Source organism: Ostrinia nubilalis, chromosome 22 (genome assembly GCF_963855985.1).
Source record: "Ostrinia nubilalis chromosome 22, ilOstNubi1.1, whole genome shotgun sequence".
NCBI lineage: Eukaryota > Metazoa > Arthropoda > Insecta > Lepidoptera > Crambidae > Ostrinia > Ostrinia nubilalis.
This window is the reverse complement of record NC_087109.1, coordinates 7,313,052-7,457,230: the sequence shown is the minus strand read 5'-3', so window position 1 is coordinate 7,457,230 and position 144,179 is coordinate 7,313,052. Positions and strand designations below refer to the sequence as shown.

Genomic DNA, 144,179 nt, shown 5'->3' with positions numbered 1-144,179 from the left:
GGTTTCCAAGACGCGCACTTATGAAACTGACTTCTGCACTTTAGCGGCAAAACAGATTCGATGTCTTTGATAATGTTGTTACTTAGCGAGCGAACTAGCTTTGGCCCTTAGGTTTGTCTGAAAAACACATTAGTTATTTATTTATTTATTTATTTATTCGTTAAGAAGGGTCTCAATGTATCAAACATTTACCAGTATCATTAAAAGTTTATTTTGTCACATAAACCCCGCGCCGACATCAATTACCAATTTATTTATGTAAATAGAAAAAAAAATAGCTTCTTCACATCTTTTGGCATAGGTATGTGCTTAAAGTAATAATAATTATCAACACAGGTTTGGTATTTAACTGTCACAACTTACTCAGGTCCTGTGATTGTATAAAGTCATTGTAAGCTTGCTTCAAATGGACCCAATTGCTTATCAAGGAGTTTGATCTTAGCTTCAGATACCTCTGAGGTCACGTTTTATATCTATCTGAAGAGATTTATCTAATAAAGGTAGTATGAACGTGAAATTTGTAGGTAGTTTCTACTGTTTGTTTAAAAAAGTAAACTATAAGATCAACATAAATTTTTTAACTTATTTGAAGTTAGTAAAAATCATGATTGTAAAATTACAACTATTCTGTAACAAAGAGTGTAACCGTGGTTTTGATTGCAGGTCACACGTTAAAATAATGGTTCGAAATAAATCATAAGTAATTTGCAATAAAGTTATAATCTAGTTAATATTACTCAGACGTTCGTAGAGTCTATGTTGTAGAGAGTTTTTTAATACCTAAAACTTTAACATTTAGCAAAAGTAAGTATTAAAATTACACTTCACTTTAATGTTTTTTCAATAATTGCGACTTATCGACGAACAGCAATTAATTTCTTGCGTAATATTCTATCTCTTGAGCGATGCTCATCACTTAAGGCTATTGTTTTGCTTTCGCGAATAATTGTGTACTTAGCAGGAGTGTATTGGCAAGCATTGTTGTTTCATATAAAAATAAGAGTTTATAAAAGCAATACTTCCTTATAATAAAGACATTCATATTGTTCATGTAAAACACACACGAGTTTAGTTTATAAATTGTGGGTGTGTTGTGTGTTTACATTAAATTGAATTGAAGAGATATCAATTGATTTAAATATCGGCATCTTGAATTAATTCAAGATATTATGTCGATAATTATTTTGTTGGTGCATAATCTACCTAATTACTATTAAACTCTATATTTAGCCATTTTTGACGAACATTAGGCTAAAGATCTATCTACTTACTTTAGAATGTACATTGTTACAAATATATTTTCACATAAGTACTTAAATATTACATTACCATGAAAAGTTTTTAATAATGTAACCTACTTTAATAATAAAAATAGCAAAAATAGTTTAAGGTAAATAGTAGAACGTGCAGGTATTGGCAAGGTAAAATATTAATATTTGCGATGTTTTAATATTTCTAACGCGCACAAGGGAACCAATGAACTGTGTAGCTACTAAAAGGCTTCATATTTCATATTAGTTTTATCCGATATGAAAATTTTAAATATCTTTTACGTTTTACGTAGCTTAGTGGGTAGATCTTATACGTTCTTACGGTATTTGTTAATATTGAAACGTGAAAAACAAGAAAACTAAAGTACCTAATAAATTCACAAATTGTGAATTCTCAGTTATTATAATAAAGAAATTACTGGTAAGAACACAATAAGCACGTAAAGCTGTAATGAGATTAGAAATCAGCGTAAATTAGGCCACATCTGCATCATTATTGAGAGTGTCCCAATTCCCAAAGGTAAGTGTCCAAGTAATTTAAACAATATTGATTTTGTTCTTAAAGAAACTTATGCCAGCCGCGGAGGAATAAGAAGAAGCAACGTGTCGATATTTATTATTAAAAATACTAGTGTAGAGGCTGTATTATTTACTAAAAGAGAAATAGAGCACGACCTCCTACTGTTTTATTTAGCCGACCAGCTGCCTTCTTAAGTTAGTCCATCAAGAATGTCAAATAGCTAAGGCAATTTTTCTCTGATACTTTCTGTCTGCAAGAAAACCATAGTGATCGACATAGAAAGCTCATGACCGTTGGTTGGGACAGAAAAGTTTTCGAGTGGCGACCACGAGCTGGAAGACGTAGTTTGGGTAGGCCACCCAATCGTTGGGTCGACTATTTGGTGATCTGAAGGTCGCGGGAAGTACCTGGATGCGGGCAGCGCAGGACCGGTCATTGTGGAAATCCTTGGGGGAGGCCTTTGTCCAGCGGTGGACGTCATTTGACTAGAACAAACGATAAAATTATCTCATGGTTTCGCCCTTTGCTCTATAGCACAGATTTAATAGTTTCCATTGGCATCAGCACAGCCAAGCCCATCAAAAGTTAGGCAATTATTTTAATAGCTCCAACACATGCTTGATTAGACAGGCTAGATTCGCAAACTGAGTTACAAGTTTACGTGCGATTAGTTGTAGTTACATATTACATTTTAGATTTAATACATTGTTGCATGAAGTATGAGATTTGTAAAATAATCTAAAACGTAATCTAAAACATTAATTTTAGTTATTAAAATTACATGCAATAAGTAGTACCCAATTTATTGTTTCTCACCTGGGAATCGAACTTTGGACCTATAAATTCTAAATAAGAAGGTAAGTAGTAAGTATGAATTTCTTTGAAATTACTTATTTGAGTCTGACCAATATTAGGTGTATTTTTGCAACATATTCTTCGATTATTTTTTGACATTGAATGATCCGATCCACAATATAAAAGTACATTTTTCAAATAAAGGCATTTCGACGCCATCAGGTGTTTTATCCCAACTAATATTATAAATGCGAAAGTAACTCTGTCTGTCTGTCTGTCTGTTACGCTTTCCCGCTTAAACCTCGCAACCGATTTCGATGAAATTTGGCAGGGACATAGTTTGAGTCCCGGGAATGGACATAGGATAGTTTTTATCCCGGTTTTTGAAACAGGGACGCGCGCGATAAAGTTTTTCTGTGACAGACATAATTCCACGCGGGCGAAGCCGCGGGCAGAAAGCTAGTTTGCCATAAAAGATAATAACAGATTCGATTTGCCGGTGCGCGCGCACTTGCTACGGCGCTACGAGGCTACGAGCTACGGCGTAGTGGCTCGTAGCGGGCTCGTAACGGTTTTGTTATCCCAACTAATATTATAAATGCGAAAGTAACTCTGTCTGTCTGTCTGTCTGTCTGTCTGTCTGTCTGTCTGTCTGTCTGTCTGTTACGCTTTCCCGCTTAAACCTCGCAACCGATTTTGATGAAATTTGGCATAGAGATAGTTTGAGTCCCGGGAAAGAACATAGGATAGTTTTTATCCCGGTTTTTGAAACAGGGACGCGCGCGATAAAGTTTTTCTGTGACAGACAAAATTCCACGCGGGCGAAGCCGCGGGCGGAAAGCTAGTGGTTTTATATTGACTTTATGTGAAGTAAATAATACGGTACTAAGAAATTTCGTTTGTTACTGTCAGTATTATACTGTTACTAGTTTCTTTCAGTTAACTGCCTGCTGCATACTGCCTACAAGAAAATCTGTATAAAACACACTTTCTACAGATTTATTTCCTAAATATTATACATCATCATCATTTCAGCCAAAGGACTGCTGAATATAGGCCTCCCCCAGATATTGTTACTATGTATTTATCTAAAAAAATACAGTAAAATTGTTACTAGGTTCCGTTTAAAGAAAATGAATGAGTATTTGCAAATCATCTGTATCGAACCACTATCCAGCAATATTCCATGGTATAAAAATATCTACAGTCGACCGCATATACGAGTATAACATAAAATAACATCACACATTCAAACATTAAATCCATGATAATCTACATTACCTTAAAAATTATCAACTAAAGTACGGCCAACTAGCAGCGGTACAAAAGGTCGATTCGACTGTCGAACTGACAATCTATTCTGTCTCTTCCCATCTTGTGTATTTGTCGTAATGTCTCGTTCTCCCGCCAAAATATGTCAAAGTCAAACCCCTGCTATTCTAAATGACTATGACATTGGATTTGTTTACATTTGGTATCGCTTCTCCTTGGCCGTATTTTAAATATCAATAAAATCGTCTTTCTACTATTTGACGTTTACATTTCTATCGAACTCGAACAGGGAATCGAATCTAGCCCTCCTTTTCCACCGGTACCCGGAAGCGACCTTGAGCTCGACGAAGCCGAGCTCGCTGCCTCCGTACAACACTGAAAGCCTCAGTCTCTCTCCGGCCGCAGAGAGGGCCGCACGCCGCGCCCCCCGGCGAACTTTTACGAACTTACGTAGTGGAGAAAGTTGTGCTGGTTTAAAGGACATTTGGTGATAGCTGATAACTGAATGATTGGTGAGCGGGTTTTATATATTTCTTTTTTTATAGTATGGTTATTAGTTAAAAGATTTGTTCTTCCGTTTCTTCTCAGGACTTCCAATAGTTTGTCTTCAAGATTTGGTAGAGCCCAAAAGTTAAAGATACCTACATGTGAAGAGCGTTATTAACTAAAATTTAAGATTTTTTAGTGTCAGATCTTGGTCAAAATTGATTACATTTCCTTCAAACTGAGATCATAATGTAGTAGATTCATGGTGTTTGACTTGGAGGTCTAACATAGATGTGATCCCAATGGGTTTTAAGCATGTTTTTTTTAATTATAAATTGAGATGATGACTGCTTTAATGCATGGACTTATAATATTAGTCCATGTTTAATGCAAAGAATTACAAGAAATAGATTAGAAAACTCATTTTTGACAGTTACCAGAAATTGCTTACCTGTTAAAGAATAACGGGGTTTATAGTACCTACTTACGTTAATTTTTTGGGTGAAAGATACGAGACATAATATAATTATTTTGAAGCAGTTAAAAATAACAGTTTTCCACCAAGTTTTAGAAACATTTTTTAATATCCAATATTTTTTGACACAAATGTTAAAAATACTCATTTATTAGTTAGCTGGATTATAAATTAATAGGTATCTAAGTATCACTTAAATACCCACATAAAATTAATTAATAAGCTGTTGATAATTACTTCAAGACTAAAACAACGTTCAAAAAGATAAGGGAGTGAAATTAAAAAACTTGGTAGGCGGTTAACTTTTCTTTTTATCTTCATAAAGACCCATCGGAATGCTACCCGTTTCCGAACTTTGCAGCCAAGTTTGTTAAACCTAGATTTCTTTGCTTTTTCATTCCCATTACTTTAGTTTAAGTCAGTTTAATTTGCTTTTTGTTATTTATTTATTTCATGAAAAAAAAAACTACAAATTCTTCTTAAAACTGACCCCTTTTTTAGGGTTCCGTAGTTACAAACTGTTTTCAAAAGTGAGACCACCAAAAGTCTCTTTATTATTTTAAATAGTCGTATTTGATTGAGTTTCCTAAATTTAATATTGTTTTAAAATTACTGTATTAGATACAGGTATTTTATAATATACACTGGTCATAAAAAAATCGACCCTCCCGTGACAAACGTATGCATCCCCACTTCCCACCAATATTGGCACCATTTAAAAGAACAGTTCTAAACTTCATTTCATTAAAGGAAAGGTTTTTACCTCAAAAATGTGTCTGTAGAAGAATCCAGAGTCACTACTTCAAAAAATAGGTAGTTACGCTTGAGCCAACTTATATGACTATAAAACTGTTAAGTTGGGATTAATCGCTATCCATCTGTTAAAGAGGACACGTGAGATCATTATTTGGTTTTATAAACATAAAAATTGGTCTAATTGATCCCAGAGGTGAGCCCAAAGTGAGGTCTTTTTTCAAGTCACATTTATTGTATATCGCCTTTATGTTAATCGTTTAATAAGAAATGAAATGTGTTTTTCTTGAAGGATATTTATTGGGCTTTCAAATAACACCAATATTGTTGGGGCACCATGATTGTGTCAGTAGAAACGAGTTTTCCTGTAAAACGTAGGTGGGCCGATTTTTGTGATGACCAGTATATTTTTTCAAATACCAAAAAATTCAAATTATTGATTCTTTTGCTCAATTTCAGGTTACTCTATTTAAGTGGGCATACTATTAATAAAGACCTTTTCTTACCTAAATAAAGCCTAACATTTAATTGAGAATTTTGAAGGATCCACTATACTTAAAAGGTTTAGCCCAAGGCACGAACAGCATCAGATTCAATATAACTGGAGGCCAGCAGTTGTTTATAAACAGACTAATTGCGATCCTAGATCTCTGAGCATTCCAGAAAACACTATTTGATGAGGTCTAGAGTTTAATTAAATAAATCTCTGTTTATACGACGAGAAACTGCTTTTAAATACTGAAATGTTTTAAAATACGTATTTGTAGAGCTTGACAAATAAGGCTCTTTGACATTTTAAAGATCTTTGCGTAGTTTTTTTTACTATTAGAAAATAGAACTTGAAAAATAACGCTTTTTCTATATCATATAGATCTTGTTGAAGATTTTTTAACTAGTAGAAAATTACTTTATGAAAACATAACCTGTGAAGAACCATTATTACATTAAAGGTCATTTAATCTTCAATGCAGAAGAATTCTGGTCTAATTTACCAGAGGAAAATGAAGAATTTGGTCTACCACGCTGGCCAGAGGTAGGTTGTGGAGGCCTGATATTATTACCTGATTCCTGATTTGTGCGGTAATCGCGTCTTTTTACGACGTCCACGAAAAAAAGAGTGGGGTAGGTTTATTCTACTCTGCCGGACACAGCTACAAAAACAACTATGTTACAAATAAATGAACCAATAAATCAATAAAGATGGAGCATATCGGAATCGGTTTACGGAGTTGACAATTTGAGTAGAGAGGCCATTCTTAGCTACCGCGTAATAAGGTAGTGGTGTGATCTAAAGATAAAGTTTGACTGTCGATAGTTTTTATCGAAGAGCTAACCATCATTATAAACCATCGGTTGCATTCTACGTCAAACACGTCAATACTACGATATTGCATTATAGTCTTGAGACTATGAGAAATATTGTTTTTCAGAACTTCTTTATTACCTACTAAAACCTAAAAACCAAGTCAATTCACGCACTATTGATTTTCCATCTGATAATTAAATCGAAAATATTAACTTTTTAGAAAATTTCACAGATTTATCCAATCGATTTATATTTATACAATCGATTTATAATCGTCACCTTCTAAGCTATCGACCCTATAACGTCAATAGGTACTAAAAAAACTTACCTTTTATCGATAAATCGATGTCCGACTATCGATCGTCACTAAATAAGGGTAAGTCCACACTGACAGAGCGGGACGCCATTAGTGGGCGGGCTAAGTGGCCAGAGATTGTGTTACCTGTTGCCCTAAGGACGGGATAGGCATTTTGGGCCTTAATGTTTACATTGCTAGAAAACATTAAGAACTAAAATGGGTTGCGTTAATATTTCGTAAACCTTTTTAAATGGTACACTTTAGTTAAGACTTCAGTACTTGTAATTAAAATATACAATTTTGAATGTCGCTTCAATAAAAAAATCATTGACGACCGATTTTGTGTGCATGATTATTCGAGTACAGTTGACATCACATCATACTTTCGCATTTATTTATCTACCACTACTTAAGTTGCCACAGTGTATGAATTGTTTTCATCACATTTACATGAATGTAGTTATCCAAAAAAATATTATGACAGTAACCACTTCAATGTCGCATCATGGGTACATACTTAATACATGCAACTTCATTAGTTTGAGATTAAATTATGATACCGTGTAAAATGTCAAACACATTCACAACACTATCGTTTCTTAAAAATGCCTTTATAAAGACATACAGCGACCGAACAATCTTGACACGTAACCCAAACATCCGAACGAAATTGTTAACACGTCAGCCGCCAAAGCCTCTCGCAATCAAAGACCGCGCCGCTACTCGGCACGACACCTATCAGGGTGAGGTGGGATAATTTGACAGTTGGCTCATTATCTGCGAGTACACTTCATGGCAAAAAACCAGGCCACAGCTGAAAAATAAGGCCCAAAAATCAGATATGATGCAGTAATATTACTTGTTACGCACGTTTAGAGGTATCCAGTAATAGTATTGTAGAATTAACTAATGTAAAATTAATTACGAAAACGTGCATTCTATGTGTAAACGAATATTAGGTTTGTTCCAAAACTACTAGTATACCTACAAGTAGATCTCAATAAATTATGCCTCTTTACCTTTTTTTGAATTTGCTACCGGAGTATCTACTTTACGCATTTCTAACAAGTAAGGCAAGTGCCCCCTACTTCGGTATATTAAGGCTCTTACGACTTTAACATTTTATTTAAAAATAACCAAGCATGATATCAGTATGAAAGCTTTTGTATGCTAAACTTTGGTCTTTTGACAGTAAGTTAATACATAATTTATAGTTATATAGTTTGAACTTTTTTTTATATTAATTGTTCTGTGGACCTCTTGTTTGGATCCTGTTTCGTGACAAAATTTTGCTCTGTTTCTAAGTTCGTGAACTCATGTCCCCTATTTCGGGATAAGGTTTTATGCACACAGTTAGGATATTTTAATAATGATTAAGGGTTTAATAAATTTAAAAACGATAATAAAAATTTAGAATAAAATAATTATGTGAAATTGACGATATTACTTACCTACCTGAAATATTGATAAGAAATAATGTGTCTAGTATAATATTTTGATTTGTTAATTCTAACAATATGTGAAAATATTTATATAACCATTAGAAATGTAGGGGGGGGGGGAACTTAACCCCCCCCCTCGTACCCATAAAATTTAGATTTCTTATTTGTAGCAATATGTGAAAATATTTATATTAACCATTAGAAATGTGGGGGGGACTTACCCCCCCCCCGCCCTTCGTACTAATAAAATTTTGATTTGTAACCCCCCCCCCCTCCTCATAATCCCACCCCTGGAGCTGTTTCAAGTGAGGGTAGCCCCCCCCCCCCTGAAAATAACCCCAGATACGCCAATGACTCATAATAAAAAGTAAGTAATTAATTAATTTCTTAGGTAGTAGGTAAGTATCAAAAACTAAAAAATATGTCGATTTCTTTGATGGTGTGTGTCATAAAAGTACCTAACACCATACATTTATATATCACGAACTTGGAAAAAAGTAACAATAATACGGTTCCTTGTTTCGTGATACTGATTATTCCAAATTCCCCAACTAAAATTCATGGATTATTGTCAAAATGTGTCAATTAACTATTATCTATCCCATATACAATACAAATAAACAAATCGAAATAAAACTAAAATTATGCTGGTACTACTTATGCTAATTTATCTTAAAATTGGTCATATATGTGAACTTCAAACTCGTGTCATATAAATTCTAGTGAACGAAACATATACCGAATTTAGGTCATGAGAAACTTAAATAAATGAATTATTTGTTTCATAACTTACATTTAAATTATTATAAATAATTATTTAAAAACCAAGCATCAAAATGTTATCCATAATATCCTTGAATCGGTAGTGTCACGAAATAGGGGACACCCGAAAAATAATATGTACGCTATTTCGTGAGTCAATTAATCGCAATTTTAAAGGAATTCTACGTTTTCATATAACTTTTTTCTAAGCCAAATCAATTGTCAAGGAACACATGAAACCACTATTACAAGTTTTATTTAAATGGACGTTCCTTCGCCTTTTTATAAGCTTAAGAAGTTGGAGCGCTAACCTTACGGTGAGAGCAACCTTTGCAAGCCGCACGGCTGTTTTTGGGTCTCTGAGAGTTTGAAGCTTCGTATTGCTCTCATTTTTGGTGCCACAATGTTGGTACTTGGTTTTTTAGATAGCTTAAATAATAGAGTTTTTGTAGTAATGAAGAATTTTTATAAATAATATTCCATTTGCTTATTATTTGAGCTAGAAAAAAAACTTACGAACTTACGTACTATCACGAACTAGTAGCCGTTTACCTTACCTAACATTTGCCTAAAATGTAATTACATATTTAAGTCAGGCACTGTAGACATAATTAAGCAACACAGCCCTTTTTCACCCCTACACATTCGTAAGATAACCCATACCCTAAAATAAAGACCTAACAAGACCTATCTTACACTTAATTACAAGGTCTCCCTACATCAGCACCCTGCTTAATGTACCATGTCACAGATTTGAGGTGATCCGCAGACCGCTGGTATCACTTATCACGAATGATAACAGCGTCCGCGTGGTTAATGCACTGTGAACCGACGAGCTGACGAAGGGTTAAGCCGTTGTGGACGCCATTGTAACAGTGTAAACCAGGGATGGGCAATTGGACAGAAAGAAAAATGAAATTCCAGGACAACTTAAAGATCTAAGGCTAGAATTTTGTGTCCTCTTAGAGCTAGAGCTTAAACCTTATTATTTAACTCAATTGAAGAAAGATTTTAGTAGGAGATACCAATAAATAAGTTGAGTTGGTAAATTAAGTCGGCGAAAAGGTGCTTCTTAAATTCATTGCCCTTGACCTAAAAATCTATGGGAAATTGTATTTTGTCATTTCACTCTTGTTGTATAAAGTTTGACATTTATTTTAATGAACTCTACGATGGACAAGGGTATTAAAACTTTTAGTTTTCAGTTGTGCGAGTTAATATTAGAGTTGCCTAGCTGTGCAATGCACCATGAACGATGTGCATGCCACGATTTACTTGGTTCATCTTTGTTTTTTTATCCACAACGAGGAAGCTCTTGGCATGCATCTCATCGAATGGATGTGATAATCAAGCCGAAGGTGGAAACGAGCTTCACCCGGAATCCTAAACCATAGATAGAGGAACTGACTACCTACCTTAGCCCCTTTTCTGAATAATTGTATGTAAAAAGTTTGCTACCCCTGGTGTTAACAGTTGACTAGGTTTATGACTGAAATGTGGTTAATAAGAAAACCCCCTATTTCGGAGGTTACTTTTTTTATTAAAGTAAGTGAAAAAATTAACAGTTTAAATATTCAAACTTTGTGTCTCCACATTGCAGTACCTTATGCAAATATTGTAAATTCAGTAACACTTAAGAACTATAAGCACCTTCACACGTACAGTCAAGAGCAATCAGACTCTTCATTTTCATTGCAAAGTAGTACCTACTACAACGACATAAGAAGCCACATGTTCGGCTTGATATGCTGTCGCCTGTACAATGGTGGCTTGTCAGTGGTGCGGTGGCTCATACATCACACCGCCTTGACCTTGCTCATGCATAATTAACTGCAGCCTTCGGGTTGCATGGACTGCATTTACTTATTTACATAGATTACTGATAGTTGTCATTTGGAGTCTTTTTGTTATCAACGTGATCAAGAGCACCATTATGAGACATGGCTCTAAATATTCTCGCTGAGAGTTCCCCATTTGGTCGAACGAATTTAATGTTTTCAAATACTAGTTACTTTCATTGGTTTATTTTTGAGCTATAATACATTTACCATACAGAGTAATATTAATGCATTATACACACACACACACATACATAACAATTTATATAGCATTAAATTCACAAAATGACGGTGCCAAATCTTATTTGAAAAGACAAAATGTTTCCTATCTACATATTATTATTATGTAGGTGCCTAATAGGTACTGAATCGGACATTATGCATTTCTAAAGCTGAGTCATATGCTATTTAAAATCTACTCGTATAAATTCTAAAAGTTTCAGATAATAATTGTAAGTTCCGAAGTGGATGCATTACTAAATTAAATTGCTTTTGAGTCATAGTCTCGATATTTACTCAATTCATTTTCAAATTAATTATTTTCATAGAGTAGAGCTCACCGCATTATAGCAAATGTTATCTACGTTTTAATTTAGTGTTCACTCTCACGATACGTAGACGTTACAAGTTAATACCCACTCTTTTATAGTAAATGAATTTCGCGTTCATTTTACTAAGGACAAATACTACTGAAAATGCATAAGTAAACATTCTAAAGCTGTTTTAAGCATTCTATGGACAATAAGTTAACGAATGCAGTCTAAAAGTTGATTGTTTTGAATAATTAGGTAGACACTTTAGCCTAGGTAAGTAGGTACTTCTATTACGATTGTAACTACCTAACACCTAGGTACATAGAAGTACGAGTAACGTTAAACTCCGACAGTTCAAAAGCTTTCATTTTCTTATCTACGATTCGATCACTAGCTGAGTACATTCCTGGATTAGTAAACTATAACAGTAAATAAATCACACCAAGTTTTTCCTATTGATTCTTCTTAAGAAGAGTAATTATGCGAACTAGAATGACTTTTTATACTCTTATTTTATACTAACTTAAACTCTCCGGTTCCTTCCCAAGCCCTTCCTTATAAACTATCTGCCCGAATATTTATTAATTAGAATCTGTCCTACAGAATACGTTTCATTTGCATAATAATGCCCGCTAATATCACTTATGGTTATCTAAGGCGTGGAGCTTGACACGTCTACAAAGGGCGCAGGGTCGATGTCAGGGAGGGACAGTTACGATAAGTTTTGTAAAGAGACTATAATTGACAGTACTTTATTTTCTATTTTGGAATGCCTTCATTATCATCATTATAATTTCAGCCAAAGGCTATCTATTGCTGAATAAAGGCCTTCACAACAACAGGTTCTACGTTGCTCGCCTTTATAATATACTCACCTATTGATATTGATGAAGCTTTTATTTACCTCGTGCAGGGTTATAACAGTTTAGGTTCGAAACCTGATATAATATCAGACTTTGCTAGCCACAGTAGTCTGACATGATTCAATCGGTACCACGGATTAACACGTGCTATGATGAACAAGGAATTATATTTTGTTTCTTTTTGCAATATTCTAAAAAAAAATGGGAACTATTGATGGGAAAAACAAGGTGATTTTATGGTGTGTCCGGAACACTCTGTTGGACTGGGCATTCGCTATAAACATTGTGTTTAAGATTAAAAGAAAAATTACTTAGCATAACAAAGGGTCATCATAACATGTGCCAGCTTACAGTTCTGTAGAAAACCGATAATAATTAATGACGCACGTTAATCGATAGTAAACTGTGACAACACTAGCAAGACGAGACAAAAGCCCGCGGTAATGAGCCGCGGCCAGCCTTCCCACGGAACTACTGTTTGATTTATAGTTAGATCCACTTAAATAGTTTCTTACTATATCTAATCATTGTAGAAATTTTTTCATGATGACGGTTAGCTAACATCATGAAATAATAAAATCATTTATTTTCTCACGTGCGAAATAGCGAAAAGTTAGTTTTACACTACTATCACTACTTAATTAATTAATTAATTGTCTTATAATTACCTACTTTCTTTGATAGATACAAATACAAATAACGTAAATGCGCCTATTACCGCCAGTTTAAGCTGTCTTCGGATAAACGTTAGAAAATTAGATATAAGACGTGGTGATAGAAAAGACACTTTAATTTATTTATAACAATGATGAAGTAATCTTTGAATTCAAGTAGTAACAATGAGTATACAATCACACAATAATTAATAAATAGCAATTTAATCTGAAAAAGCAGTTGTTTCTATTACCGACCTATAGACGAGGTGTGTTTCTATTAACGTTTTTTCTGTTTCTATTACCGACCGCTAAGAATATTGCTCTTCAATTGGGTATATTCCAAGAGGCACGGGTTCGATTCCCACTCAGAGGCTCGGGAACCACTTGATTTTTTCAAGTTAAATTTGTTTTGCTTTTAGTTTTAGTTAAATTTTTTTTTTTTAATTATTAAAAGAGAAAAGGCATGCTTCTCGAAAACAAATAAATAATCAAGCAGAAATAGTAAAATAATAAATTCCTCTATTATACTTGATTACGCGGTGTAGTGAGGGTCATTATTTAAACTGTATTTGAGTTTTAATAAAATTTAATTTTCATTTAATATTTTATTTCTATTTTTAATTTGACTATAACTTTTAATTAGTTTTTGATTGATTTTAATTGTGTGTAATTGTGTATTTTAATTTAAACGTCTGTATAATTATTTTAAATTATTTTTTTATTGTTGCAAATATTTAACTGTCAGTTAAGATGAAACAGCTCTTTTACATAGTTATTTAATTTTTAGCGTTAAGAGTCGCATCTCAAACTAATTTGAAAATTATAAATAACTTGAAAAAATCGAACTGCCTAAGGCGGGAATTGAACCCACGACCTTCCGCTTGCCGGGCGACTGCTCTTCCAACTGAGCTACTTAGACACTGGATGAATCCGTCGTCTGTTTCATCTTAACTGACAGTTAAATATTTGCAACAATATTTCTGTTAGATGTAGGGTAGGTATATTTTTTTATTATTCAAAATATCTTAAAAAGTTACATAGTAGTTGTGATAACGCATGATTGGTTTGGTGTCATGTCATAAATGTTAGTTATATACAAAATAAAGGCTTATAAGTCTTCGCAGGTGGCGTTATAGTTATGAGGCGGTAATAGAATTAAGTATGAATATTACTTTATTCTATTAGCGACCGTAAAAAAAAACAGTAACCAGCTAAAATATCTACTTTAATGAAGACGTGATCAGTGAAGTGCCATTTTTATTAGGTTTTATTTTATATCAAATAGGTACTAATTAGAATTTAACAGGTTTTTATAAAATCTATTGTCATACATTATTAGAGATATTCTTTAATGTTCATTGCAGTTTTATGCCAAACCTATGACAGTTAACATATGGCGTTAATTGATTTAATTATGTGAAATATTCTTATGAATCGATAAAGATAACAAAATGGAGGTTAAATGCGTAATTAAAGATATAAATACTAAAATAAAAAACGTTATCAAAATTCTAACAACGCCATGGGTCGTTATTAGGAACCAAATTATTAAAAGTGTTTCTATTACCGCCCTTAATTAAAACTGTATTTAAGCGACAAAAATACAGCGAGAGGGCTATATTGAAGTTTTATTAAGGAAACTAAAGTACGAATTAATATTGTTATGCAAAAACGTGTTGGTATACTCATTTTAAATGTGTTAAAATCGCTAATTAATAACAAGGTGCACCTTAAGTAGCTGGGAGCGCGTCAGTATGAAAAGTGCGCCCGTTGCGGGCGCGTCCCATTTAATGTCAAATAACTCCGTTTACTGGTTATTTACGAACACAAACTTTAATCGTTGTGATAGTCAATAAACGTATCTAGATATTTTTTAGGTAGGTAAAGTGTTTTCTGGAACCTGATATGTCGTTCATGAAAAAAAGAAAAATAGGGCGGTAATAGACTACAAATTTTGGGGGGTCGTTAATAGGCGCACTTACGTTATTTTGAAATCTTGCAAGTCTTCATTCTACAAGGTCTATTTGATGAAAACTAAATAAATCATAACTAAGCATAGCATTCTACGATGCAAGTCAAATAATACAGCCAGCACGGTCAATAAAATTTACTCGAAACTGGATGTTTTTAGATAGGTAATGAAATGATGCAAACTAATAAAGCAAACGGGGCACATAGCTCGTAGAGACGATGGCCGTTGGGGCAGGAAAGTTCTCGAGTGGCGACCACGGGCTGGAAAACGTAGCGTGGGCAGGCCTCCTACTAGGTGGACCGACGATTTGGTAAGGGTCGCGGGAAGAGCCTGGATGCGGGCAGCGCAGGACCGTTCATTGTGGAAAACCTTGGGGGAGGCCTTTGTCCAGCAGTGGACGTCATTTGGCTGAAACGAATAAAGCATTTGGTATTTATCATTTTGTATTGGCACAATCTCTGCTCAGCTCTCTCTGTCTGTCTTTTAAGTAGGTACTTTTATACCGATTTATGGGACTTAAGAGCTAGGATGTAGACCTTGATCGTGAGTAAAACTCATACAGAAAACTACAAGTTGCAAGCTCTGGCTGTGAATCTTGTATGGCGGATCTTCTTAGGCTAGGTACATTAAAGTTTGCAGTGCAGCCAGCGCTCGTCATAGCAGTTATTACGGGTATAAAGGAAGCCGAAACAAGGCGCTTATTGCAGCTGGTAATTAACATGAGACCTTAGCATTCGAGATTATACACTTGTGGAAAACTTATTAATGCACTCGTCATTCAAATTGATCGAGTAACGCTGCTAATATGATTAAAACTATAGCAAGTATAGGTATTTTATTGCTTTCCTATTTAAAACCTGTTTATGTGACTTGGAAAGCTTTAGATGTATGAAACAGGCTAGCCAGGTGATATGGTTAAAAAGGATGTTTCAGAATTCTACACGTGCGAGCGTTTTTTCGTTACTGTTGTCTTCAGTACGTAATGAATATGGTAAATGCAATATCTAACAGCTACCTACTTATTATTAGATTTCCTGTAGTAAAAGTTATTGAGTTTCTTCCACTGTCCGACAATATCGATAACTTTATGCAAATGTAAAGAAATAGTTTTACTTTATGGAAATAAGTAGAATACTGAATTATTGCTACCACTCATTACTTAAAGTATCTTTAGTGTTTTTTGTTCAAGATCTTAATAAATAAAGAGAAAAGTACAAATTTAAAAAGGATTAAACACGTTAAAAATCCTGTGCAGGCGCGGCTTCCGACTCGGGCAGTTTATTTCCGGTCGGCTGCATTTACTTCTGAGATATCCGATACTAAGTAAGCGCGGTAATGGTGCCGATAAACCGTGTGAAATGTTTTGTCGTTGATGTTTCTGTGAACGGAGAAATATTTGTTTATTTGTGCCCTGATAGGTTCTTCTAACATCCTACATTCCTGTAAGGTATACACAATGTATCAAGCTGCATGGGGAAAATGTTAATGTCTTGAAGGAGCATAAGACATACATTTATTTATTTATTTAGATCACCAACTAGGTAACATTGGTCAGCATCGTGCAGCAAAACGGCACCCAAACTAATCACTATGGCATCTTACGGAGTCTCAATAAGAGCGATTGCAGCATAACAGTATTTTTAGTAATGTCATCAACATCATCAATACAACATTTCAGACACAGGACGTCTACTGCTGAACATAGGCCTCCCCCAATGATGTCCATAATATTGCCCGGTTGGTAGCGGCCTGCATCCAGCGCTTTCTGCTACCTTTATGAGTTCATCGGTTCACCTTGTGGGTGGACGTCTCACGCTGGCTGTAGTGTAATTAAATCTATTTTATTTCAAAGCAAATTCTCGTAACTACGAGTACGTAGTCGTACACAGTATTATAAGTACGCCATAAAATATTGTCTGCAGGGGCACTAAATTGTATCTAGGGGGTATTAAATATGAGGTGCTCGCCGTTAAATTATGTTTATGCGTTTTCACAGACAAGTTCAGCAAACTATGAATGCCATAAAACTACAGCGTAAATTCAAGAAATATAAATTAATATTTTGAACTTTCATGGTCACTATTAAGCGAGACTTCGTATGTACTTCGCACGAGTGAAAATAGTTCTCGTTTGTGAAACATTTTTTTACTGCTCCGCCTATAAACATGTAAAAATAATTTCAATCACCATCAGTACCTAATTTAAGTTTCTTTAGGTACTTAACTACGAGTAAACCTTGTACCTACAACTGCACAGTAATATCTAGAGATTTGCAACCGTGAAATCTGCGAAAATTAAAATTTTACGAGCTTTTAATAGTCCATGCGTGCTAAGTGACAAACGTGTGTGTATTCGAAGTGTCTGACCTTTCGTGGAAGCAGCCATTAGCGGTGGCCGTGAGTGTACATAGATAATAAACATATACCTACACTCCACTAGGTGTAAGGGACAGTTTGGCAAAAACTTAAACTGTAAGCTCGGATTACTAGCCTGAGGGTGGATTCGACCAAACAAGAGTAAATATTAATCACAGAATAAATCGTCAGTTGTTCGACATTTTGACATTTCCGATACTGGAACTGTCAACGTGCCAGTTATAAGTACCAGGAGTTATTCTCGGATAAAAGTTTGGTCGAATCGGGCCTTAGTCCAAATAACTTTTGATCCATTGTATTTGGCTGAAAAAACATTACGTTCATCATTAAAATTTACATTTATCTGCACTATAATAAAGAGCAAAGGCTGCGAAACTACCGGGCCTATTTAAAAATTCCTTAGATCATTAGAATCCTACATTATTCCTGATTCCTAAGTACCTGCATAGACGGTACGAAGTTCGCTGGATCAACTAGTTGTATTGACATAATATTGAGGTCATTTATCGCCCTGTCACCGATGACCTACCCCATCATATGCTGAAATGTTATCAAATGTTGTACTACTAAGTATAGTCATTTGGACCTAATTGTTATGATCATTATAGAATATATCCAAAAATACAATTACTACTATGTACCAGACAAGTAAAATACTTAAATAGGGCGTAACAGATATACGAGTATGACGCAAATCAAGTGATAAAAATTTACGCCAATATTTGATTCAACTGCATGGTAAGTTGGTTTAATAATATCCTCTTTCTTAGAACGCCACTTAAACCTCTCAAAATTCAGTTTCCTGAAAGAAACGTTTAAAATGCTAATGAAGAGAGAAGAGAAACATGATGAAATAACTAAATAGCATTAACAATAAAATTGGGGAATGGATTTTCCAGGGAAATAAGTATTCTTCCGGACAAAGGTAAGTGACTACGGCATTAAGGTAACAGCGAGAACGTTTGTCTCTTTCTCTCTCACTCCAACACTTCAAATTCATTAATATCGGTATCTGATCTATAACAAACCAATAGAGTTAATTATGCGTATAACAATGTATTAAATGTAATTACTTACCTACCTTCCTATTACAATTAGACTTCAGTAACTAATATAAGTATTTCTTGGGAATGTTCGATTGATTGTAGTTACTTGGCAAGAGATCCTCCTAGATTTGAGTCCAAGATAGGACCCAAATATAGGGGAGAGGGTGGCAAGATGGGGTACTTAAGCTTTGAAGATCAATAAAAGAAAAATATACATAGTTAGACAATCATATTTATTTTTTAATTAAGAATTAGTTAATACTCTTTTAATATTTGGCAATATTAGGAACTTTTAACTATCCATTTTAGGACAAAAATAAAAATAGAAAAAAAGGGGTTTCACCCCGTCTTACCCCATGGTGCTGGTAAGATGGGGTACCCCCCTGAGGTAAGATGGGGTAATGAGAACTATCAGGCAAAAAGATAATTATTTGGAGTGGCAGAGCTCGCAGACATGATGGCTGGCTTCGTCATCATCGTCATCAATTCCCACACAGCTATTATGTGACCATCTTCTACAATGTGAGCATGATATCCACCCCTCAATGGAAGCGGAATATACTTCACTGCATCACACATGGTGTATCCTCTTCTTCACTTTAATTTTCAGATGAAGTCTCTGTAACTCTTCGTCGTTTTGCTGTTTTTGCTGGAGTTTTTGTAGTAGCTTTCTTCTGTTTTTTTCAATTCCTCTTTTCTCTTCTTTGTTTCTACTTTCTCAATTTTCTTCTTTTTTCTTTTGGGCGGTGACTTATAATTCTTGTTTGTAGGGAGACGACGTGATAATTTGTGTTTTCCCACGTTTTTTAGTAACACGAAAAGTTTTTTTGGTAACCGGAAGGGAAAGGAGATGTTTTGGAGAAGACATTACCCCATCTTGCCTGCTAAGCCATTTTCTAATAATATTCAAAGAAAAAAAACAAACGGCAATCTCTAGAAAACACAATGCCTACCTTATTATAGGTTTGTTTAAGCATCAATCACAGCCACACATCATCAGCTAGCGTTATTAAACAAACCATAGTCACGTGCCAAAACAGAAGAAAATATGACAAGCAATTTGCAGCAAAACAGTTTTTTCCAGATATATTTTACACGCGTGCACTTGTGATGTTAATGGCCGGGCGACTGATAGGTGTCATGGCGGAGCATCGAACGATGTATAAACGAGCGTGATTGGTCAGTTTAAACTGTGATTTTTGCTGGGTACCCCGTCTTACCCGCCACCCCATCTTACCTCCTTCTCCCCTACATATAAATATATCAATGTGATTGTTTGAAAGGCTTTGAATCAATGGTTTCATGTTTCGGAGTAAACATTTTCAAACTTCTGTCCGTTTATTGACTTTTAAATTAAAACCCATGGATTGTTATTAGTGTGTTCGACGAAGACTGACATATTGAAGTAGATCTATCTTTTGCAAGAGAATGTTCTAATCTGTTACCACTTTTAAAACGCAAAAGGCAAATGTATTACTAACCATAGTGATTGTCATTGTAGAATGACCGTGTAGCGAAACAATCGCTAATTTACTAATCGAGTGTAGGTAATAGCCTTCCAAGGTAACTTTCATTTTTAATTGACTCCCTTAGCCCTCAACATTAGTCAACTCACCAGGCGTGGCCGTGATCCTTTATAGATGCATTCATAGTCATGTTTTTATAAGTGGAGTTTATTTAATGATTGAGCAAATATAGGCGATAAGGATGTCGGTGTCCCGACACCGACAACTGTATGCTGAATAGAGTTTCGGTAGTTTTAACATGTCGTGCGTTGGACTAATGTGGGGAATAAATAATAACACAAGTATACTATACTGTTCTTAACTGGAGGTGTTAACTAGATTATTAGTAAACAAAATAGAAACATCTACAATTAAATGAAAAAAGAAACGTAAGGCTGAGTTGCATCACCTAACTTTGACCGTAACTATAACGATAACCAGTGTTTTTTTTGTATGGAGTTTTATAGATTTTATAGTCTATTCAGCGTAAGAAAGTGATTATGACACTTCTATTTAGTGAGGCGCTTCTTTTAAACCTAATCGATATTTTTTAGAATCGACAATATTTTCTTAAGAAATCTAATCGACTTTTTATTTGTTTGATTATTAATTTTATCTACGAAAAATCAAAATTATATCTACGAATTTTAATTATTTGGATACGGAATAAACGTTGTTACACAATAAATCACAAAGAATTAAATATTATGCATTTTTTTCAATAATTATATCAATTATAGCAAAAGTTCCGATTAACGCATTATGCATTTCATGTAATATTAATAAACTAATAAGTATTTTAAATTCTTGTTTAGGTTAATTGAGAAAGATTATTCCTAATTGTATTTTGAAAGGATAAAGTCACAAAAAAGTGATTGATTTTTATACCTCAATATTTTTTTCTTAGGAAGTTGGATTCATGAAACGAAATGTTTCATCTGTCTAAATCACCATAATAAGCTGAATGAACTATAGATGTTTGTTATACTTAAAGTAAGATAGTGCAACCCAGCCTAAGTAAATAAGTGATTTTCAAGTATTAAAAAAATCATTTATTGCCTTCGAACCTTAAATGGATAATATTTGTACATAGGTGTACTTAAATAATGGCATCCTTAAGGCAGCGTAGAGTGTGAACATAATTGATTACTCGCTAAGAGTGGAGTGGAGGGTTTGTCACGCATCCATTACTGTCCCTCACGAACAATTATTATCCGCTGTTACAGACTAAGCGTTTTTTAAGTATTTATAGAAAGTAATTGAGTTGAGTGTTGGCCAAATCTGAAAACATTAAAAGAATCGAAGTGGTTTATTTATTTAAAAGCTAAAACACACACAAGCCTAGGCTTACACTTGAAAAACGTACCCTGCATTATGTGCTGTCAACATAATTATTATAAGACTATTATCTAAATATACAGGGTGTTAGGTAAATGGGTATATGAGCCGATACTAGCCCATGTTAACATGGTTATATGTATGGTATGGTGAAGTCAGAAAATTGATATCTTCATTTTAATTATTTTAATTTTCATACAAATCGGATTTTATAAAATTTATTTTGTATGAAAATTAAAATAATGATATCAAACTGACTTCACCATACCATTTATATGCCCATGTTAACATGGGCTAGTGTCGGCTCATATACCCATTTACCTAACACCCTGTATAAAACTCAAAGGTGACTGACTGACTGACTGACATAGTGATCTATCAACGCACAGCCCAAACCACTGGACGGATCGGGCTGAAATTTGGCATGCAGGTAGATGTTATGACGTAAGCATCCGCTAAGAAAGGATTTTACGAAACTCCACCCCTAAGGGGGTAAAATGGGATCCACGCGTACGAAGTCGCGGGCGGCCGCTAGTTGTGAAAATTAAATTGTTGTGAAATAACACCTAAATACAATTACATAAGGTGCATCATAACAGTTTTAGCTTTATGTTCAGTTATCTATCTATGCACAAACGCGCGTAAAACGGCGAATCTACAACCGCCCATTCTACCCCGTGAACGCGTAAGTTAACGTGTCCTTCATACAACTAATTTTATAATGTTGGCACAGCCTTCATAACGTCAGTAAGGATGCCCTTGCAGGGTGTCACATGTAACATATTAGCAAGGATTTCAATTTGTAACTTTTTCAGCTTTAAAAAGTTCTGCTTCAAATTGTTAACGAATTTCTTTTGCGCAGATTCACGGGATGTAAACAAACACAATATTTTGACATCAAATACCTGATTTTATTACATTTAAAAGGTCGGAAATCCTTTGTTATGCAGTGTCGATCTATATCTACTCGAATCAACATACATACGGTTCATTATTGATCGATTGTGTTCATGTTTACATTTGTATAGTGTGTAAAAAAAATGTTTTACATAAAAATATTCGTACGGACGTTAAAAAAAATGTGCTGTGGTAACTTTGAATTTTGCAAAACTGAATTCCGTATAACCTAAAAACCTTCAAATTTTAATTAACAGCATTTATTATTAAGAAATTAATCGACACCGACGACGTCCGAAGCAGATGCACTTGTCCAACTTTCAATATTTGTCGTAGCGGTCGTAGCGCTACGAACTACGAGTTCGTAGCTGTTTGACTACGAGTCTACGACGTAGCGCTCTATAGATCTACGAGGTTTTGTAGGCAAATTAGGATGCTAAAGTTTTTTCACTTATGGTATTAATTAATTAATTTATTTATTTTTATAGAAACCAACAGCGATACATAAACAAAATTAGTTAAATAAGACTTAGACTGAATGTTTTTTTAGACTGAATTATGTTTACAATAATTAGCACATTCTACGTGCAGCGTAGAATAGAACTCTCCTTCGCCCGATGGACCGACGACCACAAGAAAATAGTAGGAGAAAATGGCTGCAGGAAATCGTGCTTTGTGATGTTTACGTCGTCGTTACAAAATGATGACTTTTTCACACTTTAAATCTTGATAACTATTAAATTATGATGATGATAATAATGTAAGACGAGATGCGGCTGAAAATACACTTTTCAGTGGCCCAACTGTAATTAATGAGGCGTGAAGGGTTTATAATAGAAGAAACGTGTAGAAGCTAAGAATCTTTTGAATTCTTATCAAGCGCCATAAAAATAGGCGCCATTTTGAGGAGAAATACGGACATAATAATGTTATACGTTTTTATACTGTTTTGTGGGGTACAAAGAGTTTTCATTATTTTGCTAAAAGGTTTCCAAATTATGTTACCGAGATAGCTGGCAATTTACAGGCTCGTGTTACAAAAGAAATATTGGGCTATTGGTGATAAATTACGAATAGTTCTTAGGTTTTAGAAAAAAATATAACCAACCTATAGCAAGATTTTTTCTAGAAATAATATTTAATAAAATTAAATAAAATTTTGACAGGAACGGGTAGTCATAGAACTTAGTAGGTATGTAACATAATTAAATATCTATCAACACCTGAAATCCAGTCAAATTACGGCGTCGTAAAGGCAAACCACACTGATAGCAATCAGGATTAATCCCACCTGTCATTCCCATCACTGCAGCTCCTGTATAGACATGATTTTGACTTTGGACCATTAACTAATCGAACCAGTTAGGTTTTAATCAGATAGTGTTAGTTGTTCATGTGGTTTAAGTTGAGTAAAAAAGAACCCTCCCCACTTCAACTGTGTATGTTGTAAGAGGCGAACTAAGGTATAAATATGCAAGCATTGGCATCCCCAACTCGTCTGGCCACCGTGGGGAGTGTAGGCCAAATGGCCCAGCTATTGCAGTGGAGTCCAACCACCATCGGGTTTTAGTGGGTAGGCCCCGCCCTCCAGGCGGGAAGAGTCCCACATGACCCGCTGACTGACTGTCCCCATCAGCCAGGTATGCACAAAGCATTTTCTGACGCAAAAAAAGGTGTTCGCTCACTAGGCCTGTCCAGCCTGTCTGGCCAGAGAGGGGAGTGTAGACCAAATCCTCTATTGGCCTCCTGCAGGGACCAAATGACCTGATGATGATGTTTCTTGTTTGTCGCAGTTGTACCATGAAGGGGGAGGGAGAGTAGCCGCCGGCATGGCGGGCATGCCCGTACTGGGCAACAGCGTCGGGCCCGGCGAGCTGCGGGACAACAGTCGTGGTGAGCTTCTGAGATATGATAGTTTTTTCTTATGTGACAGGAGGCAAACGAGCAGACGGATCACCTAATGGTAAGTGATTACCGTCGCCCATAGACACCCGCAGACCCAGGGGCGTTACAGGTGCGTTGCCGGCCTTTAAGTTGAAGATACGTTCTCTTCTTGAAAGCTAGCAGGTCGTATCCGTCCGGAAACACCGCAGACGACAGTCCATTCCACAGTTTGGTTGTACGGGACAGGAAGTTTGTAGAGAAACGTACTGTTGTGGACTGCCAACCATCTAAGTGATGGGGATGTAAGTGCTGTCGGGTAGATCGGTGGCGAAAAGTGGCGGCAGGAATAAGTCCGGACAATTCTTCGGAGCACTCTGTTGCTTATGACATAAATTAATTATTGTATTACTGAATAATGTATTAAAATATGTATAAAATGTATGAAATGAAACAACTTTCTTGAGCTGTCAAAGTAGAAGAAGTTGATTTTATTTTGTTTAGAAGAAAAAGTAATAAAAAGTATAAAAACTCCTTGTTGGTTTCCAACATAGTCTCGCGCGCGAAATGCAACACGCACTAGAATTAAAGTTACTTGTATTAAACAATGAATAAAAACTTATGATTAAACTAACTGAACTTGAAATTATTACTCTTAAAATACAATTATGAAAGATAACATTTTCAGGTGTATAAATCAAAGCAATCATGAAATCTAGATTCTTAGCAATCTCTGGAAATGTATCGGTCTATGTATAACATTATATTTTCGAATTTTATCAGAACACATAAGCAATTAAAACAAACACAAAACACTTAACATTCATATTGAAAGATAACTGAAATTAATGTAAATAAAAATAAACTTGGTTCAAGTTTCCTCACTTGTATAAATAAAAAGATATCATAATGTAAAAGCAATGAAAACCATCGAAACCATATTTATGAATGGATCAGAGTCACCAAGACACCCATCGAGTTTGACCCAATGTATGAAATACCTTTGTATTATAATATGTATGAAGACCTGGCATGACGACCAAGGCCTGATTACAAAAAGAAGCTTGACTCCCTGAGTCTAATACAGTCTTGACGACATGAGGCATATTATTTTGCCTGTGTGAATAAGTAGTGGGAAACAAATTATTATTTGGATGAGTATGTACAGTTTCAGATTGACATGAATTATTTACATTGTTGGATGCATGCAATGTATTAATATTATGTACAGATTTTGATTGTTCAAATGAATTATTATGTATTAAAGAATTATGGGAATTCTCTTTGCATAAAAAACATGTAAAATGGTATCTACATTTTTGTGCATGCTTATTTAAACATATTTTACATAAATTGTAATTATTTACATGTGAAAGCCTTTCTGAAAGCGTCATTGATAAAAAAGTAGGACATTTGTACAATTTGTGACAACTATTTTTACATAATAAACAAGGAATAGTTGTTGCTTTTACATTAATAAACTTTGGATTAGATTTTGTATTACAAGTGGAAGTATGAAAAGACATCGAAGCCCTTTCTGTACGGCTCGTGTCACAAGCCGAGCTAGCCTCGAGCGAGATAGCACGTCTCTCTAGAAAACTCAGCAGCGACTCCATACTGGGCATGCTACGAAAGTCCTGCTCTGCATTAAACAATCTTACAGTCAGTAAATCAAATTTTTTCATTATAACGCAAACCAATATGGAGTCCCAGCTTTCTACAGGTTCATCATAACTACGTAGCGCGCTCATTTGCTGTGAAATCTGTGACACTAAGGAACGGATGGCCTGGGCAGTGCCACGCGTAATGCTAGGCAGATCTAAAATAGCACTAATATGCGTTTTAATCATTAGTCCCTTAGTGTCGTATCTCCTATTCAACAAAGCAAGAGCGTCATCATACGACTGGTTTATGAGAGGCAAATTATTTACAAGATTTAAGGCCTCGCCCTTTAAATAGCCCTTTAAATAATATAATTTTTGTACATTGGATAACTTACAGTTTTTTCCTATTAATTCCATAAAAAGCTCAACGAATGGCTTGTATGCACAGACGTTGTTACCGTCAAACGATTGAATTTCTATTGGAGGCAGCTTCGTGGTCTCGAACAGCGGCGTCGAAACGTCCACGGCACTTGCAAACCCCAGCGGCGAAGCACTGCTGCGGCGGTCCAGAAGAGCGTCGATCCGGGAGAGGGCATCGTAATAGCGGTCCTCGAACTCCTCGTCACCGTCCAACACCTCCTGGCCTTGCAAAATGGCCTCGTCCGCCAGCTGGTTATAGCGCGCGAACGCTTCTTCAACTGCCTTCCTTCGGTTCGTCAGTTCAAACACACTCGGGTCTGACTTTTTGTCCAAAAAAGTAACACATCGTGTTATAGCGGCCTTGCACTGCCCTTGTAACAGTTTGGTTTTTTGGTTATTAGTGTCACCACAAACCTGTGTAGCCATAATTATCTACTGCAATCGGCAACTATGCCGGCGTTGGCCCTCGGGATAATTTTCCAGCAGCACACAAAAAAACCAATGTAAATGATGTATGGGTTTCGGCACCAAATTTATGTTGCTTATGACATAAATTAATTATTGTATTACTGAATAATGTATTAAAATATGTATAAAATGTATGAAATGAAACAACTTTCTTGAGCTGTCAAAGTAGAAGAAGTTGATTTTATTTTGTTTAGAAGAAAAAGTAATAAAAAGTATAAAAACTCCTTGTTGGTTTCCAACACACTCCCCGTGATACATGCGATAGAAGATGCACAGTGAGGATACATCTCTACGCAGCGCCAAGGGGTCAAGCCGATCCGAAATGTCCTGGCAGTCAACGATTCATTCAATGCGGTCGAGAGGGAGAAGCAGAAGAAAAATTAATCAATAAGGATTTCCACAACGACCGGTCACGCAGCTAGTGACTTCGAGATTTCGGTTTTTTTTTAATGCAAGACAAGGCAGGCATTTGACCGCAATCGCACCTGGTGTTAAGTCTAGGATGTATCAGCTCTGTAAGTGCCTATTCGCTCTGGCCTTGAAAAGGCCCGGATTATAGTGTTCAGGAAAGACAGCAGCAGGCAGCAAATTCCAGTCCCTAGCTGTTCGCATTATAAAAGAGTTATCTAAACGCTTAGTTTAGTTATTGAAACTCTATGGGCCGGGACTACCGATTGGCTCGCAAGACGGCGCAACAATACTACCTGATGTACAAGCCCATCCCCACTGCGCATCAGCACGTTACCTGGACTCCAAATTAGGATTATTAATTTTGCTTTATATTTACATATTCTCGATTAAAATTAAATTTTTCAATTTTTATAAGCACCCGGCCGAAGTCTTTTTGGACTCGCCTTATTTTATGAAATACCATATTTCGTGTAAGCATTATTATAACCCTCTTTCTCTTATTTTGCGTCTATTTATTTATTCTATAATAGACTTTTAAAGTTCTTTTAACCACGATTACTTATTGCTTAAGGCACATAAGAGCTTTTCATACGAAATGAACTTAAAAAGCTCGTGCAAACCCTTGAAAGTATTGTGTGAAACTGCACGAGTATAACTGATTTGAAGAGTTGGCTTGCTTATTAAAAGTTTTTACATGAGCTGTTTTGCTCAGTTGAAAACTTTATCGAGTGTTTTGTTTTCATTTAAAAGACTTTTGCAGCAACAATAATAAACAGTAGTATGTATTTTTAATTTTTATTGACAACACAACCTTATTCCAATTTTATTGTAACAAAGCGTGTTGCGAGCTTTTTAACTACTTTGGGTGTCACGAACTACATGACGCTGACTGTACCGTAGCTGAGCAGTTTCTTTTCACTTATACATTGCTATAAATATAAGTTTTAGAACTTATTCTCTCTCTTTTCAAACGTGCTAATAAGCATGACATTTTACGAGCATCATGTGTGTTTGTATCTTTATTCATTTAGGTAAATATGTTTACGCTTTTGATTGAGTAACAAACATTCTAAATAACCAAGTTGCAACTTATTAGAGGAATTATTACTTCGCGAAGCGTAATGAACGCGACTACGAAGTCAGAGAACCACACAACTGGAAGCCGATCGAACGGCAAGTTTCCCACCACAAAACTCAATGTAGGATACCTTCAGTTCCGTCTTAGAAACTTAGAGAGAAATAGATTTGAACCATAGAATGTTTGGGTCTAATGATTGATATTTTCAAAGATGATAATAAAACGGGCAGAACCCATAAATTTTTCAAGTTTTTCAGTAGTTTAGAAGCAACTGGCGTAACGACGGCACGCGTGAGCTGGTTAAAAATTATTTTATTTTGTTTTTTAACCACTTCACTGTTCAAATGTACAAAATACTTTAGAGTAATGAAAATATTATTTGTTTATTGTTAGTTACATGTCACGATCTTAAAGTGATCAAACCATACCATAAACCATACCTAGGTATAGGTAGCTACCTGAGGTAACTACTTACCTACTAACAAACACAGAAACCAGTCGTTCACCGTGCAGGTGCAAATCGCAATATTTCACGTGCATCGAACAATGGCCGGCAGCCGTCAGATGCAGCGGCACGTGACACTGTCGTGTCGGTGCAAATAGTAATTAACGTGGGCCTAATTAATGGGATTTATTACATAAGCCTTAACGTATGTTTTGTAGATGTTGTCCAGGAACTTTTTTTTTAAACTTTTTATATGTCTCAACTGCAACTAAAACACGATATTATGTTTTACCAAAAAGAGTTGTTTGTTTTGTTTCAGAGGCGAGCAACAGGTCCCCCAGTAGCGGGTCTCGACGTGGCTCCTCGCCCCACAGGGCTCAGGTGGGTTTCAGTTTTCACATGTTTGTTTCAACGAAAGGACGTCCACTGGTCAAAGGCCTCCCACAGATTTCCACAAAGACCGGTTGTACGCTGCGCTTCCTAATATTGACAGATAAATTAAGATCCATTTGATCTACCTTACCATGATTTACATTCACATTTTATCTCTATTGTAAGTGCACTTTATCTACGGGTACTTTACGGGATTTTACATAGTTTTTTAACAAAGAAAAACTTGATAACATCATATTTTTATTAAATAAATAGGTACTGCGCTTTAAAATTCTTTAAAACACTTTAAAGGATTCGCAAAAGTATTTCACTTTCAACTTCGTAACTTTAAGCCGAAGATGGTCTACCTGAAAATACAAGTAATCCTAATGTTTTAATTACTGAAGATATTTACTATTTTTACTAAACATATTTATTGTTCTAATTTCTAACAGCTTTGCGTCTGCAAAGGAAACATGATATTTCGTAAGGCACAGAGAAAAGTATGATGTGTGTTATCGATATTATTTATGTTAACCACTCTCTCCGGCGATTATAATTATGGTTATTGCTTGTACAGGATTCAGATGAGGGCCATAAACCGGACCTGACGAACGCGCTGCCGGCCCGGAGGCACCACTGCGACAAGGATGGCTACCCTGAGAAGGTGCCTACTATGGTAAGTCACGGTGTACTCAGTTTACATGACATAATATACGTATTAAGTAGTCCGCGTCGAAAGATGCATAATTTACAAACTTAAAGCAGAATAGAAGGGCAAGAACCAATAGATACGGAATTATCTAGGTAAAGTAGGAAGGGGATTTTGACGGAAATTATGTGTTAGGGATGCTGAGGGCAGTTGATACCTCTGTATTATTATTTCCAGAGTTTATGTCGCGAGCTTTCATTACAGCGAAAAAATTGACCTTGTTCATACATCATACATTCGTAGAAGTTTATAATTGTGTCGTTCAAGTATCGAGTTCAAGTCCTAGTTGGTTTGGAATTCAAGGAAATAAGTAACTAACTACCTAATTGGATTACAAAGCTATATGATTATCGAGACTTCATATCGACGTAATTCGATTATGTTTGTCAACATGGATAAAAGTTAGCTATTGACTGAACTTTGCGACGAAAACTAATGTTTTTATTTCGTTACACGTGCATTGGAAATCCTACTCCACATACGGAATATCATTCATTTGTTTCGAGTACAGATAAAACAATATCATTGCCTCAGAATCTGTCAATTTAAACAATAGGGCTTCATGAAATGGCGCCTATTTTGTTACGGTTTACACGTGCATCGACACAATGCTTGTTCGACTGATAAATTCTTTGAATCTGGTTTTTATCCAGTTTATCCAGATATCTATTGAAATTTTACAAGGTTAAAGGTCAAGGTTGTTTCATATACGAGTAGGAACTTTACGTAGGTATATGAAATGGCTTGTTGCTCAATCATGACACTGTTTTCTAAATAAATTAATGCGATATCTTTCGAGTTCGGATGTCTATTACAACCATTTAAATTATACAAGAATTTTCGTGCCTTTTTTTAAGGAATTGTATTGTATTCATGTCTTTTCACTGTTCAAGTGTTCATGTCTTCTGATTGTATACATTCAACCTCACGGGTGGAACCTGGAGTCCTATAATACAGGGCTGCCCTACATAAGGCCCCAGTCACACCATTAACAAAATAAAATAATAGTCCTGAGCAATAAACCATTCATTTGGTTATCGTTAAGGTTAATATTGCTTCTAACTAGGAAACATTTCAATGAAATAATTTATTTTAAATTACTAATTTACCCAGGCCTCCCTCTCCGGCAGCGGAGTGGTCACCCACACAGCGCCATCATACGAGGAGCAGCGCGCTAGTCCCGCGCTACTGAGCCGCGGCGCTAGTGGCACGCCCGGCGGCCGCAGCGTGCGCGACGATGGCTATTGCTCAGCGAGTAGCACCCCGCGTGCTTTTGGTGAGTGTGCGACCTCCTTGCATTGCGCTAGTCCTGCGCTACTGAGCCGCAGCGCTGACGGCTTTTGGTAGGTGAGCTCAACATCTTGTATTATGTGGGTTGGAGCAATAAATGAGGTCACAACCCTGGCGTCACACTATGGATCGAAATTGAGATTTATGGACATAGCGATTTTTTTCACAATTTCTATTTGAAAAAATTACCTGTCGATAGGTTACGTTATTCTGATGAATAAATGCTGCACAAGTTTTTCTCTAAAACTAATAGTTTGGTTGGAAAAAAATATTTTCCATTTTCGTTGTATGAAATGAAACATAAAGTGATCGATTTTGACTAAGTCTTGACAGATCTTGCTTTGAAACTACTTGAGCCTTGTTCTATGGCTTGTTGACTATAATCCTACACTATCAGCGCGCGCCCAAAGTTGCCCGTTCATAAGTTATGAGGTTCTGAAAAATAAAAAAAAGTAAGTAAAAGTGACTTTTTTTTTGAGTATCTTTAAACATTTAACGAAAATATAAAGATTATATACGTTAATAATGTAAATTAACCTTAAATGACTGATAAAAACACATTTTAATAAAATTAAAAGTAATAAAATAAGTGATTTTTTTTTTCAAAATTTCTGTTTAAAAAAAATACCTATCGATATGGTATGTTATTTTAATGAATAAATATCATTAAACGTTTTTCTCTAAAACCAATAGTTTGGCTGGAAAAAAATATTTTCCATTTTTGTTGTATGGAATGAAACATAAAGTGGTCGATTTCGACTAAGCCTTGACAGATTTTGCTTTGAAACTACTTGAGCCTTGTTTTATGGCTTGTTGACTATAATCCTACACTATCAGCGCGCGCCCAAAGTTGCCCGTTCAGAAGTTATGAGTTCCGAAAAATGGAAATTAAAGTAAGTAAAATTGACTTTTCTTTAGATAAGACGACAAGAGTAAGGTTAATTACGTTACTTAAGTATAGAATTTTTATGTTTTAGTTGAATCTTAAAAGATATACCCAAAAAAAGATACTTTTACTTACTTTTTTTTTAATTTTTGGAACCTCATAACTTCTGAACGGGCAACTTTGGGCGCGCGCTGTTAGTGTAGGATTATAGTCAACAAGCCATAAAACAAGGCTCAATTAGTTTCAAAGCAAAATCTGTCAAGGCTTAGTCGAAATCGACCACTTTATGTTTCATTCCATACAACAAAATGGAAAATATTTTTTTCCAGCCAAACTATTGGTTTTAGAGAAAAACGTTTAATGATACTTATTCATCAGAATAACATACCCTATCGATAGGTATATTTTTTTAAACAGAAATTGTGAAAAAAAAATTGCTGGTTTTATTACTATTAATTTTATTAAAATGTGTTTTTATCAGTAATTTAAGGTTAATTTACATTACTAACGTAAAGAATCTTTATATGTTCGTTAAATCTTTAAAGATATTCCAAAAAAAGTCACTTTTACTTACTTTTTTTTAGTTTTTCAGAACCTCATAACTTGTGAACGGGCAACTTTGGGCGCGCGCTGATAGTGTAGGATTATAGTCAACAAGCCATAGAACAAGGCTCAAGTAGTTTCAAAGCAATATCTGTCAAGACTTAGTCAAAATCGATCACTTTATGTTTCATTCCATACAACGAAAATGGAAAATATTTTTTTCCAGCCAAACTATTGGTTTTAGAGAAAAACTTGTGCAGCATTTATTCATCAGAATAACTTAACCTATCGATAGGTAATTTTTTCAAATTGAAATTGTGAAAAAAATCGCTATGTCCATAAATCTCAATTTCGATCCATAGTGCGTCATCTTACGAGAAACAGCGCGCTTGCCCCGCACTACTGACTCGGCGCTAGCTACTCAGGGGCGTACAGACTGTTAACAGATATAGCGCGGTCATCCAAACTAGGGGTAGCTTAAAATACTTAGTGCAATAATGCAGAAGAATGTCAAGACAACCCTATAAGAGACCACTGTAAAACTCGAAAATTATTGGGCAGCTTAGAAGTCAAGAAATGATATTTGAAACGGTCTTATTGCTCTTCCCAATTTAACGATCCCGCCACGAAGTCGTTATTGACCAAGGCATTGAAGCATCGCAGGAATTTTCAATTGTATCGGATAATTAACTATCACTTCACGACCAATAACATCGACGGCGTTTATAGGAAAACAATAAAGTTGTTTGGCCTAGTCAACGAGACGGAGGTGAAGAGGCAATAAGCTGTGCTCTCGGGTTCCGTTGCTTTGTTTTTTGCAGCTTCACGGCATTGAGATTCCAATTTTTGCCAATATTGCCAGGTTACCCGTTGAAAAGATTTAAAATAAGATGCAATATAAAGTTGAAGTGTCTCCAAATTTGATAAACGCGAAAATTTGAGATGAGGAATGGATTATAACTGTTGCATGCAAAAATACTAAACTTAAAATATCATAAAACAACACATCCACATGATATCGTGCAGTCCTCTTTTTTAAATTATGTAAGAGGTACAAAGTAAGGTAGATTTATACTATTACTTGTAATTGAGTCTGCTTTTGATTTCCATTGGGATAAAAGCTTACGAGGCAGTGAACTTTACATAAAGTATTATTGCAAAATACATACTATTCCATTAAAGAAAGACGCTGTAAGAAAATGGTATTCACAATTTCACATAGTAACGTAGCTACAATAATATTATGTACTTATTGCATGCATTAATCTAATCCACACAGTAAATAAGTATTTATTTACAAATAAAACTCACGTGTTTCCAAAATATTTGATCTAGTTTGTTAACCCTGCTTCAAAGGAAAGGATAATATTTCAAAAATTGATGCTGCGTAATAAAAATGGGACTCGGAAATCATCAAGGGAACGTTGGGTAGATTGTTAATTTTTGATGAGCCAATATTTAACGGTTTAGGCGGTCGATTATTACTGACCAGTCATCTGTGGTATAACTTAATGGTACGAAATGAGAATTTTCCAATAATCAATTTTGTTTTGGTGTGAAAGCATGTAATTTAACTCCGTTTTTTTCATTAGTTTGCTTCTAACTTAAATTCGATTTCCTTGAATTTATTTATTAGCATATAGATCTTTTTCAGGATTTCATTTGTAAGCTATGTGTAGATACGTCTATGCTCTCTGGACATTTAAATAAATATACGTCCTATTTTCGGGATTACTAAAGATGCATTTATTTCCAACTACGTAGGTATGTAAAATTTCGGCTAAATCGGAATCGGAAAATGGGGTCAATTGAGTTTGTAAGATTAGATTTACAACAAACAGACAGCTTCCAGGACAGGTGAAACTTAATAAAATCATATTTATATCTCTCCATAGCAGAAAAAGTAGTGTTGTAGATTTTTTACAAAAAATTACGATATCAATAACATTGTATTTAGGCAGATATTCGCGATTGGAAAGCGGGCAAACACATTTATAAACTTAATTATGAAAGTACAAAGCTGGTAGCTCCAGATTTAATGCTGGTGTTAATTTGTCTCCACTGGGAATCGACTCGATGACAGTCGCCGTTGTTGCCTGGAATGCGTCAGACCTTGGACGGTCAGACAGCTTGAGCAGAGCGCGTCATTTCAGTCTCAATGGCGTTTCACCCACGTATCATGAGTCAGTACATTACCATTCTTTGAAACCAATTAAAATATGCTAATTGATCACCCGATTAAAAAATATAGCAATCAAACTGGGGCGTTTAATAAAGTCGTTACGGATGCCGGCGCGCACGCCTCACATTCCAGTTCCATTTTTGAATTCCGATAGATCCGCACCTCGGGATTATTGCGGAATTTTTCCACATCGGCATCCCATTATGCGGCGCGAATGCCGGCGGTATTAAGTCGGCGGGCATTGAGACACGGCGGATGCCAGGAAATAGGGACAGGTGCGTGGACGAATTCGGTTAGGGTCACTTGGTAAAGGATTTTGTGACTAGGCTAGTTTATGAATACGTAATATACGCAGAGAAAGGTAGTATAGTTATTTTTCAGGCGACAAGTTCAAGGTATGATGGGATTGACAAAATAGACGGTCTCAGCAGCGGACTCCCAACTCGATTAAGTCGCATTCATCGATATTGTTCGAAGGAGCAACATGTAAAAATAGACAATAGAGTGAAATTGGTATTTATAATGTTAGTAGGTAGCTATTAATGTTCATATAAGAGACACAGAGTGTAGGTAAAAGAGAGCTCAGTAACGTAACTAATACCATGCTGATACTTAGGTTATAATAAAAGTTAACGAACTTCTTTTGTTACAGATCACAAATCAACGAAGGGCTCTGTTGTGACGTTGTCGTGTTACAAAAGTAAGCGATCTATAAATAATATTTAAAATTAATTTACATGTAGGTACCTATTGCTATTAAACATTTTAATATTTTGTGTTTTTGTCTGCAGAGGAGCCTAAAATACAAATAGAAGAAGAATGTATCTATAGTGACAGTTCAAAACGAGTTAGAACGAGTAGTCTTAAACCAGGAGGTAAGCATAATATTTTCTAAGCAACTTAAGAACCATGAAAATGTATAAGGATTCACCAAAAGTAAGAGCTACACGCAGTTACAGAATAATACTATCGTAGCAAAATGCTACTACGTAACTACGAAGTAAATATATATAAGCTACGAGGCTACGACAGTGCTACGACTCATGGCCTCGTAGCGAATGCGTGTTACTGCTTCGTAGCATGTCCACGTAGCATTGTAGTCATTCGGTATATCATTGAATGAAAACTTTTTGTTTTTCCGCAGTAAATGGTCCCTTAGGTACTTATTTATTTACAAAGCTATGTGACGTTATTTCATACTATTGCATGTTTTGAAAATTCAAACATGCATTTCAGCACTTAAAATATTTTGAAAAAATTGAATTGCCTAAGGTGAGAATCGATCTCTCGACCCTTCGCTAACCGAGCGACTGCTCTTCAAAGTAGGTAGATGGTCGTGGGTTCAATTCCCACCTTAGTCAATTCGACTTATAAGTTATTTAAAATTTAGTTTGAGATGCGACTGTTTACGCCAATAAAAAGTTCCTTCCCGAAATATTATTCATCTCTAGACAAAAGCCATATTTTTAACTTTTTATTAGCGTAAACGGTCGCATCTCAAACTAAATTTTAAATAACATGAAAAAATAGAATCGCCTAAGGTGAGAATCGATCCCTCGACCCTTCTCTAACCGGGCGACTGCTCTTCAAAGTAGAGAGTTGTGGGTTCGATTGCCACCTTAGTCAATTTCGACTTATAAGTTAAGTATTTAAAATTTAGTTTGAGATGGGACTGTTTACGCTAATAAAAAGTTCCTTCCCGAAATATTATTCATCTCTAGACAACAGCCGTAATTTTTCAACCACATAAAAGTGTAAATTCATAAAAGGTTATATTCTTTGCCACACAAGTTTGTTAAAAATCAGTGCTTTGTCGCACATTTATATCTCCATCTCATCATCAGACCCAGACGACGGCCGCGAGACATGGGGCACGGGAGCAGACTTCCTGCTCTCCATCATCGGGTTCGCGGTGGACCTGGCTAATGTCTGGCGCTTCCCTTACCTCTGCTACAGGAATGGCGGCGGTGAGTGCTGCGGCTGGCTAGGGATGTGCCTCGATCGGTATCTGCATCGAAAGTTATTAGTACTGGTATTGGTTTCTTACCAAAACTCAAGAATGTGTGAAGGGGTGTTTAGACCCAGACGACGACCGTGAGACATGGCGCACGGGAGCAGACCTCCTGCTCTCCATCATCGGGTTCGCGGTGGACCTGGCCAATGTCTGGTGCTTCCCTTACCTCTGCTACAGGAATGGCGGCGGTGAGTGCTGCGGCTGGCTAGGGATGTACCGCATGCAGATATCGAAAGATTGTGGAGAGTGGTACCTACCGGTTAGAGATGGGTTATACTAGGTAAATTTGATACTAGGTGCACCTATTCCTAGTATTTATTAATACTCGATCCAAATACCTATTCCACCTAGTACGTAGTAATTTAGCATACTTGACGCGACTAGTGCGGACTAATCCACGTAATATGACTTTAAAATACAATTTTTTTTTAAAAGATACAACCGTAGTATGAATAATGCAATTTGAAATTGAATAATAATTCCTCCCTTCATACTTCAACAGGCTTTGGACTGTCAACTTAAAAGTTGGCGTATTTAAAAGATATCAAGTTCAGAAAAATATTTACATATTTTTTCTTATTTACATGAATATGGTTTGACTACGTTTGTGTGCGTTTGCTTCGTCGCACTCAAATTTGTTTGGTCAGACAGAGACGGAGTTAATCTCTACGTTCGCACATAAGCTTAGCGAGAAATACTAGGTGCGCGTAATACACGACTACGGATTACGCAATAATAACCTCTATTACTTTGATGGTAGGGTCGGAAATCGTGTAATTTATAAAATACTAGGTGGATCAAGTATTTAAAAAATTGGAATAGGTGCCGCCTAGTACTGTAAAATACCTAGTGTGTGGATCTGTTCTAGTAAATACGTCTCATCTCTACTACCGGTATTGCCAAAAACCAAGAACGTGTAGGGGTTGTTGTGAGAGGAGTTATAAGTACAAGTATTTGTAATTTCAAGGTAACCATAATGTGCATAATGACAACGTTAACCATAATATGTGTGGGCCTTGCAGAACATCGATTCCAAAGGCTTACTTGCGTGTAATGTTAACCAATAATTTGTTTGATTGATTTTTCGGGCCGTAGAAGTAAAACAGTAGGAAAATGTACTTTCATATTAAATTACATATTTTAGATATTATTAATAGATCGATAATTTATCAACATACTTAATTGTTTACTGGTAAATTAGTCACGCATTAAATAGGTATCGACATTACACCCGGACAACACAGGCACACCACTATTTAGCACCTTGAGATGTCATAATGCACTTACGAATAACGTTTTGGGTGCATCAATGCTATTATGATTAAAAGCATTGTAATGGGAGTGGTGAGAATAACCAGATGCTAAGTGCATGCTTTTGTTTCCATTTGGTAACGATATTAAATATTTCAGAAAATTGTAGTACTTTAAAGTCTTTGTACGACTGTAATGAACCATAATGACTGCTGATATATTATTTAATAGTACCGGTATTCTTGATGTGAAAAATGTAAATGTGTAGGATAATATTACATGGACATCCTACGTCATTAAGATACTATCGCTGATAAAGTTTTTTCATATTTGTTCTAGTGGATTTAAATTTGTTTTTTATTATGGTACTATAATTAATTACAAGTAGGTATATCATAAAATTTTTAATTATTTCCATTTTCAGGGGCTTTCCTCATTCCGTACACATTGATGCTTATATTCGGGGCGGTGCCGCTGTTCTATATGGAACTCATTCTGGGACAGTACAACCGACAAGGGCCCATAACTATATGGAAGATCTGCCCATTGTTCAAAGGTATGTAATAGATATGTAGTTTCAGGATGTAATTACTTTTATGGTGTGTTATGCTCGATGGATCGACGATATCACTGGATTGGATGAAAAAAGCGGGATTCCGTGCTTTGTGGCGTGGCAGTGGACTTCCTATGACTGAAGTGATGGTGATGATTGATGATGAATGAATTGGCTAAAATTATGATGATGATGGTTTGCCAAAAATACCAATGAAATGACTTACTTACATAACCAATTAAAGTTGTAGTTTGATGTGTCATTTGAAAATCTGTGTTTTTTTTCAGGTGTTGGATTTTGTGCGGTGATGGTCGCATTTTATGTATCATTTTACTATAATGTTATTATTGGTGAGTAACTTAAATCTTATATTCTGTTTGTTTGTAATACGAGTAGTTTATGTAGGTAGTTGATAACGGGACTATTCTCGCCTCTCGTTCCCACAGCTGCAACTCCTGTGTAGCCAGGATCTTCAGCTTGACCGCCAATAAAAACCCAACCAGTTAATGTCAAGTTTGTCCTGGAGGGAAAGTTAAACTGTCATTGGACCTTTGAGTTGATAGTGATACAATGCAGTCGGAAATATATTTAGAGGTAGGCACTGTCTTTCTGAGCCAAAACAATGTTAATAGTAGACTTAAACCGAACAAATCAAGCACAGTTTACCGTTATCAGATTGGCATGTTATTTAATGGTGCATTTGGAGTATTTCCAAGCGAATACTGGAGCCAAGTGGTTACATCGGCCGTTAATCCATTGGCAATTAGAGGGCGAACGTAAAATTTCGATTTACACTGTAATAAGTTAACTAAGTATTTGAATAACGCACCTTGTACTAGAAGTGCGTCTCGAGAGGACTTGCTACGATTTAGAGCTTAATCTTAAACTTTGATGAATTTCATCTCAGATTCCTAATCAGAGTAACCTAGTTTCTTCTGATTAATTTCCTTCCGAGTCCATAGCATTAGTCAGTTTGACGATACCCTGAAACACACTTGACCATAACTGGCTGAGTTTTTATTACTGTGATCCTAAGTAGGTACCTACACAATAGTTGCAACGGTGGCAAGAATTAATAGTCACATGAATGATGTGAAGCAAATTATATCAAGCAAACAAGTTTTAGAATACGATGAGTAGATACTTTACTTTTTCTTCCAGGTTGGGCTTTCTACTTTCTGGTATCGTCAGCTCGCTCAGAGCTCCCGTGGGTGCACTGCGACAACGCCTGGAACACCGACCAGTGCTGGGATGCCGCAAGGCTCAACAACACTAACCGGACCGAAATACCTTACCAAGGACCATTGTCGCACTTCACACCGGCTTCGGAGTTCTTTCAGTAAGTTTTAGGCTGGTTTGCACCATCTTACTTTAAATTTGACAAATGTCAAACTCCATACAAAAAACACCGGTTATCGTTATAGTTACGGTCAAAGTTATGTGGTGAAACTCAGCCTTAGTAATTTTTTACCATTATGAAATTCATTAAAGTTTTGATATGGATTCAATAGGTTAGGTACGTAAGAGATGGCGCTGCGCGATGAATGTTTTTAAATTAACTACCTATGTACCTACCTAAGACATAAAAAATCATATTAAAGTTTTCCTATTGAGTACTGAAAGTTCCGATAGGTATTTAGATAAATTGATTTTAAACATCATGGAACATGTTTTTTTCAGCCGGGCAGTACTCGAGATGCAACACTCGGAAGGCCTCAATGACTTGGGCTTCCCCAAATGGCAGCTCACATTTTGCCTCGGTCTCGTCTACGTCACGTTATACCTTTCTCTCTTTAAAGGAGTCAAAAGTTCTGGTAAGCAACAACTTGACCAAAGTACCTAGTTTGAAGCTAAAGCAGAATAAGAACAATTGACAACCGTAATATTTCAAGTTTAAAGAGAGCTATGTTATAGATAGAGTCGAGTGAGCTCTTGTAGTGGGCTCGATATCTACTGAATGTTCGTTTTTCAAAAGTTTTGATAGACATTACACTATCGTTCGTTTCAGCCAAATGACGTCCATTACACTATCATTATGTACGTATTTAAGCTCACTCACCTTCGTGAGTTGCACGATCTATAAGTACCTACGTACTCGATCTTTCTCAATCAAGTCACTTCTATTCATGATGGATTCATAGATTTAGCAAGCCGTTCTTAAGAATTACTCGTACATAGTGACAACTAATTCGATGATAAATCAATGTTCCAGGAAAAGTGGTATGGATGACAGCTACCATGCCTTACGTGGTGCTGTCGATACTCCTGGCCCGAGGCCTCCTGCTGCCCGGAGCGACGAGGGGCATCGCGTATTACCTGCAGCCTGAGCTGACTAGACTGAAGGATACGCAGGTAAAATGCTATGGGTTATAGGAACCAGGCTTTACATAGTGCCTATACTCCTGAGCCGAAGATTTCTGCTACTTGAAATGACAAGGGGAATGTCGTACTATTACGTAGTTGGATTGACTATAGACTGTAGGATATGCCGGTACCTATATGCTTAATAGCGAAGCGACCACGCCTTCGCCCTACTCCTAGTTCCAGAATTCCTTTCTTTTGATTCCGATTGTATACAAATAAAGCTACATACTTACTTTTTATGAAGACATGGCTGACATGTGGAAGTCCGCCTTATAATAAATACCTATGTGAATAAGTTGAAATCCTGTCTCCATTTTACAGGTGTGGGTAGACGCTGCAGTCCAAATATTCTACTCGGTGGGCGCTGGTTTCGGAGTTCACCTGTCATATGCAAGCTACAATACCTTCCACAATAATTGCTATCGGTAATCATTACAATTTATAACAATTGAGCTATGGGTACCTACTTAGACCTATTGTCAGATAATGTGATCGAAAAAGTTACTGCATCTTTTTTTATTTTTTTCAGAGACTGCCTTGTGACAACCCTAGTAAACTGCTTCACATCTTTCTTCTCCGGATTCGTAATTTTCACCTACTTGGGCTTCATGTCGTACAAACAGGGTGTGCCCATATCCTCGGTGGCTACTGAAGGTATGTGCCAGAAACTATGGGTCCGATGCAGTAGTTCTTTGCTAGGGAATACTTAAGTATTTAAGTATGTAACTATTGGTTTTTCTTTTAGGACCGGGTCTGGTGTTCCAAGTGTACCCAGAAGCGGTGGCTACGCTCCCTGGAGCTAGTCTGTGGGCAATGCTGTTCTTCTTCATGTTGATAATGCTTGGATTAGATTCGGGGGTAAGTTTTAAATATTGCAAAGTTGAAATATCATTTTTAAAGTGTCCTTAGAGCAAAACGAGCGTAAACATACTACACCCATATTCGCGATTAAGTGCTGCTCTTTTAGGCCTAGTTCAGACACGCGGTTTCTGGGTAAGAACCCATTGGCTAGATAGATACTGTAGCGGTTACGGTTTGATGCAACCGCGCGATTATATTTGTGTCTGAACCAGGCCTTACTGGATAGATCGTATTCCTGCAACAATGGAGACTGAATAAGATGATGTCATGTTTATTTATTTATGTTTAGATGGGTGGCCTAGAGTGCGTGATCACTGGTTTGCTAGATGCAGCACGCGCTAGCGGAGCTAAGCACCTGCGTCGTGAGCACTTCACCTTTGTCGTGGTTTGCGTATCCTTCTGTGTCGCCTGCATCAACGTTACTCCTGTAAGTCCGAACAGATTAAATAATTGAAGTATAGCTGCAGGAGCTTTTAGCTTAATTAAGCTCATCGGTTACAATATAATGCCCTTTAAAAATATGAAGTCAGGCTTATTTGTTAAATGTCACCACAATTTCACGTAGACACAGGAAACCAGAATATTTTTGGAGGCCTAGGATGCGCGTCACGATAGACTTTTATCGAGCATTTTATCGACTTTGCTAAGGGGGAATAAGGTGAATGAGCAAACTTTGAAGGTACACTCTACATTTTGTTTTCTTGGTGTTTTCAGGGTGGGATCTACATGTTCCATCTTCTGGACACCTACGCAGCTGGCATATCCTTGCTGTGTTCTGCTCTCTTCGAAGCTGTCGCGGTATCTTGGTTTTATGGTATGTTAAAATACTTTGCATTTCTTAGGTCTTTGATTAATTTGATTTTTGCCAGTTTCAAACAAATATTTGAGTATTCTGCCTCTACACTGCGTGTTCGTATCTTATACACAGATTATTTCATACAAAACTTATGCAAGTACCTACTTATGAATGATTTCAGGATTGAAAAAGTTTTCTGACGACGTTGAGGAAATGCTGGGCTTCAGACCTGGACTCTATTGGCGGATATGCTGGAAGTTTGTTAGCCCGACTTTTATTATTGTAAGTAACATTTGATATGAAGATAACCACCTTAGTGACTTATGATAGTCTTCCACTTAACGCTGCAGCCCTCACAAGTTGCTACCATTGTCTTAGCACTAGCGAGTGACAGAACCATTAGGACCATTCTTTACAGTGGCACCAACTGGTGAGGGCAAAGACGATAGTCCTCAGTCTAGGTCCTACAATTATGGCGTTTAATGTTCCAGGGCGTGGTGGTATTCGGTCTCCTATACCAGCAGCCGCTGGTGTACCAGACGTACACTTACCCCCAGTGGGCCGTGGTGCTTGGCTGGGGCCTGGCCTGCTCCTCCATACTCATGATTCCCCTGGTCGCTATCTACAAGTTCGTCATGACGCCTGGCACTTGTCGACAAGTGAGTATTAGCTACTGGGATCAAGAAAACTTACTGAAAAATACCCAAAATATTGTTGAAAAACACTTTTAAAGTACACTTGTAGATCAATGGATAAATAGGAACTCTACCACACAAAACATTGACAAATAAGAAATTGGGAACGGCACAGTTTATTATGCGATCTTATCGCTAGGACGCGATCTCTATAATGACTTACGATATTCAAACCTGAGAATCATAATATTTCAGATCATTTTCACGTCAAATAACCAAGGTGTATCTTTTTCTTTAACGACATTCAACAAAATAGAGTGAAAATGTAACAGAGTTACTTTCTCATTGTACTTTTAATGTAATAGTCTGCCTTCCTTTACAGCGCGTAGCCTGCTGCATTTCACCAGAATCCGAACACGAGGCGATACGTGGAGGCGCCCCGGTTACCAGATTCACATGGAAGCACTGGCTCTACGTCTAAGCTGACAATCATGGGGCAGTTGACAGACCTGCCGGTAGAGAAGCTTCTTCTTGCAATCATCTGATGATGACATGGGTGGGACGTAAGAACTTTGAAGATGACACGGCGGGCAAGGTGACGAAATATCTTGAAGATGTTTCATCGAAATCTAACTATGTACCTACTTTTTGAGGATAAGTAATCATTGAAAAATGAAAAAGATCTTCCTTAAGTTGTGAAAATGTTTCGTTTTTATTGCTTCCATTTACATTCTTGTAGTGTAACTTATTGAAATAAATTTTATAAGGCCCTATTCACAATATTGAAAGTCAAATATAGAAATGAACGTGTGGGATATTTCAGAGTGAATTTTATTTAATAAAAAGTAAGGAAGTAAAAAACTCCATGCACTACGTTAGCTTTTGTAACATCGATCAATACTTATGCGTCTTTTAGGTTTTAAAAAACTTAGATGTGCTCATCCAATGTGAATGGGTCCTTTAAAAAAGATCCTTGTATTTTAGGCAATGCCTTAGGTATTGATGTAATTTAAGAGTTTAATAAAATGTACTCTTACTGTATTGTTGCGAATGGTTATGAATCGTATGTTTATTAAGCGACGATGGTAGATTTTATCTAATAGAATAATTAATTATTGATATTTATAATATCTGGCCTATTATTATCAAATTGTAGAGAGCGTAGTGGTAAAAATAAATGTAGAAATCGTAAATTGTTATCATATTTCTCTAAATGATTGTATGATGTTGTTTGGATGGTAAATAATACTAAGGAAACTATTGAACATCTCAGAAGAAATCGTCCTATATAGACCAAACTCGCAAACAAATCTGTGACAAACACAATAATTTTGTATATAAAATATCTTTGTATCTATTGTATGCCTGAATAATGTACACACGTCTTAATATAAGTACTTATTTAAACATAATCGAATACGAGAAACAATGTAGAGTTTGAAGATATTTTGAGCTTCTTCCTATTTTTGTACACACATTGTACTTAGGTACTACTACTTACTTACTAGCAATAAAAACAGACGTACTTATTCTACTGTATTTTCCGATATGTACTTATTTGCTTAAACAAAATGAACACAAAAATCTTTATTAAAAATTATAGCTAACACCGAGATACTATCGACAATTCGTCATCATTCTTTCAGATAAGTAGGTACTAACATAGTTTCCTCATTATCTGTCTCATCTCTCATGCTGGCATCTCGTTGAAAGTCAGATAGAAGAGTATCAGAATAATGAATTGTTTTTAAAAGTGTTTGCTTTGTTACCACCAAAACTGGTGCAATGAGAAGACCTGGCCTTCACATTTTATGTTTTTTTTCCTATAGGTGCAAGTTTTAGCAGTCTAGTGTAAATCTGCGCGAGTTTATAAAACTTTTTATTAAGTTTTTGCCCTTTTATGTACATGTATTTTACTGCATGCTCCACGCGAGTTAAAACTTAATGATGTTGGAAAACTGTAATTTAACGTAAAATTAGTGTTGTGCAAGTTTTATTAAATTTTATTGTAAATAGTGTTGTCCGAAATCAACATTAGATTGTCTGCTGCAAGAATCAATGTAAACTGTGTTCATTTATTTATAAAATAAATGTATTAGGTAAATAAATGAAGTGTTTCATTATCCTTTTACTTATTTACAAAGCATGGGAATACAGTTCCTACCATACTTATTTATATGCTTGTCTTAAAGGACTAAAAAAAACATACAAAAATTAGAACCTGCGTACAACAACTCTACCTCACATACGTAACTATTACTTGAGTGTCATTACGAGGAATGCCTGCCTTTGGTAAATTATTAGCCTAGGCTCTTTCTGGCTCTTTTTTTAAGCAATCAGTCAAAGTTCTATTGATTCAAAATATCGCGTAGTAGGTAGCTGTTAACAGCGTCGGACTGGCCATACAGTCGAGGTGGCATTTGCCAGCCGGGCCCCAGCCTGCGCGGGCCCCCCAGGGTTGCGGGGCATGCGGCAACGGCCGTTGCCCGCGTGCATGTCTCGGAAACTGCGTCGTACAAAAAAATTGTACAGTCATAATTTGTAGAAAATTGCTTTGCCTACAAATATGTTAATATAACTTTTTGCCTTAAATTAAACATTAAAGAAGTTATAAGCAAAAAAAAATCCATTTGCTTATGTATAACTTCTCTAATTTAATTTAGGACAAAAAGTTATGTAAACACAGGGCCGTCTTTAACCTACTAGGGGCCCTGGGCACTTACGGATCAAGGGGGCCCTTGTTATCTAGAAAAAGGTATTTTGAGACGGACAGACGGGGGCCCACTCCGTCGCGGGGCCCTGAGCACGTGCCTAAAGTGCCCAGTGGGAAAAAGGGCTTTGACCATTTATGTTTCTTTCATGATGCCCTGGCCTTCATTGGTTGGATTTTTGGCAGTCAATCAGTAGATACTCACATAGAATCCTGAACTATAGCTACAATACCGAACGGTGAAGATGTCAGACTGGCCGACTCGGGATCCAAGGAACACTGGTTTGAACCCCGCCGTCGCTGGACTATTGTGGGGAAACCACTCGTCACACAAACATAATTTAGCTAAGCGCAACGATCTCCACGGCATTGATGTTGAGATCAGGTCAACCTGATCTTCTGGCTGTTCCGCAACCACAATTACTTGGCCGACAAGCTGCACGAGCTCAACCCTTGTTGGGGCGACGACAAGCTTTACCAGGTCGCCAGGGACGTGAACATTGCTATGTAGGTACCAGCACATCGTGTATCACGAGCTGATGCCCGCTGTGATCGGTGAGTGGTTGTTGTTTATGGAATATGTTTCTTCCATCAGTAATAATACCGTCCAGTAATAATAATTATGTTAGTGACCTTGAAAGAGTAACTTACTAGGGGCCCTGGGCACTTAAGGATCAAGGGGGGTCTTATCATCTGGAAAAAGGTCTTTTGAGCAGACGGGCCCCTTCCGTCGTGGGGCCCTGGGCACGTGCCCAAAGTGCCCAGTGGGAAAGAGGGGCCTGTGTAAACATTATACAGTGTGAGTCACGATAAAGTGTACATATGAAATTAGGTGAAACCTAATCTACCTACCTCTTAGTTTAAAAGTTATTACGTTTTCTTTACAATAAGTAATTGGAAGAAAAAAAGTAGGTATTTACTTATTATTTTACTTTATTTTAGTATTGTAATAATTTTTTTACAGTTTGTTTATCTCAATTTGTGTATCTCAGTATTTTTCGATAGTATCCCATCCATCACCATGATCTAGTCTCGGGCCTCGGGATTGCGATCAGCCACCCGGGCCCTTCCGGCCCAGTCCGACCCTGGCTGTTAAGGTTAAACTCAGTTCGTAGGTTATTTACTTTACTTACCTCTAAAATTAACTAGACTTTTTTCTTTCTTGCTTCGTGTGTACACAGTAAGTATGGTTTATAATTTAGATTTATTTCGCACAAGTGAATCTTATGATGTTGCACTTTTAGTAAAGCCTTGCCTGAACATCAAGCCTACACTCATGAATTTTTACAAACATTAACCTACCTATGAATAAGTAGGTAAGTACCTACACAATTAATTCACATTAAACACGGACAAAATGTAAAAAAAAAACTGAACGTGTAAAAGATCTATAAAATCTGTGGCTTCACTTTCCCGCCAAAAAGTAAGAAAAAAAGGAAAAAGGTCTCACCTGGGAGCAGTACCTCCATGCTTGGGGACACCCTGGCTTTGATAAAATCACTCGAATTATTAATCAAACTGAAAGGTAGACCGTAAAACGAAATGAGCTGAAATAGCCATGAAATGATCATTGCAGTGGCAGTGGTCACTGCACTGATTCTTATAGGCCTTTCGACCACTTTTCGGTATAAAGTGTTATTTTACTCTGTAGGTAGATAACCTTATAAATAAATAAATAAACCTTAGTTCAGTACTGTTGTAGAAAATTTAATTAAACTAGTATCTACGTTAATCTTTAAGACATAAGAAAGCTATATCTTTTTGAATTATCCAAATCGGACCATTAATTACGAAGATATTAAGTAATAAACATAGGCCGTTTTTGCCGCTAAAAGACAGATTCTGCTCTCTGAATTTGGCCATAACTTCGTCAATTTTTGTCGTAGAATAAAAATTTTTGGACTGTATATTAAGGATTTCTTAGACCTATAAATCTGCATTCACAGCTAAAAATCGAAATGATCCTCATTATAGTCCTTTTTGTATAAATATATTTTTTATTTATTTTGTATGAGAAGCTGTATAATAAGCAACACCTTTGCTAATACTGAGAAAAAAGTTAAAAATACGTTTCAATACACGTAATGTGCAAATAAACCATCATGAATTAAAAAAATATTTAAATATTTATAATAGTAAATAAAACCAAAAATGTGTTCTTAAAATAATATGGGTAAATAAAACTTAAAACTGGCTAAGTTATAACAATACTAAATCATATGAAAATTAATAAATAAAATATAAGTGAGAAGCTATAAACAGAACACTGTAAAATGAATCGTAGCTTCAATGGCAGACTTACTTGTCAATGTTGATTTCTGTAAATTTTATTGAAATAGCGATTATTTTATTTTATTCAGCTTTAAAAGTAGTGGAAACTGTCGTAGAAATTTGGGTTAAATAAAATTGGTGTTTGGTGTGGTGATCAATTGTGATATTAGTGTACATTCGGCCAATGAGTATCATAGACGATCGGTAACATTATCTTGAATCGATTTAGCTACGAAAATACTTGAAGTTTACCGTGAATACATTATCGCTATGTCAACAAACTCATGAGCGTGTAATTATCTAAAGGTGAGGACTTCTGATGGTAGCCATTAATTTTGAACAGGTGCATAAGTGCACAAGTTCGAAAACCACTTCTGTGGTGTCCCTTGAGCTAGGAAGTTGAATTATTTTATAAACAGCTATATTATTATATTCACTTGACCGTATCAATTATTATTTCATATTATATTCCAGCCTGAGTTGGTAAGTTTTATATTTATGTTTATGCTTGGCATATCAGATTTGCCTCTATTCAACAGTTAGTAGTGCATTAATTGTTTAGACTGCTTATATTTTTCACTGTACAATTAGCGCTAATGGGCACGTCCAATTTGCCAATTTTTTTGTAGTCTACTTTTTTAGAATTCTCTTAATGACTTCTATTACAGTTAATTAATCTCATGGCCCATTATTATTTACACCGCTCACTGCATATTCTGCCATGGATCTGTGAACACATTTATTTGACTGAGAAACAGTTAAATGTTTTTATTTCCTTGAAGTTATTTTACGTCACACAGATATTTGATTGTGCCCATTATACTGTGAGTTGTTTGAATATTGATGACACTATGCAGCTATTCTAATGAAGTGTGAATCATAGTAAAGATGTTACTCTGGGTGTAGTCAATACTCTAATTAACCTAGTTTGGATGTACGTAATTAACATATTGTTGTTCTGCAAGGGAACAGTGTCACTAAGTTATTCTCTGAAATAGCATTCTATGTAAATTACTTGTGCAAATTGTTGAGAAATTTAACACATTGAACGCCGAGATGCTAGACACAATGGAAATTGTATTGTTCGAGGCTCACCGGTGAGCCGCGTGGCGTCCAACGTGTTAAAATCAGTATTCATATTTTGTGACACATATTTTTTGTTTTCTTGGAGGTACAAAATTATTCAAGGTGGGTTCTAGTTTATTTGTTTTAAAGATATCACTTAGCATTTAAGTCTATCTGAGTTGTGCTGTACCAACTTTTTGTTTCCTGTAATGTTCATTTTGTGTGATTTAAAATAAAATGTACAAATTGAGTAGATGGCATGAACCCTGTTCAGGTAATGCAATATGTATTTGAATACCACTGTTCTTTTGTGGATCTCCAACATTTGCTGCATATTATTAACAAAATGGTAACAATTTTTTTGTAATCCAGTACAATCAATGTCGCTCGCTTCAATAGTTGTATTCATAAACATCATAATGCCACAATAAGGGCTACATTTTCTAAGCTGCAGCCGTAAGTCTGGATTTGATAAATAATCTTAGTACATTTCTTATACGTTTTCTCCGTAAACATTACATTATTCAAATTATGGTAATGACTAGATGCTGTAGTAATGTTTGTATCACAAAATGCATACAGCTTATTGAGTATCTCTGACCTTGTAGCCTATTAGCATTCATATTTCACACAACAGATGTGACGAGATAAAGTAGTGTCTCACGTTACAGTGGTTTGGTTGTTTGTGTAGTAGCCAATTGTTTGAAACTAATCTTTATTGAGGTATTTATTCCTATAATCATCATCAATATTTCATTCTTTTTTACATTGTTATAAATAAAGTGAAGTTATAAAAGGGTTTGTTATTATAATTGTATTCATGCTATGATATAATCTTTGCCACCATTATTTATTTATTTTCACCAACTTAAACTATCTTTACAGGTCAATAACCTAATGCGTTTAATTATGTTGTATATTAATTGTAATCTATGCATAGTTTGCGGCTAGGTAATTGTTCTAATTGGGTGGTTGACTTATGTAGTCATTTTATGTGAAAACATATTTCATTCATGTATGATTTGGTATAGAAATAGCTACATGACATCATGTATTGTATTTTCTAACTCAATTGAATTCAGTCGAGTTACTTAAATTTCTAGGTATAGTTAATTGAAAGTCAATTAGACTCTCAGGACTTTTTTATTATTGGATAAAGAAATAAATTAGGTAACCATGGTTGGAATAACTTAACAAGTATGAGTTTCTTACTGCTTGCTGCTTCTTCTCAGCACTGACCCACTTGTCCCGAAGCAGTGGTCATTTTTCAGATTTTTTTGACGCGCTCGCTAGTGACGACGTTTGATGTAAACTCACACTAAGCCCTCAGTCATCTTTGAATTGGTAGCCCAAAGACCATTCTGGGGTCCCTACCGGGATTTTAGATGCGCATGGCAGTGATAGGTTTAAAGTTATACTGATATGCAGGAGGATTTAATGAATGCTGCCGACTACGCCATTCTAGTAGCGGAGTTTTGGGCTGACACTGTGTAGGTTTATTGTCGACACGATAAGAATAAGAAGAAGTTATCTTATTTAGGGCCGCGCATGAGCGCAGTGCACGTCGACCCATTGGGATCTTTTGTGCTTCCCTATACCTTTATCCCCCCTCATCCGCAAAGCTCCTATCCATATAGTGAATCAAGTGCTTGGGTGAGAAGGACCAATAACACTGCACAACAAAATTGCAACTTTTGGCTGATGATTGACTTTCATTACATGATGTTTACTAATTTGACGTCGCTGATTCTGAATCTGCCGTCCATTTTTTCGTAGCAGCTCTTGTTTACGTGTTATAGCTATCACTCAAAAATTGCTAAATTTCAGTCTTAATTCGCTGACAGTTCAAAAAATACTATGTTTTCTTTGTATAATTGAATATGGTGGCATTAAGAAGTGTTAGTGTGAATGATCTAAATCAATTTTGTTTCATTTGCGAAGAGGATATGTTGAAATAATCCGTTTAAATGTGACAAAGTTCGTAAAATTGGCTTACAAAAATTAGTTTGCGGACCCAGTGGAAATGAAAGATAAGCCTTGAATTCCGCAAAAGGCGTGGAAAAGATACGTCGAGTTTTTACGTTTGTGAACAAATAAGAATATGTGTAGATTTAGGTACGAAACCGCTATGATCTGAAAGGAACCCTTGAACCATCGCGACGACTGTTATATTTATTTTTGAACAGAAATGGTATATACCAAAAAAAAATGAACTAAATGGTAATTCCTTGCATACGTTTGGCGTGTAGACGTCTTTTCAACCCTAAGAAGTCACCTGAACCTCATGCTGATACTTCACAGGAAGATTTTGAGGCGAAAGCTGGCAGTGTGGTAGAGACTTTGAATGTGACCCGAAAATTTCAAAACCATGTAGCCAAGATGGTTTAAACGATCGTTTCAGAGATCTAGGATCTTCAAGTCTTCAGAAAAAACATGGAATGAGTTATTTTGGCATATTAATTTTTTTTTTTTGGAAAATCGAAAAAATCTTACTATTCGTACACATCTAACAACGTATGAGTCTCTTACAAACATGTTTTTTTGGTCGGATGTAATATAAACATCAAATTACACTCTCTTTGCAATCACCTGAACAATTTTCTCACAACTCTAAAGGATCTAAGTGAAGAACATGGCGAGCAAATCCACCAGGGCCTTCGTACAAAAGAGGGACGCTATCAGGGCCACTGGAATGCACACATGATGGCTGACTGCTGTTGAAGCATTCAGAAGAGCTGTCTGCCTTCAGCTTCAGCAAGGAAGTCAAATAAATGAAAGTTTTTTTCAACTTAACAACTTCATAAAATAGGATCATCTCTAAAAAAAGAGTGTTTTATTACAAAAAGTCCCAAGTGTCATATTTTTTTAACCAGAGCTGATACAGAAATTTCAATCACAGATTTGAAATCGTCATTAAAAATTAGACTAATATCATGTAACATAACCCAATCATCAGAAATGCTGTTGTGCAGTGTAATCTTCTGGTGTCGGATAAGCCGAAGTTATACTGAGATGATATTTCGATTATTTGCGATACGACTTTTCTTCTCAATCTTCCAGGAGCAACGATGTCTCTGGAGCGCGAGGGCGCAGCGCCCATGCCGCTGCCGCTGCCGGCGGGCGGCTCCAGCGACCCGCGCTCGCAGCTGCTGCAGGAAATGCGGGAGCAGAACTTCGACCTCATCCGCTTCGCCTCGTACCGGACCGCCTGCAAGCTCCGATACGTGCAAAAGAAGTGCAACTGTGAGTGGCTTAGAACTTCTTTAGTACTTTAGTAGCAACCATGGGCGTATCCAGCTTCTGGCCTGAGGGGGGCAAGTCATACACCCTGTTGGCCATGAGGGGGGCAAGTTATACCCAGCTTCTGGCCTAGAGGAGGTAAATTATACACAGCTTCTGGTCTAAGGGGTGCAAGTCATACCCAGCTTCAGGCCTAGGGAGATTTTTAGGTCAGATCGCTTGACTTAGCTCCTAAAAAGCGACTTCGAACTCATCCGTTTCGCCTCGTACCGGACCGCCTGCAAGCTTTGATACGTGCAGAAGAAGTGCAACTGTGAGTGGCTTAGAACTTCTTTAGTGGCAACCATGGGCGTGCCCAGCTTCTGGCCTTGGGAGGGGCAAGTTTTACCTAGATTCTGGCCTAGAGGGGGGCAAGTTATACCCAGCTTCTGGCCTAGAGGAGGTAAATTATACACAGCTTCTGGCCTAAGGGGGGCAAGTCATATCCAGCTTCTGGCCTAGGGAGATTTTTAGGTCAGATCGCTTGACTTAGCTCCTAAAAAGCGACTTCGACCTCATCCGCTTCGCCTCGTACCGGACCGCCTGCAAGCTCCGATACGTGCAGAAGAAGTGCAACTGTGAGTGGCTTAGAACTTCTTTAGCAGCAACGATGGGTGAACCCAGTTGCTGGCCTAGAGGGGGCAAGTCATACCCAGATTCTGGCCTAGGGGGGACGTTTGACTTTGCTCTTATAAAGTAGGGGGGCAGAGTTATAAAGTGACTTCCAGGGGGGGAGCAGCTGTCCTCCCTTCTCCCATCTATGTACGCCCGTGGTGGCAACCTCTAGAACACAAGGGTCGTAGCGCCCATGCCAGCGACCCGCGCTCGCAGCTGCTGAAAGAGATGCGGGAGCAGAACTTCGACCTCATCCGCTTCGCCTCGTACCGGACCGCCTGCAAGCTCCGATACGTGCAGAAGAAGTGCAACTGTGAGTGGTTTGAAATTTCTGTGAGTAGCAACCATGGGCGTATCCAGCTTCTGGCCTAGAAGGGGCAAGTTTTACCTAGTTTCTGGCCTAGAGGGGGCAAGTCTTATCCAGCTTCTGGCCTTGGCGGGCGGACAAGTTATACCCAGCTTCTAGCCTGGAGGGGGGCAAGTCCGTTTGACTTAGCTCCTACAAAAAGTGACTTCTAGGGAGGGAGCAGCTGCCATCCCCTTTTCCCTTCCTGGGTAGGCCCACGTTAGCAACCATGTCTCTGCAGCTCTGGAACGCGAGGGCGTAGCGCCCATGCCCATAACCAGCTTCTGGCCACGGGGGGAAGGGGGCAAGTCCGTTTTTTAGGTCAGTTAGTTTGACTTAGCTCCTATAAAGTGACTTTCAGGAGGGAAGCTGCCCTCCCCTATCCTCCTCTAGTTACGCTCATGGTAGCAACGATGTCTCTGGAGCGCGAGGGCGCAGCGCCCATGCCGCTGCCGCTGCCGGCGAGCGGCTCCAGCGACCCGCGCTCGCAGCTGCTGCAGGAGATGCGAGAGCAGAACTTCGACCTCATCCGCTTCGCCTCGTACCGGACCGCCTGCAAGCTCCGATACGTGCAGAAGAAGTGCAACTGTGAGTGGTTTGAAATTTCTGTGAGTAGCAACCATGGGCGTATCCAGCTTCTGGCCTAGAAGGGGCAAGTTTTACCTAGTTTCTGGCCTAGAGGGGGCAAGTCTTATCCAGCTTCTGGCCTTGGCGGGCGGACAAGTTATACCCAGCTTCTAGCCTGGAGGGGGGCAAGTCCGTTTGACTTAGCTCCTACAAAAAGTGACTTCTAGGGAGGGAGCAGCTGCCATCCCCTTTTCCCTTCCTGGGTAGGCCCACGTTAGCAACCATGTCTCTGCAGCTCTGGAACGCGAGGGCGTAGCGCCCATGCCCATAACCAGCTTCTGGCCACGGGGGGAAGGGGCAAGTCCGTTTTTTTAGGTCAGTTAGTTTGACTTAGCTCCTATAAAGTGACTTCCAGAGGGGGTGCAGTCCTATAAGGTGCCTTCCCCTATCCTCCTCTAGTTACGCTCGTGGTAGCAACGATGTCTCTGGAGCAGCGCCCATGCCGCTGCCACTGCAAGTCATACCCAGCTTCTACCTAGGGGGGACGTTTGACTTAGCTCCTATAAAGTAGGGGGGCAGCTGCCCTCCCTTCTCCTATCGGCCGTGGTGGCAACGATGCCTCTAGAACACAAGGGTCGTAGCGCCCATGCCAGCGACCCGCGCTCGCAGCTGCTGCAGGAGATGCGGGAGCAGAACTTCGACCTCATCCGCTTCGCCTCGTACCGGACCGCCTGCAAGCTCCGATACGTGCAGAAGAAGTGCAACTGTGAGTGGCTTAGAACTTCTTTAGTACTTTAGTAGCAACCATGGGCGTATCCAGCTTCTGGCCTAGAGGGGGCAAGCCATACCCAGCTTCTGGCCTAGAGGGGGCAAGTCATACCCAGCTTCTGGCCTAGGGGGGACGTTTGACTTAGCTCCTATAAAGTAAGGGGGCAGTTATAAAGTGACTTCCAGGGGGGGAGCAGCTGCCCTCCAATCTCCAACCTGTGTACGACCTTGGTGGCAACGATGCCTCTAGGACACAAGGGTCGTAGCGCCCATGCCAATGACCCGCGCTCGCAGCTGCTGCAGGAGATGCGCGAGCAGAACTTCGACCTTATCCGCTTCGCCTCGTACCGGACCGCCTGCAAGCTCCGATACGTGCAGAAGAAGTGCAACTGTGAGTGGTTTATAAAGCTCTTTAGTACTTTAGTAGCAACCATGGGCGTACCCAGCTTCTGGCCTAGAGAAGGTAAATTATACATAGCTTCTGGCCTAAGGGAGGCAAGTCATACCCAGCTTCTGGCCTAGGGAGATTTTTAGGTCAGATCGCTTGACTTAGCTCCTAAAAAGCGACTTCGACCTCATCCGCTTCGCCTCGTACCGGACCGCCTGCAAGCTCCGATACGTGCAGAAGAAGTGCAACTGTGAGTGGTTTAGAACTTCTTTAGCAGCAACCTATGGGGAAGCAAGTCATACCCAGCTTCTGGCCTGAGGGGGGCAAGTCATGCCCAGCTGCTACCCTAGGGGGGGCATGTCATGCCCAGCTGCAATCCTAGAGGGCGCAAGTCATACCCAGTGTCTGGCCTAGAGGGGGCAAGTATTACCCACCAGATTCTGGCCTAGGGAGATTATTTTAGGTCATATCGTTTGACTTAGCTCCTACAAAGTGAAATCCATGCAGCTGCCCTCCCCTTTTCCCCCTGTGTACGCACGTGGTGGCAACGATGCCTCTAAAACTCTTTAGTGGCCACCATTGGCGTACCCAGCTCCTGGCCTAAGAGGGGGTAAGTCACACCCAGCTTCTGGCCTAAGGGGGACGTTTGACTTAGCTCCTATAAAGTATTAATTGGGCATTGATTCAATCACTTATTACCTACTCTTTACCCAAGCAGGAAATCAAAGAGGTACATTATTTTGAGTTTAAAGTAGATTGCCCAAATAAATGTAATAAACCCTAATAAAACTGTCCAAACTCAGCTAAGGCCCAAATGATAGAATATTTTTATTTTGATGCTATTATGAGCCAAATTTTATACCTCACTCAAAGGAATAAACTACTCCATTCATCATTCAAGTAATATCCATCCACATTACCAAGCCCCTATGCTCCGATACGTGCAGAAGAAGTGCAACTGTGAGTGGTTTATAAAGTTCTTTAGTGGCCACCATGGGCATACCCAGCCTCTGGCCTAAAGCCAAGTCATATCCAGCTTCTGGCCTAAAGGGGGCAAGTATTACCCAGCTTCTGGCCTGGGGGGCAAGCCATACCCAGCTTCTGGTTTAAAAGGGGGAAATTCATACCCAGCTTCTGGCCAGGAGGGGCAAGTTATACACAGCATCTGGCCTAGGGAGATTTTTTAGGTCAGATCGTTTGACTTAGCTTAGGATAAACAAGCAATTTAAAATTATTATTATTATATCATATATTATTTGCTATTCAAAACATAAGTTCATCTGAGGATTATGAAAAAATATGTTTTTCCCTTTGTATGTGTTGGAGCTTAGGTTTGTAGTTTGTAGTTTTGTAGATCTTGAAAATAGGGGCCTTTTCAATAATAAGCCATTCTTCGGTGAACATTGGGTTTTACTTCGGTTTAAACAATATTATAGGTACATTACAGAAAATAAAGCCTTTCTTGTTGGCGGTAAAAAAATGGAAGCGACGCTTTCGTTGGCGGTCGTCGCTTAGACAAAAATTCTCTCGGCTCCATAGACCTCTTTCTATGGAGCATGCTTGATTATGATAGGGGGCGCTAGTGTCGCCGGTGGTGGCGCTGATGTAGCAGCGCGAACATGCTGGGGCCCGTTGAAAGCAGGTGACTGGATTTCAACTTCATTCGAAAGCGGCAGTGCGACGAGCTTGTTGAGAGCACGGCGGACAATTCCTTTGGCCGTGTTGACATCCACAACTCTGGTGATATTGTCGGGTCCGGGGTAGAGTTTGACAATCCGTCCTAGGCGCCATTTCATAGGTGGGGCGTGGTCTTCTTTGAGTAGGACCAGGTCGCCTTCCTTGGCTTGATGCTGCATTGTCCTCCACTTCGTTCGGACCTGGAGCTCTGATAGGTACTCCGTCCTCCATCTGTCCCAAAATTGCTGCCGGAGTCTCTCTATGATGTGGTAGCGATTGGTAGACTTCAGTTCTTCAGGCGGATGAGATGGCACCGACATGAGTGGACGACCGATGAGGAAGTGGCCAGGAGTGATAGGAGTCAGGTCAAGAGGATCGGAAGATAGAGGTGACAGGGGGCGGGAATTGAGGATTGACTCTATTTGCGCGAAGAGCGTAGTAAGTTCTTCAAATGTTAACGAACTATTGCCCGCGACCCGTTTTAAATGAAATTTTGACGATTTAACGCCGGCCTCCCATAAACCGCCGAAATTGGGGGAGTATGCCGGTATAAACTTCATGGTTATGCCTTCGCTACTAGTGAAATTGCATACGGGCTGACGACTTGACCGCAACATTCTACCTAGTTCATTGTTTGCCCCAACGAAGTTAGTGCCGTTGTCGCAATGGATCGTATGGGGTTTGCCGCGGCGAGATACAAAACGTCGAAGACATAAAATAAAAGCTTCAGTACTTAGGTCACTGACCACCTCAAGGTGGACAGCCTTGGTTGTAAGACATACAAATATACATAGATAACATTTGGTGATACGATTGCCACGTCCTTTACGACTGGATATTTGAAATGGCCCGGCAAAATCGGCGCCACAATAATAAAATGGGAATGACACATTAGTGCGGTTGACCGGCAAGTGGCCCATAAGGGGCTGCATAGTCTTGCCGCGCCAACGGATGCAAGTGACGCAGGCCTTCGTGACGCTGCGAGCAAGCGCCCTGCCACCCAGGGGCCAGAAGGTGTCCCTGATGGAAGCTAGCAGGAGCTGAGGCCCTGCGTGAAAAAGACGTAAATGTTCATCAATTAAAATCAATCTAGTTAATCGATGTTTATCTAAAATTATAGGATGTTTTTTATCGAACTCATGATTAGAGAGCTTTAGCCTTCCTCCTACTCGTAGGACGCCATCTGCGTCGAGGAATGGATTTAGAGGTAAAAGTTTAAACTTATGATGCAATGGTTGGCTCTTTGAAATAGTATTAATTTCTGTATGAAAAGATTCAAATTGACAGAATTTAATTAACAATGTTTGAGATTTATTCAACTCTTCAACTTGTAGTGAGCCCGTAATCTTAGCTTTGTTTTTATTAACATTGTTGGCAAATCGCAATACATAGGCAAATATTCTTTTTAATTTACTATAGGACGAATATTTGTCAAAATCAATAAATGTAGGTTTTTCAATATTTACATGAACTTTCAATTCAGGAACTTCAACAGAAAAATTAATAAGTTGCTGTGGCCACTCTACATAATCATGTACTAGGTAAGGAGGCCCTGACCACCATATACTAGTGGGTTCTAGGTCTTGGGGTTCGACTCCTCGAGAGGCCAAATCAGCCGGATTGAGATCCGTAGGAACGTGTCGCCAAGTGTGACCGCTTGTGAGCTCGTTAATTTCTTGAATTCTGTTAGAAACAAAGGCTTTTAGTAATTTTTGAGGTGTTTTGATCCAACTTAATAAAATTGTAGTCAGTCCAAAATACTACTTGTTTAAAATCCAATTTTAGAGATTTTATCAATTTAGAACATAGGCGAGCTCCCAAGAGGCCACCACAGAGCTCCAGTCGCGGAATAGTTGTAGGTTTGATAGGCGCGACTCGAGCCTTGGCGCATAATAACTTGACTGAAACATTGTTATCTTTGTCAATTGAGCGCAGATAGATACAGGTGCCATAGGCATCTTGTGTAGGGACACGGTATCGAATAGAAAGTATCGATACTGTACTCATGAGTAGTATCGATAAAAAAGTATCGTACTCGTAAAAGAATCGACACAAAAGTATCGATACCTCAAAGTATCGAGTTCTTTTCTCAGGCAGGGCCTACGCCATACGTTAGTTTGTCAATGTTAGTCAGTTCAGTAAGTATCGTCTGTACCTTCATTCATACAGTAAGAGAAAATGAAAAAGTAACAAATGGTACATATATAATTATAAGGGCTGATTTTTCCATCGTCTGATAACACTTAACAGACCAATAAAGTGTAATATGATTAAAAGTAAGTGTCACTTTATGTTATGCATTTATTATAAATATGAAGGTGTAGACAACTTTGATTCGCTGAGTTATACTTTATTGGTTTGTTAACTTATACCTTACGATGGATAAATCAGCCCTAAGATAAATAAAAACAACCTGTAAGTAAAGCCACAATTTTTTAATCTAAAATATTATAAATCCCATTCCTCCTCGGTACAATCGCTCAAGAAAAGAAGTTTGTCGAGCCTTTTTGGCGATAGGCGGTTACGGGTTTTAGTAATTGTACTTCCAGCTTTCGAAAACAATCTTTCTGAGGGCACTGAAGTCGCAGGAATCGATAAAAATTCTCGTGCCAATTTATATAATTTTGGGAAAACAACTTTCATGTCTTCCCATTGTTTCAGAGGATCCAAAGAGAGTGGCGAAACCTGTGTAGATAAATAATGGCTTATTTCATCCTTATTTTCAAACTGTGATGAAGCACTGGTTTTACTTCGCTTTTTCGTGTGAGCTAATTTCTTGTGGTGACTCCAAAAATCGTAAGTTGTTTCAAGAGAGGAATCGCTGTCATGATCGCTGCCGATAACACTAGGAGACGTTGTTATATATCTTCTCAGTGAAGAAATTGCCTTTGCACAAGCTTTAGCGTCCTGAAAATGGATATTCTTGAATCTCGGATCTAGCAAACATGACATTGCAATCAAATAATTACCTTCAATATGTCCGAATCGGCGTTCTATCTGTTTTAGGATTTCTTTTTTTACTGTATCTATTACCTTTCCATGGGGATCATCACCATCACCTACAGCCATAGGTATAGTATTAATCTGCGTCTTCAAACAGTTCACCATCGGAATTATTTTACTAATGGTTACATACTGTTCACCTGATAACTCTTTGGTTACATACTCCAGCGGTTTCAAAATACAAATCAATGTTTTAATATTTTGCATTTCTACAGCCGATGGTGTGGGTGGTGCTTTTGTATTTAACATCAAAATTTGATGAACTATTGGTGCTAATTCAATGTATCTCTGTAGCATATAATAGACGGAATTCCACCGAGTCTTCACGTCTAAAATCAGTTTGAGAGGTTGAGACCCAGTTTGCTTTTGACGTAAAGAGTCACTGAGGATTACACTGCTCTTGAAAAATTTTACAATGTCTCGTACCTTGCTTACTAATGCTCCTAAATCATTGACTGACATGGCAGATTCAGCAATTAGATTAATTGTATGAGCAAAGCAAGATAAATGTTTGTTCTTTTCTAGAAAATTTGCTATGCCGGCTATCATGTTCGAGCCATTGTCTGTAACTACTGCAGTTATTTTATCCAAACTGATGTGTATACCTGCACAAATTTCTTTTAATTTTTCAGCGATAAAATCACCAGTATGACGCTGATCCAGTGCAACGGTAGCTATGCAACGTGACACCAGTTTGTCTTCTTGCAAATAATGAGCAGTAACCCCTAAATAACTGGTAACAGTCATCATCTCACTCCAAATATCGCAGGTTAATGCCACGTGATCTACATTGTCAAATATATTTTCTATTTTCAAACGCATTACACTATAAAAGTGTTCGAATTGTGCTTTAAGGGTATCTACATGAGGAATTTTAAATGATGGACATGCTTGATGCATCAATTTTTTAAACCCACGCCCTTTCACAATGTCAAACGGTCTTTTATCAACGCAAATAAAATAAAGCAAACATTTGCAGAGTTTCAAATAATCTTTTCCTCCATCCAAATAAGAGTATTTTCGTTCCATTGATTGTACAATTGAAAGTTGCCTTTTTTTTGGAGGTGGTGCATAGGTTTCTTCTAACTCACCATCACCACTGATTACTATTGGAATTCTCTCGACATCAGATGGTGAAGGAGTTGTTAGCAATGCATCTGATTCAGGTGCTTTCGATGTACTTGTTGATGGTTGGGGTTCGTGATCACGACTCGTTAAATTCGACAGTTCTAACTTTTTCTGAATCGTCGACATCGTCGTTTGTTTTTTATCTCCTTTTACACTAAAAAGAATAATATAAAATAATCAGTTTCGTGCGCCTATTAAATGACTACAAAACAATTTTAGGTTATATAAATAAGGACCATATAATCATTAAAAAAAATTACCTTGAGGCATCAGAATTAGGGTGTTTCTTTAAATGTTTATTCATGTTTGACGTATTCCCTGACGATTTTAAAGTTTTGAAACAAATCTTACATTTCACCTCATCTTTGTTAATCTTGACGAAATACTGCCAAACGTCACTCTTGGTAGGCGGCATTCTTTGGATATTGCACTGATTCAAATCCCGATACAAACACAGAATAATTGTGAGTGCTGTTCTGAATAGGTTGAAATATCAATAAGTCAATTATCATTTATCAATAATGCAAGAAAATCATTAAATATCAACATGTTATAAATAACAACCAACTGTCAGTTAACAACAACGAACGAATGAACCAGAGTTTTTTTTGTATGATTTTTTCGTGAGGTTAGGCAAAGGGATCTAAGTCCATACAGCTACAGTACAGCCAATGAACCATAGACTAATTAAACAAATGAAATGTGAATCCGGCAACCTACCGGCAACGGAACTATCTCTATGAATGAAAGCTTCAGCAAGATTGAACAAGATGGCGTTGCAAATGTTGCCATAAATTATGAATAAATAAAAAAACAAGTAATTTATTCGATACGATATCTGTCAAAAGTACTTGGTAAGTAAAAGTATCGAATACAAGTTATCGAGTACAAAAGTATCGGTATCGAAAAGAAACCTACTCGATACCATAAAGTATCGATACTTTTTTCGTGTCCCTAATCTTGTGATGCGTCCACAAAACAATGCAACTCAATTGATATAGGTTCATTACAAACAACATGGCGAGGTATGTATAATGAAGATAGTTTATTTAGATTGTAGGCAATTATAGACCAATCTTTGGATAAGTTAGGCGGCACTGGATCATCCCAGTCCAATTTTAGGCTCCAAAGTTTTTGTAGCATAATTTTGGCTTTAATAGTGCATGCAGATAATAGTCCCAGTGGGTCAAAGATTCTACATGTCATGCATAAAATAGAATAATCATAAATAGTTTAGTAATTGGCAAATTTGAATCGATATCAATTGAAATGCAATTAATCTAGTTTAGGAGACTAACTTAGCCCTAAAATATCTTGTCTTTATTTCAAATTAGGTAACTTTTTTAATGAAAATCGGCCATTAGGCAATTAAGTTTTAGTCAGTAGTATTTTCAAAAATAACTTTCACAAAATAACTTTAGTGAATCATGTATTTCCTTACTAAAATAACAATGAACATTAGAATTGATTGTAGAATAGGCTGGGTATGACTTATAGGCCCAGAAATTAATGTATATTAGGCTGGGTATTACTTATAGGCCCAGAAATTAGCCACCCTAAGTGGGATTGTTGCAAAATAGGTTTGTTGGATCCTAACTTAATTCGCTTTGAACCTACAATATCCCAGAAAACGTCTGCCCCCAAAAGTATATCGACAGTGGAGGGACAGTAAAATAGAGGATCTGCAAGCTCAAGATCGGTAGGCAAGTTAAGATGCTCAATATTGACATTCATAGATGGTAATTGTCCAGTTATCTCAGGCACAACTAAGCACTGCACCTGCTTCTTGAATGAACTAACTTTGGATTTTAGAGTTAACTTACAACGTTCTGTTATAGAAAACGCGACATTGTTGATCCCAGACACACTCATCGAGTTGATGTCCTCGGTAAGCAAACTTAATTTTTGTATAAATGCATCAGTCACAAAAGACGATTGGCTGCCCGTGTCTAGCAGAGCACGCGCTTGGTACAATTTGTTATTGGATTCAATCTCAACCATAGCAGTACATAGGAGGACTTGGCCAACTGAAACAGCTGAGAGAGATATAGGCAAGGAAGGAACAGTAATGTTATCGGCTTCCTTAATATTGGGTTTGTCAAAATGTAACAAAGTATTGTGCCTAGACTTGCACATACGACATGATCCTTTCAGTCTACATTGAGAAGAAATATGGCCCTTACGAAGGCAAATATTACATAACTTTAGTCGAGTAACTTCATTGAGTCTGTCTTCAACAGACAACTTTTTGAAAGTTGGACATTGGTAAGTTGTATGAGATTGACTACAAATGACACATGTAGGGGTATAGGATGTGGCAATTGCATCACTATTGTCTTCCAATGACACTGAAAAAGACTTGGTTGTATTATTGTTAGACTTTTGAAAACTTTTAGTTTGATAGACGGGCTTCTCTACCTTATTTATAGAGGTAGTTTCTAAAATAGCAGCCCTATTTCGCAAAAATTGAAAGAAATTATCTAGTGTGGGCAAGCTTGGTAAGGTACTCTTATGCTCTTCCCACTTACAATTGGTAGAAGTATCTAATTTAGAAGATACTAAATATATTATCAAGGCATCCCAACTATCGGTGGGCAGACCCAAAGTATTCAAAGATCTCATATTTTTAGTGACATTATCAATTAAATAGCGTAATGCCTTATAAGACTCTTTGTTAATTAGCTCAATTGAAAACAATGACTTTAGGTGATTATTAATCAAAATATTTTTGTTGTTGTATCTCTCGCATAACAATTCCCAAGCAACAAGGTAATTTTTGGATGTAAATTCAATAGACTTTATAACAACAAGAGCACTTCCCTCTAGTGATGATCTGAGATAATGAAATTTGTTTATTGCCGGAATAGAATCATTGGAATTAATTAATGAATCAAAAGTGTCATGAAACTCTAGCCATTTTAGGTAATTTCCATCAAATGTAGGCAATTTTATAGTTGGCAACTTGATATTATTGAATTCTTGTGAGTGACTGCCGTTGGAAACACTACATGCATCACAAATCTTTGAATTGGAATTTGGAGTAGCAGACTCAATTATTTCTTGGAAGCTAGACAAGGCAGAGTACATGTCACTTTCTATTGATTCTCTCTCTTGTAATTGAATATCTAAATTGTCAGAGTTATTTTCTATTATTGTTTGCAATTTATCGAAGGATGAAAATAATTTTTGACATTTTTCTAAACGAATAGTGAGCTCCTTAAGTTTTGCACCTTTAAGGTCACTCGGGTTGATCAATTTAATAGTTTGCAAGTAGTTTTTAATTGAAGTTAGACGGCCTTTGATAGAACTACGTTGCCTATACAATTTAGTGAGATCCAATTTGGCGGAACTCTCGTTATAGTCATCACTCTCAGACATATTGGCACACAAACAATGAAATAAGCAAATAAAATGTGCAGGTCAAACTTGTATAGCGGTCCTTTGCGCAACTCGTGCGCGTCGCAGCCTCAGCCCGTTGCCCCGAAGCTTTACAACTGCCCTGACGCCGCCCGCAGCAGAAGCGGAGATCGGCAGCTCAGAGGTTAGCACGCGTGATAGGCACCCCCACGTTGTAGGCCCGATTAGACTGAAACAGTTCGGCGTGTGGTGTTTAATGCGTGCAAAGCTAATAGCGAAGGCACAAACAGGAAGACAGTGAAGAGCGACAAGAAAAGAACCCACCTGTTGCTTGGAGAATTTGAAAATATACTTAGCGAGTTAACATGAAAACTTTAGACGAAACACTTTACGACACTCCATGCGCATTACAATCGTGCAATAGGTTATAGGTGCTTAGAATCTTGGATGGAGGCCTGGATTTGGGTTTAGCATCGGTTCTTCGTCGGAATCATCGTTTTTCAGCAGTTTTCTTCGTGTTCGTCCTGTCACGGTCGCCAAAAACATGTTGGAGCTTAGGATTGTAGTTTGTAGTTTTGTAGGTTCTTGAAAATAGGGGCCTTTTCAATAATAAGCCATTCTTCGGTGAACATTGGGGTTTACTTCGTTTTAAACAATATTATAGGTACATTACAGAAAATAAAGCCTTTCTCGTTGGCGGTAAAAAAATGGAAGCGACGCTTTCGTTGGCGGTCGTCGCTTAGACAAAAATTCTCTCGGCTCCATAGACCTCTTTCTATGGAGCATGCTTGATTATGATAGGGGGCGCTAGTGTCGCCGGTGGTGGCGCTGATGTAGCAGCGCGAACAGTATGTCAATTGACTAGTGATGTCAACTAACCCTACCTTATTTGTTTCAGTGCACGTGATAGACATATGGAACGTGATAGAGGCGTTTCGCGAGAACGCTCTCAACACTTTGGAACCTACAGCGTGTGTCAACGTCACGCGACTAGAGACGCTAGTATCGTCACTATACCACAACTTGAACAAGCGCCTGCCGCCGGCGCACCAGGTGTCCGTCGAGGCGTGTTCCGCTCTGCTTCTCAACTGGCTATTATCCGCCTACAGCACCGGGTGAGTGACACAGATGTGACGCGTGACGTCACGCGGGAGACAGTCTCGTCACTATACCACAACCTGAACAAGCGCCTGCCGCCGGCGCACCAGGTGTCCGTCGAAGCCTGCTCCGCTCTGCTCCTCAACTGGTTACTATCCGCCTACAGCACCGGGTGAGTGACACACTGGCGTTACGCGTGACGTCACGCGGGAGACAGTCTCGTCACTATACCACAACTTGAACAAGCGCCTGCCGCCGGCGCACCAGGTGTCCGTCGAAGCCTACTCCGCTCTGCTCCTCAACTGGCTACTATCTGCCTACAGCACTGGGTGAGTGACACAGATGTGACGTGTGACGTCACGCGGGAGACGCTAGCTCGTCGCCACCACAACCTGAACAAGCGCCTGCCGCCGGCGCACCAGGTGTCCGTCGAGGCCTGTTCCGCGCTACTTCTCAACAACCTGACAACCTTCACAACCTGCTACCTACAAGACTTTCGTTAGAAACAAATGGGAAAAACAAACAAAAAACTCGTCACCACCACCAAGACGTCGCCTCGACTTACTGGTCTGGTGACGTTAGCGCTCCTGCACACGACGCCGCCACCTCGCCGTCAAAGCATAATTTCACCGGTCCGGCTTTGACGGCGCGGCGGCGGCGCGGCAGCGGGCTTCACGCGGCGCGTATAAACAGTGCAAAGGCGCGGGTGCGGCGCGGCGGCGGCGTCGTGTGCAGGAGCGCTTAGCCTGTTAAGTTGAAGGCTGATATTCCGCCTGCACTCTTAGTACGTGCACGATATCACTCGGAAAGTATCTCATATCACACCTATATGGTCACAACAGAATCATTTCTAATATTTCTTTGTTTACATTGTTACAGGGAGAATGTAGGCAAGATAAGAGTGTTCTCAATCAAAGTCGCTCTAGCAACTATGTGCGCTGGCAAACTAATGGACAAGCTGAGGTGTAAGTATTCTTTGCAATTTGAACTTTAACTTCAAACAATAAGAACTTTAATCATTCGCATGTGCTTTCTCTTGTAGATATATTCTCCCAGCTCTCGGATGGCAATGGACACCTACTTATGAAGAGGCTATCGGATTACCTAAGAGAAGTTTTGGCGTTACCAGCCGCTGTGTACGAATCGCCTTCTTTCAGCTATAACGACTCTCTAGCCTTGTCTATATTCAATCAGGTGAGGTTCTTTATTTGATTCTTAACTTAACGGCCACCTTACCGGTAAACTTTATATATTGAACGGGAAAATGGTTGGTTATGGAATGAGTCCAGAGGAGGATATTTTTTTTTTGTGTGATGAGAAAAGTGAGCGCTAAAGCGACTAAAGAACACACGTTTTAAAATCAGGCCTTTCCAAACCGTCTAGCCAATGTAGGGAGTGTTGCAATGTCCTCTATTTACCTCTGATGACGATGATTATTGTCATCATCATCATTATCATCTCAGCTATAGGATGTCCACGTTTGAACATAGGCTTCTCTCAATGCTTTCCATGTTGCCCGGTTGGTAGCGGCCTGCGTCCAGCGCCTTCCTGCTACCTTTATGATGATGATGATGATTGTACTTGAAGTGAAAAATATCTGTTATTATTGTTACAGAACGTGAAAATAACTGTGAATGATTTCCTGGACACCCTTATGTCGGACCCTGGGCCTCCGTGCCTGGTCTGGCTACCGTTGCTGCACCGACTCGCCAGTGTCGAAAATGGTAATGGTATTGTGCATTTCTTATCTATTTTACTGGTCAAAGAGCTATTTACAGTCGATTTGGACGTTATTTCTTAACACTTATGAAACTACCCTAAAAACTAGATAGAAACCAATGTAAATGCAAGCCAATCACAATTTTGAAGGCTAACCAACTACACTGTGCTACTTCCCGCGTCACTTATCGCGAGACGCCATTTCTCAAACTATCGTGTGACGCGTTACTGTGCGCTTGCGCATTGTCAATATGTTGTACCAGGCGTATTTTCAATATGAGCGTGAAGTTTAAGACGGCATTCACATTAGGTCGTTAGAAACGCGACAGTGGCGTTTTTTGTAATGTGAAGGCAGATGGGTTACTCCAAAAAACATAAATCTAGAGTTTCGAATGTTCCCATGTCTTTCACGCAAAGCGAGATGCCAGCATTAGCAACGGTGACAGGTAGACCCGAAACTATGTAAACAGCGTTTTGGAGTAGCGCTGCTGACATCCGCTGTCTGTCATATACAGTGTGAGTCACGTTAAAGTGTACATATGAAAATAGATGAAACTAGACCTATTTTTATCGACAAAAAAGAGGTAAAAATTTTTTTGAGATTTTTTTTTAATTTTTTTCGATTTTTTTTTATTCCAATTACTTATTGTAAAGAAAACGTAATAACTTTTAAACTAAGCTGTATATCCTGATAAAATAAAAACAATAATAATGCTTAATAACAGGCGATACTAAAAAAATACACAAAAAAGGCCAACAAATAATAAAAAATGATACTTTTTGAAAAAAATCTGCTTTTAAATTCGTGTTTTTTTGGTTATTTGATAAATTTCTCCAAAAAATGCCCCTATAACCGGTGGTTTTTATTACTTTGTATTATTCTCTATCGTATTATCTTTGTAAAACCAAAAATCGCTTGTCTCTATCCCTATCACAACATTTGCTATGATCGTTTGAACAAAGGCCTGCCACAACATTATTCTCCGCTACAGGTAGAGACAATTTTAATTTTAACTAAAATGCTTATTTTACTTCGAAATCTTTTGTTTTTATTTGAAATCTAACTTGTGTTTATCAAAATTACAAATCTAGAGCCATTTTCAGTTTCGTTGTTAACGAAGCGTTGAATGGCGCGCCCGGAGAGGCTTAGTTCAAACGATCATTGCAAACGTTGTGATAGAGATAGAGACATGCGATTTTTGGTTTTACGAAGGTAATACGATAGAGAATAATACAAAGTAATAAAAACCACCGGTTATAAGGGCATTTTTTGGAGAAATTTATCAAATAACCAAAAAAACACGAATTTAAAAGCAGATTTTTTTCAAAAAGTATCATTTTTTATTATTTGTTGGCCTTTTTTGTGTATTTTATGTATTTTTTTAGTATCGCCTGTTATTTAGCATTATTACTGTTTTTATTTTATCAGGATATACCGCTTAGTTTTAAAGTTATTACGTTTTCTTTACAATAAGTAATTGGAAGAAAAAAAATTCTATAAAAAATTAAAAAAAAATCTCAAAAAAATTTTGACCTCTTTTTTGTCGATAAAAATAGGTCTAGTTTCATCTATTTTCATATGTACACTTTAACGTGACTCACACTGTATTATGAAATTATTGGTAGCGCATCTCACGCGCGTTTGTCGCGCTGCTGAAGTCTGCTAGTCTAATCTGTTGCCTACCGTTACGTGAGCTCATTGCAGTGCGGCAACCGCCGTCAGACCATTTTCCGATACCGATATGTTATCTATTCTTTTCTCCTCTAGTGGTGCACCCACTAGCCTGCAGCGCGTGCCGCCGCTCCTCGCTGACCGGCTTCCGGTACCGCTGCACGCGCTGCGCCAACTACACGCTCTGCCAGGACTGCTTCTGGCGCGGCCGCGTGTCCGGCACACACACCAACGAGCACGAGGTCAAGGAGTACGCCGCTTACGTGAGTCAATTGTAACATACGACGGCCGCTGCGTGTCATGTGCAGTGCAGACGGCGCCAGTGCTAAACTAAAGCTCGGTCTGCGAGCACGTAGAATTTTGTCCAATGACCCCAAGCTACCCATCCTTATCGCTCGCGCGTAATTAGCTTGGGGTCATTGGACAAAATTCTACGGTCCAGAATATACAGGCTCTGCCAGGACTGCTTCTGGCGCGGCCGCGTGTCCGGCACACACACCAACGAGCACGAGGTCAAGGAGTACGCCGCTTATGTAAGTCACTTGTAACACTACGACACCTGCGTATCACGTGCAGTGCAGTCGGCGCCAGTGCTATACTAAAGCTCGGTCTGCGAGCACGTAGACTTTTGTCCAATGACCCCATGCTACCCATCCTTATCGCTCGCGCGTAATTATATTGCTGTCGCGATTGTGCGACGGGCGCCCGCAGTGAGTGTGCGAGCGCGAACTATACAGGCTCTGCCAGGACTGCTTCTGTCCGGCACACACACCAACGAGCCCGAGGTCAAGGAGTACGCCGCTTATGTAAGTCAATTGTCTCTTTCGCTCAAGGCGGCATCTCACTTTGATTGAGAGGGATGGATAGATAACTCTGTTACATAGGCTGGAACGTTATGGTGTGTCAGGCCTATTACCTCTCACTCTCAGGCAGATTACACAAAGTAAATATTCATGGAACAAACTCTTCGGGCGTCCCCTCTAAAAATGAGAGTGCCTCAGGGCTCAATACTAGAACCATTGCTCTTCCAGCGTGCTTAGTGCGAGTTTTCATTGAACGTTTTCGCTAGCGAGATCGTCAAAAAAATCTTGAAGACTTTAGTTCTCGAGAGTATACGCAAGGGGTGCTGTACAATCTTTCATACATTTCATAACATTTTTTACGCAGTCGCTAGCGATGACGTTTCGTGTAAACTCGCACTGAGCACTCTGATTAATTATGTTCCCAAGGACATGTTAAGGGTCACCCTTTTTTTGTTATGAAGTTTTTAAGTGCCAAAATATTAAACAAACAAAGCTGAATAAATATTATTAATTTTCAGAAGTCCCCGTCGAAGCAGATAGGCGCGACGCTCCGCAAGTCGTTCCGCTGCGTGCCGGAGCGCGCGCGGCCGCAGCTGCCGCGGTACCCCGACCAGCCGGAGCGGACGCTCAACCTCAGCCACATAGTGTGAGTGCGGCTTTAGTGTAGGCTCCTCAACAATATAGGCTAGCGGTGTGGGCCCGTCGTAAGTCCCCGTCGAAGCAGATAGGCGTGACGCTCCGCAAGTCTTTTCGCTGCGTGCCGGAGCGCGCGCGGCCGCAGCTGCCGCGGTACCCCGACCAGCCGGAGCGGACGCTCAACCTCAGCCACATAGTGTGAGTTCGGCTTCAGTGTTGTTCCTTTGATAGCCTATAGCAGCCTACACCAGCATCATTGATGGGAGTTCTGTGGATCGTCAGCTGACCTAGCATGCGCATCACTATGTGATCATATTGTGAATTTTAAGCGACAAAACTTTGGGTTTATCGTGTATCTATAAATTGCTTCGAGAAGATAATTTCGCGCATTCTAGGCTAGCGGTGTGGACCCGTCGTAAGTCCCCGTCGGAGGAGATAGGTGCGACGCTCCGTAAGTCGTTCCGCTGCATGCCGGAGCGGACGCTCAACTTCAGCCACATAGTGTGAGTGCGGCTTTAGTGTTGGCTCCTAAACAATGTAGGCTAGCGGCGTGGACCCGTCGTAAGTCCCCGTCGAAGCAGATAGGCGCGACGCTCCGCAAGTCGTTCCGCTGCGTGCCGGAGCGCGACCAGCCGAAGCGGACGCTCAACCTCAGCCACATAGTGTGAGTTCACTAATGCCATCGCCGGCGCGATCATAGGCCAATGACAGGTCGCGCGATCCATGACAGTCCGCGCGACCTGTCATTGGCCTATGATCGCGCCGGCGATGGCGATCTGCACGCGTTGGTGTGGCTGAAGCTTAAGAAGGACCTACGTGAAACTCGAGCGGATGCCTTCACATTTCATCATTATTTTAGCCACAAGACTGCTGAACATAGTTCATCCTCTAATGATTTTCACAGCGTCTTCCTGCTACCTTTATGAGGTCGTCGGTCGACTTTGTGGGCGGACTTCTCACGCTGCATTTTCCGGTACGTGGCAACGAGTTTGCGTTAGTAGATCAGCGTCGCTAAGGAAAAGTCGCGTTTTGAAAGCTCACTAAAAAGTCAGGTGATTTGCGTGTTCAATACCTTATTTTTTCGTATAACTTTTGTATCCGTGTGGTTGAGTCACAGTAGATGTCGTAAGAGGCGAATAAAGAATCCATAATGAGGAGTTTCAAAGGAGAAGGTTCATTTTCTACGGACGAAAAACCCAGAATCGATTTGTTTTTTTTTTACCATCTCTTTTTCCCTTTTTGCCTATGGCAAACTAGAGGGGTCATCCTCCTGAAACTAAATGACCTAATAATGATGATAACTTGTATTCAACAGCCCGCCATCCCCAGTACCAGCACACAACGGGTTCCCAGAGTATGCACCGGGATACGTCAACACAGGCTCCTTAGACTCCCGGTCTTCCCGCTCCACTCACCGCAGCATCGCGGAACATCTGTCCCGGGGAGGAGACGACGAGCACCGGCTCATAGCGAGATACGCGGCGAGATTGGCCCATGAGAATAGGACTATGGTGAGTCAAGTTCCCAGAGTACAGAACTATGGTATCAGGTTCCCAGAATACAGAACTGGTGTCAGTTTCCTTGAGTATATAACTATGGTGTGTGTCAGGCTCCCAGAATGCAGAACTATGGTGAGTGTCAGGCTCCCAGAATGCAGAACTATGGTTAGTTTCAGGTACCTACAGTACAGTGGGCTGAGTGTGAGTTTATATCAAACGCGCTCACTATTGAGCACGTTTAAAAAATGTATGAAAATTTAAGTTTTTGAACGTTTCCCGCTAGGGGCGCTGTACAATCCGCCATACATTTAATGCCATTTTTTGACGCGCTCACTAGTGAGCGCGTTTGATGAAAACTCACACTCGGCCCTCAGAACGTGTTGGTCGCAAATTCAATGGATCTGGAGTAATTTTGGTGAAAAAGCAAGCAAGCAAACCTTATTCTAAACGAAACTGATGATCTGAGCTAATTTGCAACATCTGTTCTGGAAACAAATCACAAGAAACTTTTGATCATGGACATTATTTAATAATCTTTTTTTTTTACTTTCACAGCCCAGAGCAGGAAGGTCCGCGTCCTTGACACCTGAACTGGTAAATATCATTCTCAAATCTCTAGACCTATCGCTCTACATTTAGCTATAATTTAACTAAACATCAATGTGCCAGGGCCGGTCGTCGTCCGAAGGTTCCGAAGTGGACGCGGCGAGGCAGCAACGCGAGCTGATATCCCAGCTCGAAGCCAAGAACAGGGAGATCATGAGGGAGATCGCCAGGCTCAGGTGTGTGAATTAGTATTGGTTTCTTTTGGCTGTTGTTTTCTGCGTCAATTTGTTAATGGATGGGCGTCCATAAGAAGGTATAGATAGCTACCTGTTTTGTGGCTCATATTTTATGACTCATTTTTCATTGGTTCTTTTGACCTTTGGTTTGGTTTCGAGGTGTGCGAGATTTCTGTAACTCATGGCATAGGGCTCACATTCGGATAATCATTTTCACATACTATCCGATTGACGTATGCTACAGGAAATTTCAAAGTACTTATGCTCTGGCAATTGCTTTAAGAGATTTTTTTTACCAACATCCATGCTATAAGTTGACCGACAATTTTCATTCGTCGATTGGATTTGTAAATAGTAAATGTAGTGAATAAAAACGAACACTTGTTTCAGTAAATATTGAAATATAGGTATAGAAATCCAACACTGAATCGTCCTCAACTATGACATTGTCAGGAGGGAGCTACTATCAATACTGGATTATTAGTTTTGATTTTTTCCACTTGACGTTTTAGAATCATTGGACTATCTGTTATTTGACAGTTAATAAACAGTCTATGTATACACAGGCGGCAACAAGAGGCCGAGGCGAGCGCAGGCGCGTCAGGCACGCCAGGCTCCGCCCCACCGCTAGTGTCAGAACTGCGAGCGCTGCGCCAGCGCAAGGACGAGCTGGAGGGCCACCTGTCCTCGCTGCAGGAGTCGCGCAAGCATCTCATGCAGCAGCTCGAGGGGCTCATGAGGATGCTCAAGGTCAGTGTCGGAGCTGCGAGCGCAAGGACGAGCTGGAGGGCCACCTGTCCTCGCTGCAGGAGTCGCGCAAGCACCTCATGCAGCAGCTCGAGGGGCTCATGAGGATGCTCAAGGTCAGTGTCGGAGCTGCGAGCGCAAGGACGAGCTGGAGGGCCACCTGTCCTCGCTGCAGGAGTCGCGCAAGCACCTCATGCAGCAGCTCGAGGGGCTCATGAGGATGCTCAAGGTCAGTGTCGGAGCTGCGAGCGCAAGGACGAGCTGGAGGGCCACCTGTCCTCGCTGCAGGAGTCGCGCAAGCACCTCATGCAGCAGCTCGAGGGGCTCATGAGGATGCTCAAGGTCAGTGTCGGAGCTGCGAGCGCAAGGACGAGCTGGAGGGCCACCTGTCCTCGCTGCAGGAGTCGCGCAAGCACCTCATGCAGCAGCTGGAGGGGCTCATGAGGATGCTCAAGGTCAGTGTCGGAGCTGCGAGCGCAAGGACGAGCTGGAGGGCCACCTGTCCTCGCTGCAGGAGTCGCGCAAGCACCTCATGCAGCAGCTCGAGGGGCTCATGAGGATGCTCAAGGTCAGTGTCGGAGCTGCGAGCGCAAGGACGAGCTGGAGGGCCACCTGTCCTCGCTGCAGGAGTCGCGCAAGCACCTCATGCAGCAGCTCGAGGGGCTCATGAGGATGCTCAAGGTCAGTGTCGGAGCTGCGAGCGCAAGGACGAGCTGGAGGGCCACCTGTCCTCGCTGCAGGAGTCGCGCAAGCACCTCATGCAGCAGCTCGAGGGGCTCATGAGGATGCTCAAGGTCAGTGTCGGAGCTGCGAGCGCAAGGACGAGCTGGAGGGCCACCTGTCCTCGCTGCAGGAGTCGCGCAAGCACCTCATGCAGCAGCTCGAGGGGCTCATGAGGATGCTCAAGGTCAGTGTCGGAGCTGCGAGCGCAAGGACGAGCTGGAGGGCCACCTGTCCTCGCTGCAGGAGTCGCGCAAGCACCTCATGCAGCAGCTGGAGGGGCTCATGAGGATGCTCAAGGTCAGTGTCGGAGCTGCGAGCGCAAGGACGAGCTGGAGGGCCACCTGTCCTCGCTGCAGGAGTCGCGCAAGCACCTCATGCAGCAGCTGGAGGGGCTCATGAGGATGCTCAAGGTCAGTGTCGGAGCTGCGAGCGCAAGGACGAGCTGGAGGGCCACCTGTCCTCGCTGCAGGAGTCGCGCAAGCACCTCATGCAGCAGCTGGAGGGGCTCATGAGGATGCTCAAGGTCAGTGTCGGAGCTGCGAGCGCAAGGACGAGCTGGAGGGCCACCTGTCCTCGCTGCAGGAGTCGCGCAAGCACCTCATGCAGCAGCTCGAGGGGCTCATGAGGATGCTCAAGGTCAGTGTCGGAGCTGCGAGCGCAAGGACGAGCTGGAGGGCCACCTGTCCTCGCTGCAGGAGTCGCGCAAGCACCTCATGCAGCAGCTGGAGGGGCTCATGAGGATGCTCAAGGTCAGTGTCGGAGCTGCGAGCGCAAGGACGAGCTGGAGGGCCACCTGTCCTCGCTGCAGGAGTCGCGCAAGCACCTCATGCAGCAGCTGGAGGGGCTCATGAGGATGCTCAAGGTCAGTGTCGGAGCTGCGAGCGCAAGGACGAGCTGGAGGGCCACCTGTCCTCGCTGCAGGAGTCGCGCAAGCACCTCATGCAGCAGCTGGAGGGGCTCATGAGGATGCTCAAGGTCAGTGTCGGAGCTGCGAGCGCAAGGACGAGCTGGAGGGCCACCTGTCCTCGCTGCAGGAGTCGCGCAAGCACCTCATGCAGCAGCTCGAGGGGCTCATGAGGATGCTCAAGGTCAGTGTCGGAGCTGCGAGCGCAAGGACGAGCTGGAGGGCCACCTGTCCTCGCTGCAGGAGTCGCGCAAGCACCTCATGCAGCAGCTCGAGGGGCTCATGAGGATGCTCAAGGTCAGTGTCGGAGCTGCGAGCGCAAGGACGAGCTGGAGGGCCACCTGTCCTCGCTGCAGGAGTCGCGCAAGCACCTCATGCAGCAGCTCGAGGGGCTCATGAGGATGCTCAAGGTCAGTGTCGGAGCTGCGAGCGCAAGGACGAGCTGGAGGGCCACCTGTCCTCGCTGCAGGAGTCGCGCAAGCACCTCATGCAGCAGCTCGAGGGGCTCATGAGGATGCTCAAGGTCAGTGTCGGAGCTGCGAGCGCAAGGACGAGCTGGAGGGCCACCTGTCCTCGCTGCAAGAGTCGCGCAAGCACCTCATGCAGCAGCTCGAGGGGCTCATGAGGATGCTCAAGGTCAGTGTCGGAGCTGCGAGCGCAAGGACGAGCTGGAGGGCCACCTGTCCTCGCTGCAGGAGTCGCGCAAGCACCTCATGCAGCAGCTCGAGGGGCTCATGAGGATGCTCAAGGTCAGTGTCGGAGCTGCGAGCGCAAGGACGAGCTGGAGGGCCACCTGTCCTCGCTGCAGGAGTCGCGCAAGCACCTCATGCAGCAGCTCGAGGGGCTCATGAGGATGCTCAAGGTCAGTGTCGGAGCTGCGAGCGCAAGGACGAGCTGGAGGGCCACCTGTCCTCGCTGCAAGAGTCGCGCAAGCACCTCATGCAGCAGCTCGAGGGGCTCATGAGGATGCTCAAGGTCAGTGTCGGAGCTGCGAGCGCAAGGACGAGCTGGAGGGCCACCTGTCCTCGCTGCAGGAGTCGCGCAAGCACCTCATGCAGCAGCTCGAGGGGCTCATGAGGATGCTCAAGGTCAGTGTCGGAGCTGCGAGCGCAAGGACGAGCTGGAAGGGCTCATGAGGACGCTCAAGATTAGTGACTTGCGGTGTCATGCACAGACAAGTTGTCTGTTATCTGAGACTTGTGGGAGTGTGATCTTTGGAAACATGATCGTGACATAATGCTTAACTCAATACAACATACATCTATTTCTGCAATTTATTACACCGATCTTGTCGCGACAAGGATAAATTCCGATAAAATTCCGTGCTTTTAAGCGAATTCAAATTGTGTGACAGATATCACACAATTTGATGTTGTTTCGTTTCGCCGCTCTAGCAATGCATACCTATGCCACGTTAGCGGTGTCATGTACATACAACACATCAGCCGAATCATTTTCTTTGCAAAATATCTCTAATCCCAACTACCTACTTAAGATCCAACATCAAATTCACACAGGTAGTTATGGTAAAGTAAGAAATAAATTCCCAATTTTGTATGGAATATTTTTATTTAAGTCAAGAATTAAACAAAAAGTCACCATTTATTCAGTCTCGCTTTAAAATTCAATTTGCGACATGTAATTTTAACTCTGCCACTGCTTCAGCAAGAAAATAATTTTAGTTAAAAAAAATATCCCACTACTGAAGAAAAGCAGCACAAAAAACTCAGTTACTATCAGCCTACATTTCTAAGATTTTAAATTTTTATGTTCATGAATAATCTTCATAGAATCACGATGAATTAAACTCAATCATTAAATAACGTTATTTCTGACCGCAATTTTGAAAAAAATGATGTTTTCATTTATTCTTGCTTCGTGAACGTGTCTTGTCTGTAAATTAAGATTTGATCATTAAATAACATCTTTAACGCAACTAAAAATCTAGCAGACTATACAGGGTGTCCCGTAATGTAACGTCAAGCCGAAACTGGGTGTTGAGGCAAGTTGTGCTGGTTATCAGAAAAATATAAAAAAAATCTATGTGGCATATTTTCAAAATAATAGGCATTTAAAAAAAATCTAAAAATTCTACTCCAGGTGACGGTCCTTTTACTCGTGTTGCCACAAATCTTCACTTTTTCCAAATTTTTTTTTTGTTATGTAACCCTGAATAATGCTTCTCTAAATTGTTATCAAAATTACAAAACCAGCTGCTCCAGCTTGGATGAAAAAAATACATTATTCACAAAAAAATTTTCAAAATAAAAATTTTGCCTAGTTTAAACTGACTGTACTGAAAAAAAAAATGTACTACGCGAGTGTAGCAAGTGACGTCATAATTTGGCGCATTTAGTAAGGATTCCAAAATGGTATAACACTTGGTAAATTTTTGCTGTAATTGTCGACAATTTTTAGTTTTTTGGAAATAGTCCCGTTTTTAACTTTATCTACCTTGGTTAAAAATTATTATTCTAATGTGCCCAAAATTCAAGTTTCTGTGACTGACTACCGTACAGTCAGTCACAAAAACTTTTGTCATTATGACAGTAATATTAGTAGTTGACATACTGTGACAAAAGTCACCCGTGCGCGCGCGCCTTTACTACCTGCTCTGCCTGCACTTGTACTTGGTAACAGGGATAATAAGGATAATAAGGATATGAAGTTTCGGTTATGGATACGGTTACGGATATTAGAATAATATTATACCTGTTTCGGTTACGGTCACGGATATGAAATCATTTCAGATTATCTGAAAGTTTCGGATAATTTCGGTTACGGAATTATTAGAATTTCGAAAATGTAGGTATAATACAAATAGCAAGATGCTGCGTGAGCGTGACCCACATAGCTACTTTATGTACAGTCACGGAATGAAAAGGTTCGTCAGTTTTCAAATTGATTCCTTCAACGAATCGCGAGCACATATTACCTTTTGAAACTATGTTACAGAATAATCTCCAGTTAGAGAAAATAATCTTTAACTGTTCGTCAGTAAAGTTCAAAATTATTCAGATCAAAGTTGTTTGACGATTTATCTTGTCAAGTAGATTATTATGATTGATAAACTAAAACCTTCTTGTTGGTTCAACCTGCCATTATTATTTCTTATAAAATAAAAAAGCTATTGTCAATTGGTCAATGTCATCATTGCATTGCACTGATGGGATAGAAAAAAAACAAGCAAAACCTTATTCGTTAGCAAACGTCATATTAATTTAAATGTTAGCAGCACTGTTTCTTGCACTGTTATGTTGGCAGGTTTGACTCTTACAGTACCTAGTGCAAGCGAAAACCGACACTAAGGTGACGAACCTTTTCATTCCGCGACTGTACCAACTAAGACGACACCTATGTATGATAAAGGTAAAACAGGCTGGCATATTAGATGGTGCCAGCGAATGCCAGACAAGTTGGTAACAAATATTAAGATTTAAGGTACAATTCCAAGACGGACCGCAGACCGCAAACTGCAACCGCAAACTGCAAAACTATGAAATCGGCAGCGCGGCATTGCAGCTGCGGCGTGTATACTGCAGATTTCATAGAGTTTTGCAGTTTGGAATTGTACCCTTAGACTCCGCCTTTATCCGAAACTATCCGTAACTTTTGAATCAGTTTCGGTTACAGTTATGGATATTTTTTTATTTCGGATATCCGATAGTTTCGGTTACGGTTACGGATATCCATAACATCCCTGTTGCTAAGTAAGATGGCCCTCTCCGTCCCGCTCATACCTTTTAAAATGGCTTCTCCACCTCACATAAGCCAGAAACTTGAATTTTGGGCACATTAGAATAATATTTTTAACCAAGGTAGATAAAGTTAAAAACGGGATTATTTCCAATAAACAAAAATTATCGACAATTACACCAAGATTTTACAAAGTGTTATACCATTTTGGAATCCTTACTAAATGCGCCAAATTATGACGTCACTTGCCACACTCGCGTAGTACAATTTTTTTTCAGTACAGTCAGTTTAAACTAGGCAAAATTTTTATTTTGATATTTTTTTTGGGAATAATGTATTTTTTTCATCCAAGTTGGAGCAGCTGGTTTTGTAATTTTGATAACAATTTAGAGAAGCATTATTCAGGGTTACATAACAAAAAAAAGGTGAAGATTTGTGGCAACACGAGTAAAAAGACCGTCACCGGGAGTAGAATTTTTTGATTTTTTTTAAATGCCAATTATTTTGACAAAATGCCACATAGAATTTCTTTTATTTTTCTGATAACCAGCATAACTTGCCTCAACACCCAGTTCCGGCTTGACGTTACATTACGGGACACCCTGTATAAATGTGTTCATGTAAAAATGTGTTGTTTTTGCATTCATTCATTTTGTCTCATGGAAAAACTTCATCGCGCGCGTGCGCGTCCCTTTTTGAAAAACCAGGATATAAACTATCCTATAGAGCTCAAACTATCTTTATATTTTTTATATATCAAAATCGGTTCAGTATTTTAAGCTTGAAATTGTAACAACTAAAGAGCCAGAAAGTAAAGAAGTATTATTGAAAGTAGTCAATTAGGTATGGTATAAAAATATGACTGTATTGCCCCTTCAAAGTCAAACAGGATTGACTTACCAGCATCGCCATCACATTGCATTTTATTGGTGTTTGAGAGAGGTCTTTCTTGACCGAAGCCCCCATGACGACGGCCAAGGCGATGAACGCCATAAGTATGAATGTAGTGAATTTCATTTTGAATGAATTGTCAAATAAGTCTGTTATTCGCCGAATGCATTGAAGCATTTTATACTCGATAGTTTGATAGAAATATGAACATTAATACAGGTTGTTGCAAAATTGGTGGTACCTACATCGTCACTTATGGTATCTGGATATCTAAAAAAATGAATGTATTTCAGTAGGCCTAGAATGCGCGCCGCGATAAACTTTTATCGCGCCATTTTATCGATTTTACGCGATACGCCCATACATTTGACGTCTAAAATCACTGATAATATTTTCGACGCGCATCTTAGCCCGGCTGGAGGTCCATAGCATTTATCGTCGTCTCTTTAACTCACTAAAGAGTGTGGTGCTATTTGTAATAGAGAAAATATTCTGTGTTTTCCTATAATAGCACAATCCCATTCTTTTTTTAGACCTGAATTATTGAGATTAATTTTATTTTTCTACGACACACTATTCGTCTGTTTATTTGATTTAGAACCCGATGTAGAAGATACAAACAAAGGCAAGTTTTAAAACCCCCTTAATTTAGTTTTTATGTCGTCTTCAATATGAAACGCATTTAACCCGGCGTCAATGACGCTGGGTCATATTGACCCGAGGCATTTTCAAACGTTCATAATTTCTTTTTGCGTCCATTTTGTGGTTCGAGCGTTCGTATAGCTGGAGATACAACCTCCCTAAGTCCATTCCGTTAGTTAGCTCAGTGTGACTCCGCTTGCGTAGCGAGATACACAGGCTTCAAATTAAAACGGGTCATTATGACCCGGCGTCATCGGTGTCGCGGTGATTTTGTGGCTTACTTTTATTCGCTTATTTTGTGTTTAGTGCTAGGGGGCCGTCCATAAATTACGTCATCGATTTTTTCAGATTTTAGACCCCCCCCCCCCTACAATCATCCTATCGTCATTTCTTAATGACCCCCCCCCCCCTTCTCCCAAAATTGACGTCATTACAAAATTAAAACACTTGGTTATAGAATCACCTTTTTTTTTTTTAATAGATAGAGTGATTCTGAAGGAAGGTTTATACAGTGTGAGTCACGTTAAAGTGTACATATGAAATTAGGTGAAACTAGACCTATTTTTATCGACAAAAAAGAGGTCAAATTTTATTTTTGATTTTTTTTTTAATTTATAGAATTTTTTTTCTTCCAATTACTTATTGTAAAGAAAACGTAATAACTTTTAAACTAAGAGGTATATCCTGATAAAATAAAAACAGTAATAATGCTAAATAACAAACGATACTAAAAAAATACATAAAATACCCTGAAAATGCCAACAAATAATAAAAAATGAAACTTTTTGAAAAAAATCTGCTTTTAAATTTGTGTTTTTTGGTTTTTTGATAAACTTCTCCAAAAAATGCCCCTATAACAGGTAGTTTTTATTACTTTGTATTATTTTCTATCGTATTACCTTTGTAAAGCCAAAAATCGCATGTCTCTATCCCTATCACAACATTTGCTATGATCGTTTGAACAAAGGCCTGCAACAATATTATTCTCCGCTACAGGTAGGGACAATTTTAATTTTAACTAAAATGCTTATTTTACATCGAAATCTTTTGTTTTTATTTGAAATCTAACTCGTATTTATCAAAATTACAAATTTAGACCCATTTTTAGTTTCGTTGTTAACGAAGCGTTGAATGGCGCGCCCGGAGAGGCTTAGTTCAAACGATCATTGAAAACGTTATGATATCGATAGAGACATGCGATTTTTGGTTTTACAAAGATAATACGATAGAGAATAATACAAAGTAACAAAAACCACCTGTTATAGGGGCATTTTTTGGAGAAATTTATCAAATAACCAAAAAAACACGTATTTAAAAGCAGATTTTTTTCAAAAAGTATAATTTTTTATTATTTGTTGGCATTTTCTGAGTATTTTATGTATTTTTTTAGTATCGCCTATTATTTAGCATTATTACTGTTTTTATTTGATCAGGATATACCTCTTAGTTTAAAAGTTATTACGATTTCTTTACAATAAATAACTGGAAGAAAAAAAATTCTATAAAAAATTAAAAAAAAAATCTAAAAAAAATTTTGACCTCTTTTTTGTCGATAAAAATAGGTCTAGTTTCACCCACTTTAACGTGACTCACACTGTATGTATAATACATGTAAGTACCACGGGCGAAGCCGGAGCGGGCAGCTAGTATTATTATGTAATATTATTGTTAGAGTATTTTATCTGTAGTTATTACTGTATTTGTGTACATCTATGTTGCATTAGGTATGTTTATTATGAGTTATTTTTAGTATTGTACGCGCCTTAGCCGCCTCTCACATTTGCAGTCTCACTTACTAGGTGTGCTGGAAGAAATTTCTTTTTAGAAATAACCTTTTTGTACGTGAACTATAAACTATAAATAAATAAATAAGAATGACGTCAATTTCGAAACACCCCCCCCCCCCCCTATCTATCATTTACCGTCATCCGCAGACCAACCCCCCCCCCCCCCCTAATTTAGAATGACGTAATATATGGACGGCCCCTAGTTTATGTTGTTCTTTTTTTAAGTTTTTAGTCAAAATGTCTTTGTTAAATGACCCAGCAAGAATAAAACGTTGCTAGAAGAGTCGGATTCCGAAAGTTAAGAATTTCAGACTGTAATAGCCAGAACGTTAAAATGACAACAAAAGTGAAAAGACGCAAGTGATGTGGACTCAGTCTTTGAATAATATCGACCTTGCATTAGTACGACGCCGGCAAGTGCGTCATGCCGCATTTACATGTCCAGACCTTTTGATTACATACTGCACCAGTTGCAGCAGTTCCATGGCTCTGAATGATGAAATGATTTATGTAATGTATTCGTTTTATTTTTGTTTTATTAGCTCAGTAATGAACCCTATATACATGGACAGTAATTAAAATTAAGATTACTTGTTCAATTTCCTAAAAAGTGATCGATGAAATTAGGGTCAATATGACCCGGGGTCATCGTCTTTGAAATTATTTTCACGTCATTGGCGCCGGGTTAAAAAATATAATTTTAATATGTTCTGAATTTCTGAGTCGTTTTAAAATTATTTTTTATTGAATACATAACTGGATTTCATGCGTGAAATTGTTTCATTATTTGCTTTAAAATCCAAAATGGAAAACAATCTTTTTTTAAATTATGAGTAAGATACAAGAAAATATAATTCACTTTTTATAAGGCATTGCTTATATGTACACATCGATAGTAGTTATGTATCGATATAAATAATAAATAATAGCAATTTGGACAATTTTACACAGGCAGCGCCATCTAGCCCCAAAGTGTTATGGGTGCCAGCTTTGGTTATAAAATGTATCAATACATTGCTCCGCGCCAGTCGTCTTAAACCTTGCATCTCACCATGAAGTTCACAATATTCTTGATGGTGACCTTAACCCTTTACATGGGCATCGTTTCGGAGGATTCAGAATCAGAAATAGTTATAAAACCCAACTGTGTCACCACCTGCCACTGCCGTCCTTTCGAAGTGACAGAAGAACCACGGTTGGAGTTTCCAAAGCCCAACTGCGTTCCTACATGTTACTGTCGTCCTCTTAAAGGGACAACGACGAACTTCCCGGAGCCAAACTGTGTGCCGACCTGCTACTGTCGTCCTTTGAGAAGAACATCTGTGGAGTTCCCAAAGCCAAATTGCACGCCCACTTGTTTTTGCCGTCCTTTTGATACACCCCCAGCATAAATGTATAAATGGTAGATGGTTTATTTATTATTTTTTGTTTTGCGTCCTACCTATAATGAAACGTATTAATAAAGTTACTTGTAGTTCGTAATCTCGTATTATTTAAAGTAAAGTTATGCACGTACCTACCTAGTCTATCTGGCACTCAGTACTAGGTACATGGTTAGCCAGCTTTACGCCCTAAGCTTATTAAAAAAATGAGTAATATGGATAAGAGTCCATAAAAATATAAATGTAAGTAGGTACCTACTAGTCTTATTTGAACACTGATCGATATTTAGATTAAAAGACAGCAGGTTCTCACATATAATATTTTAATTTAATTATACATACGATTTTCTGCCAAAGTATAATATCAATAGCTGGATGAATTAATGTAAATATGTATTACAAACAGCGGTCGTAGTAACGCTATTATTTGCCGAGACACGCAGAGATGCTGTCGATAGCATCAAGGACGCATTTTGCGCTGGGTTCTGAAACAGAAAAAATACAGGATTTATACGAGTAGCAATATGCCGGACATCAATATAAGGCTGGTTTCAGAGTAACGCTGACGGCACGCGCCGACGGCCAGTGCGTCTCAATAGCGCGTGCATGACCGGCGAACCGCTGTGAAACGAGTCTTACGCCCGTATTCACAAACAATAATTGCTTAAGTGAAGCAGAAAATCGAACACACAGCATTGAATAGAACTCTGTGATTGGTTCGTGTGTGACCCTGTGCGTCCGTGCGCACTGTGAGACCTTATAGTAATGTTTGTGAATACGGGCGTTAATATCGCTCGAAATTTTTTGTATGGTCGAAAGGACGCGTCTCAAATAAGTTTGGGAACCAATGACCTAGTGTAATTGTAAGCGCGCGCGTGTGGTCAAACGCTTGACTCTAAAATCAGCCTAAGGGATTATTCCACTTTGTTCACCTGGGTGAAGAAAGTACAATTTTCAGTGTCTTCATTTTACCTCGGAATCATTTCACCTAGCTTCATTTTCCAGGTGAATTGAGCCGACTAATGCGGTGTTCACCTATGAATTAATTCACCTAGGTTAACAGATGCGATGACTTGGGTTAATCAATTCCTAGGTGAACAAAAACAGCTTTAATCGAATCAATTCGAGGGAAAACTTGGCTTGAAATTAAATGAATTGGTCGCGTAACAGCCACAAACAAACAGACAAATAAAATATGTATTTGATTGATACTTTCACGTAATCTCTGGCAACTAACGTCATGAATGACTTTAGCTGTTAAATTGTAAGGAATCGTTGCAATAAATATGAATTCAATAATTACTGTCTTGGAAACATTGCACCGCCTCTTTAACGGCTCCCACGATGCAATCGAGGACGTTTGTGTATTCCCCCGAAGAATAGGACGCCCCCATGGCGACCGCCAGAGAGAAGACGAAAACGACACACGTAGCGAACTTCATGTCGACGACGAAGATTTCTTGATACTTGACGAACTCTGTCAAATGACTGATACTACCACCCAACCGACTTGAGCCTTTATACTAATTGAAAATCCAAAATATGCGCTAAATATTCAACTTTCATTGATAAGGTTTATTGTAATTTGCTTTTTATTACTATGAATGTATAACGTGTTATACCTAGTTACTAATGTGGTATTTCTAATAAACAATAATGTATTGCATTTATGAGATTCCTATTTCCTATTCCTACGTTATATTGTTTTACTTGATGAGTGTCTTGGCTCGTGTAACGACTAGAATACCAATCGCGATACCGGTTTCGCATTGCCTAAAATATATAACCTCAGTATGAAAGTATATGTATTCAATACTTTAAAACGAGACGATGGCCGTTGGGGCAGAAAAGTTCTCGAGTGGCGACCACGGGCTGGAAGACGTAGCGTGGGCAGGCCGGGTAGGCCTCCTACTAGGTGGACCGACGATCTGGTAAAGGTCGCGGGAAGAGCCTGGATGCGGGCAGCGCAGGACCGTGCATTGTGGAAAACCTTGGAGGAGGCCTTTGTCCGGCAGTGGACGTCATTTGGCTGAAACGAACGAACTTTAAAAATCATAATCTAAGTTATACTCTTACCTACTTAAGTCACTCTCAAAAAGGCTTATGCCCGTTTTTACCATCAATCCCTAATTTTTAAGTGACCCATATGAAAACAAAATTCCTGTTATGTGTTACTATAGGGGTCACTTAAAAATTTGGGATTGATGGTGAAAATGGGCATTAGTCCAGTTAACCTCTGATAGTCTGATAGAGCTAAATATTTTTTTTATTTCTTAAGGAGATACGCAACAAACGATCAAAAGTCTATGATAGGAATCCAACCTATCATAGACTTTTTTTTTGTCCACAACGTGGAAGCTCTTGGCCTGTATCTCACCTGATGGTAAGTGATGATCAGGCCGAAGATGGAAGCGAGCTTCACCCGGAATCCTCAACCACAGAGGAACTGGCTATCTTACCTCTAACTGCCGGAACACAACAATGCTGTTAACTATAAATAACTTGAAAAATCGAACTGCCTAAGGCGGGAATTGAACCCACGACCTTCCGCTTGCCGGGCGACTGCTCTTCCAACTGAGCTACTTAGACACTGGATGAACCCGTCGAAATTTTCAAGTGTAATACGCTGTTACGGCCAGCGTTTGTTTCATCAATGTTAAGTCCCGCCTTAGGCAGTTCGATTTTTCAAGTTATTTATAATTTTCAAATTAGTTTGAGATGCGACTCTTAACGCTAAAAATTAAATAACTAATGCTGTTAACATTGTTGTTATGGCGACAGACTTAGATAAGATGGTGGTAGCTAGCCAGGCGGACTTGGAACAAGCCCTACCACCAACCAAACCGAACAGAAAATTCTGCCCCCACTGGGAATCGAACCCGGGACCTCTGCATCTGAAGCAGGTGGTCTAACCACTAGACCACAGAGGCGGTTTCTAACCACTAGACCATAGAGGCGGTTAAAAAGACTTCAATTCTTGAATGGAAACGACTCGAGTGTCGCGTCATTTTAATAAAACGTATCATAATATGATAAGGATGTTTGTTCAAAAACCAACTGACGCCCGCCCGTTTTCACTATCAATCCCTAATTTTTAAGCGACGCCTATGGTAACACATAATACCTATGAATTTTTTTGTTAGTAGGGAATTTAGTGCAAGAACCCCTCCACTTTGGTATAGAAGGCTCATTTTTGCAACAGTGGTTCTTTGGGTGCTCCTGAGTGGATTTCCATCGGTAGACATCGGGAGCCCCCCCTGTGGTAGCAGGGGGAGGGGGGGCAAGTTTCCTTCCGCCGCGCTTCACTTTAAGGCCCATATCTTCAAAACTATGGGTATTAGGGCAAGTGTGGTATCATTTTCAGATAATTAAAGGATGGCGAATTCATTTCTAGAACAAACTTTTTACCGTTTCATACAAAAAAATAGAAATATTGAGCAAAATTCACAAAAACCAAAAAGTATTTTTTTAAATAAACGTCGTTTACTTTTAAACCACTGGAGATAATCTAATAAAAAAAATATGACCTGAAAGCTACATTTATCAGGATTATAAATATATACCATTGTATGGTACTTTTTTCGCAAAAAGTAGGTGAAAAAAATGTTTTCTTCAGGACACAGCGGGCGAATTTTATTGCGCATCGGAAAAAAATATTTATGTTATCCATGAATTCATACTATTTGGTTCATAAGCAAGCAAGGATTATTATTTTAGAATTTATTTAGAGTTGCTGGCACATCAATCTATGATTTTGAACTCTATGTGTGAGACATAAGGTTGAAAATAGCTTAAATACATTTTAATATTGAAAATAACATAAGAAGAAAGCACTAAATAAAGAACTTGAATTTGTCTAAACGTCTTAATGATTAATTATTATTATTTTTATTATTCTACCAGTGATTTAACGGAAAGGTAAGTGTGAGGAAAATGAGGATTCACAATCATAGTACGGGAGATATTTTTAGCACAAAGGCTACGGCTGTGAGTTGAGACCGTTTTAATTGTTTTTTTTTTCAGACAGTATCAGCTTCTGCACTACTTCTTGCACTTACATCTCACTATTCCCAGGCAAGCCTCGGCAGCTACGGGCAAACCGGTCCATGTAGGCTCCATGTTGCTATCGACTCTGGTCCACCCCCAACCAGTCGGGTAAAGGGAAGACTGAGTTGGTTGCTTGCAACTAATCCTATACGCGAACCCCTTGGATTGATCTAATAAGTGGATAGATCTTGAACAAGGGACGACTAGAAAAGAGGACCAATATCCCAACAGAACAGCCTAATCTGGATTACTGACAGCTCAAAGATGGCCTTGGGAACAGGAACGGGCGTCTACTGTAAACACTTCGAACATAGTGAACGCTTAAGGAGGTTTGCTACAGTGTTTCCAGCTGAATTCTACGCTATAATTATGTGTGCACTAAAGAACAGTGGTGTAAAAAACGCAATATTCACATCCTGATCCACAGCCAGGCAGCACTCAAACAAAGCCATCGCCTCAGTGAAGGTTGAGTCTAGAATTATTCTAGATGCAATCTTAAAGACGAACAAACTCGGAAGGCATGAAAAAGTGTCCCTGATGTGGGATACCTGAACATACACGGATCGAATGCAATGGGAGAGCCGACAGTCTAGCGAAACTAGGGTCAGAGCCGATACCTATTGGGTCAGAACTGATACTTACCTTTATCTAACAGCATACCTCATGGCCATAATATGGCCATATCCAAGAAGCACAGTGCTGAATGGGAAAGCTCCAAAGATATAAGCCTCTCCAAATCATTCCTAAAGGGAATTACAGGGCCATGGAGAAAACTCATTAAGCGGAAATAAAAGGTAAGCCCAAGCAATTACTGGTACGCAAACTGGGCATTATGGAACGAACCACATGTCCCACAAAATGGGTCTAACAACAGAAGACAGCTCTCGAGCATGTGGAATACATGTGGGGTCCATGAATCAATACTGTCAGGATGGGTCTGCTTGGGTCAGCATATCCGGCATCAGAAGACTTAGATGGCTTTCACTCAGACGCTTAATTCACCTAATGGATATGATTTTTTTGGATGATAGGGAATAAAAAAAGGGAGCATAAAGATCCTAATGGGTCGCTGTGGACTACGCTTAGACCTACCTTAGCTTAGCTTAGGCCCTACATAAGATAACCCAGATAGCTTTGTATCAGCATTGGCTACTGGTAGTATATCAAGGGATTAAGGTATAGGATCAGGTGCAAGCAACCGACTCAATCTTCCTTTTACCCGACTGGTTGGGGGTGGACCAGAGTCGATAGCAACATGGAGCCTACATGGACCGGTTTGCCCGTAGCTGCCGAGGCTTGCCTGGAAATGGTGAGATGTAAGTGCAAGAAGTAGTGCAGAAGCTGGTGCTGTCTGAAAAAAAAACCGGCCAAGTGCGAGTCGGACTCGCGCACCGAGGGTTCCGTACAAACCTGCAAGGTTTACAAAGTTCGTTCATTACGACATCGATTGTCGTAATATGGTATTTTTATTGCAAAATGAAATTCATAACATTACAATGGGGAAAGTAACTACTTAAAAGGAGAATGCCCACAGAGGCGGCGTTAAGCGTGGGCGATGTGGGCCACCGCCTACGGCCTCGCGGTACAAGGGGCCTCGCGACTCAAAAATGTTTAAAGCGAGAATAAAACAAAAATAAGCCGTAATGGGTGCGACTCTGGATGGATGTGACTCTGCAAAGTATATTATTTGTTATGGATGTGATTCTGGTTTGGTGGCATCTTGCCTAATGGCAAATCACAAAAACTTCCCGATTAATCGGGACTATACGATGTTTACAGTTGATTTTCCAGAATATCGCAAATTCTTTGACACATAACGTTTGTACTGCCGGAATTCATTCTCCTCTGGAATGTCCCCAAAATTCCATTATTTTTGCCGTATCACTTACCGTTTTCGACATAATATCTGCGTGTGCAAATGACCTGCGCGTACACCGATACGATTAATATTATAGGGAGTCCTTCGTACTTACATACAGGGTGTCCCAAAAACAATGGATAACCCTGTAACCATCGATAGGCCTCGCCATGATCTCCCTAACGTCCATTTTTGACCCCAGTAAAAATATCACCGTTTTCAAGATTTTTAAGTTTTTGTGCATTTTTAGAAAATTGACACCTGCGATTACTTTTTCTCGTGCCATTTCTACAAAGGAGGATACTTTTCAATCTAGTTTTTTTCCTTATCACAAGGGATAGTTGGGCTATCAAAAGAAAAGATCAAAGTTCAACAAACTAGTTTGAAAGTATGAAAATTTTAAGAAATTGCAGAAGAGAAGGAAAAATTAATTCATTGTCTTGCAGTTTTAATCAGCCATCGTGTAAAAAAAATGTAGGAAGACCATCGTGCCCATTACCTTAAAAACTTCCTTGGTTAATTGAGATTCTAAAAAGGTATCACAAGCCTATGTATTCTGTATTATTTTTCTCTTATGGCTACTTGAATAGCAACTAGTATGAAAACTGCAAAAATGAGTTTTTTTCGTAATAGTTAAACTAGGACTGCATAGTCGCATTAAATACAAATGGATAATTTTTAGCGTAGGAATTTAAAAAAAGCAACATTTTATCATCATCATCATCATCATTTCAGCCGTAGGACGTCCACTGTTGAACATAGGCCTGTACCCTAATGATTTTCATAATAACCGCTTGGTAGCGGCCTGCATACAGCACCTTCCTGCTTATCTTTATGAGGTCGTCGGTCCACTTTGTAGGTGGACGTCCTACGATGCGCTCTCCGGTACATGATATATATATGTTACGGCTAAAGATAGGTGCGAACATAAACTTAAGATTAGCCGGCTAAACTTAAGTTTATCTTCGAGAAGCGGCTAAAGTTCGATAACATGTTAGTTTGCGTCGTGATATTCCATCTTTAGCCGGCTAATGTGCACATTAGCCAAAACGAAACGGCTAAAAATGTATTTCGATGGGCGCGCCAGGCCAGCGGAGGGCTTGAGGGGGCGGTGGGGAGACAACGCGCATTTTGTAATTTTAAATACCTACAGAAGATTCTGTAACGACCAAATGGTTCCTTATTATTTTATTTTAATTATTAGGTAGATTTTGTTTTGAGTAATTAATATTTTGTTATTGTAATAATTGTAATTTTGAATACCTACAATACCTACATAGGTACATAAAAGTATGTGTAATGAAAGTGATTATTTTTTAATAAAGTTTTCGTGTCAAAATAGTAAACATTATTACATTGTTTCCTTTTCGATTTCCTTCTACATTTTTAGCCAAGGGCCTGCGGTTACACTTAAGTTTAGCCGGCTAAAGATAGAAGAAACTAACATTAACACCTCGTCAAAGATAAACTTAAGTTTAGCCGGCTAATCTTAAGTTTATGTTCACACCTATCTTTAGCCGTAACATATACATTGAAAATGTTTCATTTTCTCGTAATTCGTCAGTAACTCGTAAACTATCATAAATGCGAAAAAAACGTTAATAATCAATTTTGTAGACATTCCAATTTTTCACAAAAAAGTTTCAATACATTTTTCATTTCAGACAATAGTTTTTTAGTTATACCTAACAAAAACAATGCTTTTTTCAATTGCTTAAACAATTTGCGAATGGCCGATAGTCTACACAAACTAATGGCCACGATTCCACCACGAGACAAACCTACTGTCAAAATTTTAAATCGATTGCTTCATTTCCCTATTAGTAATCGTTCGCCAAAATTTTTCATTTAATACTTATTAATCTAATTTGTATTTTTATGAATAAAAACTTGGCAGTGTTAATTGTTTTGTTTGTTTTTATTATTTTATAAAATCCGTCTTCAGGTCGCCATAGAACAGGGCCTCGCGAAATCTGTCTTGCCCACATCAAATTTAGTTGTTGCCCCGCCACTGAATGCCCAAAAGTGGTATCGCTCGAAATCTAATTGTACATTGAGGGTACCACACCGTAAATTCCTTTCTTCATTTGTAATGATTTGCGAAAGTAGTAAGAAATTGTAAAACCTCCGGAATAAAATCCGATTTTAATAAAAAGTATTGTAACAATGAGCTGCAATCAGCAACACCTATCACCGAGCAACGACACTACGTAGTTCGCACGGTTGTCAATAGATGGCGCTGTTCGTAGTTAGCTCGCGGTATCATTTGATTTTTTCCTGTCCTTAAGTAGTCAGGGCTAACCACAAATCCCTTTCCCCTTGCAAAATGGTATAAATAACATTGGTATGCACGCAAGATTATTTTGTGTTTAGGTATATCTGATCCTTATCAAATAACGCTAGCTTTGGCGTAGCTAGGGTTTTTTTTAGGCAGGGTAACTATCTACAAATATAAAACAAGTATTCTAAGGTAAAACACAGGTTTTACCTTAGAATACTTGTTTTATATTTATTTTTATATGGTGTCCATTGGCATAGCTACAGAGCTATGCCAATGGACACCATTCATTTCACTTAAACCAAAATTACGTCAAAGTCCGGAGTTTTATAAAAAAAAAATGCGGTATGATTATTTTTTATTTATTTATTTTTCCTATATTTGCATTATAGGTAGGTACCTACCTCAGCGTTTTGAATTTTTGCGTTGATTTAGAATTTCTCACAGTTTAGAGGCAATTAGATTTAAGAAGTGTTTGATATGAATTTCAACTTTAATATCTCTACGCGTTCATGTGAAAAAGGGTAGGTAGTAAGTTTATAATTATTAAAAAAATATTTTATGTCATGTAAGCAAAAATAATATTTTAAATTTTATATAACTTCAAATTTATCATTTTCGCAATTTTTCCTTTATCTGTACTATATAACGTTGCTTCGTGCCGAATTTCAAGATTCTGAGTTCACAGGAAGTACCTTGTAGGTTTTGATTCCCTAGCGTGTGACGGAAATTCGTCTAAGGTGTCGGTATAAACTGCTGTATCTTTTGATCGCGTTAACTTAGAAGTTTGATTTTTTTACTTCTTAAAGGGACAATAGATCTAGGTATTTGGTATAAATTTCAATTTGATACCTTTATTCGTTCGTGAGAAATAAGGTAGTAAGTTTCATTTTATTAAAATATTTTTATTATATTATATAACTAAAAAAATGTAATTTTCGCAATTTTTCCTATATTTGCATTATATGACAATGCTTTATGCCAAATTTCAAGATTCTGAGTTTACGGGAAGTATCCTGTAGGTTTTGATTCCTTTGCGAGTGTCGAAAATTTGTTGAAAATATCGACATAATCGGCTGTATCTTTTGATTGGCTTGGCTTAGAAGTTTGATATTTTCACAGCTTAAAGGGACAATAGACCTGAGTATTTCATGTGAATTTCAGCTTGGTACGTTCACGCGTTCTTGAGATAAAGGGTCTTGACAGAAGGACGGACGGACAACAAAGTGATCCTATAAGGGTTCCGTTTTTTCCTTTTGAGGTACGGAACCCTAAAAACAACTAAAACGGTCACAGCCGTAACCTTTTTGTGCTAAAATATCTCCCGTACTGTGATTGTGAAACCTCATTTTCCTTACTCACACCACAGCTCACACTTACCTTTCCGTTAAATCACTGGTACAATAGTATGTAGAAATAAAAGTGTTCATTAAAATAATAATAATCATTAAGACGTTTAGACAAATTAAAGTTCTTTATTTATTGCTTTCTTCTTATGATATTTTCAATATTAAAATGTATTTAAGCTATTTTCAACCTTATGTCTCACACATAGAGTTCAAAATCAATTGACGAAAAAATACAAATCATGGTAGATTGATGTGCCAGCAACTCTAAATAAATTCTAAAATAATAATCCTTGCTTGCTTATGAACCAAATAGTATGAATTCATGGATAAAATAAATATTTTTTTCCGATGCGCAATAAAATTCGCCCGCTGTGTCCTGAAGAAAACATTTTTTTCACCTACTTTTTGCGAAAAAAGTACCATACAATGGTATACAGGGTGTCCCAAAAACAATGGATAACCCTGTAACCATCGATAGGCCTCGCCATGATCTCCCTAACGTCCATTTTTGACCCCAGTAAAAATATCACCGTTTTCTAGATTTTTAAGTTTTTGTGCATTTTTAGAAAATTGCCACCTGCGATTACTTTTTCTCATGCCATTTCTACAAATGAGGATACTTTTCAATCTAGTTTTTTTTCTTATCACAAGGGATAGTTGGGCTATCAAAAGATTGGATTAAAGTTCAACAGACTAGTTTGAAAGTATGAAAATTTTAAGAAATTGCAGAAGAGAAGGAAAAATTAATTCATTGTCTTGCACTTTTGATCAGCCATCGTGTAAAAAAAATGTAGGGAGACCATCGTGCCCATTATCTTAAAAACTTCCTTGGTTAATTGAGATTCTAAAAAGGTATCACAAGCCTATGTATTCTGTATTATTTTTATCTTATGGCTACTTGAATAGCAACTAGTATGAAAACTGCAAAAATGAGTTTTTCTCGTAATAGTTAAACTAGGACTGCATAGTGGCATTAAATACAAATGGATAATTTTTAGCGTAGGAATTTAAATAAAGCAACATTTTATCGTCATCATCATCATCATTTCAGCCATAGGACGTCCACTGCTGAACATAGGCCTGTACCCTAATGATTTTCATAATGACCGCTTGGTAGCGGCCTGCATACAGCACCTTCCTGCTTATCTTTATGAGGTCGTCGGTCCACTTTGTAAGTGGACGTCCTATGATGCGCTCTCCGGTACATAGCCCCCACTTGAACCCTGCTGCCTTAGTTCTGCGAACTACTGTGCCTTGCCCTTTGCCACTTCAGTTTGCTGATCCGTCCGGCTATGTCAGCGACTTTAGTTCGTTTACAGGTCTCCTAATTTCTGATACGGTTTCGTAAAGAAACCCAAGCATAGCCCCTTCCATAGCACGCTGTGCAAAAAATCCACGTTTCCGAGCCGTGTGTCATCACGGGTATCTGTCTATAGGGATATTTATAAGGTGTAAAACAAATATTAAGTAATCACAAAAACGCAGAACGGACGGCCAATGGGGCAACAGGGTTCAAGTGGAGGCTACGTACCGGAAAGCGCATCGTAGGACGTCCACCTACAAAGTGGACCGACGACCTCATAAAGGTAAGCAGGAAGGTGCTGGATGCAGGCCGCTACCAAGCGGTCATTATGAAAATCATTGGGATACAGGCCTATGTTCAGCAGAGGACGTCCTATGGCTGAAATGATGATGATGATGACGATAAAATGTTGCTTTATTTAAATTCCTACGCTAAAAATTATCCATTTGTATTTAATGCCACTATGCAGTCCTAGTTCAACTATTACGAGAAAAACTCATTTTTGCAGTTTTCATACTAGTTGCTATTCAAGTAGCCATAAGATAAAAATAATACAGAATACATAGGCTTGTGATACCTTTTTAGAATCTCAATTAACCAAGGAAGTTTTTAAGATAATGGGCACGATGGTCTCCCTACATTTTTTTTACACGATGGCTGATCAAAAGTGCAAGACAATGAATTAATTTTTCCTTCTTCTCTGCAATTTCTTAAAATTTTCATACTTTTAAACTAGTTTGTTGAACTTTAATCTTTTCTTTTGATAGCCCAACTATCCCTTGTGATAAGGAAAAAAACTAGATTGAAAAGTATCCTCATTTGTAGAAATGGCATGAGAAAAAGTAATCGCAGGTGGGAATTTTCTAAAAATGCACAAAAACTTAAAAATCTTTAAAACGGTGATATTTTTACTGGGGTCAAAATTGGACGTTAGGGAGACCATGGAGATGCCTATCGATGGTTACAGGGTTATCCATTGTTTTTGGGACACCCTGTATATTTATAATCCTGATAAATGTAGCTTTCAAGTCATATTTTTTTTATTAGATTATCTCCAGTGGTTTAAAAGTAAACGACATTTATTTAAAAAAATACTTTTTGGTTTTTGTGAATTTTGCTCAATATTTCTATTTTTTTGTATGAAAAGGTAAAAAGTTTGTTCTAGAAATGAATTCGCCATCCTTTAACTATCTGAAAATGATACCACACTTGCCCTAATACCCATAGTTTTGAAGATATGGGCCTTAAAGTGAAGCGCGGCGGAAAGAAACTTGCCCCCCCTCCCCCTGCTACCACAGGGGGGGCTCCCGATGTCTACCGACGGAAATCCACTCAGGAGCACCCAAAGAACCACTGTTGCAAAAATGAGCCTTCTATACCAAAGTGGAGTACTCCATACAAATCATTGCACTAAATTCCCTACTATGTATGAGTTTTGCCAATGTAACGTTTATAAACGTAAGGCTTTAGGCCCTGTTACAATAGAATTTAGATTTCAGTTAGATATTTAGTTAAATAAAACAGAGTTTAGACAACAAGTAACTTATTTAAATAGTGAGTAGGGTGTGGGTTACGAGCAAACTATTGCATGTATCGCACAAGATTCATCTCCAGCGGTAGTATATGCAAACCACTGTCCTCGTTAGCATTGGTGATGATGTAGGTTGGTTCTTCGGGGTGGTAATCCCTCAGAGACGTCAATGCGTCGGACGGTTAGTAATATGTTTCGTACAAATTAATATTAGTCCTGTTAACCCCTCTTGTTATACAGGATGGAATTTTGTAATGCCACCTAGAGGGAAAGTACTCTTAATATTATAGATAGAACAATTTACTCAAAGAAAACATTCCTTTATTTTTGGAAAGAAAGAAAACTGCATTCAAAGATTTCCGATTTTTTTTTTCGAGAATTCACCACCATACCATAAACTTTTCTGTAAATAATCAAAATAATTTAAGATTTCATGGTTTTCTTTTCATTTCATTTATTAAGTTTGTTAAAGAGATTTCATCCTTATAATTAACCCTTACTTAAAGATCGATGCAATAAAAATACAGGGTGTAATATTTAACAGATTTTAGTTGGTTCGATTTTCGGGTGTGGCAAGCAAATATTTGGAACTCTTTGAATGCGGTTCTATTTCTTTTCAAAAATAAAGGAATGTTTTATTTGAGTAAAATTTTCTATCTACAATATTAAGAGTACTTTCCCTCCAGGTGGCATATCAAAATTCCTCCCTGTATTATGCTTGTTTTAGGAGTGGGTTCACCACTACAGTCCAGCGGACGGGGATCGAACTATCGACTCGAATAGGCAGTGCGACACCGCACTGACACCGTCGTGCTGCATTTCCTCGCCTAGTTCTTGCAACTCACGAAGGCGAGTGAGCTTTACTTGTGTGCGTACGTATACATACACATAACGATAGTGTAATGTCTACCAAAACTTGTAAAACGAACAGTAGCGAGCCACCACTCATGTAAAGCTGTCTCGCCTTCGCGAATCGCAACAACTATACTTGCCTATGACCATTGTGGATTAACATGTTTGGTGATATTTCCGTTGCCTCAAGTGATTTCCCACTGGACGTTTTGACTCGCATTGGTTTTGTTATTACCTATTTCATTTGAGGTATGTAAAATTTCATTCAAACTGAAGCGTAGTCATAGCTGCTGTAAATAGTGTAAGCCTGCGCAGACCACCGACTTTTATTTGGTGGATAGTTGGGTCGGGCTGGTAATCATGACCTGTATAATTTAGTCCTGCACCCCCAATTTACGAATTCTATACAATCCCTAGTCAATGTGTAGAATGCTTGGGGCGCGTAAGCAATGTACGAAATGTTATAAATATTATTTTTCTATAAATACTTATCTTACTTTACCTAATCAGTGTATGTAATTCCTAGGCATTGTATAGAATACCAGCTGGCCCACCGGCAATGTGTAAAGTAAACAGATTTTGGCCTGTATTGATCGTATTTATGTAAGTAGGTACGGTTAGGGTGTAGCAAAAGGGATACAGGACTTATGCCCGTTTTCACCATCAATCCCTAGTTTTTAAGTGACCCCTATCACAACACAACAGGAATTTTGTTTTCATAAGGGTCACGTAAAAATTAGGGATTGATGGTGAAAACGGGCACTAGCGGCCGCCGAGCGCTAAGTAGAAACAGCCCGCCCGCTCGTCTCTCCTTTCCCTGCTATCATCTTTTACACACATTGCCGGCTGCGCGTTTGGTATTGTGTAGAATACCTAGTCAGAGTATAAATTAATAATATTTGGTACAATAACTGAAAATTTTTGGCATTCTATACATTGACCAGTGGTTGTATAGAATGCCGGATTATACACACTGCCCGTAACATGGACATGTATAAAAGTGCGCACACACACAGTCTGCATAGGTACAAATTATAATCGGGCCTAGTCTAAATACTGAACTTATATTACCACAGAATTACCTATACTTGAACCTCGGTTACGTTTTTTTGTCCGCATTTGGATCATTCCAATAGGGTAGTTGGAAGGAGGAGGAAATATTTTTTTTTCTATAATATAACAATTAATCGCAAAATGTGTTGATAAGCGCATAATTCAACAACGCCTGGACAAATTTTACAAATTCTTTTTTTTTAAATATTCCTTCAAGTCCAATGATGGTTTTTACGGCGAGAAAAATTCGAATAATATCCGGGAAAATCCTAAAAACAGCTCTTTTCTTTTTCCCATCAAACGTGAAGCCGCGGGCAAAAATATACTATAGGTACATAGATTTCATATCAATTTTAATACAGCCAGTTCACTTTCATATCAATCTTCTTTGGCGATATCTTTATTTAAATTAAACTACTGTGATGTGCATGCAACACCAAAACCATTGTTAAAAGGCCTTTTGGTTGGATCCTTCGAGGAATAATAAAATTAATAAGTATGTGTTCATACACATTTCATAATGTGTAATGATTTTGTTTAATAAATCTGTGGTAAACGGTGTTGGTGACAAATGGACACTTACTATTGTAATGTATACTTATTTGTATAATTTCTCGTTTGTCACTGTTTGTTTACCCCAATAAAATAAAGTATTTGTGTAATTTTTCAACACTAAAATATAGGTTCATGCTGTTTTCGACTGTCCTTTTCTATGAAAAAGTACCTAGTTTCGAATAATCTAAGAATGAAATAAAATTCAATAACTTATTGACCAATCATTTTATTTAAGTACAAACATCCGTTAAGTTTTCATTGATGATAAACTACTGGGTGATTAATTAAATTATGGCGATTTGCTGTATGATCGAAGAATATCGTCCCGAGACCACAGGTCCTCGAGGTAGTACGGCCACTGCGACTCGTAAGACGCAGCCCAAGACCACAAATCGTCATAATAATCCAGGGCTATTCTTGCATTTGAGAAACACTTCACTATTGCAGGTACCGTTTCGATCACGCACCTTACAGTACTTATGCTTATACCTGAAATGCATCAAAATTATCATTATATTGTAATGTTACCCCCTTACTAATAAAAAGTTACACAGTTGTTGAACACTCTTTTAAAATGACATTTCCATACTAAATGTCACTTTAAAACACTGTTCAACGAGCGTGTAACTTTTTAGTTAGTAGTAATTAGTAAGGGGGTTAGAGTTCAATCATTAGGTAAATAGAGGACTTTGCCCACACTCGCCAACCTCTGGTCAAACTGGTTTGGCATAAATTAAATAATTAATCATGTAATTGAATAATGGTAGATGACCAATCTTGAGGCTTTCACTTCTAGGGGTGACAGGATTGATTAAAATATACTAATCCATAGGGGAGACCGCGATAAATTGTAATAGAGGAGAGCTGTGCCATTGTCGATTTTTTCGAACTTAAATGACTATAGAGCTCGTAACAGTGCGCGTTTTTAGCTCAAGTCTCGAGCTAACAAATGCGCGCTGTCACGAATTCGCTAAGGCCCAGAACACACGGTGAAACGCAATTGCAACGAAACTGCAACTTCTAGTTACTTTTGAGTTGCATCTAAGTTTCCGTTGAGAGACCACACATGACGCGACCAGTTTGAAACCGGTTTGAAATGCAACTCAAAAGTAACTAGAAGTTGCAGTTTCGTTGCAATTGCGTTTCACCGTGTATTCTGGGTCTAATAGTTAATAGGTTTCCAAAACTCGACACAGTTACAACTCTCCTTTGTTACTACTCACCTCTCGGTCTCCCACTAGAACATAAGTACCTACAGGGTGATTTTGTTATATCAGTACCTATCCATTTTTTTTAATGAGCTCAATAGAACAATTTAAAAATACAACTTTATCTTAATTATTCCTAATCGTGGTATTTTTCGCGAAAAAAAATATTGAAAATCTTATTCGCGGGTGCCCATATCTTAATTTTTAAAGGTTAAAGCTTATTTTCGCCCACCATTATATCTATTAAGCTTTGTAAAACTGTGTGTCCATATTTTTAACCGACTTCAAAAAAGGAGGAGGTTATTCTATGAACGAAGCAAATTATCCACATGAGCCAATGTTGAAACCGCGCGTAGCGGATTAAAATAATTAAATATGAAAAAAAAAATGTTGTCTTTACGTACTAAGTAGTTTAAGTTACTGATTCTGAGTCGCTTCTAAAAATTTGGATATTGATAACAAAATCACCCTGTATACTCGTACTATATTGAAGCCTTACCATTCTTGAAACAGCCGATCAAATTAGTGATTTCTTTTAACAGGCACAAATGATCGACCTTCTCCAGGCTCGCACTCTGGTCACTTTCCGCCCATAGACCCTCGTCACTTTCAAATGAATACTCCCAGCTGCTGTCACTCTCACTCGACTCCGCCCAAGTCACCGCCAATGTCACGCCCACCAGCAATAGAGTCATTGCGAACCTCATTTTGAGTCTGTAATTAAGAAAAAATATGAAAAACGATATAACGTGCCTATAAAATTTTAGGGTTGCCATCGATTTCCTTAGGATCCCATCATCAGACCCTGACGTGGTGACAAATGGGACCACCTCGAGAGTATACCCTATCGAACAAAAAAAAATTAAAATCGGTTCATGAATGACGGAGTTCTGGGGTAACATATATACAAAAAAAAACATAGGTACACTTGAATTGACAACCTCCTCCTTTTTTATGGTCGGTTAAAAAATGAAGTTTTTTGAAACTCTTTCCAACGAAGTTTTCACAGAATACGAGCACTTATATCCTGAGTTCTACTTTAGAGTAATGACTCAAGATTTTGGTTCAAAAAACTAATTTGCATTTTCCGATGAACTGTTTTGAACTAAATAAACTTTTTTATGAACTCTATCCACTCTATCCCGCGGATTTATTGCTGCAGTGATTTTGCCAATGTAGTGTTAAAGGAAACACTTACATATTGTCCCAATTCACTATTTTAGATACAGTTATGTGCTGCAGTTCCTTTTCGCTTCTTTATATTATTACACTAAAGGAATATGATGGCAACAACAAACGTGGCTTGTAAACAGTGTAGAACTTATGAATATGCCCACCACCTTCGAATGTGCCGTCTATATTATACTAAAAGTATCCCAAGAACACTTCTACATTATAATGTAGAATAAGAACCGTGTAAAAACATTCCTGACTTGTGTTTAACTGAATACAATATTCAGCTTTTACATCAAGTCATAGAGTACGTATTTGAATGTCAGAAAAACCATGCGTTTCTTGCCACTGTTAGGGGAATTCCGTACTATTGTTTTCAAAACAAGCCTATTAGACTAAGAGCTAGTGAACGCCAGACCTACGTTATTTTATAAAGGCTGAAAGTTTGTCAGTGCATGCTCCCAACATAGCTAAGAACCATGGCCAAACATGAAGTTTGGGTCATGGTGGCTTTGGCAGACAGACGGTACTAAAGGTGTGTAAAATACCAACTTAATTACGTCAAAGTATAAAGGCTGATTTTTTGATATTTCCTTCAAAATGTTATTAGAAATGACGTCATTAATTGACAGACACCTACCATGGTGGCAGCCCTTAGCCAGACACCTTAAAGTTCATGAAAATGTAGTCCTACTTACGTCATACTATAAAAGCTGACATTCACATAAAATATTTGAACTATCATTTGATGAAGTTTCCTCATCAGCCAAACACTTCTGATGGTTCCTTCGCCTTGCCAGACAGCTTTTAGGGTGGCTGAAAGTGAGAACACGAGGCACTATAAATATTGTTTTTTGTACTTTTTCTTAAGTTACTCAAGTATTTGAGTCTGTAAATCATCATCTCATGTTGATGAGCTGATGATGGAAGGTAAGTACAACTAAATATCAAAAAATCAGCCTTTATACTTTGACGTAATTAAGTTGGTATTTTACACACCTTTAGTACCGTCTGTCTGCCAAAGCCACCATGACCCAAACTTCATGTTTGGCCATGGTTCTTAGCTATGTTGGGAGCATGCGCTGACAAACTTTCAGCCTTTATAAAATAACGTAGGTCTGGCGTTCACTAGCTCTTAGTCTATATATTTTACATGGGCTTCTGTTACAGGTTGTTCTTCCCAGTGCTTACCCTTTTCGTACCTTTTGAGAATTTAACTTAGCACAGCAATCAAGATAAGAAATCTATAATAACAGATTCTAGAATGTTAAGGCCCGTTTTCCAGTTTCCACCAAGGCGGAGCCGAGTGGAGAAACGTTTTTGAAATGAATTCATGAAATTGACTGAATGAAATCTGATTGGTTATTCAAAACATTTGGGTCTAAATACTTTTATGATTTACAACATACATACTTTAAAACTGTATGAAAGTAGGTACAATTAATTTCAAATTAATTGAAAAAAAAAAACTTTCTGTTAATTACACCACAACAGAGACAGTTTGAAGTTATTAAAATTTTATTCTATTTTAAACTTACATGATATGATAAATGCTTCCTGAATATGCTTCTACAAAAGCCAAAGGACTGAAGTGCTTTATACCTATAGCATAAGTTTATAAGTATTTATAGTAATTTACATATTCTTAAATATGCCACCTATGTACTTGACTAGTAATAATGTCATTTATGACCATATTTTGGACCATCAAAATATTTTTGTAGTGCATTTTATGTACTGATATTTCACGTAAATTGTTTAGGGACACGTGTGGCACGTGTTTATAAAATATGTATGTCACTAAGGCCTATAACGATCTTCATTTAAATTTGTCGCTAGTACTTATGTATAAAAATATGTTAAGGGAATGAAAGTTTCTACGGAAAATCTTATCACAACTTAAGGATATGCCAAAACGTAACATATGTATGACCACGGGCCGGAAGACGTAGTGTGAGCGGTCCTCTCACTAGGTGGACTGACGATCTGGTGAAGGTCGCGGGAAGAATGTGGATGCGGGCAGATTCCGATATATGATAGATTCCGAATGAAAGAACCAATATGCTAAAAGAGGCGCCAATTATCAGAACGTTGCGTACACTTAATGTACTTAGTAGCTAGAACCGTTGACATTTTCAGCTGTTCTTTGGCTGAATTTACAAAAGTTACATTATTTATTTTATGTTATTCGCTGGGTGCGAAGTACTAGGTGGGGGTAACATAATCGATCGCAGCGCTCATGGTGGTCAAAAGTGGAAATAATGTAAGCTCTGTCATCAGATTTATCTGTCAATGGCAAAGCGATTTTACATAATACATTTTAATATCATTAACTAATCGCATGAAAAGGGTCCTACTGGGAACTTAAATAAAAGAGTGGACTGTATTTCGATAGGGCTGGTTTAATAGCCGTTTACAATTTGGAAATAACTAGACTATACAACGTGGTAGTACAAAAATGAGTCACAGTAGTTGTTGTGCACAGATGTTTGCCTTATGATGAGAGCGTGAATTATTGAACTCTGCCCTTGTTTTGTTCTTAATTGAGTCGTCTAGTTTCAAAACCCGCTAAAACGCTCCTGCAACTAATTTCTGTTTATATCTCTAAATGATGCTACTGCAATTTTCTCATCATACTGTTCAATCATTTTCGATCAAAATACACTAAAAGACTACTAAACTAGCACTTAAAATTAGGTTTGTGTTACAAACTCCGCTAAAACGCCGTCCGTTTCTTTCAAAACCCTCTAAAAGTTGATTGACCAATGGTAGCACGGTATTTTGGTCACGTGACTGCGAAATCAGTATGGAGATTTTTTTATAACGTGGTTGCTTCATAATTTGCTCTTATCAAATCCCGCTAAAATACAACATGTCCGTTTCAAATCCCATTAAAATCGAATGTTCGTAACAAAATACGCCAAAATGAAAATAGTTTTCATTATAATTCAAATTATATTTAATTTAAAGATAAATAGCAATTACTGTTAGTATTGCCAGATGACAATAATAATTCGTATCATATTTTTTTTTGCCTAAGGCCAAAGCTATATGGATAAGCGGTTTTTTTCAATTTCTCGAAATCTTATCAAAATCGTTTTAGCGGGATTTGAAACTAGACGCCTCAATTCTTCTACATCTCGGACTTATCCAGCCAATACCAACAACTTTCCTTAAAATACGGTTTGTGGTTGGAATTTGATATTGTAAAACTCACAAACCCGGTCTTCAAAACAATACTCATTTCGATCTGAAAACGATATTTAATTTATTACTAGCGATACAGGAACATTTAAATATATTTACTGTTATATAATGAAACCGTTAAAGTAGCTTTTTCTTTTTGTTTTACTGTAAAACTACAATTATAAATGAAGTAAACAAACCCTGACACAATCAAAATTAAACACACTTTTTGGACTTACCTCATTTGATTTGAATGACCAAAATGATTTCAAAACCTTTTTTCCACCCAAATCGTGGTATCACAACAATTTATTAGTTGAAAATATTTGTTATGTTTTCATTTCGATATTTTTTCACAAATATACGACCTAAATGTCAATGTGACAGAGCCCACAAAGTTGTGGACGCTAGTTGGCGCTGTAATCGTGCACAGAGCCAATAGCCATAGCGGCAATTTTAATTGTTTAATTATGTACTAATTAATCTACTCTATCGCATTGGGGTAACCTGTAATGTTAGAGCTAAGATTGTTGTTAAATAAATAAATAAGACCATTTCTTTAACTGTATAACGACGCACTCTCGATTCGACTCACATTTGACATAGCGAAATTCGAAGCCGTAGTTTAGTGAGTCCTTAAAAAAAGTTTCTGTGTTTTGTTACTTATAGTGTAGGTATTTTTGCTTGACAGACACACCAATCATGCACTAGGTCGAAGCCCAAGCCATAGTCTAGTGTGATTGGTTCCCAAACTTATTTCAGACGCGCCCCCTTTCAACCATACAAAAAAATCCGAGTCCCCCCTCCTACAGTCAAGATGATTTATTGGTCGTATCGAGCAGCCTGGAATGCGTTCTCTCAGCGGTCGCAGGTTTCTTACAGATGGCCCACGCCCCCCTTTAAAGGTCTTTGCGCCCCCCACTTTGGGAACCAATGGTCTAGTTAGTCCTTCAATTTTGAATGTTTCTGTGTATTAAATAGGGTCTTTTTCGCTTGACAGACACAGCAATCATACACTAGGTCGATACTCAAGCCGTAGTCTAGTTAGTCCTTAAATTTTGAATGTTTCTATGTATTAAATAGGGTCTTATTTTTGCTTGACAGACACAGCAATCATGCACTAGGTCGATACCCAAGCCGTAGTCTAGTTAGTCCTTAAATTTTGAATGTTTCTGTGTATTAAATAGGGTGTATTTTTGCTTGACAGACGCAGCAGTCGTCGCCGCGGTCGACGCCCAACTCGTCCCCGCGCTCGACCAAAAGCCCGCCGTTGCCGGGTGCGCAGGCGCAACCAAGTGCACCAGAAAGGTAACATTAGCCCTTTAGTATTATTCTTATATGTGTAACTAGCGGCCGCCCGCGACTTCGTACGCGTGGATCCCGTTTTACCCCCTTAGGGGTTGAATTTTACAAAATCCCGTCTTAGTGAGCACCTACGTTCTAAAAGGAACCCCCATGCAAAATTTGAGACTCCTAGCACTTGTAGTTTCTGAGATTTCGTGATGAGTGACTCACAAAGTCAATCAGTAAAATTTTTTTACGCACAAAGCCAGAAATGAGCGATGATAGCTCATAACGTTTTGTGGTCTCTGTAAAACGTCCACAACGCGAAATGCTTAGAAAAGCTACAACGGAATTTGTGGCAATGGAAAAAAGCCAGTTCCCTGAGAAATGGGAGTTATTCTGCTACTCAAATACAATACAACTACTGTTTGTAAACACTTTTCTTCGTTGGTTTTCATCTTTCACACTTGGTACATAGCATGGATAGGGTGTTTTCATGTTTTATGGTCCCATATTCCTCTTTCGGATCGCATAGGTTCGTCGTATTTAACATGCTGTTTGTATGTCTTAAGACTGTAATTAAGTAAATTATACAAGCCAAGTTAATCCAGTTTTGATAAAGAATAACGTATACATTTGCCAACAGAGAGTCGAGTACCCGAGGGACAGTCCGCAGCGCGCCTCAAACTCCTTCGCTAGGGGAAAGAGAGCGGATCGACATGACGCACAGCCTTGGTAAGACATGTACCCTACCTTTCATTGTAATATTATAGAAAATATTAGACTCATATTTTTTATTTTCTTTCATAATTAAATAATAACAGTGCTACATCGAGTTCAAATGGCGCGATACGTCACGCTTGAGTATAATTTTTACTCTAAAGTGACGTCACGCGACATTTCAACTCAATATAATACTGTAATTATTCGATTATGAAAAAAAAATGTCTCCAAAATTTTTTTATTTATCTGTCTGACGGACTAAATAGAATTTCGATTTCATTACCCAGTCATCATCCCTAAATTTTAGAGCAATGAGGGTTTTCGCGATTGAAAAGTCCGCCAGATGGCGGGACGTGGATGCAGGGTCTGACTGCTGCGTGATTGGTGGATTTTGACATATCTGTCAATGTCATGTCAAATATAACCAATCATGCAGCATTTGGACCTCGCGTCTACGTATTGCCATCTGGCGGATTTTTCAATCGCAAAAACCCTCATTGTTAAGCTTCATTACCCGGAATTCTCAACCACAGAACTATCTTACCTCTAACTGCCAGTGGTAGCTAGCCAGGCGGCAACTAAACCGAACAGAAAAATCTGCCCCCATTGGGAATCTAATCCTGGACCTCTGGATCTGAAGCAGGTGGTCTTACTATACTAGACTTACACTAGACCACAGAGGCGGTTGAAATGGTATGATCAATGTAACCCTTTGACCAGCTGTTAATGAGTCTTAGAGCGTTTGTTATGCGTCATCTAAAACCTTTCATGAATTTTGGGTCTTATGATAAGGCAACAAAAGATGAGGTATAATATCTATCTGTTAAAAGATTTCGGGACCACGCCTGCCGTTATTGTGAATCTTATTACTTTGTCTTAAGATCCAAATGATGAACAATTTTAGTAGGGTGGGTGCACCAGTCCCACACCAGGAACCAGTAGTACACCATTTCTAATTTCACATCAAAATATTAACAATCTGTCGAATTTCCCGCCACTTTTGTTACTTTTGGTAGCACTGCCGTACTTCTACCAATCATTAGTCGTAAATAAAAGCGACAAACACGACATGGTACGATCTGGTCAACCTTACAGCTATTAAGAAAATTGGAATAAGCTACTTGATTCTATGATAGACAAGGAGTATTTAATTCTTTTTTTGCAATGATTGTTGTAACAATTGAGTCACAATATCAAAATTACTTTTAAAATGTCGCTTATTCGGTTTGTTACTGGTACACCCACCCTAATTAATAAACATTAGAATTAGGGGACTCTTGACGCCGATCTGTATATTTTTATAGGTTTTTTTATAATAACAAAAAACTATTTCTAGGTGTGGAGAGTATGGGAGGTGAAAGTAGAAGTTTTCATCAAAACCAAAGACCGACAACAAGTAAGTAATTACATATTAATTAGGTCTTTACTTCATAAGACTTTTTAAAATATCACAGCGTTGTAACTTCTCCTCATCATCCATATTTCATCTTTTGAAACCCTAATAGTATACATGAAAATAGTAGAAGATAGTAATCTATGTTTGTCCAAAACGTAAACGAAGCTGCAAGCAAAAACTAGTGTTATTTAACCTAATCATAAAACTTTATCTTCCAGTGGGCATAGACAACCGAAGCCTTCGAAGCGACCTGCTTTACGCGGCGGATTCTGTCACCAATGCCATGTCCACGCTAGTTAGAGAGCTCAATTCAGGTTAGTACAACAATACAGGGTGTTAGGTAAATGGGTATATGAGCCGACACTAGCCCATGTTAACATGGGCATATAAATGGTATGGTGAAGTCAGAAAATCTATATCTTGATTTTAATTATTTTAATTTTCATACAAATCGGATTTTATAAAATTTATTTTGTATGAAAATTAAAAAAAATAAAATGATGATATCAAATTTCTGACTTCACCATACCATTTATATGCATATGTTAACATGGGCTAGTGTCGGCTCATGTACCCATTTACCAAACACCCTGTATAAGTAAGATACGAGTACAACGCTAAGTATATGTCGCGCAACGAAAGTTGAGGCAAACATATTGGATGCGTTTGGCGGAAAATACCACTTGGAAGCGCTTATAAGCCACCGTCAAGCGGTAAGAAGCGCTGTCTCTTCTAAAAAAAATATGAAACATGTCACTAATTCACTATTGAATTGAATTCACTAGCAAACGTGTCCTCGCCGTAGAGATCGCCATTTTGCTTATAAGCGGTTTCTTTCAACGCACCCATTCTCACACTGGTGTAATATTTGAATACAGAACACAAATCAGCCAGAATACGCCAGACGTCAGCGCGATAAGCGTATACAGATATATCGACGATGTATGTATATTATACATCATGCTTGTGTTGACGCCTCAACTCTTGCTGTGCGACCTATACATTAAACGATTTTTAAAAAGCTTCATAAATCACTGATAAAAAGAACTAATTTTAAACGCCAGTATTTTTCACTCAATGATGACAGCTGTCAAATAGTGTCCATAGACAAAAATATAGAAAGCTTAAATAGAAAAGTTTGTCAAATAATGGTATGGTTTACAGAATATTTGAAGAACTAGGTATTAATTGCATAGCAACTAAGCATGATTCCCACTATAGAAAAATATAAGCACTAACAACAGTGAACATTTTAGATATTTAACAATAGGGACATAACTTAGTCTAAAAACACTTAAACTTAATTTTATATAAACTGCATATTGTTATTATTTCCAGCTGTATTGTAAATTAATTATGTTGGCTAATTTACATCTTAAAATATGAAAAACCATAAAATGTACACGACGTAATTAAAAATATTATCACGAATTTATTTTCCCCAACGAATTTCGATCATTTTTCAAATACTTCAGCATGGCACGTTTATTGTATTGCGCATGACAATTTCAACCTTAATGTGTATTGTTTATGTCACTTTACTGATTGTACACACATTGTTTACACCTTTCTTTGTTTATTTTTAAATTATCTACATTTGACACGTCACTGAAACGTTTTTATTACATATCTTGTCACATAACCCACGTAAAAAGATTACACAACATGTAAAATAACAATACCTATCACAAAGAAAGACCCTAACTTTATAATTTTTTATTTATTTTTCCAATCATTTTTAGATCAAACACTGCACTACTGTTTTGCGTTATTATTATTTCTATAACTATTATTTCGTCGAAATTTCTACTTGGTTTTCGTTGAATTCGTGAAAAAACAGTTTATGTTCAAAATTGACGTTCGATGCACATTTTCGTAGATGTTTTAAGTAAATAAATGTTTTCCAGAAGGGTCCGACACAGAAGACACGGTGAAGGGTGAACCTAGGAAACAGAGAGGTAAGTTTGCCACAGCATTATAGACCCTAAAGCATTCACACTAACATATAAAGTATCAAAACTAAAATTAAGTTTGTCACAGCAATAGAGCCACTAAAGTATTCACACTAACATGTAAAGTATCAAAAATAATTTATTGAGTTTGCTACCACATTATAGTCCCTAAAGATACACACTAACATTTATAAATATATATATAAATCATAGATCACGATTTCAACAGCAAGCAAGAGTTCTAGTCGCAAGTCTACCTATCTTTTGTTTTTGTCTTTTTGCTCAAACTGACTGATTGTTCGTTGTGGTGAAACCACGCAGAGTTAACGGGAATGTTAGTAATTTGTAGGTACAATTCAAGAAGCCTTAGAAATAAAGGCGCGTGCAACATTTAGTAAAACTCTACTATAAAACTTTTCTCTAACTAAATCAATCGGTCTGAAAGCGACAGAACAGACACACAGAAGTCCGTATACCACGTATACCTATTTAGTGAAGAAACTTCATAATGTTAATCAAAACTCATGCTAATTAACATAAATGACAAACTACTTCTTGTCAGCATGAAAAAGCTCTACAAATTAATAAATTACAATCATTATTAATTTGCAGGGATCATTAATGTTTTTATTCTTTCATTATTATCAGCATGATACTGTGGTCGCATAGCATGTTTACTATTTGCTGTTTTTCTACCATTACATCATAAATACATGGAAATTATAATTATCGTGGCATTACATAACGTTATAGGAAGGGAAAGTGCATGTATTTAGTTAAAAAAAATAGATGTTTTAGAATATTAACCAAAGTAGGTTGTTTTTAGAGAAACTACACCTACGTAACAACTAATTGGAGATTAAAACTTACTCGTAGGTATGCAAATGAAATAGCCTTTGATATAGTGTGTAATGTAACAAATATTTGCCACGACTGTGATGACATAAGCGACTTTTAGGACGCTTTCCACCTCCTCACAGAAGCTGGATGTGACAAGCCGAAGACAGGGTAAAATAACGAGTTTCTATAGCACTATTCCCACCACTCGTTCCCACCGCTGCAACTCCTGTGTAGCCAGGATCTATAGCTTGGTTGCCAATAAAACCCAATTAAAGGTATAGCCATAACTGGGTCAGTGCCTGAGGTAAGGGAATGGCACGGGAAGGGTGATATAACTGACATATGACGTGACAGAGCATACAAGTCTGTAAGAGTAGGCGCACACCGTTGATTTTTAGTTGGCCGATAGTTGTGCCCGATTTTAATTTGTATGAAGAATCGGCCAAATCGAATCGGCGTAGTGTGCGCACTCCCATACATGCCCATACTGATCAACTGCCCGACTAAACTATCGGCCGACGAAAAATCAACGGTGTGCGCCTACTCTAACACATCTAAAGGCTCACTGACCTTTGATGTCACAAAAACATCCTCCTGTGCCGCTCCCACACCTCAGTTATGCGACCTGTCTGACAACTGCAGTGCAAAGGCATCTTAAGAAGCTTACATCTTTAGGTACGGGACTAGTCCTACCTCTCGTTCCCACCGCTTCAACTCCTGTGTTGCCAGGATCTATAAATTGACCGCCAATAAAAACCCAACCAGTGAAGGTCAAGTTTGTCCTGGGGGAAAGTTAAACTATCATTGGACCCACAAGGAAATCAATCAGAGGAACATAGGAGTTCCTTCATATAAGGTCGTCTGACAACAGTAACTCCCACAGATTTCGAAGAGGACGACGACAGCGACGAGCCGATGCCGCGGCCGCAGCCGCCTCGACACTACCTACACGACAACAATGTTCAGGTACAACGCATTTTGAGCTTTACCAGGCCTGTTCATCTCCGCGAGTTTACATCGAAAACAAAACACGCACGATGGCCCACCTACAGGATACTATTTGACAAGGCCTCACATACGAGCGAACATTGACTCACGCACGCGTATTCTTGTGTATGATGGAAGAAAATAAAGAAAATGGTGTACTAAGTAAATACTGTGCAGTATTTATCTGCCTAAATAATAATAAAAACACAGAATGTACTTTTTTAAGTTGCCTCAAGACACTGAGAGGTAAATAAGTAGTTAATATTGTTCATGATAATTCATACTAAATCATGTATTTCCTCCGCCATTTTCCGCAGTTTGGCACCTTATGTCACATCATTTTACCGAAGTCAGCCCTATAGCTTCGGCGCAGTGCCGATCACTGACGTTTGTCAACAAAATGGTGCTTGACTCTTGAGACAGGCTAAATTACACCATATTGTTAATGACATTGAGCATACATTTTTTTAAATACCTTCGCGAAGTAAAACTTCTGTACGTAGTACTTATTATTATTCTGTGGCTTTACAGTCTTTTGCTTACGAGTGTAATTTGCAAACTTGATTGGGATATAGGTATTCAGCCTAAACTGACAGAGAGCAATTTATCAACAAAACTTTTTTCGCAGGATGATTTTCCATAAGGCCTGGTTCAGACACATCAATAATCGAGCAGTTGTTAGACAGTTCTCGTAAATTTGTATCAAACCGTAATCGCACGATTACCGCCTCAGTGCCTCACCAATTGCAATGCCATTATACCCGAACGGTGAAGGGGACGGACTGGCCGATTCCCTTTATGTGAAAGTTGTCAAATTCGCAAATTGTCAAGGGATCGCAATCAGCCAAATTCGCGAATTGCCAAATTCGCAAAATGTCAAATGCGCAAATTGTCGAATTCGCAAAATGTCAAGTTTTAAAAATGTCCAGTTGTTTAGGTTTAATACTCAGAATACAGAACAAACCAGAAGGAGTGTTCGATAACATTTCTACGCGGCAACTTGTGTCCAAAATACTTCCCCTCCCGCGCCCCTTTACCCCCTTTAGTGTTACTAGCGCCGTGTGACACCCCCATTTTTGGGGTAAAATTATGTAATTTTTTAAAGAGATGTTAAACAAGTAAAAAATAAGTAAGTGAAATAAGTACACACGGCCAGTGTTAACTATCCATTTCCGTTTTTGCTCTCGCTCTTATCAAATGGTGATTCTTTGCGATAGAACGAGACGACATGACTGGCCATAGGCATAGATAGTACCTACCTACCTATGAATTTAATTTTTACTCCGAAGTAACTAAGTGTAAGATGATTATTTATTTCTATTAAATAGTGTAATATATGTACTATATTTTATGTAGGTATAATATGTTATTTAAAAGTCAATTACAAAAGTCGAATATAAATTTTAGAATGCCAAGTAAAACAAAAAAGAAACTTAAGGTTCTTTATTATGTAAACATATCGACAACAAAACATTTGTTTACGGCGCAGTAGTGCTTTTAGTTTAACTTTTCTTGGAGTGAAAAACAGAATCCAAATCAAAAACATCACCAATACTTAAATTTGATTGCGAGGCAACTCTGGCTGTGTATCCTGAAAAAAAATCAGAGTAAGTATGTAAGCAATAATTAATTACTTAAAATTATTATTAAATATACAAATATTGCTGCTGCTGATCTGTTGATACCAATGCCTTACTTTTGAATAAATGGGAAAGTATGAAATTCACGATAGTAATTTATTATCTCCTCATTATTAGGGAGTAATATTATAAATTAATTCAATATATTGAAATCAAATCAAAATCAAAAATATTTATTCAGTTTAGACCACAAGTGGCACTTATAATTTAATTAATCAGGTTGTCATGTCATGGATGAAATTACACTAAAAACTAATTAAAACAAAAAGGATGGGGAAAATATTCCATTATTCTGTGGTAACGCTAACAAAATTAACGCGTGAATTTTTTATAAGTAGACAAATGTAATTCAATATAAAAAAGTAGGGTAAAATATTCCGTTGACCTGTGGCAACACTTACAAAATACAACCGTGATTTTTTTTGAAAATTATTATTTAATTAAAATGAATTGGAAATGTGCTACTTACGGATAAAACATGATCCCATGCACTTTCTTCGTAATTCCAGTAGCATTCTTACATGTTGGAACGGCACAAGACGGCATAATTTAATTATAAAGTGTCAATCTGACGGATATGTAAACAATGCGCGCGCCGGCCATTGACTGATTGCTTTAAAGTCAAAGTAGTGCGATTTGGAGTACTTTATATGAATACACATTTACGCCCGTTGACGGTTTCTGGTTTGTTCCGTATTCTGAGGTTTAATAATAAAAGTCAAGTAAAGGCAGAACTTTAAATCATTAAAATGTTAAGGATTTTTTAAATATGAAACCATAAAACCGTAATATAAAGACATTTTTAAAACTTGACATTTTTCAAATTTGACATTTTGCGAATTTGGCAGATTGCGACCGATTGACAATTTGCGAATTTGACAATTTGCGCATAAAGGGCCGATCCGTCATCCGAGGAACGCGGGTTCGAAACCCGGCGCCTTTAAGTCTAGACTATTGTGTGGTGAGCCCACTCGTGACACAAGCATATTAGCTTAGTACGAGGGGCTAACGGGCACGTGTCTGAACCAGGCCTAAACCATCCATGCTAATCAAACTAAAAGATAGTTTAACTTAAGTTTTTAATGGATTTGAGTAAAAGGTCTGAAGATCTCTGTAATGTAATTTTTATTTATTTATTGATATTATGAGAATATTTAGCCAAAGTTTTTGTCCCTCGCACTTTTAAGTTTTGTTTGACTTTTATTTCAGAGCATGGCACCGAGTGTTAAAACACAATCATAAGTTTTTTTGCAAGTTTGCTAGAGGTTGGTTTGATTTTTGGTTGGCTTTATTCTTTTATTTATTATTATGACTTTTTTCTTATTTTGTAAGGCAACCTAGTTGCTAGAAAATTCTAAATCGACAGTCATAATCATAACTCATAATAAAATTATTTATTTAAGTTTAATATGTCGGCCGTTTGGTGTAGTGGTTCGAAATGGACAACTATTCGAAATGGAGGTAGCGGGTTCGATTCCCGCACAGTACAAACATTTGTGTGCATGAACATGTTTGTTTGTATTGGACTGGGTGTTTTCTATGTATAATAAGTATGTATTTACAAAAAAAAAAAAGGATTTAAGTATGTTTATATCCGTTGTCTAGTACCCATAGTACAAGCTTTGCTTAGTTTGGGACTAGATGCGCAGTGTAAAATGTCCAAGGATATTTATAAAAAAAAAAATATCTACTTGATCAACCACAAACTTGAAAGAGAGTTAGATTTATGATTATTGTTTTAAAATACAAGTATTTATTTTGCTTTTTCTTTCTCACTTTGCACGTTACAGTGAAGTATACAGACTGAAAAAATAATATTGTAAATAAAAAATAAATATCTTTGGACAATCTCACACAGCGCCATCTAGCCCCAAAGTAAGCAATTAATATGCTTGTGTTATGGGTACTAGCTTAACGGATATACTACTTATATACTTTTTTTTTAAATACATACATATTATACATAGTACACCCAGACCCGTCACAGAAATTAAAATTCATCATTTCAATTTCTGCCCGGCCGGGAATCGAACCCGGGACCTCTCGGCATAGTAGTCCGTTCTGAACCACTACACCAAACGGCCGACAATTGTAATAATGAGTATTGAATAATAATAATATTGTTTTCCAGGATACACCGCCGCCCCTACCGGCCCGCACTGGTCACTATTTCCCGCGCACATAGCTCACGACACCACATAAGTATAATACATGTTATATAACGTCACTCCTATACACACGCCCGTATAAAGACACTGGATATGTATCCACCTCCTTACTCTCTCGCCCTGTGTAAGAGCGAGACACAAATAATGACAGCATAGAGCTATGTGATGACTTACTGTTAGAACGTGATGCTAGGTGGAGTTAATTTTTTTTTTGTTTAATATTTATTATTATTATAAAACCGAATACAGGGGTCACCCAATAGCTATAGATAGCAACACTAAATTAAATTTTTAAAATAATCGATTAAAGTTTTATTATCGAATCACGAATATCGATATCCTTAATAATGATGTACTTACTTTTTTTTTTTATTTTAAAATCATTCTGCCTTTTGTGTGACATCCTGTATAGCAATCACAATTTTGTTTCACTTTAATTATTATAATTTTACATAGGTAATGGTTACATGTTAAATACACCTAATATCGCCACACATTTTGTACACAGGAAAAGAAGAAATATTTATAAATTTTTTAAACTGCCTCATTCAAAAGACAAAATAGAAAAGTCTAAACCTCATTTTACGTAAATTGGAACGTTGGTTGTAAGATTGTTTGAAATGTTTATGCGAACTTATATACGTTCGTATGTAAATAGGAAGAATTAGGCTATTTTTTATATTCGCTTATTGTGTCTAGTCCCCAGCTGTAACGATTTTGAGTGGCCACAAACTATATATTTATTAGTTTAGTGAACGCACCAAAACTATTGCACGAATAAAAGGCAAAGATATAACCAACTTGCCTGTATAACATAATAATACACGTTATAATCTATGACATGTCCATTTTATGGCAACTTAATATAAATTAAGTATTGTTAGACTGCGGATGGCAACACTGAACTGTCAGATGTTTCGAGCATAAGAAGGTAACATAATAAAAAGAAATTCGTCTAGTGTGTTACATTTTTAGTCGAATAACATAGTTATTGTATAGTTTGTAATTTATTAATCCTGTGGCTATGGTTTTGCATAATAATAACCCACATTATTGACCTTTAAAACGGTATTTTTTTGCAAATAACAATTATTTTATAGCTTGCTTGCCTCTTTTGTATTTCGCGCTCGAAAGAAATGCTTGCTTTTTATTGTTTTAAGAACTTATTGATATTTATTGTTCCATCATAGGCTATTTGACTGGTTTGTAACAGATATTTTAGGTTATTTATTCGAATAAAAATTATCTATATAAAAATCTTTATCGTGAAGCTTGAGCAATATGGCGTCGTGCTGTCAGTAGACAAATGACAAGCGGCAATTGATATGACAGATGCTGGTTTGTGACGTCATCAGAAGTTACTCAATCCGGGCCATTATCAATACAGCCAACTAAAAAAATATCGTGTATTCAAAAGTTACATTTATTTCATAAAACAGCTTTATACTAATCGGATGTCATTAATTTTATTATCATAAACGTTGTCAAATAGCCTATCATTATGTATTTATACATATTATTCCTTTTTTGTCTTCCATTAGTCAATTCCTTCCATTGTGTACAAAAATGTCAATTTATACTTCCCTATCATGTTTTAAACTGATATTATTAGGCGATCTCGCACTAAACGCTGATTATGTCTATATGCATATACATATTATCATTCTGTGCAACAGTATGTATTGCTATATGTGTTAATTAACAATGCAAGCAATCCAGTCTATATTAAAAACTTCTCTATTAATGTCGAATATACATATCCAGAGAAAATTATCGTATGGCCGAAAGTTAAAGCAGGGGCGCCAAAATGGCGCATACTGTCAAAACCTTAAAGAATGTAATATGAAAATTTAAACCGAAGGGGCGCCGATAGACAATCTACACCAAGTCTTAGATCTGGCGCTCGTCACGCCTGTTTTTATTGTTTAAAACATGGCATACTTAACTCAAAAAAATATTTAATTGAAATGAGACAAGAAATATTTTTCTATCTAAAAACTGTATTGTATAAAATATAAAAAAAGGTTATTTCCATCGCATAATGTATAGTAAAGACGTTTTAATTTATAATTTCAACACTAATAAGTAAAGCTTGTCTATTACCTTACAGGGGTAGACAATGTGATATTCATTATCGATTTCGTTTCGACAGACTCGCCTACATCTTACGCATTCAACTTAATATGGGGCTAGATGGCGCTGTGTAAAATGTTTAGAGATATTATTATCTATTATTGCTACACAAGTTTTTACCCTAGCGAAGCGTTACAATAACGAATGTCACTTTGTCTACAACCCCTATCCAATTCTTTTGCTCACATTTTATTTAAGACTGAGTGACTATGACGTATTGTCAACCACCGACACGTAGTGACAATGCCAAATTGATGCAAACCAAATCTTTATTTAGTATTTTTATTATTTATGGCAGCTACTTCCAAATCGTAAAACAATTTAGTGTAATTAAAAAACATTTTGCCTTCGAAAAGATGCAAAAAATAGGAAGTCTGTTTATGACATAAAAAAGCATGAACTAATTGGTTCATAAACAGAAAATGAAATAAAACATTTATTAAATGATGGCCTTTGAACCGCACTTTTGTGGCGGCTGCTAATGGGTTAAATAATACATTTATGGAAAATCTTTCCTATTTAGTTGCACACTTTAATATTCAAAATATTATCCGTACATTGCAAGTCTTAATACAAACAAAACCATCTGTATATTTTGCGTTATAATATTAATTTGTAAGTTACTTAAGTTTGTACCCTTTTAGGGTTGCGTATTCAAATATTTTTGCTAGTGGAGGTTCGCTTTAATTTTTCACAGCATAGATTAAGAATCTGCATATCATTTATGTTTTAGTGAAACTAGTGCAATATTTTTGATTGGGAATGCGGTCTTGCCGAATGTAATCGATGTAGGTTTTTGTTTACCGATGTTTTTTTAGGTGTCAGCGTTGGCCCTGGGGTAGAACAAGAGTTGGCGCCAAGTGACAAGGGGCGCCAATTAGAGCATTAAATTATGTAACTTGATGTGAAAAGTTGACCGAAGAGGCGCCATTCAAGGCGCCAAATAGCATGGGGCGCCAAACCATTGGTGTGTACTTAATAGATCCCTAAGTTAGGTGATGTAAAAGTTTTGATCAGAGGGGCGCCTAAACACAATCTCGTTCTACCCTCATGACTAGGGCCAGCGCTGATGATACTCAAAGCATACGGTAAGTTTTGTTATTTTTAAGTACCTATGTGAAGTACTTAATATGTTCTGTTTTTGATGTTCTTGTTCAGTTCATAACCTGTTGTTGTTTCTTAGATTCTGAATAACTAAAATGTATTTGACATAAACTCGAATAATGTTTTATGAATGAACTTCACCATTTTATACAGAAATTATAATCACTAAACGAAAAGTAGCAATACTTCCTAGCTCACATTATGAAGTTTTAGTGAAATTGAATTTTGTCATAAATGAATAAAAAATCCTATGTTACCTTTATGTAAGTTAGGTGGTATTGCCACTAAATCAGTGAAATAAACTATGACTTATAAAACAGTGATATCTAAGTAGAACAGAAAGATACTAAAAATAGAAAATTTTACAGTTTTATTTGACCGTTCGATTGTGTACCAGAGCATGTAAACTATTGAATATGAAGTTATAAAAATGTATACAGATTAATAATATGAACCATATGTTTTCGTATATCGTTTACTCTGGTCAGAAAAATATACATTATACTGTAAATATGGTGCTTCCAAATTAAGTTCGGTTTTTTATCCGATTTGGTTTATCATATAATATTATGTAATTTAAGGATATTATTGCAGAACATATTCAATAAAACTTTTTCTTATCGTAATAGTATGTTTTGATATTGTTGACATCAATTCGCGGTGTACCATGAAAACCAGCTTGATACATCTTGACTTTGTATTTTCTTGTTACGGGGATTTTCCAAAATATCCAATGACATATTGGCAGAAAATACATTACATATTTTATTAATTTGGAAGCACCGTATACACAATAGTATAGATTTGTTACAAAATCGACAAAAGTTACTTAAAAAAACTACATAGTTAAACTTTTATACCATTTGAATGAATAGATTTTGTAATAGAGTAGTTAATTTAGGTATATGTCTATCTATGTCATAAGATATATTATTATAATATGAAATATATTATTGTAATAGGAGGAAAAGCACAAATTTCTAAACAAAAACACTCAGTTTCTTATTGTATATTTATCGTGACGTCGTTTTTATATAAACTTCCATTTTTTATTCGTGTCGTATACGTTTAGATCTGATACGTCAACATATTATCCTAGTTGTATGTACTGTATGTAATGTATATGATAATCGATGAAGTGTTTTGTATATGTATAAATGAATGCTTCGGACTGATAAACGGGTGGTCTCCTTTTGTGATATAGTGACACGCCCTTGTTAAAAAATACTTGGTTTTTCGAATAGTAGGAACTTAGGTAATATAGTTTGATTTCTAATGAATTGTTTATTGTTGTATGGCAGTAGTTTATTATCTACAACTGACACCTGCACTTTTAACTAATTTCTATAAATACATCAATTTATTTACTGTTCGAAAAACCAAATTGTTCCCCAAGCATTGAATGATCAAAGTAATGAGAAATCATGGTGAAGATACAAAATATATTTTCAGCTATAGTATTGTCTACAACACCAGTGTTAAAATTGTTAATACCAGTGTATAAGGTGAATTATTTAGATTTTTTAGCATTGCCGACCTGGCAAGAAATATCATACTTTGAAGACTTATTTCTAGAGCACTATCTTCTCTTCGAGTCTTGTATAAAGTCAGCAGTTTTGTTAATTATTGACACAAATTTGTGTAATGTACTAAGAAAAGTTTTCAGTTAACGCGTTTTACTAATGCTGAGAATCTGTAATGCAGTGTGTATTTCTTACCAGTTACTCTGCTAGTATTTGAGGCCTATGTTGACCCGTATAGAATATAATAATGCGATTGATTTGAGTGGTCGAATAGGCGAGCTATCACATTTTTTGCAAACAACTAACCGTGTTTGTTGTTGATACTTGCCCAATTTGAGAGTGTTGAGATTTTTTTATTGTTTATGATAGATAGCTCGCCTATGAGATAGAGATTAGAACTGTCAATTTTCAGAACGTCTATTAATAGATTTGACATTATTCTATAGATTTTTGAAAATTGAAATATTCGTGATGAAACATTTCAGATTAAAAAACTTGAAACACAAAAATGGAATTAATTTTCATTTGTAGATTGACAGTTCTTGTTTTCACCACAGGTTGTAAGGTTGTGATTTCAACGAATGGCAAAGCCCTAGTTTACCCCAGAAATATAATTGTATACAATGTTCGAACCATATCAAAATATATACAGTCTGTGACAAAGAGAGACCGCCCCATGGATGAGGCTTGTACTTATATACGTTGTAAGGAGTTTATCATTGCAATTGTAAACATTCCATTGCTTGTGAAACTGTGTTTTATTTCAACGAAACCTTTCAAAGATGTAGCACTTAACCATTGCTAAAAATGGTGACTCTTATGTAGTTGGGATACGTGTTATTTTGAAACTAAAATATTGAGTTATTTTATAATTTATATGTTGTCAAATATTCACAGATTGAAAGAAATTCTGATAAAATTTCGTGTCAAACACTTTAGAACACTTAATACAGTAGGATGTACAGCTGACAACACAATAGATTACACAGTTTTGCTGCAAAATAACCTGTACTACAACGAAATAAAACTCCACCATGTTAAGTTTGATGTGATGTCGTACGTACATATAAGTTTCCAAGTTAAATAACAGAAACCATAACTTTATAATAATAAAAAAAACTTTATTACACGTAACAAAAACTTAAAATTAAATATATACAGATTTCGTCTATTTTAGGAAATAATAACCTAAAAGCGAATGGCACTAAGTTACAATCAATAAATATTCCGAAATTACTGCTAATCTTAAAATAAATTGGTAAAATATAATTAATCATTGTTTGTCTATTAAACACTACGTTCCATGTGTTTACAATCTATCCAAAGGAAGTGCCGCTATATTTTGTCTATATCACATTCAAATGCGCTGTAGCCTGTAACATTTTGTAATACTATTAATGAAAGTGGAAAAAAACCTACCTAAATACGTATACGCCAATCAATGGGCTTATTGTAATATAAATAACTACTCGCACATTGAAGAGACTGGGACCTAGTACTCTACCTTGTGGTACACCAATCTGTTAACTGAGGCTTTCTTTCTTCAGACTTCATAAAACTTCCTAATTCAAGAGGATACATAAATCCTATTTTTCTCTACGTAAAGCTTTTCATCAATGCCCCAACAATCAATCGATTTTTAAATTTTAATACCTACATAATTAAAATTTTGCTCATCAAGGCAGAAGTTCAATCCTTTTCCCATTCTAGAAGAATAAAAAGATTACCTATAAGTACTTTAGTTCGAGGCCGGAACAGAAAATTGTTTATTATCCTACGTCTTTTAAATATTGGTTTAATTAGCTAACTCTTCCTAAAAATCTCATATGTTACTAATATTGAAATAAATTCTAAAGCCTCGTGACTGCGGCTTCACAGTCCTTTTCCTTCGCCTCGTCGCCACTTCCAGCGAGTTCCGCGTATATTTCGTCTATAGAGCGCATCCTTGTCTCTGGCACTGCTATAGCGATGTATACCGTGCTGACGAGGCACACTCCTGCGAAAAGCCAGAAGACCAGGTATAGGCCTGCTGACTGTGCCAAAGGCTGGAAGACCCGGAGTTCTACTGATACGAGTGCGCAAGCGAAGGAAATCACGATGGGTGTCACCGTTCCTCGCAACTGAAACAGACAGTGGGATGTGTTAGAAACTCTGGACTACACCGACTTGAAGATCTGGTAAGTTTAATTTTTCCTAGTTCTGTTTATGATATTGCATGCAGGCTTTGTGCAACCAGATTTTTCGTAGGTGAATCCGTGTCGGTCCGAGCTGTCAAACCGTATTGGCGTATTCTCATACCCTCACGATTGAAGAGGACAATGTAGGATACCTTTATTTTGATGACTTGACTTTGTTTATTTATCAGATCGCTTCTAGTAAAATTATGAATGTGGCGACCGTATTCTAATTACTGTCCCATCGCTCATCTTATTTGATTTCTGTTCATAAACTATCTCAATAAAGATCATGACGTACTCGTATGAGACGATGGTCGGGTACACCTCTAAGAAGAACATCAGTCTTACCTGGAAGGAGAACATCTCAGTCATGATGACAAAAGGCACTGGCTGCAAACCAGCCGCGTCGCAGTAGATGCAAAGACACAGCGCCGCCACCGGCAGCCAGGATGCGCTGCCGGTGCTCATGTAGAACCACGCGCCCAGAGCGCACATGGCGATGCCGGATACGAAGCAGGTTGCTCCTAGGAGCATCTGGAAGGAAAACATACTGTTATGAAACAGGTTGCGCTTAGGAGTAGCAGGAAGGAGAAAGTTTATTACGAAGCTGACCAACTTTTGAAGAAGAATTCTCTACAATGTTTTTTTATGGAATATAGTGCCACATTATGAACCAGGTAAGGTACACATCACTCAGTGAGAAAGGAAGAGCCAAAGAACCTAATGTAATGCTCAATTGCATAAAATTATCTATCGCAGAGCCTATAAAGGTGAGTAAATAATGGGTTCTCAAGCAGAACTACGTTTTGGAAACTTATACATAAGTAAAAAGGCCTTCTCGTCGGTGAACCGACAATATCAATAAGATACCTAGCCTGTAATGACTACTAAAATTTAAGACCGTTCCGGCTTTTTCGCCCTCCATGGAAACCATTAACGTGAACTGCATGCAATTGCATGATTAATCCATACGGAAAAGGACAAAATACCAGTCCATGACAGCTGAAGCACAAGGTAGCAAAAACTAAAATATAAATGAAAAAAAAACAGTCGGGTAATGACAAACCTTCCTCCCAGCTCTTTCCACCAGCCCTGACGCTGTGCACGATCCGACCAGCTGTACTGCCCCCAAGATGGCGGCTTGCTGGTTAGGCGTCAGCACCCAGCTGCCAGCGCTGGCTTCGCTGAAGATCAGCGAGGCGTAGTGTAGCACGGCGACGCAGCCGCACAGCTCTCGGGCGAGCGTGATGATGAGGGTGATGCGGAAGGCACGGAAGGTGGCGCGGTCGGTCACTGGAAGGGATATAACAAATATTAGCGAATGAAAAACAAGGATAGACATTAGACATCTTTGATCGCAAAAAAAACATACAGTTCCTCCTATGCTGCAATTAATAACATACCTACACAATGAAATGGTTTTTTTGGAAAGAGTAAGTGCTTGAAAGTGAAAGTACCTACTTATTTAGTTAATTAATGATTAAAGTAATTCAGCATACGTTATTCGGGTAAGTACTAGCCCGATTGTCAAAGCCTTAACCGATAGACCGGGAATGTAGCAAAAAAACTGTTTTTCTGGTTAGTTGGATGACATCTGTTTTAAGAAATTCAGAAATAATATGGATGAACATTAAGAATAATTAGGTAAAAGTATTCTATTTATCTACCTATTGGTCACATAAGTAGATACCTACAATGTACTTATAATGTATCATGCATTTTGTATCTGTTAGGTAATCAATGAAATCTCATGTCAGGGTTTTCCGACGTAACGTAATGCATTTCAAAGTTCACATACAATACGGCGCTGGACGCGTATTCCAATAAAGCATTATTGTGCGCGTACGCATGCGGTCAACAACCAGGGCCGCGATCAAAGATCTGATTGATAAAGCTTATTAGTCGCATATTATGAATCAATAACACTATCGCCAATCATTGGGATGTTTTCGAGAACTTTACCAATCAATGTCTGCAGTTCTTAGTACACCCTACATACATTACTATAGATTGAGATGCGCATGACAATATACGTTGGTCGTGACTTTTCATGAAAATAAATTTAGCTCCTATTAAAGACAAATTTTCCAATGTATCCGTAATTCCGGGTCAACCAAACGCTTCTTGTGATAAACTGGAAATGAAACCTGTTTGAGACAAATAAATACTTTCTATTATAATATTCTATTCTTGGTTGGTAGGTTGGAATCCCTATTATAGTTTCCAGTGTACCCAGTCTTCAAAAAAAAGCTCGGGCACATCTTACTAACTTTTGATTACCAAATTCAAACCTCTGTGTTGCCTCATAAATAACACTGGTAAGTGTAGGTAAATCCCAAATCTTCCAACGTCAAAACTATTGCCACGAACTAAATTAGGTAGATATTAGTAATCATTAGTCTTCTGCTAATTAAGTAGCTACAGCGTGGCATGTTTTCTTTTAAACAAAAGCAGACACCGAATCGATAGCCAAACCTTCTCATCCCACAGTGAGTGTACAAACTCTTTCATTTTTGCGGAAAACTTTCGTCGCCACGAAGTAAACAGTTAAACACGATCGCTCGATCGTTACCCGACACGCTGGGAACCCGGCATGTGTACAAAACATGAGGGGTGTTATCGTTTGCATATTGTTAACGCGGGTCGTGTGAGGTATTATGTTTGCTAGGCTGAAGGGTTAGTTTTGTTATGTCGTCATCACAGGTCACCTAGTTAGACCCTTTAGTCTTAAAAGAGAACTGACGTAGGAACTTATTTACCTGTCAGAAACACAATTATTATTCTAGAATCAATGATATCCTTAATAAAATAGTCATTTTTGGAGTTACGGACACTTGGGACTTCATAAACTACTTACACAGTAGATAAATATATATATACTGGTGCTACTTAGTTGACCGCGACTTCGCACGCGTGATAATCGTTAGATTTTTTTCATCGATCTGCTGCTCCTAGTGGTGTAGCTTAATAGCCTTTGTCGATAAACGAGCTATCCGGACCATAAGTGCCTGAGATTTTCGTGTTCAAACAAACTCTTCAACGTCATAATTTATTAAGTATAGATCCAACTGAAGTATCAATTTCTTACCCAGAGTCTTGAACGCGTTAGGCATCTTCCCCGACTTGGTTTGCTCCAATTCCAGCAGAAGCAGCTGCAACTCGCTGTCCACCGATGCCTCTGTGCTATCCCGGCACCGCAGCCAAGCTAGGGCGTTACGAGCTTCCTGAAAACCATGAAAATTCTTCTAATAAACCGTGACATAACATTCCTGAGTTTCGTAGGAACATTTTGTATGGGAAAATGATTTTTCTTATATTTTTTTATGACAATTTTCCAATGTTTTAACAATTATTCTGCTATTCATGACGGAGACTAATAGATACAACAAATCAAAAACCATGAAAATCGGTCCAGTCATTCTCGAGTTGTAAGTGTTCGAACAACCCCGACTTTTTTATAGAGAAGCCTATGTTTGCAATACAGAATACTCAAGTATTATGAAATACTAGCTTTTGCCCGCGGCTTCACCCGCGTGAAATTTAGTGTCACAAATCGGCATACATTATACAGTGTGAGTCACGTTAAAGTGTACATATGAAAATAGATGAAACTAGACCTATTTTTATCGACAAAAAAGAGGTCAAAAATTTTTTGAGATTTTTTTTTAATTTTTTATAGAATTTTTTTTCTTCCGATTACTTATTGTAAAGAAAACGTAATAACTTTTAAACTAAGCGGTATATCCTGATAAAATAAAAACATTAATAATGCTAAATAACAGGCGATACTAAAAAAATACGTAAAATACACAAAAAATGCCAACAAATAATAAAAAATGATACTTTTTGAAAAAAATCTGCTTAAAAATTCGTGTTTTTTTGGTTATTTGATAAATTTCTCCAAAAAATGCCCCTATAACAGGTGGTTTTTATTACTTTGTATTATTCTCTATCGTATTACCTTCGTAAAACCAAAAATCGCATGTCTTTATTCCTATCACAACGTTTGCAATGATCGTTTGAACTAAGCCTCTCCGGGCGCGCCATTCAACGCTTCGTTAAGAACGAAACTGAAAATGGCTCTAGATTTGTAATTTTGATAAAGACAAGTTAGATTTCAAATAAAAACAAAAGATTTCGAAGTAAAATAAGCATTTTAGTTAAAATTAAAATTGTCCCTACCTGTAGCGGAAAATAATGTTGTGGCCGGCCTTTGTTCAAACGATCACAGCAAATGTTGTGATAGGGATAGAGACATGCGATTTTTGGTTTTACAAAGATAATACGATAGAGAATAATAAAAAGTAATAAAAACCACCTGTTATAGGGGCATTTTTTGGAGAAATTTATCAAATAACCAAAAAAACACGAATTTTTAAGCAGATTTTTTTCAAAAAGTATCATTTTTTATTATTTGTAGGCATTTTTTGTGTATTTTATGTATTTTTTTAGTATTGCCTGTTATTTAGCATTATTACTGTTTTTATTTTATCAGGATATACCGCTTAGTTTAAAAGTTATTACGTTTTCTTTACAATAAGTAATTGGAAGAAAAAAAATTCTATAAAAAATTTAAAAAAAATCTCAAAAAATTTTTGACCTCTTTTTTGTCGATAAAAATAGGTCTAGTTTCATCTATTTTCATATGTACACTTTAACGTGACTCACACTGTATAGCCTATAAGTATGTTATTCTGGGTAATTAACAATGACTTTCGGACATATCCTACATAAGTAGGTACAACTGATATTATAATTATCTAATGGAGTTTCCTCATCACCTATTAACAATCTTTCCCCGAATATGATAGAAAGATATTTAATTGCTCACTCGCCACACAAATTAAACAAAACAATTTGGAGCACACAGATTACCTATCTCTACTTATGACTCAAGTGGTTTATTCGATACGTACTTAACGTTCACTTAATTTGCTTTTAATTCAGCCAGTCATTATAACGCCATGGATGTGAAGACTAGAAGATGGATTAGCGGTACTGCTAGTAGAATCCACAGTATCGCATGGTAGCTCAAGTATTCTCCCATGAGGTACACCACCAGGTTGCCGAAGTTCTGGGACAGAACCACCAGGCTGCCGAGGGTTCCTCTGATGGAGTCCTCGCTGATCTCCTTGATGTAAAGAGGCGTGACGACGTAGGAACCGCTGACTCCCAGGCCTACGATGGCCCGGGCCGTGATGAGGGCCCAGGTCTCGGTGGAGTAGAGCTTTAATGCCCAGCAACTCTATAAAATAAAGAAAGTAATTAAAAGTCTTTGACCATCTTCCAACGCATAATGTATAATAATAGGTATCAAAAGAAGACCTTCTATTAAATATAAATTGGAAAAAATATGACAAACATGCTAATGAGTCATCACACCTTCACGGTAAATCTGAAAATGGTGTAACATTCAAAGCTTTTTGTGTTTTTTCAAGTTCTACGCAGCCTGCCTTTTTATTTATTTTATGTTGATTGCAGCAATTTCAACTTTGTTCAAAAGTGCAAAGACTCAACCAAACAGAAAGATTTGATTAACAAGATTTGACTCACAGCCATTGAGAACGAAGTCAGCATCAGCGCCACCTTCCTCCCATAGTTGTCCACCACATAACCGAAGAGGAACACCGCTGGGGTCCCCACCAGGTATGCAGCTGACGCCATCCAGGATACCACGTCGGGGTGGACCGGCTCATCTGCTGGAGTGTCGTCGTGGGACATCAGCCGAGGGCCCATAGGGGACATCCAGCCCACTGCTGTCCCATATGAGAAGACTGGCAGCACCACTGAAACAAGGAGGTAGCTATTTTTTTTTATCCACAACGAGGAATAAGCTCTTGGCCTGTACCTACATGCAAGGATTTTACGTAACTCCACCCCTAAGGGGGTAAAACGGGATCAACGCGTACGAAGTCGCGGGCGGCCGCCAGTCTGGTATACCTAAATGTGCCCGAAATTTTAAATTCGAACCTACAGCCGTTTCAGCAGTACCTATTCCGCGATTCTATTCCAAGTTGAGTGTGCCCCACATGCGATTCAAACCCCGGACCCAGTCCATAGTCCAACTAAACCGCAAATTAATTAAGTAGGTAGTTAACTCATTATTAATTTGATGTTCAAATTGATTGGTCTTGTAAACAAGTTGTTTATCACAATTTAAAATGACTTTTCATTAGGTCTTACCACTGCACTGAATGAGTTACTACTTAGGACGGCAACTTTGTAGGTATCTCGTAGCAAATCAATTGTAATGAGAAGTTACTATTTTATTATCATTGGATTAATCAACGTATAGGTATACTAGCTAAACCCGCGAACTTAGTACCGGTAATAAAAATAAATTTAAGAGAGTTCGTAGACAACTTTCATCAATGTACCTACTACCTAGGTAATATGTAATTTTACCATGAGGTCTATGTTCAGCAGTGGACGTCCTGTGGCTGAAATGATGATGATGATGATGAATATTCTATCCCCTTCTAGATCGTAGATACCTAAGGAATTGGTCTCGTCTTAGAAACGTTTTCAAGATGACCTTATTTATTTTCCCTATCTCTTAGTATCTTGCTTGTCATCCCATCCCAACTAATATTATAAATGCGAAAGTAACTCTGTCTGTCTGTCTGTCTGTTACGCTTTCCCGCTTAAACCTCGCAACCGATTTTGATGAAATTTGGCATAGTTTGAGTCCCGGGAAAGAACATAGGATAGTTTTTATCCCGGTTTTTGAAACAGGGACGCGCGCGATAAAGTTTTTCTGTGACAGACAAAATTCCACGCGGGCGAAGCCGCGGGCGGAAAGCTAGTTTACTGATAATTTCGTCTTGAAAACATAACCGTCCTTCTAGCGCATTCGGGTAAGACTAAGGAAAACCAGATCACAAGTGTATATGGGGCTTGCACATGCCTTGATTCAATATACCCATCAATCCTCCTCGACCCTTGTCCCCTGTTGACCGTCATGGTATCAATTATTCCTTTATTGCCAACAACGGCACGAGACCGCTTCCTTGGCACACGTGTTCGTTAAGATGCGCTTGCGCACCAATGTCATGATCTACGAGGCTACTCCTAGTGTACAGTCGACGTCTTGAATAGTTCGTGACACCTAAAGTGGCCAAAAATATGACAACACTTTATTCTTTATTCCAATCTATACTAATATTATAAAGCTGAAGAGTTTGTTTGTTTGTTTGTTTGGTTGAACGCGCTAATCTCAGGAACTACTGGACTGATTTGAAAAATTATTTTTGTGTTGGATAGCCCGTTAGTTCCTGAAGGCTTTAGGCTATATATCATCACGCTAAGACCAATAGGAGCGGAGCACCAATGAAGAATGTTTCAAATCAGTGATTTTTTTCCTTTTGAGAGCTGACGCTGCGTAAACGGTTAAAGTTTCGCAAAAATCATGTATGACAGGATTGTTCCCCTTTAAAAGTTCTAAAAAAAAGTCCGCGATAGTATATGTCTATCTTTTAAGGTTGGCTCATAGTAACCCTTTTTATGCAAAAAGAAATCTGTTTTATATTAATGCATTATTTGCGGAGGTTTTTTCATAAACATGATATTAATCCTTATCCAAATAAATAAGTTATTCATCACAAGTATTTAATTTTAAACATACTTGGCCTTTACACCATTCGATTTCAATAAATATCTTAGGAGATATCGCAGTTTTAAAATATCATCGCAGCAAAATAATGATCAAGTAGGTACTGCGCGCGCCACTGATGGATCAATGCACAGCCTAAATCGCTGATCGTAGAGACCTGAAACTTGGACGGTGTGTTCTTTGTAAGACGTAAGCATCTGATAAGAAAGGATTTTCCAAATTTCTACCCCTAAGGAGCTAAAAAGGGGTGGCAAAGTTTGTATGGGATAACGAGATTCCTTCGTTCAATCTACTTCAAATTTCGCATAAGCATTCTATAACAGAATTAATGGAAGATGTGTTTCGTATTTTAGTGAAATGCACCCCCTAACTATGTTAAAAAGGGGTAGAAAGTTATTTTAGTGGTGATTTGCTTCAAAGTTGATATTAATTACCTACTCATTAGTGAATTTTTTTTACAATCATGTCATGTTACAGACTATCATACTCTAGGGGCCTCCACTTAACCTCGGAGTGGGTGCCCGCTGCGTGCGCTCGCCTAACAATGCATAGTAATGCATGACGCGGCGGTCATGCCGCGGGCACCTGCTTGCGCTGTATATACAAAAACTCATTTTCGCGCGAGAGTTTTGGCGGAGGCCCTTGAGGTCGTGGGAGTAGTCTTGAGGAAAAGCTCCTTCTCCCACGGCCAGTGGCATGCTAGAAGCTTGGTGATTCTAGCACCCGTAGGAAAATAAAAAAAAAGTTTACCAATAATACTGCGGTAGGTGTAGTTTTCGATTTCGTAGTAAAAAGATAATACCACCGAGTAACTTTCACCGGATCAAAGGCCGAGCTGCATTCATAAAATATAAGAAAAAATTATTTTCATGTTTATTTAACCTTTAAGATTTTTATATTTTATAAGTATTCAAACATTTAGATAATAACGTTAAAAACATTTAAAAATCGTATGAGAACGTTTTCGACTTCTCCGCGGACGAAGTCGCGGGCAAAAGCTATTTGTAAAATAATTAGACTAAATTATTAAAAGTGCTTACCCAAAGTCATTATTCCACGCGGACGAAGTCGCGGGCACAGCTAGTGTAACAATAAGACGTGTTGCGAACTTTTTGGCTACTTTGGGTGTCACGAAGTATTTGACACTGACTGTACCTACCTATTTTGCGAAAAATCACTCATACAGCTGGTGTAAGTAATTAAGAAAGTTAGACCCAAATTTAAGCTGATAGAGAGCAATCTCCAACTGTCACAGTCGTCAATGACTGGTCAATAATGGGTCAATAGGAAAAGGCAAGCTAAATATAACCGATAAATAGGAAATTTCCAGATACTTAGATCTGAAAAAGCATGCCTAATATGTTACATGCGTACCTATTTCACAGATTTGTTTTTGTAAACAATAACAAAATCTTAAAACTTAGCAAATTACCATCAAATAAGTTAGACTTGCCATAGTAGCATAACATCGTTTTTGTTTTTAGTGAGTTATTTAATTGTTACAATATCTTCTTACCGTAACGTAAGATGCCGTAACTGAAATGTAGGCCTACAATTATTCACGGACTTGCGAATGTAAATAGATTTATCTATTTATGTACGTGTAAAGGCTGATTTACACGTATTTAGTTAAGTAGGTAGGTACTTAACTAAATTCTAACTCAATTTTAAGTGATCAAATTGCATGTAAACACGAGTTACATTATAAAGAGAAAAAGAGAGACAACGTCTATGGGGATACATACATAAAGTCACGGTGATAAAAGTAGGTACCTAACCCTTACGCGTGGGCCTAAAGTCTCTTATTCAAAAACCGAGTAGGTACCTACTTAATTTAGACCTGAACTTGACAGTTAACTTGTACCACCTACCGCTCATTTTCCGCATATAAAACACTCATTCATTAGCCAGGCGGGTAATAATTTGTCATTTCGGTGTAAATAAATACACATTTCTTCGACACATACAAGTTTTAAATTGAATAAAAAACCAGCTCCAACCAGTTTCATCCCGTTATGTATCAGTTAAACCTTACATAACTACCGTCAAGTCCCATTCAACACGTGCTTTTGATAGTTATTTGACAAACTTAATTATTATTATGATTTTTATTGAATTTGCTTAGTAAATGCATAATAGAGAAGACATTCACCTTTTACTACGTCTACTTTAACCTGTTTTAAAAGTTAACTTAGAGAAGTACGTCCCTGTAGCGTGTGAAATAAAGCACTAAGTAGGTAGGTAAGTATTGGATTCGATTTCTGGTGGGGTCACATTTTTAGATTTTCTTGAGTCTGGATGATATTTTGGCATCTTCCTTTATTGACTAGTCTAGTATGAAAAAAGGTGCCATTTGCCTAATTTTTTGTATTCGTCATCATCATTTTAATAGCGTTGTAGGTGGTGTCTGGTGTTGTGTGTGTCAAAAATACAAATAAATTCTTATCTCTATCGGTTTTTGATTTCATGCGGAAAAACAATAGTTTGACTTAGAATTTTGATCACATTCATATTATCGGTTGCAAATCTGAGTAATTCCATGCTAATATCAATATTAACTTTATACAGGGTGGCCCAGAAAGAAATTAACTTTTGAAAATTCAAGGAAAAAAATTCTGTGTAATTTTGTAGAACTTTATTAATTACAATTCAAAGAAAATGAAATGAAATTTGTTTTTAAATTTATCTTTATTGAATTACATCTTCCAGGAGATTTCCTTGACGCTTACAACATTCGATCAACATGCATCAAAATCTTGAAATGCGTTCGTTAGAATTACCTCAAAACTTATTTTCCATTTTTTGCCGAATGTTCAGCTTCACTTGCTGCATGGTTGTTGGATTATAAAAGTATACTCTATTCTTAGGGTAACACCACAAAAAAGAGTTTTCTGGAGTGAGATCAGGACTTCCTGGTGGCCAGGAGATGTCACACCTACCTGAAATTATTTTTTGTGGGAACATGTCTCTTACCATCTAAATGCTCTCATTTGAAGTGTGACACGTAGCCCCATCTTGATGAAACCGAGTGCTCCTATCATAGCCTTGCGAATCATGCCGCTTTGAAATCAAGAAGCTTTTCAGCATGCCAGTATAGCGCTCTCAAAAATTAATCATCTTTTCGATGCAACAAACCAATTAAGCAGGGGTGAAATCTCATTGCCACTAAGAAGCCCTAATCTCATTCCAGCAGACTTCTTTTTGTGGGGTTACGTTATGAGCAGTGTATACTCTAATAATCCAAAAACTCTGCAGCATTCATCCATCCTGAATCCATTTCGAGGTAACTCTAACGAAAGTTTTCCAAAATTTTTATGCATGTTGACCGAATGTTGTAAATGTCAAGGGAATCACATGTACGATCAAATTTAAAAAAGGAAGTAAATTTAAAAATAAATGCATGAAATTTCCTTTAAATTGCAATAATTAAAGTTCTACAAAAATGTACAGTTTTCGTTTCCTTACATTTTCAAAAGTGAATTTTCTTCTGGGCCACCCTGTACCTACCACAATGCGGGCCTAAGACAAGTCTTGACAAACAGACAGTCTTAAGCCTTTCTTTAAGCATTTGCAGGAACTTAAAATAATTGACGATAATATCAAAAATAATTAATTTCCTTGCAATTCCAGTTGAAAGTTCACACATTATGTTTACAAACTACTTCATCAATATGGATATCTGGCCACTTTGAAATATTTCAAATTTCTCGCACGTACCAGAATAACCAGTCACTAATGTGCATAGGAGAAACAGGTACGATCTATTAATAGAATCTAAATTTAACCGCGGACTCCTCTGAGTCACCTAGTTAAGTTGCATTAAGTAATTTAATTGATTGAAACGCGGATTGAGGACTTTGTAATTGTGAAAACTTTACGCGACACGGACACGGTTAAGATTTTTTTAAGACATTTGCTCTACGTATGGCTCTACGAGTAGAATATCTGAAATTAATCGTTTTTATTGCAGTTCTAACATGAAATGAAACTGATAAATCAAAATCAAAATTATCTTTATTTGTTTAGACTAATTAAATTAGTTCTTGCAAATCGTCAAATGCTCTTAAGGAGCCTATACATGTCTCATTCTTTTTTTGCCCTACCAGCGCTTCGAGACAAACATTTGGCAAGTGCTGAGAAGAAGCGCCGCAACAAACTCAGTCACCACTGTCTGCCGGTTTAAAAATATAAAAAAATATAAAAAAGTAGGAAGTTACATACATTCAGAAGCAAGTTACTTACCATGCGCTCCCGTTGATAGAAGGTGGCCTTTAAGACGCCCATCTAGCACGAGACCGCGTGGCAGTTTTGAATATATTTCTTTAGTGCCGTGCTAATTTCTAGGTTAATTGTTGCGTTTTGATACATATATTTTATGTCAGGTATATCTTTCCTTGACCAGTCCCCGAAGGCAGCGCCTGTTCACAGACATGACGTGTGAACCAGCCATCGCTTCACTCGACCATATTATAGGGAATGTAACGACCCGCCTCACACGCCACTACCCCAGAGACATTTTAGTGAGCATGACAAGTCTAAGATATCCTTCTGGCTAAGTGTCAGATATAAAACTATTTAGGAGACAAGGCAAGAAAACTCTAGAGAGAAAAGCAAGGCACCATAACAAACCCGTGTGGTAGTTTTAAATAAATTGTATATACTTATATTTAGTGCCGTGCCACTGTCTAAGTTGATTGTTAATTGTTATGTTAAGAAATTTAAGGTAGGTATATCTTGTCTTGACCAGTCCCCGAAGGCAGCGCCTGTTCACAGACATGACGTGTGAACCAGCCATCGCTTCACTCGACCATATTGTAGGGAATGTAGCGACCCGCCTCACACGCCACTACCCCAAAGACATTTTAGTGAGCATGACAAGTCCAAGATACCCTTCTGACTAAGTGCCAGATATAAAACTATTTAGTAGACAAGGTATGAAAACTCCAGACAGAAAAGCAAGGCACCATAATATAATAGAAAGAGATGGCAACTAATGTATCTATACAATTAATTAGGTACATTGTGAGAGCCTGAGAGACTTATTTCCAAGGTAATTTATCATTAAGGTAATCATTTGTAGTGTAATAAGCTTTTTTTAGTAAGTGTTCTTTAACTATACTTTTAAATTTATTAATGGGTAGTTTTTTATAGTCTTCAGGAACTTTGTTATAATAGTGAATACTCTGTCCCATAAAAGTACCATATACTTTTTGAAGTCTAAGATTAGGTATAGCTAATTTATTTTTGTTTCTCGTGTTAAAGTTGTGAACGTCGCTATTTTTCAAGTATTTATTTATATTTTGGTGAACAAATATAATACAATTTAAGATGTATTGTGAGGCGGCCGTGAGAATACCAATTTCTTTAAACTTCTCCCTGAGGGATGCTCTTGGTTTCAATTTATAAATGGACCTAATAGCTCTTTTTTGTAGGATGAATATAGTTTCAAAATCAGCTGCCTTTCCCCATAGTAAGATTCCATATGATAGCAGGCTATGAAAGTAACTAAAGTAAACTAAGCGAGCTGTTGGAATATCAGTTAGAGATCTTATTTTCTTAATTGCAAAAGCAGCTGAGCTAAGCCTACTTGCTAGAGCTGTTATATGGGGTCCCCACTGAAGTTTAGAGTCCAGTGTAAGTCCCAAAAATATCGTCGTATCCACAAGCTCAATTGTATCATTATTCAATATTATTTGGGTATCAACAGATTTTACGTTGGGCAGAGTGAATTTAATACATTTTGTTTTTTTAGCATTGAGCTGCAGATTGTTTGCGGTGAACCAACTTAGAACTCTTGATAGTGCATCATTTACATCGTCAAAGCTAGCCTTGTTTCTATTAATATTAAAAATCAAAGATGTGTCGTCGGCAAATAATACGATTTCACAGGAGTTCTTTACAAATGATGGAAGATCATTTATATAGATGAGAAATAATAATGGACCCAGAATGGACCCTTGAGGAACTCCCATTTTTACGGGTGACCCACATGAAATAGTTCCGTTTATATCTACTCTTTGAATCCTGCCACTGAGATACGATAGAATTAATGAAAGTGCTGAATCCCTGACTCCGTAATATTCTAGTTTTCGAATTAGCGTTTGATGTTCAACACAATCGAAAGCCTTTGATAGGTCGCAAAACACCCCTAAGGCATTCTGAGAATCCTCCCAAGCCCCAAAAATATGTTTGAGGAGAGTAGCACCAGCGTCGGTAGTGGAACGACCCTTAGTAAAACCATACTGTTCACTATGAAAAAGTTTATTTAAAGTGAAATAGATCGTAAGCTGTTCTTGTATAATTTTCTCAAAAATTTTACTTAAAGCTGGTAAGATTGAAATTGGCCTAAAATTACCAGGGTCGAGCCTGCTGCCAGACTTAAAGAGCGGCAGAACTTTGCTATGCTTCATAAGGTCCGGGAAGACCCCCTTATCCACACAGTTGTTAAATATAATCGCCAACTGTGGGGCAATGATGTGGATAATATGCTTGACTACCTTCACAGAGATTCCCCATAGATCAGTAGTATTTTTTACATTTAGCATATTAAAAGCTTTTATAATATCCAAAGGAGTGATGTGTTTAAAGGTAAGTTGTGAGTTACAGGGAGCTACATGATCTTTAAGGATTAATTCAGCCTCAGTAGATGAGGAGTTCAAGTTTGCAGTGGTAACAAGTGGTATGTTAGAGAAGAATTTATCAAAAGCGTCTGCTACTTCTTTGTCCGTATTAATTGAACAATCATCTATTTTGAGTGCAAATTCACTGTCACGCGGCTTAGTTTTGCCAGTTTCATGATTTATTACATTCCATGTCTCTTTTATTTTATTATTGGCGTTGTTTATTTTATCTCGTATATACAGAGATTTAGCCAAGTAGCAAACTTTTTTAAACATTTTAGAATATTTTTTGACATGGTCTTTAAAAGATAATATTATTGTACCTTTTCATACCGTATAACTCATATAATGTATTTCTGCTCTTGTGTATACCTATAGTTGCCCAGTCACTAAATTTCGAACGTTCCTTTGGTTGAATTTTTTTCGCAGTAAAGACTTTCTTGTACTCATTTTTGATGCAGTCAAAGAGATTACTGTAAAGTGCCTCTGGGTCACCCTCGGTGTATGGAACAAGATGCACTTTATTACTTAAATTATTCTTGAAATTTTCTAATCGACCACTTGTAATAGGTGTACAAATAATTCGTTTTTGAGTATTATCATTATTTAGAGTGGTACATTTTAATGAAACTAATATATTTAAACTACCGTTGAGGTTCAGGTTCACGCATCAGCAACATACTTAAAAGTTAAAAGTAAAATCATGAATTCTCTCTTTTCCAAAAGGATTACGAAACAGATCAGTTAAATATAGATAGAGTTCAAAGTTTAACACTTTGAACTTGACTTGACGACACTTGACGTGCACTTAACCAATTGGGATGACTGTAAATTAGGCATTTTGAGATAGTCAAAGGTTTGTCAAGTTTCCGACGATATCAAATAAGATAGGTAGGTAAAGACTTCTAAATTACGTCAGGACTTTTACTTGACGATTCGTACTCATATGTAAAATTAATAATATTTTTACTATTGAGAGTCTATTGAGGTCGTACGCTTTCACTTGAAGTATTTGTTCAGATGCGCGTAATCTGGAGTAGGTACAGTCAGCGTCAGTTAGTGACATCCAAAATGGCCAAAAAGTTGACAATACAACCTTATTCCAATTGCAACAAAGACGTGTAGCGAACTTTTTGGCTACATTGGGCGTCACAAATTATTTGACGCTGACTATCAGACAACAGCACCTTAAGCTAAACACTAGCATCTTATGTAGTCATAATAGGGGCGAATTTGCAATAAAAATGTATACTGATGTGTTGTCGACTGTACCTCTCATGAGATCCACCAAAACATATGTTTGGTGACCTACTCGTTTGGTACCTATTATTTACTACCCATCAATAAATCTCCGAATGTCCATGTATAACTTAACCAAAAATACATAAACTAGTCACTAATGAATATCTAGTTTCAACAACTCGCTATCCTCTGGATAGGCTGTCTGGAAGAGATCGCTTTACAGCGACAAGACCGCCTAAATTGTGCCATCTTTCATTTTTCTTTCCTTGTCAATGTTTAGTTATGTATAGTGAAAACGTAAGCTCAGCCACGCCTTGGTTTTCCTGATCAATCCTCGGGGAAGAGGTTATCGAGTCCCGCAAAAGCAGGAGATTCCGCGAGAGTGCGAGTGAGCATTTTCAACTGAATTATAGATTATCTTGTTTATTTTTCATTTCTTCTTCTTATTCGTTACGCTCTTGGTAGAGCGGTCGTGGTCACGTTGAGGTGTTGTTCACATCGGTTGTAGAGGCGGATACAACTCTCCGCACGATCACCCTCCATCTCTCTCTGGTCTGGTGCAGTCACATACATTTTCATTTACTTAGTAATAAAGTAAGTTTTGTTAGTTGCCAACTAAGCTCACATTCCCAAGCAGGCTCTAGATTGGAACCCCCAAGGAAAACGCAAACGTGGTCGCCCCAAGCAAACTTGGCGGCGCACTGTAGCAGACGAGGCGAAGAAAATCGGCAAGACTTGGAGCGAGATCAAACGCGAAGCTCAAGACCGAACGCGATGGAGGATTGTTCAGTTGTGGACGCCCTCTGCCCCATCTAGCTAGGGTACATAGGAAATTAATGCCCGTTTTCACCACCAATCCCTAATTTTTAAGTGACCCCTATTGTAACATATAACAGGAATTTCGTTATCATAGTGGTCACTTAAAAATTAGAGATTGGTGGTGAAAACGGGCATAATTTAACTAAGCTCTACCTATTTAGTTAGTCGGTTTTGGAGCTACGTATACATAACTACCTAGTACTTAATTATTATTTAAATCTTTTTATAAACAAATCAAGTAAACAATTAGTTGTTTTATAAACAACAGTTAACATCTACAGTAAAGAACATCGATATTAACGATCCTATAATCACGTTAATCTCAGCGCTGCGCCGGCGCAAGCGATCGGCGGCCTGCAGCCTGCTGCAAATTGTCTACCAGACAGTTTCTAGGAAAACTAGAAAGTCTTACATGTACTACTAGAAAACTTAATTTTGTTCCTTATTAAACATGGAATGGATAGTGATTTTTCAATAAATACATTGTTGTATTTATGTTTATTATTACGTCATCGGTTACTCAATACTTATTACAGAAGCTAAACGAGCAATGAAAAACTCATTCGTACCTACTTAGCGCATGATAGATTCCCGTCTACTTAGCAGATTAAAATAATAGGTAGGTACTTACATAGCATTGCGTGCCTTCCCCGCTCCCAAAAATCTAATTTAAACTAGCTATGTTTTCACTATGTCCATACCAAATTACATCTACTTAAATCGGTTCAGCAGTTATTAATTTTCCAATTCTCCATACAAACTTCCATCTTTTTACACCCTTAAAAGGATGATTTCAGGGATAAAAATTCCTATGTCCTATCCCAGGACTCAAACTATCCCTATACCAAAATTTCATCACAATCGGTTCAGCAGTTTAAGAGTGAAGAGATCACAAACAGACACCTTCGCATTTATAATATTAGTATGGATTTTCCTTAATATAGTAAAAGTTTACAAGAATAAAGGAAGAATCACATTAATTAAAAATTAATTTATTCTACTTTAGTGAATGAATGAATATCTTATAATGTGGATTTCCCACACGGTAAATTATAAAATATTTGTATTGAAATGACATGCTACAGAATAATTTCAAATCAGTCAGAATCCAAAATGCCTGAAGTGCGCAGCATTCGAATTCGTCTATCTTATAAAACCTTTTACTTCCTCAATCAGTAAATAATCGTTTATTAAAATGTTGATAAAAAGGTTACAATAACTTACGTAATTTTAATTTTAACTTATAAATTTAGTTAATACCAAATAACTGAGGCATACCTAATGTGAAAATGCGGCCATTTAATCTCTATCAAACTGCGGTTATTTTATTCAACAACATATGATTTTAAAAAGTAGCTTTGATTTTTGCATAATTTCAAGTTCAATAAACTCACACATAGTTAAATTGACATCGTGCTAACCATATCCTGATTTTTATGCTAATATTTTCTTAGATAAAATAGTTTTATTTGTCTACGTAATGAAATCTATCTCCGGAAGAAATTAAATCATAATATACTACTCGTACTAGCTTTTAAACATTAGTTACATAATTAATTATTGTCATATTAACCGGTTTGGTATCAATTAAAATTGTCTTTTATTCTAAAAACCTAAACTAACTAAAATCTAAAACACTACTAGGTGGTTAGTATTTTAATTTTTTGAACATTTATTAGTTGAATAAAACTAATTTAATATCAATTGAATGGGTTAATTGTAATTAAAAGTTCACTTACTCAGCATTGCGATCACAATTTGGTTGACTTTGCTGCCCTCCGAGCAATACTTTTTCACTGTATACTTCAGCATTGTATAAAAAAATAACACACAAATTAACACAAATAAGTTTAACAAAAGAGGTTGTTACTTTTGTTTAAAAAAATAAAACATAAATCACAGATAAAAAAATAATTTGAAAAGGCGCGGCTCGCGCGCTCTGGGACAGTGCGTAAAATGAATCGACGGGCGACGGCCGCTACAGCTTGCTTGCGGATGGACTAGGGCCTAGTACACACGGTGATGGATAAAAACTGTGGTATAAGTACAAAGTTGTGGGAAATTACTGAGAAATTGTACTGAAAAAATCCGTAAATTGACCGAAATAATTTGCTTTAAGTCTGCAAATGGCACATGAATTTTGACAACTTTAACTTTAAAACACAACATATTGGTTGGTTTACTGATGAAATTTCAGGACAGTTTTGAACTGAACCAAACGTACCATCGGCAACAGTGTTAACTATCCATTGCCTGTCATGTCGTCTCGTTCTATCGCAAAGAATCACCATTTGATGAGAGCGAGAGCAAAAACGGAAATGGATAGTTAACAGTGTGGCCGTGTGTACCTACTGAATAAAACCTGAAAAAATTGCTAATAACTTCGATTCTTCAATGCTTCTTCTCTGTGGTTTATGTTTATGAATGTAGAACGAGCTTTATGTAACATTAGCGTATCGTAATAAGCAGAGCTATCCCGAGCCTGTTTTGTTGTAAATCTTCACGTCAAGTAACTCAGGTCATCAGCAGACCCTTTAATACATACAGCGTTAAGTTTTAACAAAATCAGTCAGGCCAGTAATTCGGCTATGTAATTAAGTGCCAGAGATATCTCATGTGATTTTTCTATTTGTCTCACGAGAGAATAGAACCCTAGGCCTACGATTGAAGGAACCGAACTCTACTATTTTTTATGGGTATTTCTCATCGCCACGGTTCTCATCGTCACCTTCGTGGCGAATTTTATTTCTAACTTATTTCAACTTTTTGTAAACAAAAATTGTAGCGCTTGATGTGAAGACTGCATTCTCAGTAAATCAGTCAAATAGTGAGTCTCGTTTGGAAGTTTTAACATTTTGAATTTTTTAATGCCACGAAAGTGATTCTGTACTTCACAGCAATAATTTTTTCAAACTTTATTACTGTAAATGACTCTTAGTGTTTATAAAACATATATTTTGTTAAGACAATTTTCATAGATAAATAGCAATAACATAATATAAATAGGTACCTACTCAAATACAAGATAAAATTTTACCGATTACGTCACCTACTATGTTACAAGATTCTACGCAATTGGTTTTAAGGGTGACACTGGTGGCATTCTGAAATGCTAAAGAAGCAAAAAACGGATTATCAGTACCTCAATAAAAAAGAACTCTAACTGATTATCAGTCCCTCAAAAAAAATATTTTTTTTATTTAGGCCAGAGGGCCTCGTATTTTTGTTGTACAACTTTTAACTCAAACTTCAGATTAAATTTATCTTACAAACAGATACACAGTCGCATATACAGACATACATACAGTCATACAGTTACAGACAGATAACAAAAATACGAGACCCTTATTTATATATTGATGTACTGATCACTACTTACCACGTATAATTTATTAGTTATTAAAATATTGTAAAAACATAAACACCAGTCACTATATTTTAAAATAAACCAAAGCAAGAAATCACTTTCGTGGCCTAAAATCACCTTCGTGTATAAAACACCACGAAGGTGATGCCACGAAGGTGACGAAATTTTTAGTTTTTTATGAATTATCCTTAAATTTGAATTTAACGGTTCAAGTCGAATACTACACAAATAAGTCTAACATGTTAAGTTTTCGATGGCAAAGTTTCAATTAAATTGTTTAAATTTTAGAGGTAGAAAATATTGTTCAAGCAAGCGACGGTATGTCTATGGATAATCACAAAAAGTTACGTATTTTTTTCGCGGAGCGACGATCGACCTATCTCACCTCCCCAATGGTCGAAGCGCGACCGACGCTAACCGAATAGAACGCTGTGATTGGTTGCTGGTGTTCGGTTTAACGACAATCTTGTATTATTACTCAAAATTTTAGGTACCTAAAATCGTGTGACCAACGTATTTCGCTTTCTCAATTCAAAATAATTATAAGAAGATATTTTTTTGACTATTGTGTGGAAAGTATATTTAATTACGATGATTTTAGTATATGCTACACACAAATTGAATGAAAATTGTGAATGCAGTAACCAAATGTTTCATTGCAACCGAAGGTGTGACACGATGAGAACGCGAAAAATGACCCAGTTTTTTATCGTTTCATGTGATTTTTTCGTATTATTTTTGCTTCTATTACGATAAAATTTATTTTGTATGTAGCTAAATAGATATTTTATCATCTGATTTCAAAGTTATTGTTCTAACTTATACCGTTTATGAAATATTATTGTGTGACCATCAAATTTGAGTGTAAATGAGAAGTACCCTTATATTGAAATGAGATAAATAAATGAGACTAATAAAAAATCTCAGCGAGTTTTCAGGACTGAAGCTTAAAAAGTTATCTGTGCTTAGAGGTATGAAACCTAACCTAAGACATTTATTGCAATGAAACTGCTTGCCTGTTATCACATCTACTTGTAAAACTACTTCAGCATTTTATTTAATTTTTACACCAACCACCTACTGAAGCCGTTGCAAAGTTACATTTTCATGTTTTTTCATTTAAATAAAACACCATACTTATACACGCATTGTTCTTTTCATAGAAGCATTTATTACGGCATTTCAGGCTAAGCTTACTTTCTTTGAACGACCAAGAATGTCGTGTTGGTAGTTTCCGATCGAGAATGAATTAATGTGTCAATTTCGTCATCACAGGTCATTTTAGTCTCCACTGCAGGAATACCACCTTCTCTAATTTACATCAGTAGAGCATTTGACACCACCAATCAATGAGGGATATCGTTTTAGCGCTCACCAGTTAGCGCCACTGTAGAGTAAGGTCCTGTCACTTGCTAGTAGCGAAGACAGTGGCACCAACTGGTGAGCGCTAAAGTGGTAGGAGGACTATCGCATTTGCACTCATCAAGATGGCGCCACTGTAGAGTAAGGTCCTGTCAATCGCCAGGAGTGCCAACTGTTAAGTATAAAAACGATAGCCTTCATTGACGTACTTTTTAAAACTGTAAAAAGAGACTCCCATAGATTTTGTACCAGCCATTGACGTCACTATTTTGTCAACTCAATTAAACAACTTTTATAATGCAATTAATAATCTTAATTTACAGTTAATTAAAAATTTAGTTTTTAAGACCAGAATGATGTGTCCTTTTAAAATTTGTACATTAGAATCATTGGGGTGTGGTGTCAAAATTGTATCACGGAGATAGGTTAGTACTACCTAGTTCAGTCTGTTCCAACCAATTCCTATAAGTATCTATAAAAGCGAAAGGAAAGGTCACTCATTGACTGACTCATCACGAAATCTCAGAAACTACCATAGTGTGTCTCAAGTGCTATGCCTCTCAAAATCCCTAAGGGGGTTAAACGGGATCCACGCGTACGAAGTCGCGATCGGCCGCTAGTATCCTATGTAGTTATTATTACAAAGGAGTTATGCACGTGAAAGTCCTAAAATAAGAACGTTTCTTAAAATTGGAAAAGATTCTGCAGACACGTGACTGGTGACCTACTAATAGAACACATGCTTCGATAACTCATGAATAGAAAGGATATTTCGTTCTGGTGTTGTCACAAGATTAATATGAGCAGTTTATTATTACTCGTAAATGTAGAGAATCTGATCTGATGATAGAGCCAGAAGATGGCCATAGGTACCCGTAACGAACCATGCAACCGATTGCAACCTTGGACTCGTTCGATTTATCTTAACAAGTACCTAGTGGTAGGTACTCTGATGATGGAGATGGAGAGAATTTAATAGATCTTGAAGAGTAAAGATTTTCTTTATTTCTGTGGAAGCTGTGGCTCTGAGGAAGTCCATTCCCAGCAGTGGGGCTAATAGTATTTCTCTCTTTTTCTCTCTCCTCCTAGGTAGGTATTGGTACTTACGAAGACTAAGAAAAGATAAGATAGTCCAAAGTTGAGCTCTCGTGCCACAGTCAATTAAAATTTTTATTTAATGACATATTTATTACGTTTTTTACGAAAATTGATAATAAATTCGTCAAGCAATTAGATCTAATGCTCTTTTTATGGTTTTGAGTTTGAAATATTTGAATTTCATAACGATTATTATAATCGTTATTTACCTACATATTCTTGCAAAATAGCTCTTATTGCAACTGCATAAGATGCCACAGTGTGAAGCTTGATGTGCTGTCTATGCAATACAACGACATTAACCAACTAGTTTTTACTGGTTACTTTAGTACAATAATATTTTACATACAGTACAAATTACATGATTGGTTAATTAATTTGACTAGGGTAAACTAAGACTGAGTTGCACCACCTA

General features: G+C 37.8%; 3 protein-coding genes and 4 long non-coding RNA genes across 7 annotated transcripts; 2 read left to right on the top strand and 5 right to left on the bottom strand.

Moving 5' to 3' along the window:
- The first annotated feature begins 4,285 nt into the window (after nt 1-4,285).
- On the top strand, nt 4,286-45,220 carry LOC135082953 (sodium-dependent noradrenaline transporter-like). The gene is made up of 21 exons (XM_063977720.1): nt 4,286-4,370; nt 24,197-24,296; nt 29,030-29,091; nt 29,663-29,761; nt 30,908-31,070; nt 35,348-35,395; nt 35,487-35,570; nt 36,540-36,662; nt 38,385-38,516; nt 38,801-38,863; nt 39,675-39,852; nt 40,194-40,327; nt 40,726-40,865; nt 41,199-41,302; nt 41,407-41,531; nt 41,623-41,735; nt 42,028-42,165; nt 42,453-42,552; nt 42,716-42,816; nt 43,026-43,193; nt 43,552-45,220. Exons 2-21 carry the CDS (start codon nt 24,233-24,235, stop codon nt 43,648-43,650), a joined length of 2,238 nt encoding a protein of 745 aa, XP_063833790.1. The 5' UTR covers nt 4,286-4,370; nt 24,197-24,232; the 3' UTR covers nt 43,651-45,220.
- A 2,949-nt stretch (nt 45,221-48,169) lies between these two features.
- Nucleotides 48,170-73,775, top strand: LOC135083050 (dystrobrevin alpha). The gene is made up of 13 exons (XM_063977814.1): nt 48,170-48,456; nt 52,276-52,458; nt 65,242-65,458; nt 66,321-66,406; nt 66,484-66,635; nt 67,057-67,165; nt 68,929-69,095; nt 70,154-70,281; nt 70,320-70,469; nt 71,587-71,782; nt 72,326-72,364; nt 72,440-72,552; nt 73,119-73,775. The coding sequence occupies exons 2-13, from the start codon at nt 52,284-52,286 to the stop codon at nt 73,402-73,404; spliced, it is 1,818 nt and encodes a 605-aa protein (XP_063833884.1). The 5' UTR covers nt 48,170-48,456; nt 52,276-52,283; the 3' UTR covers nt 73,405-73,775.
- On the bottom strand, nt 59,272-61,938 carry LOC135082932 (uncharacterized). Its single transcript, XR_010259526.1, has 2 exons — nt 61,247-61,938; nt 59,272-61,140 (listed from the first exon to the last, which is right to left on the bottom strand). It is a non-coding gene; the product is annotated as an uncharacterized LOC135082932 (long non-coding RNA).
- A 9,855-nt stretch (nt 73,776-83,630) lies between the features above and the next one.
- Nucleotides 83,631-84,857, bottom strand: LOC135082952 (uncharacterized). The gene is made up of 2 exons (XR_010259532.1): nt 84,628-84,857; nt 83,631-83,809 (listed from the first exon to the last, which is right to left on the bottom strand). It is a non-coding gene; the product is annotated as an uncharacterized LOC135082952 (long non-coding RNA).
- A 13,503-nt stretch (nt 84,858-98,360) lies between these two features.
- Nucleotides 98,361-100,692, bottom strand: LOC135082951 (uncharacterized). Its single transcript, XR_010259531.1, has 3 exons — nt 100,557-100,692; nt 99,858-100,072; nt 98,361-98,639 (listed from the first exon to the last, which is right to left on the bottom strand). It is a non-coding gene; the product is annotated as an uncharacterized LOC135082951 (long non-coding RNA).
- An 11,635-nt stretch (nt 100,693-112,327) lies between these two features.
- Nucleotides 112,328-113,247, bottom strand: LOC135082681 (uncharacterized). The gene is made up of 2 exons (XR_010259444.1): nt 113,009-113,247; nt 112,328-112,490 (listed from the first exon to the last, which is right to left on the bottom strand). It is a non-coding gene; the product is annotated as an uncharacterized LOC135082681 (long non-coding RNA).
- Nucleotides 113,248-120,573: 7,326 nt separating this feature from the next.
- On the bottom strand, nt 120,574-139,888 carry LOC135083049 (facilitated trehalose transporter Tret1-like). Its single transcript, XM_063977813.1, has 7 exons — nt 139,677-139,888; nt 127,198-127,430; nt 126,608-126,889; nt 124,733-124,868; nt 122,711-122,937; nt 121,993-122,178; nt 120,574-121,587 (listed from the first exon to the last, which is right to left on the bottom strand). The coding sequence occupies exons 1-7, from the start codon at nt 139,747-139,749 to the stop codon at nt 121,318-121,320; spliced, it is 1,407 nt and encodes a 468-aa protein (XP_063833883.1). The 5' UTR covers nt 139,750-139,888; the 3' UTR covers nt 120,574-121,317.
- Between the last annotated feature and the right edge of the window lie 4,291 nt (nt 139,889-144,179).

What these genes read in the sequence shown, in the direction of transcription:
- LOC135082953 (XM_063977720.1), top strand. Translation starts at nt 24,233, where the DNA reads ATGGCGGGCATGCCCGTACTGGGCAACAGCGTCGGGCCCGGCGAGCTG. An exon ending in CTAGACTGAAGGATACGCAG is followed by an intron (nt 40,866 to 41,198) that starts GTAAAATGCTAT and finishes TCCATTTTACAG; the next exon opens with GTGTGGGTAGACGCTGCAGT. An exon ending in TTCCACAATAATTGCTATCG is followed by an intron (nt 41,303 to 41,406) that starts GTAATCATTACA and finishes TATTTTTTTCAG; the next exon opens with AGACTGCCTTGTGACAACCC.
- LOC135083050 (XM_063977814.1), top strand. Translation starts at nt 52,284, where the DNA reads ATGTCTCTGGAGCGCGAGGGCGCAGCGCCCATGCCGCTGCCGCTGCCG. An exon ending in CTCAACCTCAGCCACATAGT is followed by an intron (nt 70,282 to 70,319) that starts GTGAGTGCGGCT and finishes TCAACAATATAG; the next exon opens with GCTAGCGGTGTGGGCCCGTC. An exon ending in AGGGAGATCGCCAGGCTCAG is followed by an intron (nt 72,553 to 73,118) that starts GTGTGTGAATTA and finishes ATGTATACACAG; the next exon opens with GCGGCAACAAGAGGCCGAGG.
- LOC135083049 (XM_063977813.1), bottom strand. Translation starts at nt 139,749, where the DNA reads ATGCTGAAGTATACAGTGAAAAAGTATTGCTCGGAGGGCAGCAAAGTC. An exon ending in TGACTTCGTTCTCAATGGCT is followed by an intron (nt 126,890 to 127,197) that starts GTGAGTCAAATC and finishes TTTATTTTATAG; the next exon opens with AGTTGCTGGGCATTAAAGCT. An exon ending in TAACGCGTTCAAGACTCTGG is followed by an intron (nt 122,938 to 124,732) that starts GTAAGAAATTGA and finishes TATCCCTTCCAG; the next exon opens with TGACCGACCGCGCCACCTTC.